Below are 144,179 nucleotides of genomic sequence, written 5' to 3'. Positions count from 1 at the left end.
ATCAGGCTCGGCCGCCCGACCTGCTTTGCCAGTGGAATTCGAGAGACGTGATGGGAGCTCTGGGGCGGAAGGTAAATAATGGGGTGAAACGGGAAGGCCTGGCCAGCCCAGGCGACGAAAGGCCCCACAAGGCCGAGACCTTCAGGCCTCCGACCTGACTGAATGGCAGCGATGCAGGCACCCGTGCAAAGCCTCGTGCCGCGCAGCCCGATGTCCTCAAGGATCGGAGGCAAGGCCCGTGTCCTGAGCGGAACCGTGGAGGCCGGACTGGACTGGGGCCAGAACCACAGCGCCCCGCAGGCCTCCTTAAGGATTTGGGCCTTGCTTTTGAAGCAGTGCCGTGTGATCTCACGTACGTGTGGAATCTGATGAACAAAATGAACTGGTGAACAAAACAGAAACAGAGGCCTGGACACGTGGGGCAGACAGACAGCTGTCGGGAGTGTGGTGGGGGCGGGGAGAGACTGGGTGCAAGAAGGTGAGGGGGCCGGCCGGAGAGCACGCGTACGTGCCTGACCCCTGGACACAGACAGCGGTGCCGCGACGGCCGGAGGGAAGCGGGGGTGCGGGGTGGTTGGAGGCAGGCAAAGGGGGGAAAAATGGGGACATCCGTCATAGTGTCCACAGTAAAAATAAAGTTAAAAAAAGAACCTGGCTGGCGTAGCTCAGTGGATTGAGCGCGGGCTGCGAACCAAAGTGTCGCAGGTTCGATTCCCAGTCAGGGCACATGCCTGGGTTGCAGGCCATGACCCCCAGCAAATGCACATTGATGTTTCTCTCCCTCTCTCTCTCTCTCTCTCTCTCTCTCTCTCTCTCTCTCTCTCCCCCCCCCCTTCCTCCCTTCCCTCTCTAAAAATAAATAAATAAAATCTTAAAAAAAAAAGAAAGGAAAGAAAGTAACATGAAATAAAGCAACAGGGACACGTGGGAGGGTCTGCTTCTGGTCTGTTCCATGAACCGCTGGGCGGCTTGGGTGGGCCCAGTGACCTCTCCAAGCTTCTACAGTGCAGGATGCAGGGACTTTCCCCCTTTTCAAGGTTCCCTTTGCCCGGCTCTGTGTGGACTCTAGACCTGGGCAGAGGACACCCCGTAGCGAGACACAGGTTCCCCGAATCTCGGCTTCGACGGGATTCGCCTGAAGAGTGGGTGGCGTGCACGTTCCCCAGCGTTCCCCTCACACCGCATTTCCAGCCTCAGTCAATAAACAAATGAGAAACCAATTTGGTTAATCTTCTCCGAACAAAAGAGGAACCCAGAAATCGCTTAATAAAAAGAAAATAGGCCTGTTTATAATCAGCCCGAGAACACTGCACGTAATGTGCTTTGTGCCCTCCTAACTAATTTCTTTAAAATTTTTCATTTGAAGCACAGAAAAATAACTATTTTTAAAAATGTGCAATTGCACGACTAATTCCATGTTAATGCAGCTCAACATCTGGGGCTTTTCACATCTGATAGAGTTAAAATATTACCAAATTAAAGCACAGAATTAATTTGTTTTGACTTATTAATACTGGCGAGCCATTAAAGTTTATTTTTCCCCATTTCGTGATTTTTTTTTTTTTTGGTCATTAAATAGCTCTGCACTGTCCCTCAGTGAGTCGGGAATTCCGGTAATCACCTTCAGCACCTTGCCACTCACGCAGCGTACCATCACTCGTAAATACGTGCTCTGCTCCCTGTTCGCTGAACAAAGTCCACAGCCATAAAATATCGCCATCATTTTTCCCTGCGACTCCGGCCCCAGCAGCTCCAGCTCTGCATTTCCCTTTACTTAGAACTCCCGATGTCGGCACGAACCCGGAGCCATCGCCACCACAAACAGACGTCCCTTGCCGTCAGCTGCCTTTGTCCCTTGAATCCCCGGGGTGACATCAGGGTCCTTCCCGAATCCTCCTCCTCGACTGCCCTTGGTTCTGATTATCGTCACCTGCACAACCATTGATTAATTGGTGTTATTACCAATAAACCAGCGTGCGTGCAGCAGGTCTTATGCATAAAGCTCTGTGTTCTAGCCTTGGGAGAGGGGGCGGCGGGGGGAGGGTGTCACAGGGGTCCACATGTCCTGCTGTCCTGCTGGAGTTCACCATCCAGGACAGGACATTGTCGGGACCCTCAAGGTTCTGAGTTGAAGCAGAGCGAAGTACACGGCCCCCCAAACTTTGCTCACCAACACGTCACTCTTCAGAACTGGGGGGCCCCGGAGCGTGAAGGCTGGCTGAGCGCTGGTCGCCCCCCTACCGCTCCTCGTCGCCCTGGTCCTCAGGCTCCCCAGCCGTACGCCTGGACGACAGCAGTCTCTGCCTCGTTTGGGACTGAGGCTAAGCCCTAGGTGGCCGAGTGGCCCAATGAGAGTACGCATCGAAAGTACTAATGCAGTAAACACACTGTCGGTATTTCTGGGATGGGTAAACACTCGTTTTCAAATCACCCCTTGCTGGGACGAGCTTGTAAAGGAAATGTCCGGCTTCCGTATCAAGGAAGCTTACGTGGCGCTGAAATGATTGGTAACTTTATCAAATTATTACTTATTGTAAGTTTCAGGGGGTACCTCCATGGGGCTAAAACAGCCACTCATAGCCCGCATGTCAACCGCGTCTCCTCTCACGAATTCTGCGCTGACGTCACAACAGGAGAGAACACGCACAAACGTTCTCTGTAAACTGTGAAGTCCTGTCCTGGGCTCAGCTGAGCGTGGTTCCAGCATCCGAGCCTACGGATAAGGCTTCTGTTGCTCCTGGGACCTCGTGACTTTCGGTTCAAAAACACGATCCCTCACGAGCACAAAAATTCCCTCCCGATTTCCATAACACGTCACGGCTGAAGATACTATTTTGTCCAAAGTTTCCTTAAAATGTAGTCAGCTTGCGTTGGTTAAAAAAAAAAATCAAATGAGTTGTGTGGAAAATTCAATGTTCAGATCTACGGGAAATTCGTCCCTGGTATTTCCATAACCCAGCTGTCTGGCTACTGAACAGAACCCTAGAATAAATAAATAAATAAATAAACTAACAAACGGCAGAGCAAACACTCGAGTTCTGCGGTATTTACAGAAAGAAAAGACAATACAGACCAGAGATAAACTCTCTCATGAATGAGTTTACCTAAAGAGCCTTGACTAAAAGCCTTCTAGTATTTCAAGAATTTACAAAGTGACTTTTACCAACTCAAAATCATAGCAGATGAGGAAAGACACGAGATTTTTCCAGTACCATTATTTCAGAAAAGTCCTTTTTTTTTTTTCACGGTAATTTAGGAAACAGTCCATGACTCAAAATTTTCCAGGTTTCTTTCTTTCCTTTTTTTCCCTTTTCTGGACATTCTGCAATGGGCTGCCATGGGCTCAGAGTGAAAAGGGCATTTTGTAAGAACAATTAGCAAGAAACAAAAGTGGGGTTCAATTTGCCACTTAATTCTGCATCACTGGAACGAAAAGAAAAGAAGGGTTGTGGAGGTCTGTGGCAGCGACTGCTAATAAATATTCAAAATCTATTTTCCCTTCCCTCCTCACTAACAAAACCCCTATATTTTGGCAGGTAGCAATTTTCCAACTCACACAAAAAAAACCCCCCGCACGTTTCCCATTTTCCCTTGCAATGGTGTGGCTCAGGAAAAAGAGGTGGAAAAGGTTGGATAGGGTTTTCTGGAACATTCTATAAAGGCAGCTTACTCAGCTGGGAGGTATGTCCTTGAAGCCTTGCCCCCAGTGACATGGACTGAAGAGCTGGAGATGCAGCAGCCATCTTGGCACTATGAGGAAAATACCAAACAAAAATTGTAAACATCCTTAAGCTGCTGAGCCCATGCTAGCAGCTGCCTCCCCCTACACTTTCTCACCAAGTGGCAAAAATAAAAAATGGTGTTTGTCTAAACCCCCACGATCTGTTTGTTTGCCTCTATTGTTTGGAAGTTTCAAGAGGTCCTAAGTTTCTAGCTTCCCTTTTCTCTAGGGGAGACCGTCGATTTCCAAATAAGGTTAATCCAGGAAATTACGCAACAAAGATCTGGAAGTATTGAACTGGTTGTTTTATACAGTGTGTGCTTCTTCTACATCTCAGGCTCACTGAATTTCAACCAAACACTTCTTTCTCACCCTCTGCTTGCCTGACTCCTCCCCATCTTGGCGGTCTCGGCCTGCACCCCACCTCCTCGGGGAGGACCTCACTTCCCCCAGCCCGTGGCGGCCGGGCCGGTGACCGGAACCCCCACTAGGGTGCAGCTCCACGTCAGGACGGAGTGAGCGGCCTCCACACAGCATGTGCAGCATGACGACAAGTCCATACATGCTTCTTCTCCATTACTCTGATCCTTATGGGGTTTCCCCTTTTTAGTTGCCCCTTAAAAGTCCTCTTACTTCTGATCCCTATTTTGTATGATTTATGCTATTACCATAGTCCCAGTTTCCCCCTTCTGTAGTCAATCTCCACGCCGTTGTCCATGTCCACGGGTCCTTCTTATGCGTTCCGTCACCTGTTACCTTCACTACTCCAGAGAGTGATAGGGACACACATTGACCAGGAGAGAGAAACTCCGACAGAGTGCTAAAGAGCCTGTCCCCATAGCTTCGTGGGGGAAGGGAACTCAGTACCGTCTAACTAGACTGTAAATTCAAAACTATTTTGACCCCCAAACTCCCCTTCTTAAACAATATCCTGCAGAAATATTAAGATGCATGTTTCTAGGAGCATTTATAAAGATGTACACCTTGGAATTATTTACAATAGAAAAATCTAGGACCCACATCAATGTCCTTTAATATAGAGTAACTAAGTCATAGTCACACCGTGAAATATTATGCAGCAGTTACAAAGAATGAGGTGGATATAATGTCTTGTTGGGGAAAGTCTCCTTGAACATATCAATGAGAACATGTGGGCCGGTTGTATATAATAGGTTACCATCTTCGTAAAGAGCCACGTAAACACGAGCGTGTGGGTTCGTGCAAACAGGCGTGAGAGCGGCGGCGGCGGCAGTGGTTGACTCCGAGCCAGCGTGAGCCGGCAGGGAAGGAGGAGGCGAAGGAGGGGTTTTAATTTCTTTCAATAGGCTTTCCTTCCTGTTTAAATCTTACATGTTCTTGGGTATTACCTGCTATTTGACCCCCTCAATAGGAAGCTTTTAATGAGAAATAAAAGATAATAAAAGATGAAGAAGTAAGGATGCCGTAAAGCCAACGGTCACAGATTCCAAGAGGGAAAAGGGGTGAAAGTGGCCGGGGTTCTTTTCCCTTCTCTCTGCGTCTCTCACTCCTACAGCCATCAGTGGAAACCGTCCTGCGAGGTAAGAAGGACAGGTTTTGTCACCTTCCTTGGAACACCAGGAGAAACGGAAAGAAGCTCACAGAAGAGAAATGGCCCCCTGTGGCCCCCTCGTTGGCTGGCCCTAGGGCCAAGCCTTCATGCAGCAAAGATGCATTGAGCCCTTAACACACTACTTAAACTTTCTGAGACCCCATAAGATGGAAAAACTCACACATACATGCAGTCCAGACATGAATGAAATAAAAACAAGTAGGAAAATCTCTCAGCACAGCATTTTGCACATAGAAGCCCTTGTAACTGCGCACCACCACCAGAACCAACTGTCTCCTTGCTTGTTTCTGTTAATCTTCACCATTCTGGAATTTCACTACGAAACGTCTAAATGCGCATTGTTTGCCCCGCTTGAACTTTTCGCTCTGCTCCCCGTGACGCCACGTCTCTCTGACGCCTGACGCCAGCTCTTTCTGACTCTCCATGGCCACACGCAGGGGCGAGGGGGGGTACTCCTCGCTCCCAGACTCCAGGTCACTAACTCTCTCTCCATCTCTGTCTAATCTCTCGTGTACTCTCTTCAACTGAAAGAAATAACTCTGTCTTTCATTTCCCATATTTTCTATGGGTAGTTGCTTGTATTTAACAAGCTTTACATTGAAGATGATATTTGGACCTTACTCTGCTTGAGAATTCCAAACATGGTCGTTTTTATGTCCTTCCAGACTCACCCACAGCAGGATAAGGAAGACGGCACTGAGGCACGAGCAGTTCAGACTCTGCAGACCAGCGGCAGCTCTGCGGCTCCCCAGTTGGGTCACCTTGGGTTAACTTGACTATGCGTCTGTGTCCTTCTGACTAACAGTGAGGACGATTACAGTGCATGCTCCATGGGGTTTTTAGGGAGTTTGAGTGAGCTGATACATAAGAACCATTTGGAGCAGTGCCTAGCATGCACAACACTCAGCCTTCAGTATACGTTAGTTATCGTCATTATTTTTATTTCCTCGGGTTTGACTTCTTGCAGGGGATGGGTGAATTGGCTGTCTCTTATTGCACTGAATTTCTTTATGTGCTTTTTAACTTCTGTTTAAGAGTTCAAAGTGTACAGATCTTTTTCCAGGAGGCCCTCTCTGTCCATTGATTTTATAGATGTTACAACCCAGACCTGCGATTGTCCGACCCTAAAACAGGTCTTACATTAGGGACCCAAGGTCCTGGAAACTCTAGACACCACTGCTGTAACTCTGCATCACCCCGGTCTCTGGGAATGATGTTTAGACCCACCTCTTCTGATTCACAAGCACCAGCACGCAGCGGGCACGAGCAAAGCTCCCTGAGGGCAGGCCCAGGCCTGTCCCCTCACCCATCGAGGCACAGAGCCTACACACAGTCCAGGTCCAGTTGCTATCACTGGCTAAACATGAAAAGACCACCTTGGTGATTGAATATGGGCTAAAATAGAAGACTGGTGCTAGTGGCCGGCCTAATGCTGCAACCTCCCAAGAAATAGGTACTAAAAACAGCATTCAGGTCTTAATCAGTTTGCCATCACTACAAAGAGAAGTACTGTAAACCTCCAAAACCCAGAGAGGACCGTGCAACAGAGTCCCCATCCATCTTGTCCCACCGGCGCCTGTAGGGACGGGACAGTTTTGTTTGGGGCTCACCAGCCCCCTTCCCCGTGGTGGCGCCCTGGTACCACCCATCCCCCTGCCCTGTCCTGTTGACTTTTACAATGAATGCATTGAAGAGCTTAAGTAGCAGGCAGCAGCCATTGTTTCAGCATCTACTGGGAAGTTAGCTCTGCATGTGGCAGGGGGGATTCAGGGATTGTAGCCAGTCTGTGACCACAAGGGCCCCGGGGCCTGGCTAGAAAGATCAGTCTATAAACCTCAGAAAACAAGAGGCAAAGCCTCACATAGAAGGAGGAGGAAAATGAGGCCAGTGGGGAGAAATTATAAGGAGGCATACGTGAAAGTGATTTCAAACAAGTAGAACTATCTCAAGACAGAGAGGCTTACACAGGGAAGCAGTGAGGCCCCCATCCCTGGAGGCATGCAAGGGAAGTCTGGACATTCTTTCATGGGAGGATTATACAAAGGAATCCGACAGATACTGGAGCAGCTGGTCCTTGTGGCTCCTGCTAATCCAGAGGCCTCCTGAGTCTGCCCCTGGCATAAGGCGTTTGCAGCATCAGACGTGATGGAACTGTACTGCACCCTCCAAGGGGGGTCATCCTCGCTGCCCAAGGATCGGGCTTGCGTCTGAGACGTGCTAGCGTGCTTGGCAGCCGGGGCAGGACTCCTCGGCAGGTGCTGGGCTCGCACTCACGTGACCCACGCTTCCTGTGTCTCGGTGGGGAGCAGAGGTGCTCCTGCCGGCAGAAGGGCCCAGGTCTCCCCCGCTGTGCTCTGGCTGCACGGCCCCATGCGGAGGGGCACTCCGGTCGCAGCTAAACCGTGTGCAAACCCCACGGCTTGCAGGAGTTGTTTTACATCCCGATGACAAGACAGTACAAAGCTCTCCTGTAATTTTTTTTTTTTTGCAGCATTAGAAGATGTTATGTGCGTTACGGCAGAACCATCTGGAAAGGCAGGAAGGCACAGGGCCTGCTGCCTGGATCCGGGTGTGGGAAATGGGGTGCCACAGCCCTCACCACGGCGACCGTCCCTTCCAAAGCCCGCACGTCCGTCGCTCCGACTCGGCCTCGGACACCAACCTGACACACCTCTGCAAGCTTGCTTCGGCCTCCTCCCCAGCCTCCCGTCCGCTCCGCAGGCTCTGTCGGCGAGAGCCGTGCCGCCCGCCGGGGCAGGTTTCCGCAACGTTCTCCACTTGCTTTTGTTCCTGTGCTGTGGTGCTCGATTGTTTTTAAGAAGGAAGAAGCTTGAAGAGCTTTGGTACTTCATCCATGGGCAGGAGAAACTCGAAAGGACAGAATAGACTGTATCCCTTTCTCCCTTCCGACACGTGCTGTCTGCCACCACCCCCGGCCACCCACACATCACTGCCACCCAAAAGGAGCAGACACTTGTCAGGGGTGGGGTGGGGGACCACCGGGTGCCTCCGCTGGCCAAGCAGGCCGAGGGGTGGCCAACCAAAGGCCTGTGTGCCACCTGGGGACATCCTGAGTCCCCTCCATGCATGGAAAGTCACCAGCCTTTGGAAAGGTTGCAAATGGCAGCACTGATGAGGTGTTTTTTTTTTTCTTTTAAGGGGAAAAAAAATACATACGCCTTTTCTGTGAATAGCAGAGAAAAGGAAACAAAATACCTGGGAAATATATTATTTACCAAAAAATAAAAAAAAATAAAAAGCTGATCCTGGTGATTCTTTTTAATTGGGTTGGAAGGGGTTACTTCATTATGCAGCAAATTAGAAAATTCATAATTTATCATTGCACCCAGTCGAAATGCCACCCAACTGAGTCGCACCCCTGTGAAAACCATCACATAGCAGCAAACTGTCAAGCCTGCTGCAGCCGACGGGCAAAATTAATATGCAAATGTATGCAAGAAATTAAAAAGCAGAATTACCCAGGCAAATGAGGTAGCTATACTTGAATTGTTAGAATTATGAATAATTACTGCGAATTTTCTGCTCCTAATATAACTTGTTTTTTGATAAACAAAGACTTAATTATCGAGATGCGCTGGAGAATTTCCGTGGCACTCATTAATCTTGCAAAAAAAACAAGTCCCCGGTGCCCAAGCCGTAATGAAGAGCGCGTGCCCTGAATCTCCAGAAAGATCACAGGCACCAGGGTGCCAGGGCTGGAGAAAAAAAATGACAGTGCCAATGTCCCCTCCTGTACCCTGGAGTGTCATAACGTCTTCCAGTAACTATCAAAGGGACTTATTTATGCCAGCAGCTGAGCTATAAGTCCAATTTACGACGCCTTGAGCAGTGGAGAAATGATCTGTTGATGTGTGGTGGAAATGCCATCTTGCCGTGGCGCGCGGGTCCCAACGATACCAACGCGACGAGGACCCTGCGCTCCGGCGCTAATGGATGCCGCGTGACAGGCCGCCATGCACAAGAGGGACCGTCTTTTAGGACCGGTCTCGATGGCCCGCCATCAATCTTGGTTGTGCAGTGCGCTGGTGTCCATGGGAACGGGGGCATTATCATAATAAACACGGGCTTTAAATTTTCCCGTGGAGAACGGCAACTCCGAGGGACGGGAATGGGCGCCACCGACCCAGCGGGGGCAGCCGTCCGGGTCTGCGAGGACCAAGGGCCCCCCATACGGCAGGCGGCTGCCCCACCCCCAGGGAAGCGGCCCCCTCCTCAGGCTGGGCCCGGGAGGCGGAGGGGGCCGGGAAGGGGCCGTGGGGGCGGTTTCCGAAGCCCGCGGCAGCGGCGGGGCCCTGGGGGAGCCCAGCTCCTCTCCCAGAAGCCGCAGAGGGCCCCCCGCGCCCAGGCCCTCGCCGCGCACAGCCTGCCGCCGCGCGCCCGTGATTACTGCACGCCTGGCGTCGGGGTGCCAGCGACTGAGCTCCCGTCATCCCCAGGCCGATTAGCGCCGTGATAAACCCTCACAGATCATAAGGCAAAATTACAAAACATCACTGCTGGGGCTCCGCGGCGACCGACGGGGCTCCGGGCGGCCTGCGTCGCCGCGCGTCTTCCTCTCTGAATTCCAGTCCCCGCGCACCCTGAAGTCTTGACAGAGCCGTTTCACTGTGTAGGCAGATTGTCACCTTTTACACCAGAGCATCTGTCATGTTTATACCCAGGGCCGCCTCTCCCTCCTTGCTACCTTCTCCCTCCCTCCCTCTCTCTCTCTCTCTCTCTCTCTCTCTCTCTCTCTCTCTCTCTCTCTCTCTCTCTCTGCCGTTCTGCGCCCCAGTTGCACGCAAGCCCCCCAGGGGAGCCCAGCACCCTGGCCGGGAACAAGCTCGTATATCCCTGGCATTGCACTCGCGCAGAGAGAGAGAGCCCTCTGCGAGTCAGATAGAAATGATGTATCTCCCACATCATTCATCCCCAGACTGTATTTTCATGCGGCGCGCCGAGCAGCTTGTCTTGCGTTCTCTCACCTTCCCCGAGATTAATTCTCACCACGGGCCCGCGACAGGGTAGTGAGGGCGAGAAGACGTTGGCGCCCAACATCCCAGAAATGAAACCGAGTCAGCGACGCCGCCGTCTCCAGCCGCCCGCCGCCAACGCCCAAGGGGAGTCCCTGGGGCCGACGGCCTCCCCGGAGGGGTGGGGAGTGAAGAGGTGCACCTCGGTCCTCTCTGCAGGGTAGGGGACCAAGGTGCGAAACTGAGCTGCTCCTAAGTGCCCACCGCCGGATGTGAGGGACCAGAGGGGTGCACCCCAACTTCCTTTCACACTCCGCCACCCGCAGAGCTCTGTGGCCTCGAGCAAATCGCTTCCTGTCTCGGAGCCCGGGGTCCTCCACGGCAACGTGGGGACAGGTCGTAGCCAGAATGTGACAACAGAGTCCACACACCTCAGCGTGGTGCCAAGTGTGATGGGTAATTTGTGTTTTTATTATCGAGCTAGAACAGCAAATGAGGCCTAATCCCAGCCCATGCTCAGGGAAGGTAGAGTCCAACTGGGGTGGGACAGGGGCCAGCACCCCCAAATGTGATGTGTTAAACGGGTAGCAACGGGTGAGGAGCTAAGCTGGGCCACCGTGACCTTGGGGGTCCGTGAGGATGGAGTCACTGCAGGGGCTGACAGACATCAGGCTACTGTCTATCAGTCCAGCCCTATCTTGTGCTCCCCGCTCCTGGACGGAAGGCTGGAACCCTGCTCACCTACCGCTGGTCGGCTCTGCCTGCTGCTCGCTGCCCGGCTCAGGGAGGGAGGTGCCCGGGTTTCCTGTCTGCTTCCGGGTCCTCTGAGTGTCACCCCCAGTCTGCCCCCTCCCTGTCCCCTCCTCAGCAGCCGCTGCTTCCTTAGGCAGCAGGCGAACCCGGACACTCATCGAACCCGTTCCCCTGTGCTTCCTGTGCTTCCTGACACTCGTCAAACCCGTTCCCCTGTGTGCCCCAGGCTGAGGGCACCAAGGTTTAGCACAGGAAGGCCCTCGTCCAGGACCCCTCCTGTTCTGGGCACACCGGGGTGGTGGGCCACCTGCTCACCCCAGAGGTGCCGGCAGCCCACAGCACCTGCTCCTCTGCCTTCTGGGTGCTGGTGCTCCCAGCCCCCCACTCGGCTCCCCAGTCCCGGGGGGCTACTCCCTGAGCCCATGGCACCTCCGTGCGCTCTGTCCAGGGACCCAAAAAACACCCTCCGTGGCTGGCAAACAGCCCTTTATTTGTAATGGTGCTGAAATACACGTAACATACAATTTACCCGCTTAGCCACATGTAAGCGTGCAGCTCGGTGGCATTCGGTCCGGTCACACTGCTGTACAGCCGTCACCACCTTCCATCTCCAGAACCTTTTCATTCTGCAAACCCGAAACTCTGTCCCCAGGAAACACGAGCTCCCTGCCCCGGTGACCCCCACTCTACTTCCAGTCTCCACGAGTTCGGCCCCCATAGGGACCTGACACAGGTGGGATCATGCAGACTTCGTCCCATTGTGGCCACTGGCTTCACGGAGCGTGAAGTCCTCGGGGCTCAGCCCCGTCCTAGTGGGTGCGTGTCCGCATCCCCTTCCTCTTTAAGGCCGAGCGCTATCCCGCTGCGTGAACAGACCACATTTCGTGTGTTCACTCACCCGTCAGCGGGTGCTTGGGTTGCTCCCCCCCCCCCCCCGCCACCCCGTGCCTGTTTGTGAACGGTGCTCTTGGGCACAGGGATGGACATCTCTCCACCCGAGTCCCTGCTTTCTTCAGGGTGTACACCCAGGACTGAAATTGGCCGATCACATGACAACTGTATGTTTGAGTTTCTGAGGAACCTCGGCGGGCTTCCCCACAGCACCGCCCCATTTCACAGTCCCACCGGCCGTGCGCAGGGTCCCGGGTCCCCGCGTCCTCGCCCGTGCGTGTCCTCTGTTTGGCTGATCTCGCCGTGCTAACGGGTGGTGGTGCGGCGGAAACTTCTTCACACCGAGCCTGCCCCCTCGGGACGACTGCTGTGGTTCCGCCTCCTGCTCGAACCCTGGCTGGCCCAGGCTTCCTGGGCGGCTGGGACCTGACCGTGGCATTGGCGGCTGCGCAAGGCCTGCGGAGGGGCGTGGAGCGGGAGGGCCGCTGGGCCGGGGCCACGAGGCAGGGGGAAGCAGGCAGGAGGGGCGTGACGGGACCCTCGCTGGGTGGGGGGGAGGGTGGGCATGGATGGCTGTTCTCTTCTCCCAGCCACCTGTCCGCAGGGCTGCTGCAAGTGTTCTCCGCCTGCAAGTCCAGCCGTCTGACCCCAGACCAACACCCCTCTGCTTGCCAGGAGTCCCCCTGAGAAATCCTGAAAGCAGCAAGCTGCCTACTGAGCACACGGAGGCCTGCGGAGGGGCGGTGACTCGGGCTAAGAACTCAGCGCCCCGCCCCCCCCAGCTCCGCCCATCTCTCCACCCGGCAGAACTGGCCTCAGCCAGACCGGCCCCTGCACGGCGCCCTCTGTGCGGAGGGAAGGCCCTCCCTGTTCTTCCCGGGCCCAGCCCCGGGGACAGTAACAGTGAGGGGCTCTGACTGAGCCCTCCTCGCAGACACCAAGCCGTCCGTGCGCCCCGTGCTGCAGAATTCCTCCACGCTGCCCCGGGTCAGCTCTGACACCATTCCCACCGTGCAGACGGGGAAACCGAGGTTTAGTGAACTCCAAAGCTCGCCCGGGCTCATAGGGCAGCAGGGCCAGGAGCCAGGAGGGACCGGGTGTCCCCCGCTGCCTGTCCAGTGGAGAGCTGAGCGCTGGGTGCTGAGAACTTCCCTGCACAAGCGGCTGGCTGTGAGTCGGCTGGTGCTTCTATGGCAACATGTGGGAGGCAGAGGCCATAACCGGGGGAGACGCAGCGAGCCCAGAGAGGGCAGAGCAGGCCTGTCAGAAGTCCTGAACGAGGCAAGTGCTCTCTGTATTATTTTCTCTGCCGATAGTTATTATTTATTTAGGGATGTGTTCTCCCCCCACCCGAGCTCTCTCTGTGGCTGTGGTAAGGTGGGCCCATGGCATGGAACCGTGGCAACCTGTGCTCACCCTGCACAAGGCCCCATGCCTGCCTCCCCGCCCTCCGCCTGGGGGCAGGGTCCAGCCCCAATGCTGGGCCGTGGCCTCAGTCGGGCCCCATCAGCCAGCTGCCCAGGGTCCTAGCTGGTGACAGTGCTGAGAGGCCCAGCCGTGAGGCTGGCAGGCCCACGGGCCAGGCTCCCCCATAACGCCAAGGCCTCCCAGATTCCCCTCTGGTCCCCTCTCGGCCTCAGGGCCTCTCCGGCTTTCCAGATGGGGGTCTTCCTGCGGATCCAATGAAGCTCCAGATCTGCTGCCCCAAATCGTACTTCCTTACAGGTCTGCGGGGTTGGTGGACCCCCTGAATGCACCGTGGAAATCTCAGGGTCCAGAGACCCCAGGTGAGGCATCTCTGGGCTTGGCTCCGAGCTTATGAGGGACTGTCACATGGCAGGCCCTTCCACGGGCTGGAAGTGGTTTTGTGGACCCCAGCTGGACGAGGAGGCGGAGGCTCAGAGCGGGTGAGCACCTGTCCAGCGGCATGGTCCCCGGAGCCCAGGCCCCACCCTCTCTGCCTGAGAAGGTCGCATGCCCTGAGAACTTAGCTGGTGAGTGTGTCGATGTGCGGTCTCTTGTTCAATTTCTCTAATGACTGTAGCAACAGGTTCTAGCATTGCACCCATTTTATAGCAAAGAAACTGAGGCCCGGAGGGGTTAGGCAACTCACCCAAGGCTCTTAACGGGTGAGTGGCAGGGCTGGGATTCAAACGAGACTGGCTGCTTCCAGGGGCCATGGGGCCACCCACTGGGCTCCCCCGCCTCCCTCAGGGATTTGGCTTAGGTCTCGGAAGGTGGGAACACCCCAGACCTCCTGTCCCGTGGAGAGGGCGAGAGTACACATGACATCCCTTGAGCAGCACGTGGCTCTGGGTGAGCATCGGTACATGGTGGCTGTTAGTGCTAGCTGCTGGGGCCTGGTGGGTCTGACAGCTCCATCAGAAATGCCCCCTCAGCTCGAGTCGGTGCACTTGGCCAGCCCCAGGCTGGGTGCTGGGGATGCAGAGAAAAATCAGACTCAGCCTTCCCACTCAAGTTCACGGTTGCATGGGAACAGAACTGACTTCACTGGGTTTCTACCTAAGAATGACTGAGCTGAGCCCCGGGGAGAGACACAGGGAAGCTCTAGCGCTCCCCTCTAGACTGGGGGGGGTGAAGGGATTGGAGCAGGGCTCTTCAAAGAAGAGGGGCGAAGGGGCAGGGCAGGGGCTCCCCGGCAGAAGGAAGCTCGCAGGCAGAGTCCAGGAGCCCGGATGTCCGCAGAACACCCCCAGCCCATGCAGGGCCTCAGTCTCAGGTGGGCAGACGCCTTGGAGCGTGGCCGTGGGCTGGAGGCCATGCTCCGCTGGCCCCTCGTCTGAGAGCCCCGGCACCGAGAACCGCCTGCCCAGCCCTCTGCGGCCCCGCTCGCTGCGGAAGAAGATGAAGAATCCTTTGATGCTGCTGGAGTTTGAACCCCGGGGGAAGACGGCAGCTGTGAGAAGTCGGGTTGGAAAGAGCAGACGGGCCATCCCGTGGAGCAGGAGAGGCACCTGGGCTCACCTGGGGGCACGGGTGCCACCGGTCCATCCACCAGGCTTGTCTGCCCGAGGCTGTGGAGTGCAGAGAGTCAGAGAGGCTGAGAGCACTGAGATGGACTAGTGATGCCTGCTGTGGGCACAGGAAGGGAGGGATCTTCGGGGCCACCGGGGCAACGTGCTTGTCTCAGAAGCAGTCCCATTTCAGCCGGGGGTGTTGCCAGGAGAATTTTCCTCACGGGAGGTTTCCGTGGTGCAGAGACGGTCCGCCGCTCCAGGAGCCCCATTTCCCCTGGCATTGCCTTGTCTCTCAAACCAGCAATGCACAGCGAAGATGGGGGACCCAGCCCACGGTGGCAGGACCACCGGGCAGCAGCCTCACCAGACTGGCCTGCCTCCGCCCCACACCAATGGGGCCTTGGGCACAGGACCGGCCCCCGAGGGGGCCGTGAGAAGGGAGCAATCCTAAAAATTAACTTTCAATGGGCTTCCCCTCAGACCATGCCCCCCCCAGATTGTTCTGTGACCTCTAAGCTGCGCTGTCCACTCCGGTTGCCCCAGGCCACCGGAGCCTGCTGTGCACTTCAGGTACGGTCACTCTGAATCCAGACGTGAGTGTGAAATGTTCACCAGATTTTGAAGACTCGAGTACAAAAAGAAAGAAAAAAGCTAAACTATACCATCGATCTTTTTATATTAATTACAGATTGAAATGATAATATATTTTTATAAAACCTATCGCTAAAATATAGTTGTCTGCCCTGGCTGGCGTAGCTCAGTGGATTGAGCTCGGGCTGCAAACCAAAGTGTCACAGGTTCGATTCCCAGTCAGGGCACATGCCTGGGTTGCAGGCCATGACCCCCAGCAACCGCACATTGATGTTTCTCTCTCTCTCTCTACCTCCCTCTCTTCTCTCTCTAAAAATAAATAAATAAAATCTTTAAAATATATATATATATATAGTCGTCTTTACTTACTGTGGCTACTACTAGGACACTCGGCGGCGGGTGAGGCTCGAAGGGCATTTCTGCAGGACGACGCTGCACCCAGCTCCCCGCAGGCGGCTCCGGCTGGTGCCGGGCGGGTCCCGGAGTCCGGGGCTCTGGTCACAGACCCACGGAGGGCGCTGTGGGCCCGTCCCCCATGGCCCTGTCCTGCCCCTGCAGCTCAAGAGCCCCCACCCAAAACCCCGGCCAAGGGCTCTCTGCGTCTCATTCCCCAAGATTTGTATGATTCCGAGGGAACCCCTCTTTTTATTTCCTCCTAACAATTACAGGAATAGACTTGATTTTTCTAGAGGATTTTTAAGTTTGCAGAAAAACTGAGTGCAAAGGGCAGAGGGTTCCCGAGGATGCCCGCCGCCCCCCTCACCGTGCACAGGGTCCCCCCACCCCGACATCACCGTTTCCCGTCGGGTTCATGGCAGCACTCGCTGTGACCGAGGAGGCCACGCTGACACACCAGGACTGACTCAAGCCCGCAGCGCACACGGGGGCTCTCGCGTGGGGTGGCGCATTCTGTGGGTCTGGACAACTGTATAGTGACATGTGTCCATCATCAGGGTGTCATGCAGACTGACACCACCGCCCTAAACATCCTCTGCGCTCCATCTGCTCAGCCCTGCTGCTCCCCGCTCCCTGGCAACCACGGGTCTTTTCACTGTCTCCATGATTTTGCCCTTTCCAGAATGTTCCGTAGCTGGAATCCTGCCGTATGCAGCCCTTTCGGACTGGCTTCTTTCACTTAGCGTGTGCGTGTAAAGCTTCCCCGCGTCCCCGTGGCTTGATAGGTCGTTTCCTTTCATTGCTGGACTGCATTCCATGAACCACAGTTAGCTCATCCATTCACCTATTAAAGGATACCTCAGTTGCTTCTGGGGGAGTTTAATGGGTTGTTTTAAGACTGGATTCCTCAGTTCTTACCCTGTTAGTAATTTAGCAGCATAATAAAGCATTGTTTGGGAGACACAGAGAGGACCCGGGCAATCTAACGCATTGATGGCAGGTGTGTAAACGACCGCACCACCACCCTCAGGGGTGGGACCTGGACCCCCACAGGGGGCAGAGAGGTACAGAAGATGCCGTCCCAGGGGGCCGGGGCTCAGGAATGCCACAGGAGCACCTGCCACCTCAAAACCGAACTGGAGACGTGAGACTAGGCAAACAACCAAGCTGACACAGGGCGGGATGAGCAGGGTGGGGGCGCAGTCAGAGAAGGATATTTCATCAGTGGAACACCAGCCAGGTGCCCGGGACCGTCCCCCATTTGGTCCCCATGGCAACCCTGTGAAGTCTGAATCATTAGCCTTGTTTCACAGCTCACCATGTCAGCTGCCCAAGGACACACAGCACGTTGAGCACCGGAGCTGATTTTAGAGGTCAGGCCAGCTGACCCCCAGGCCACGCATGTGCATTCCAAGGTGACCCATGCTCCAGCTGTGGGAGCAAGGGCTTCATGTCCAACCTCTTGGGGATGTCGTATTTATTTCAAAATAAATGAGCGTGTGGTCTCGTCTGTTCTTGTCACTACTGCATTGGCTGTGCCTAGAACAGGGCCTGTCACACAGCAGGTGTCGGATCGGTGTTTGTTGAATGAATGAAGGAAGGAAGGAAGGAAGGGGACATGGTCTATTCCCTCTGAGGACACACGGTTTAGGGGAAAGGAAGACAAGAAACATGCCTGCTTGGTGCAGCGGGAATCCTCAGGTGGGGCCCCAGATCCGACCTGGGGTATGGGGGAGGGCTTCCTGGAAGAGGTGATGCTGTGCTGAGTCTCAAGGAGGAGCAAGAATCAGAAGGAAACCCAGAGCAGGAAGGCAAGCAACAAACAGGACAAGAGGGTGGATGGATGAAAGGCCAGCGGTGGAAGCTCCGGAAAGAACACTGGAACCCATCCTTCACGTCCAGGGCAATGGGTTCCCCAGAGGAATGCATCGTAACGAGGGCCGAGGGGACCCAGGCTCCGGGAGGGGTGTCAGGACAGGAAGGGGCCGGCGAGAGTGTGCAGCAGAGACGCTGCCTCCTGTCCCGCTGGGCAGTGCCAGCCACACCCGGATCTGGGCCGCGCTGTGTGACGTCACCTCCTGCAAGACTCCTTCACCCGCACGGTGGGAGACACGCGAGGGCTTTGGCGGAGGTTAAATGGATGAGTGCGAGCACAGGGCCTGGCACACGGGAAGTGATTGATAAACAGGCATCATCGCTATTGACAAATAGTAGCCATTAGCGTTATTTGTCAAACCAGTGCACGGGGTTTCGCTTCGGAAAAGGTTGAGCAACACTGCCCTCAGGAGCTATTAAAAGGGTTTTAAGGAGGACACGCGTGGGCTCTGATTTGCAATTTAGAAAGATCACCGGGCTGCCGGCGGAAGACGGATGAGAGGAGTGGAGGTGGGGGTCAGGCAGCGAGAAGGCGACCTCCGCGAAGCAGGTGAGAAGTGACGGCGCAGGCGCCGGCCGGCTGCTGCGGGAGAGGCGCGCACGGATACGCCGGGCAGGGACTCGGGGCTCCGCATTCCCGAGGGGCCACAGGGGGAGGGACGGAGGTGGACGCGTGCGCAGTGTGGGTGGAGAAAGCCAGGCCAGCGCTCATTTTCAGGGGAATGATGGGGGCGGGGGGGGGCTGGCCCTCTCCTCTCCAGGAGAGTCTGCGGAAGCTCAGCGGCCCCTGAGAAGACGGCGGTGACCACCCGGGTGCACAGCGGCCCTGCGCGTGCATGTGCTAAGGCGTCTCCTCGGAGAGGCAGCTGCCCACCCCTGGTTGGTAACTCCGGACTGATTGGGCTGCCGGCCGTCATCCGGCCTCCAACGGCATGTTCCAGGGGCACACGAAGCCTTGGGGACCCTTCAGGTGTCCGGTGGGGAGAGCCCATTCAGGGACACCCTTGGGGGCTGTCTCGTCCCAGCGGGATTCGCGGGACACCGTCGCTCCGCCCAGAGAAACCGAGCACAGGACGTCGTTACGCAACCCCCCGTGTCCGTTTCCGGTCATGCAGTCGCGATCCGCGTCACCTCCTGCGGTCGGCGCATTAACTCAGAGTGACACGCCCTCCCCGGCACTGGCATTTCCAGCGTGGCTGTGTTTTTCAACCACACCCGTAACCGCCGCGTCCTTTCCTGTCTCGTTGTTCCGCCCCACTGTCTGCACGGAGCCGCCCTCCACGCCGCCCAGGCCGCTTGACCGTCCCCCCAACCGGACTGACTGCCTCTGAAAATGAACATCTCCCCCTTCGCAATCAGTCTCTCTCTTCCGGCCACTCTCACGGCCTCCCCAGCTCCGCTCAGACGCGCACAGGCACGCTCCCTGAGTCCAAGTCCAGGTTCATCCAGGTGCTGTGCACAGCCGAAACCGTGGGTGACCGCCAAGCCAGGCCCCTCAAGCCCCGCCGCTCGAGGCTCAGTGGCAGACGAGAGCACAGGATATCTTCGGGGGAGAGTATTTATTTGCAAGACCGCTTCAAAGGAATTGCCTGCCGTGAACCGCGAGTTCTTAAAAATCAGTCTTCTCTTATTCGTTCCCATCGAGCTAAACGGCCCCGGAAACGCGGGCTGCGTTGGCTCGGCAAAGGCAAGGGGAAAAGCACAAATGTTCTCGTTCCAGTTTCCAACTCATCCCTCGCGTTACGGGTTTCTCTCTTCTGCTAGCCTTGCTCCAGCCCACTAAATATTCCAGACGTACGAGGCTCTTCGTCGGATTCATCCTAATAACTTTTTCCATCAATATGACTTTTGAGAGTGCCCGGGTATAGCAAATTAAATATTATTTATGACTTTAATTTGCGTCCTGTTTAGATTTTGCACTCACAGGGCCAACTTGGCTATCATCATTATCGTATTGTTTTAGGCTCCTCCTAAAATTAAAATCCACTCTCGTCTCTAAATGTTTTATTGTGCTTGTCGCTCTTGTTTGGTGCCGCGCCGAACGTGATTAATTCTGTTAGCCAAGTGCATATGGTCTGCCTGGCCACCATCCATTATCTTCATCACGGCTGCCTGCGAATGAGCACTTTATTATTATTATTTTTTTCATCTTTTCAATTACCAGATGTGTCTTCCCATTCTCGGGGGTGCTGCACTGTCCAAACGCAAATCTTTGCGGTGACTTGGAGGCGCCTGTGTGATCGGGCCCCACCCTGGGCCTCCCTCCCCCTCGCTGACCATGCAGGCTTCCCCGGCTCTCTGTCAGTCGCTAGAACACTCAGAGCCACCCGCGCCCCCCGCCCCTGCCTCTGGGCAGCCCCCCTTGCCCTTCCCTCTGGCTGCGTTGCTCTTCCCTCACTTTCCTCCCTGGCCCCTTCTCATCCCCCATCCCCTGTTTCCCCATCTGGAGAATGGGCTCCTATGAGCGCCACCAAGAAGCAGCTGTTTCCTCTCGCCCTTTGCACGGAGGACCACGGTTACACACGCAGAGAGAACGGAGGACTCACATCTGTAAACCGCCCGCACGAACCACCGCACTCCACGCCAACCAAACACGAGCGGACCCTGTTTCACAGGCGACTCCACGGAAGGTGGGGTGGTGGCACAGCAACAGCAGCAGCAGCGCGAAGAGCAGGAGCAACAGTCAGTGCTTTCCGGTCCCCAGATCACCTGGCACCTTTGGAGTCCCCGGGCGCCACCCCACACACGTGCTCTCACGAGGAGACGGCAGCGCTTCTTCCTGTCCCCGTGGTGCCCAAGAGAAACAGTCCAGCTGGCCAGTCAGCGGTGCCTTCAGTGGGAGGAAATGTGGCAACGACTATTCATATATATTTTTTTATTTTGTACTTTCCGTGGCCCAGCATGGTGTGGAGTATTTAGTGGGCACAATCGGACTGAATTCTTATAACAATTCCGTGAGCTGCCTTCCAGCACAGACGTTTCACCCGTGAAGAAACGAAAGCCCCAGGTGATGAAGCAGGTCACACCGGCGCGCATCCCGGTGCGTCAGCCGGGTGCTCCTGAGAGGCAGAGCCAATCGGATGACGGGTGGAAACATGGGCCAGCAGGTGGACGGATGGACAGATAGATCCAATGGTTCCATACGCCCCCCAAAAGAGAATATATATATATAGAGAGAGAGACTTATTTATAATAAGAAATGTATTATATATATGTATGTACAGCACATGTTTCTTCATTTTACATAGAGGTACAGCGTGTTTAGAACTGGAGAGCTGACCATCAGCAGGACCCGAAGGAGTGGGGAGCGGCTGTCTCTGGGGTGCGGGGCTTGAGGGTGGGAATCTGGGACAGCTGGTTCCCACCGCGGCCCGGGGAGAACAATTCGACTCTAAAATGCTCACATCTATGGCAAGAATAAAACTCAGAGCAAAAAAAAGAAAAACGTTCCACAAGACGATGGCCTGTGGGACTGTGACCCGTTTACCTTCCTCCAAGTTCTCTCTGCTCTGTTTCCCCCAGTTCCTTGGTGCCTGGCCTCCGTCTCCTCGCCCGCAAAGAGGACGGGTCAGCAAAGCCGCCTGGACTGCCGGGAGGATGGCCGCTCCGCTGAGGACGTGCGAGCCCTCTGGCTCCCTAAAGGCCTGCCCGGAGCCCTGCGGGGCGCCGGTGCCCTCACCAGAACCAAAGGATAACCTCTCCACTGTACCTCCTCACCTGGACACCCGGACACCTGGACACCGGACACACGGACACCGGACGCTGGCCTGCCAAGCTCAGCCCCACCACGGGGTCTCGGCCACACTCTCCCTCGACTCTGGACACCCCCTACCCTCCCCCCACCCCTCAGCAAGCTTGCCTCCTCCTGCCACTCTAACCAGCAGGTTTCGGCCCTCTCCAGCCCCACCACCAAGTTAGCCCCCGCCCACTTTCTCCTGTCACTATCAGAACGTGACAATCGTCAGTGGTTTTCACTACGCACACGGTTCACCCATTTGCTTGTTCATTGCCTATTATGACTCAAAACACTGTCAGCTCCGTGAGCAAAATGAGCTTCTTTTCTGCGCTGGTTTTCCCAGGGGCCTGGACAGGGCCTGGCCACAGCAGGCCCTCCCTCAGTCGGTAAAGGAAGAGTTTTGTCGGACAGATGTCACAGGAGGCCACGGCCCCTGCAGCAAGCCCCTGCACCCCTCACTTAGTTTGGAAGGGTCCCCAGACGTAAAGGGCTCTCGTGCAGGTATTAAATGGAGCAGGCACTGGTTAGCTAGCAGGGTCCACGGTTTACCGCAGTTAACACTGACACAGCGTTCGCCCTGGGCCAGACCCCGATCTCAGCAACTCGGACACACGCACACACTCATCCGCAACACAGCTCTCCTATGTGGGGGCGTGAAAGCAGAGACCGGCACAGAGAGTCCAAGCAAGTTTCCCAACCTGGATTCAGGTTCCAGGGTCCCGACCTCAACCACCACACGACCCAGGGAGGCCTTCAAGGTCAGGGGCGAAGCTCGGGCTGCAGCACGTCTTGTGAAAAGGAACCGCGGCCCCATGCGAGCCTCCAACCTGTGCGGGACACACTAGCAGAACCAGGCCAGAGGCTCAGGAAATGGCAGCCATCCCCGCCATCGGTAATCCATCTCTCTCTCCAACTCCCCAGCTCCGAAGGCTCGGTGCAACGCTCTAATGACCCCCCCGCCCCCCGCAGAAGACCCCCCTCATTCATAAATCAAGGGGGGTGCAAGTCCTCTCCCACTGCAAAGCTTCCGGTTGTGGGATGCGTTCCAGACTGCCATGCGGGCAAGGCCCTCCCCCGCCCACAGGACCCCCCCCCCCACCGCGAGTCCCTTCCAGCCCCGGAGAAGGAAGCGCCAGCAGGCGGGGTCCGCTGTGCACAGCGCGGGGCAGCACCCGCCGGCCTGAACCAACACCACCTCGTGTGCTCAGGTTTGCAGCTCTTCTCAGAACCCTCCCAGGCCGCTGTTCGCCACGCCCAGGCAGGCATCTCAGCCACGCCCAGAAGGCTGAGTGGTGACGGCTAGGACCCAGCTCTGCCACGACGTCCCCTCCGACCGCTGAGTCCCATCCACCCCACTCATTAAGGTGAAACACTTGTTTGAGCACGGGCTGCAAACCAAAGTGTCGCAGGTTCGATTCCCAGTCAGGGCACATGCCTGGGTTGCAGGCCACGGCCCCCCAGCAACCGCACGTTGATGTTTCTCTCTCTCTTTCTCCCTCCCTTCCCTCTCTAAAAATAAATAAATAAAATCTTTATTTAAAAAAAGGTGAAACACTCGTTAGTGGCTCTGCAAGGAGAGGATGGAGGGTAATCCGAAGCAGGTGGGTGGGCACCCGCGGGACCCCCGTCTCGGGCCTGTGAGTGTGGACGTCTCGCTGCCTCCCAAAGCAGCCCTGCGGTCCCCCCCGCCCCCCCCCCACCTGCCTCGAGCCAGGTTCACCTTCAGTCCCCGGGCAGGTGCAGCCACCGCTTCGCATCGGCCTAATTGTTCGACAGGATGATAGGCTGGATTTCAAAGTAACTGGGCCGATGGTAATGAGGGTTTGACGGTGTCTGTGCAATTAGACGAATGGACACACTTTGGTTTTAACCTACGCGGAGGCTAATGACCTCAGGTGGGAGTACGGCGGCGCCGCGTTTTGGAAGGAGGAGGGAGAGCATCCTGGGAACCTCCGAGGAAAGGAATCACAGGGTGGGCTCCTCCCCACAGATCAACCAGTTGATCCCCAGACATTAGTGGTGAGAGACTTCAAACCAAAGGCCGGCTGGCCAGCCGTTGGAGGAGCCGGCTCGCTCCAGGTTTGAGTCTGCCCCGCAGCAGGTCCCGACCACACGTGGAGTGCGTCACTCACCTGCAAGCACTCGGCTCTTCCCCTGTGTGGGGTGGGTGGGAGGGGACAACAGGGTGTCTCCTAGGCAGGGAGGGCTGGCGTGAGTCCCCCGCACACAGCGAAGGTGCCGTGAGGATTCGGGAGGGGGTTCCGGGAGCGGGGAGGCTGGGCGTGGAAGCCTCGAGAGGCGAGAACCTGGCAGGGGCCAGGAGTGAGCAGGGAGTCCTTCCTGGCCAGCAGAGCGAAGCTGGCTTCTTCGAGGGCTCAGACGGCACCGGCTGCCTAGAGCGTGGCTCAGAACAAAGGACGGAAGAGGAGACACCCCTGACAAAGGGGAGCCTGGGAGAGTGGGAGTCACCGCACCACCACACAGAGCACTGCGCCCTGGGAAACCCCACCCACCCCCGCGCCGTGTCCCCCAGGCCCCGCCGTGTGGCCAGGCCTAGCAGCTTCCCCTCCGCACACAGCTCACGGGAGCAGGGACCTGCGAGGCCCCGCGTGCGGCCGGGGTCTGGAAACAGGACGGAGGGAGCAGGGTGTGGCGGCAGCGGAGGGGGCCCCACAGGCTGTTCTGTTCAAGACCGGCGGCAGGGCAGATGGGCAGAAGATGACCCCAGGCCGGGGCCAGTGGACAGTGTTGGGGAGGGGTCTGTCCCCTGGACACACCTCTTCGAGGGCTGTGGTCGGCTCAGGGCCCAGCGCTCACGCTCCGGGCACAGCGATAAACAACATCCAGCCCCTCCAGGCACACTGTCACAATATAAAGGGACAGGGCATTGAGGTGAAATTTGCAGGAGCACAGGGCAGCGTGATCGGCTCAGCCCAGACGCAGGGAGAGCCCCCTGCAGTTTCCGGCTGCTCTTTGAAGGATGAATCAGTGTGCCTGGACCCTGGGGACCCAACATCGGGCTGGGGGTCAAGATCAACACCCCAGTCTGCTCTGTGCAGCCTGTGGGTGGTCCAGGCCACCACAGGTACCTTGATTCCCAGAGGCAGGAAAAGAACTTCCTTGGCAACAGCAATTATGTGAAAGGGCCATGTAGTCTGCCTCACAGTCCTCTGTGGCCAGGCTGCTCCCGCCACCTCCGCCCAGGGCTCGCCTGTCCTCACACTCTCCTCCGCTGCCTCTCCACCGGCCTGGGCGTGCGGGGGTAAAGTCGGGTCAGGAGCCACTAGCACCGAGAGGGAAGTCGTGGAACCCGAGGCGGTGGCTGGTCAGCACCATGGACAGAGACACGGGCTCCTCCGGGTCCCTCCGAGCTACCTGCGAGCAAGCGTCTCTGTCTTCGTCGCCTGCGTGGGCTTCCGTGAACGGTCGTTTTTCTCCATGCACAAAGGGCATTCAGAGCCGCTTTCTTGTCTTACAACATTTGCATCACTATTAGCCAACCAGGTGTCAAATTTTGCTGGAATCTACTCAGACTTGCAGGACCAGACTTGGAGACTTTTTCCAGTTGCCATGTTGATCCAGATGAGCAGAAGCCCCACAGACGCAAGGGTTGTACCCTCCTCGGTGAGTGCGCGTGGGAGGTGGAGCCCACCAGGACTCCGAGCCCAGGGCCAGAGGGTGCAGGAGGGCAGATGTTTCATTGACAGCGAGGGTCCGGGGCTCCCCTGGGCCCCCAGCCCCGGGCTGAGGCTGCCTGTAACCCCCCCTCCCCCCGCTACAGGACAGAAGCCCAAAGGGCCTTGCTCGGGGCAGTCCTGACGCCCGTCTGTCCCCGGGGAGCTGCCTCTCCCACAGGAGGTGGGGTGGCTGCAGAGAAAGTCCTGAGCAAGGGCCATGCCTCAGGTGATTCCACGGAAGGGTTCAAGTTCACTGCTGAAAACTCAAGGTCAGCCCGAGGACGTGAGGGGGTGAGGTTGAGGCCCTGGCTCCCCAAATCAGTCCCGCCCGCGTCAGACACCTGGCCCACAAGCTCCTCTCAGGACGGACAGGCAGAGCCAGGTGGAGCCCGGCACACAGGCCCACATTTCTGCGGGGAACCTGGGCTCCTGCCTGTGAGCAGGGCTTCCTTCGAGAACCCCGAGCCAGAGAGACAGCCAGAAAGGCTGACGCCGTGCTGCAGGAACCCCCGGAAGTCTACCTGGGCCAGCACAGGGACCGGGGAAAGAGGCCAGGTTCCGAGCTGCTCGGCTGAGCCTTTGCACCCCCTCCCAACCCCTGCAGGACTGGGGGTGTGGCCTCACGACGCAGCTGCCGGCAGAGACGTCGGAGACCGTGGTGCTCCCTGTTTACCCTGATGCTCCCTGTTCGTGCTCAGCCACCATCACCCGGCGAGCCACCCCGAGTACAGGTCCAGTGGGCTCACGGCAGCTGCCTGTCCTGCAGGGGGCCAGACCTTTCTGATGCTACGCCCACACCTCCCCACCCCCCGTGCCTCACTAGACAAAGCGGCCCATCATCATCCTCTCAAGACTTTCCTTACTCACCCGCTTGTCTTTAATTTGGACACTTTGTGTGGCTTCCGGGAAGCGGTGTTCTAACAGTATCCCCGGCTACGGACCAGGCTCTGCGCCAGGTGCTGGGGCTGTGCGGCGGGCCTCCCGCACAACCATCCATCCAACGTCTCTATTTCGTCCCCGTCACCCAGCAGGCGGTGGCTTCGCAGTGTCCTCACTCCACGGCAGGGCAGCACAGCCAGTAAATACATGGCAGGTGCCCCTCTTTAGCTAAACGAGTGAGGACAATGACAATGTCTTGAGTGGCCTCCAGTGGACTGTGGGGGTGCGCAGCATTGCTATGAATGGAGGAGACAGCTCTAAAAGCCCCCGCCGTTGGGCCGGAGGTGTGGAAACCAGAAGTGGCAGAAAGGAGAGACCGAGGACCTACTTCGGTTCCAGGTCACAGACTGAAGGACCTCTTGATGACGACGAGACGTCTCATCCGTGAGGCTGCAGAGGGCTGTGGGAGGGGGGAGAAGAAGAAATTCCTTCTGGCCGAGGTGGTCAGAGAGCCCCTCACGGTGGGGAGGGACTTGAGCTTGCACACGGGGTGATGCACTAAGGGGTCATGGCCCGGGGAGGGGGGTGGGAGGGGACAGACGAGGGACAAGGACTGGTGGAGTGGGACCGACTGGCAGGTCTGGGGTCCACACTTCAGATGCCATTTCCCAGGCCCCTCCAGAATCAGGATCGACAAGGGGCGGGTCCAGGAGTCTTTATCCAGCCAATTCCGACACAGGATTCAGATGCGAGTGCAAACTGGACCTCCAGAGGGGTCTATAAGTCCATAAAGGCTTGCAGGGCAGGTGGCGGGGTGGGGGGGGGGGTGGTGACAGATGAGCTAAGGGCAGACCGATATGGAACATTCACCGGAGGGCACGGGGGCCCACGGAAGGCTCTGGAGTGAAGGAATGGCACCACCAGTGTTGTGAGTGAATTTGGGGAAAGGTGAGCTGGGGGAGGGGAGGAGCCGAGACAAGAAGTCCTCCTGGGGAACTGCTGCCAGAGGCCAGGCCTGAAGTGATGGCTGGACAGAGGCAGCAGTGGGTGGGATGAAGAAATATTATGTAAAATTGACAGAACTTGGCAACTGATTGGATAGGGTGGGGGGTGAGTCAAAGATGACTTATTTAAAATGTCTTTGTTGTTTTTAATAGAAATATAATTATAAACACACAAGATCTTATATCCTTTAACACTTATCAGACTTGAGAAAACAGCCCCCACCACCCCATCCCCCCCACCCCACTCAGCTCTTGGAGGCGCATAATGGCTATAGACAATATTAACAGTGATGCATTTTATAGTATCTGAACTTTGCCCTCTGTGGGTGCAGGCATCGAAAAGTCAATGTGAGGGAATTGACAAGCTTGTCAATGGATGGAATTAACTTTCTCTCTCTGCTGCATCACGAAACATAATTTCAGGCCGTCGGGGTAAGAACATTCACTGCCCATTACCGTGGCTGTGAGAGAGACACAGAGCAGGGGAGTGCGTGTGGGCAGAGGTAAAGCTCGGACAGAAACGGCCGTGTCATGGCGTCTCCTGCCCGGGGGCACATGCCCTGAGCAGGAATTGGTTCCGGGGGGCACGTGACCCTCGGTAGCACCTCTCGGAAGCTGTCACCTTTGCAGCCGAGAGACCTCTGCCCCGTGAGCACGAGAACACGGAGTTTAACACATTGCCCAGTTTTAACCTAAACAGTAGCGTTCTCTCACAGAACAGATGGCCGGCCTAGGAGGAGGCGACAGAGGTCGGAAGTCCGGTGTCCTTGTCCAAACAACAGGGAGAAAGAGGCTGGGGAGGCCACCCAGCCAAGCCCAGACTGAAAGCTGAGGCCTCGGGCTCTGGAATCCAGCCACGGTCAGCGGGTGGAGTGTGGTGGGGGCGGGGCCTTAGGGCCCCACAGACACTGACCTGGAGGGCCAGCCTCTGTTTTGTGCAAAGAAAACAGAGATGCTGAGTCAGTTGAGAGTGTGCAGGAAGGTGCCGGTCATTCATCGGCCACTGGACAGCTCATCACTGCACACTGACCGTGGGCAAACGCCACTGTGGGCCTTGGGGACCCAGCGGAGGACCGCACATGCAGAGCCTGTATGTAGCCCAGTGGGAAAAGCCAAAGCCCCACAGTGCACAAGGGGACAGGAAGTGCAGGTCGTGTTCGGGACTCTGCAGGGGACCGCCAGGTGGTGAGGAGAAGCCCCCGGGGTGGGAGCCCCTGAAGGTGGGACCCCGTTCCCGGTCCACTGAGACACTGTGTCCAAACCAAGGACAAGGCAGAAGAACCACTGCTCAGAGAGCGCTCCTGGGGTGCCCCTGCTGACCGTGAGCTTGTGTCGACCTCGCCCAGCCAGACGGGGTAGGTCCTGCTGTGCCCACTGCGCTCAGAGGGGGACTGCGACCGTCCGGGCGTGTCCGGGGCCCACACCCAGTCTGCCCAGAGCTTCTGACCTTCGCCTTGCCTCGCTCAGCCAGTTTTCTGCTGAGTTCACACCTCCATGGGTGGCACTCCCCGCCCCCCCACCCCCAACTGCCCACTTCCCGGAGTGCAGGCTGAAGTGCCCGGTGGCACCGTCTCTCACGATCCTGCTTCGAACATCAGAGTCAACGCGGACTGTAGAACCAGGCAGGGCCACCACGGTGGCCTCATGACACCAGGGTCAAAGGCTGAAGGGCCCGGTGGCCCTGCCTGGACCTCACTTCCTTTACTTCTGAAATGGGAGTAATAATTCAGTCCACCTGCCCCAGGCAGCGTGGCTCAGTTGAATGACATTCCATGGACCGAGAGGTTGCAGGTTCAGTTCCCAGTCAGGGCACATGCTTGGGCTGTGGGTTTGGTCCCAGTTCGGGGTACGAGCAAGAGGCAACTGACTGATGTTTCTCTCTCACATCGATCTTTCTCCCTCTCTCACTCTCCCTTCCTTCCCCTCTCTCTAAAAATCAGTAAGCCTGTCCTCGGGTGAGGATAGAAACATAAATAAGTAAATAACTCACCCCGCCCATTTCACGGGCCCTTGGGGCCATAGAACGGATGAGAAAGGGTCCTAAACATGTCAGCTCACGCACAGCTTCGCGTAGCGTCCTCCTGGAGGTTGGGGGGGGAGGGGCACTTTAAGCATTGCTGTCCCTGTCCTGAAGACGGGCACATGGAGACCCAGGACGGTGAGTTGGCCCGTGTGTGCCATAATCAAAGCTGAAGTCCTTTCCAAGGTCAGGGCCCATGTTCTAGCTCCCTTAGCAGAAATGTCCCCGTGCTCGGCCACACCCAGCATCCTCCTGCCACCTAAGTCGTAGCTGGTGGGAGGAGTCAAGAGCTGACTGCAGACTTGTAAACAGCGCAGCTACTTCCACAACTGGGGTCCCGCCCCCGCCCCCCCCCCCACAGAGACAGGAAGTTGTCCACGCTGGGCCACGCCCATGCTGGCCACGCCCATGCTGGGCCACGCCCACCGACGTTCCCTTCCCTCCAGGAGAGAAGAGGTGTCCACACTTAGTTCTGCCACCTGGTTAAAAGGCAGTTGCCTTCTGGGTGACAATAGGGCGGACCAAGATGGGCTTCCGGAGCAAACGTTGGGGCTGTTTCTGTTTGTGTTCGCGCAGCACGAGGCAGGCAGCGGGGTGGGGGAGCCTCTGGGAGGCGGCTGAGGACGGGCGTTGGGCACCTTGGCCTTCGGGGCGTGCCACTAATTGAAACTGGCTGCCCCGTTAATGAGTTCTCTCTCCAGAGACCCGTCTGACCCTTTCGACTCTGAAGTCCCTGCCTAATGGACTCTTGCGCGCCGGAGAGCCCGCGCAGCTCTGGCTTAGAAGCCCCCTGCGAAACGCGCAGCCGTCCCCCATTAACCCAGGCTTGAAAACCAGAGCAGCAGCGCTCCAGCCAGCTCCAGGAAAGACGCTACGTGGTGATGTCACTGCTCTCCCTCCCGGGGAAAGGCCAGCGTGGCCACCACGTGAGCTGTGGACGCCCGGCTCCCCGGTGGCGGAGAATTGGTCTCCATCCTCAGGACGACACCCGTGCATTCCAAGTCGTTCAGGCCCTGACAGTGACCCTGGAGGGCGAGGCTCACATGGAGCCAGTCGTCCAGCGACTCCCCAGCTGTCTGGAAAGTGGGCCCGTGGCAGAGGGGGGCCAAGCAAAAAGGTCAGTCCCCAGGGACGTCCAAGGGCAGATGCCGATAACTGAGCTCTCCCCAGCTGGGTGGGGGGCAAGGACTCTCCCCCCCCCAGGACCTACGTTTTACCACGGCCTCACACACCCCTGAGTCTAACTAAAATGCAAACCTGCTCACAGCCCTTCCCTGCTCACCAACACCCACTGGCTCCCTCGTAAAACATCCAAGGTCCTCGGAGGACACAAAGCCTCGGTCTCCCTCCAGCCTCACCTCCGCCAACACGCCTCCTGGAGCTCCATCTCAGGGAACAGGGCGCTGGCCCTGGTCCTCGCGCGCACCCAGCATGCCCGCCCTGGGTTCTCCTGCCCACTCCTCCCCGCCAGCCAGGTCTCGCTGCAGATTCACCCGCCGTGGGCTCACCTCTCCTGCGGAGCCTCCTGCTCCCCCGCCCCAGCTGCGGGCGGGCACGGAGTGCCCTCCACCCTGTCCCCACGCCAGGTCCTGTCCACCACCAACACCCACTGGTTGTGGAGACCCAGCAGTGTCTGCAGCAGTGTCTCCTCAAGTCAGTCGAACGGGGTGTCTCGGCCTCGACCCTGTTGGCATTTTGGGCACTTAATGACTTGTTGTGGGGGGGGCTTCCTGTGCGTCGTGACAGCCAGCCTGTGCCCTGTACATTGCCAGGTGTGTCCCGGGGCCCCGGGGCCCTCGGCGCAGCACCTCTGGGCCAGACTGTCAGGGCCTGAGGTGGCACCCAGCGAGGGTAGAGGAGCACAGCGCTGGGGACAGGCGGGTCAGACCCGTGCCACCCTCCTCATCCGCTGGGTCCCCGAGCAAGCTGCTCCCCCCAACTTGAGCCTCAGTTTCCCCTCCCATGAACCGGGACAATGCCATGCTGAGATTAATGCTGTGATGGGCGTTGGCATCCATACCGCTCCACCATGGACAGGACGTCCTGCGTAAATACACAGAAAGTGAGGCGTTCTCTTCAGAGTCCCTGGCACGTGATGGCACCCGGCCGTGTGCCAGGTTCTTTCCCACGGGCGCCGTCCCAGGCCACTCTCACCGTTGTTATTGCCGCCATCCTGTGGGTAAGGAGACCAAGGCCCCGGCATCAGCTGACTCGCCCAGGACCTAGGGGGCCACCTGTTGGAGCTCAGATGGGACCCCCGTCTCCCGGCTGCGTGGTTGGTGGGGTCTCTCTCCTCTCCGGAACCCAGCAGGTGCTCTGCCCTCCCCCGGCCCAGCTCCTTCCCAGCCCGTCTGCTGACCCCAGGCCTCCGCTCCTGGCGGTTCCTCCAGGAGCTGGTGCCCGCAGCTCCTTATTTCTCTTTACCGCGCCGTCACCACCCCCGGTAGGACACAAACCAGGGGGCCGAGTCAGTAACGACGGAGTGTCCCCCACTCTGTCCAGTGCCTGAGACTCAGGCACGCACTGTCTAGTGAACAACTAGTGAGTGAATGAATGAATGACCGACAAAAACAGTGAAGAGCCAATAGGACGGCCTCCGACGAGGAGCATGCAGGCCAGCAGGCCGGGAGGGTGCACTCGGCTCTCAAACAGTCATTCTCCGTGCAGGTGTCTGCAAATTCTTCCTGTCCGTGACCAGTGCGATGCGCCCCACGCACTGGGGACAGTCACGTAGAGGCCATATCGGGGCCTGCGTTTTTCATAAGTGTGGCTCCAGCCCACTAACACAGAGTCAGAGGCCAAGGCCCAGCCAGAGGCTGGCCAGTGGTCAGCTCCATGGGCAAAGCCACCCCATAGCCTACAAGGTCAGCGGGTGTCGGGGAGCTTTGCCTGAATGTGGGGTCCCTCTGACCTCCTCCAATTCCTCGGTGACCCCTGAGTACTCTGAGCACCACACCTGGCCCCCAGCTGTTCCAGCTTCCTCCGAACACCTGTGCATTCCCACCTGCTCTTTGTCTCCACCCAGATGTGCTTCCGGAAAGGCCCTCCTCCCCTCCCGCTCTGACGAGGCCCCCGTCATGCCTTGCGTCTCCAGGGCATCCGTCCCCTTCATCGCACATGCTCTGTGACCATCGCTCCGCTCAGCTCTTCCACGGCTGCACCCCTGCACCCCACACACAGGCGGATGAACGGATGCCCTTCGCAAAGGTGCCCACGTTTGGGCTGCCTTGTCCTGACGTGCCGCAAGACGTCCATTTCTTTAAGTTCCTTCCATGGTCCCTTCTGTGGCAATGCCCTGAGCATGACTCTGCCTGTCTCTCGTGAGGTCTGCCTACAGGAAGGGGACACCCCGGTCCTGACCCGAGAATTCTGACCCACATGGTGGTTGATAATTCTCACTGGAAACTAGCCAATTGGATCCCGGTTTCATACAAGCAGAACCAAGTACCAGGTGACCCCCTTGCACGGGAACGCCTCTGTGCATGTCCACTGCCGTCCTCTCTCCCAGGACACAGGTTGCAATGGGTCTCCCTTTGTCTCTGTCACCCCAAGGAGGGCAGGCGGCGCGGGAAGGAGGGAGCCCAGCACCAGCCGGGCGCCGCGCACGCCTCACTGTGCAAAAGGAAAGCAGTGTTTACTGGAAAACATTGTACAAAAGAATTGCTGCCCACAGGAAAATAAATGTAACCATCTCCTTAAAAAAAAAACACACACACGGTTCCTTAAAAACCCAGCCGTACCCTGCATATGCTCCGTTTCCATGCATTTTATTAAGATTTATACCACTTTGCAGTGGCTTGAAGAATCACTATATAAATAATCCTGTTTTAGTAGTGAGAAGGTTGGAATAGTGCTAATTCAAGCCAGTAAAAACCCTCTCCTCGGTGGTTTATGAAAACTTGAGTACATTGCTGTGGCAGCGTTCAATTAATGTCAGGCCGTGTGGGTTTCAATCTGGCTTGAAATTTATTTAAACAAATGAAGTAGATACAAATGTTGGCTCTTTGGCCAGCCAGAGCTAAAAAAAAAAAATCCATTTTCTATCCCATTTATAATAAGAACTAATTTGAATGTAATTTATCTAAAGCACAATGTTTCCTAATTTTTACATGCAACCATTACTTAGAGTTTAAGTAATAGTTATATCCATGGGTCTTAGTGCCCTTAATTGAAAATGCATGTTATTAAAACGCAAGACTTAATCCTTCAAAAAATAAAAGCATTATCCGAAAGAATGATTGAATACCCAGGCTCAGAGCAAGGGAGAACAGGACGGGGAAGACGAGCTTTTAAAAAAGAAACCCTCCCCTTTCAACACGGCACTCCTCTCCCTGTGCGTGGTATTAGAATTGTGTCAGAGTGAAATTAGCCACTCTCGACCCGCTATTTCAATTCAGATTACGACTGCCTCTCATCCAAGTGTCAGACTTGGCACCGGAGTCAAATCCGTCTGCCGGGGAGTGACATGTCAAGGGTGACAGTGACAAATTGTCACTAAGTGAGGAATAACACATGACAGGGCCTGTGTCCGTAATGAGGCATCTGCATGCCAGGGAGCCTGGGGCCGCGCGTGGCTGAGGGCGGAATGCTGGGGGCGCCCCTGACGCCCCGAGTTCTCATTAGGGCCCCGCGCCTCCTTGGGAGGGAGTTTCCGTCATTACAATAAATAAATAATAAATAAGCTGCTAAATGAACAACACACGGACAAAGCCCTTTTCTGTTTTGTTGGAGTTTTTTTTTTTAATCCAAATGTTTGTAAAAAAAAAATGTTGAGGGTGTAAAATAAAATAAGGTCATTCTTCGTGACCTCTTCCTGCACATCTCTGAGCTGCTCCTTCATTTGCTGCTGCAACTTCACTGAGTTCCAGGGACGCCCCCCCCCCGCCCCGTCCAGACCGGCCGGGATGACCCCACCGCTGTGTGCGTGCAAATACCTCCATGCGCCCTTGGAGAGACGGTCCGATTTACCTGGTGGAGGCCATTGCGTCGACATTTCAGAAAAGCAACAAAAGAGTGGATTTGAGTGCAAATGACCACTTTTTTTTTTTTTTACCCCAAGCAAAATGCAAATGGAGAGAGGGACCGGGGGAAGAGAGAAAGTAAGTGGTTTCATTATGAAAAATTAACATGAGGCCACAAAAACAGAAAGCTTTAGGGAGATGGAATCTTTCTGTTTTGTTGTCTTTAATTTCCCAGATGGGACTCCTGGAGTCGTTGTTTGTCCCAATAAACAGCGATGTTTTTATACCCAGGTCACAAAAATACACAAAAAGATGTGCTGTCAGAGTTTATCGGGTGGGTGGGGAGATAGGCGGACAGTCGGATGGACGGACGGACGTGAAGATGGATGGATGGGGGGACACGGAGCCAAGACAGGTGAGGAGCCCACAGGCATGACTGGGGCAGCTCCATGGGGGCCTCGAATGTCCTGTAGGAGCCTGAACTGCCCAGCAGGGCCAGCACCTGTGGGAGGTAGGAGGGGCGTGGACGGGTCTGCGTGCCGGACCAGTCACTCTGGCTTCAGTGCGTGCTGTCAATGGGCGGAGGAGTGGACACAGGGGGACCTGGGGGGCGCCTGCTGCAGCCTTCCAGGTAGGAAGTAGTGACACCCATGATAAGGTGCTGAAACAGACCAAGAGCCGGGGACAGAGGTCAGGGAGGTCAGAGAGCAAGAATCCACGGGAATCGGAGACCTGGGAGGATCTGTAAAGCAGAGAGAGAAGTCCTGGGTGCGTCCCAGGTTCCCGGCAGAGCTGGGGGGCGGGGTGGGGACCACCAACCAAGACAGCAGCCCCGAGAAAGAGCAGTTCTTACGAGGGAGGCACACATGGACAATTTGGTGCGTGTGAAATCTTAGCCAGAAGTGGGGATTTGGAGCGCTCGGGACCTTGGCGGTCACTGAGCTGCAGGGAGGAGAGAAAGTACTGCAACGGAAGCCTGGATTTCGGCAAAGTGGGCGGGACCCAAGGGACAACACTGGCACGTCCCTGAAATGCACATTTTCTACAAAGAGATCTACATTTTTTAAAGTGGGATCATATACTTCAAACGCAGTTTGCAGTCCGCTTTATTTTTCTCTTAACAAAAATACCATGAACGTTTTCCTTTTCCCTTTTTCTCGGACCTCATTTTTAACGGCCGTTTCAACGTACGTCATAAATGACTGACCGTAACCCCTCCCGTGGAGCGTTTAGATCATTTCTGGGTTTCCACGGGTAGACACGCCCCCCTGTGACTTTTTCACTCGGAGATAATTGATCTTTGTGCGAGCTCCCCGGCGCTCCCCGGGGGCCGGAGGGGGAGCGGAGAGAGAGCAGCATAAGGCCGGGCCACTCTCGGCGTGCGCGCGCTCGCTCGGGCCCAGAAGGTCTGGGGGAGGGGGCCTGGGCACCACGCCATCTGGGACGAGCGCGCAGCCAGAGATGCCAAGGGTGGCTCTCCTAAGAAGCTCTTTCCACCTCCACAGCCAGTCCCGCGGAGGCTCTCCGGGAACTGCTGGATAAGCCGCTCGGGCTGAGCCGCTCGGGTCGAGCCACTCGGGTGGGGTCACTCGGTGACTCCATGTCGCAGAGCCCTGCGCCTTGACTCTCGCTAGGAAGCGGGCAGGCTGCTGGGAGTTAGACGACCTCAGCGCCTCACGGCCGCGCACAGCAGCGTTTGCTCTCGCTCGTGCAGAGTCTCGCAGCGTCCAGGCTGGGTCTGCAGGGGACCCGGGGTCCCAGGCTGACGGAGGCGGTCCCGCCCCGCGGTTCCACCGCCCGGAACACAGAACGTTCCGCCTCTTCAGCACCTAGGCGAGGGGCAGAGGTTAGGGGATCCCGAAGGCTTCCTCCACCGGAAGTCACACGGATCGCTTCCGCTCTGGGTCCCCCGGCTAGACCTCGTCACGTGACTGTCAGGGCCGACACCTGGGTTATCAGGTGAACTCTCCTGTCTCCGCCGTATAAAAGGTCCCTTCCCTCAAATGCGCACTGTGTCGCAGTGAAAGATGGGAAACCACCTAATATCCTTCAGCAGGACTCTGGCTACACTGATTCTACACTCATCGATAGGATTTATTTTAATGAGGAAGAAGAGAAAGCGGCCACGCATCAGTATGACGTCATCTCGAAGCACGGCAGGAGGCGGAGACATTAGAGGACACCGCTATCGGGTACGAGGGGCCACACAGAGCGGGCTGTGCGCGAGCACCGCGTCCCCGCACGGAAGGCTGGGGGCACGACGTCCGTAAGGGGAGGGTGCATGCACGAACACGCGACACGAGAGAGGAGGCAGTAAAGAGTCGTACACCCGGCGACGAACCAAAGTGCCGCAGGTTCGATTCCCAGTCAGGCCACATACCTGGGTTGCAGGCCATGGCCCCCAGCAACCGCACATGGATGTTTCTCTCTCTCTCTCCCCCTCCCTTTCCTCTCTAAAAATAAATAAATAAAATCTTTAAAAAAAAAAGAGTTGTACACCCGAGACCTGTGTAGTTTCATTAACCAGTGTCACCAGAGTACATTCGACACAACGTAAAGGGAAACGAAGAATGGGGTGCACGACTGAGAACCGGCGGGGGGGACGGGCCGGGGAGATCAGCAGGCCAGGGGGCGATCAGAACACACACACACAAACATCTACAGATGAGCAAGGAGAAGAAACGACCCCAGAGGAAAGGCCTCTTACAGAAGGGACTCCCTGCGCCCGCACGGGGGCGGGCTCCCGGGCGCTGCTGCGGGGGACCCTGCTGCAGCCGCTCCGGCTTCCGGAAGCCTCGCTCGCTCCTAGATGGCTGTCGTCACCACCTTGCCTCTGTGGGTGTCCCCGCATCCAAATCTCCCCTCTTTATGAGGACACCAGGCACACTGGATTCGGGGCCGCCCTAATGCCTCGTACTATCTCGGTCACCTCGTTCAAGATCCTGTCTCCAAACATGGTACACGGTCACACTCTCGGGGGCCAGAGCAGACGTCGGTGGGGCGGGCAGACACACTGCAGCCCGTGACATCGGAACAGCGGCAAAATGAGCTCATCCGGCTTCTCGCTTCCAGCCAACTAGCAAGCGTGGGACTTTCCAGAAGTCCCTCAAGCACTCAATGATGGGGAGGTGGGGGGTGGTAAAGAGGAGTCGAGGGTTGTGTTTATTGAGTCGTCCTGGTGCGCAGTCAAGTGCAAGGCCATAGGCCTGGGCTTGAATCCCCAGCTTTGCTCTCCACTAACCATGAACTTGGTCAATTTTCTGAAACCCTACAAGCCTCAGCCCCTTCTTCCCGGCAACAAGACAGAAACCCTAGTGCCCGCCTTGCTGGGTGGCTCCACGGATTAAAGACGACGCGTCCGGAACGCCCGGTCCCGTGCCGGCACACACACGAAGCCCTTGATAAACAGTAGCTGTTACAACCTGTGTCCCCGCTGTCCCGCCCACTGTAGGTGTGTAATTCACGTGTGGGGAGACAGCAGATGAACCACAGAACACATCGACATAAACTGATCGGTCGTCGTCATTGTTTCAGGCTCAGAAATGGCCACCGAGTCTCCTTGCTGACAGGTGACACACATATCGGGAGTGTTGAGGACACTGCCGACGTCCCCGTGTGTTTCCACCGGCGCCTTCTGCGGGGACGGCATCCTTGCGTGTTCTCCCACTGCAGAGACTGGGAGACGCTTTATACGTATTTACGAGGCAGAGCGATTAGGCGTAATTATTCCATAATGCAAACACATTATGAACACTCACAGTACCGTTTTTCCCTGCCTCCTAAGGAACCTGCGGAACTGTGTGCTCAGGGTGCAGCCGAAACCTGGGGACGGCTGAGGCAGGAGCGGAGGGCCTTCCCAGCGGAGGTGGTGAGCTCTCTTGTTAAAGCGGCAAGGCCGGGCCCGGAAGGACTAGGGGAGAGCCGTCCTGGGAGGACCCGCCCGGGGGAGGCAGAGGCACCCAGCGCTCCAGCGGCGAGGTCCCCCAGGGACCCACACCAACTGCCCCACTATCTCCTCTGCCCTCTACAGAGCTCCCCCTTCCGAAAGCATCCTCACAGGTTCACGGGTCCTCGGCACACCTCCCTCACTAGCAGGGACAAGTTTTGGTCTCGGGCACCGTGTGTCCCCGAAACTATGGCACCCCAAAGAGAGCCTGGCACATGGCAGGCACTCCGTAAACACCTGTGGGATAAATAAGCCGGTGCCTAAATGCATAGAGCAGTCCCTGAAGGAAGGAGCAAGGCGGAAAGGAATGAGCATTAAGTGAGCACCTGCTATATGGGCCAGTCTCACAGGAGCGTTGAATTGTCATGGACACCCCTGGGGTCTGTATTTCATCCTCGGTGCACAGAGGAGGAGACCGAGGCATTAAAGGGTGTGCCCGAGATCACACGGGCGCCCAGCGGGGGAGACGAGACCGTGGCTCCGGCCTCAGCGCCCACCACGGCACCGTACAGCCGGCCTCTGCACCCAACATGCGCCGGTAAAGGCGCATTTTGTGCAGGCGACCAGCGCCTTGTAAATCACCCCAATGAACGGGACCGCTGGGACGGAAAAGGAGCCGCCAGACACAAAAGCTGTTTTCAAACGCGAAGGAGGGCATCCAAGGGGCCGGGGAGGCCTTCCATCGGGGCAGCTCGTTTTCCCGGCAGCTGACGGAAACCTGAACCGCAGCCTCCCAGCCTGAACTTCGACTTGGCCTGACTCCGTATCGGATGACAGCAGTTTGCCATCTGTCCTGGGTCTGGCCCGCAGAGGACCTCGAAGGGCAGATCTAATCTCCCCCCCACCGCTTGGCCTTGACATCCAAATCCTCTCCGCTCTTACCTCCAAAACAATGACAGCATTTATGCCCTGGCCCCTCGCAGATGGCTGGGCAGCCGGCTGCTCCCCTGTCGTCGGCCCCTCCATCTGAGGGAGTCGGAGGAAGGGACGGCCGAGTTAAAGGGCGGTGACGCCGATGAAAGCCCTGGCAGACAGAGGGCCTTTCAACAAGGGCCTGACAGCTGAAACCGCCGCACTCTGCCCCGGGGGCCGACTTCAACAACCAGCCACTTGGACGGACTGATAACGCAGACTTGGGTGTGACCCTGGGCCAGTCCCCGTACTTCTCTCGGTTCCGCTGTCTTAGCTCTAAAAATAGCTTACGGGGTTACGGTGGAGATTTAAGGTAATGGGATAATGTTTGTGAACCACCTCGGACCTGTCACAGAACGCGCTTCTTGAACAGCTGTTGTTGGTGGCTGATTCCTGAGGCTCCGAGAAAATGTCTGTGGAGCCCACGAGGTCCCCAGGAGCGCAGCTGTGACCCTTACACTTTGCAGCGCGACCCTCTCCCTGGGGCGCGTCCAGAAAGTCAGCGCCCCACGGGGCCGGGAGAGACCCTCGCTGTCCTTCGATCTGCCCCTCTGGCGATGCGGAGGCCCCGTCCGCCCAGGGACACAGGGGCAGAAGCAGGAGCGGAGCCCCAGATCTGAGCTCTGTCCCTCAAACCCCCACCCGGTGTGCCGCATCCTGCCTCACTCACTGTCGTGCCCGCCACCCCCCCAGACGGAGGGGCTGCAAACGGCACGCACGCTCTTGTCAGCATCCAACCGCTAAGGCCGCCGTAACAGAGAACCCCACAGACGGGGTGGCTTCAACCACGGGGGTGATTGTCCCGCTGTTCTGGGGGGCAGGTGCCCAAGGTCAAAGGGCCAGCTTGTCTGGTTTCTTCTGAGGCCTCTCCCTGCAGCTTGCAGACGGCCGCCTTCTCCCTCTGTTCCCACGTGGCCTTTCCCCTGTGCGCCCACATCCCCGGGGTCTCTTCCCCTTTTTATGGAAACTCCCAACTCCTTGGACGAGGGCCCCACCCTATGACCTCCTGACCCTTAATGACCTCTCTGGAGGCCCCGTCCCCAAACACAGTCACATCCTAAGGCACCGGGGGTAGGACTTGAACGTGGGAAGTTGGAGGAGGGGGACACAACGCAACCACTGTTTCTGCAGGTCAGGGCTGGCGGGGCTCAGCGGGCCAGCTCTGGCTGAGGCCCCCACATGCGGCTGCGGGCAGGTGGTCTGGTGCTGAAGACGGGCTCTCCCTCCCCTGCATGCCAGCGGTCTCTCCAGGCGCACGGTGAGGGCTTGCTGGGGCAGCGGGCTGCTTGCAGGGCAGCACGGGGCTCTGACCACGTGACCCGGCCAGCCAGCCAGTGGGCAGACGGGCAGTCAGGCAGCGGCACCATTCCGCCTGTTCTGTGGGGTTCGAGTCACGAGATGTCAGTGGAGTCCCCCAAATCCTTGCACACCCAGACCCCCAGAACGCCACCTTCTTTGGAAATAGCACATGGAAGCTGTTACAATGAGGTCTTCCTGGAAGAGGGTGGGCCCTTAATCCAATACGACGTGTCCTTACAAGGAGAGGAAGGTTCAGACACAGAGACACAGAGAGACACCCAGGGAGAGGGTGTCCACGTGACCACGGAGGTGGAGACCGGAGTGAGAGCTGCGGCCACAGGCAGGGGACTGCTGGCAGGCGCCCAAGCCCAGGAGGCAGGCGGTAAAGGAGCACCGCCCCCTAGCCCTTCCGGGGGAGGAGCGCCTGCTGACACCACCATCCTGACCTCTGGCCCCCAGAACTGTTCGAGGATGAATTCCTGTTGTCTCACGTCACCCAGTCCCTGGTCATTTGTTACGGCAACCACAGCACACTCAGACTCAGGCACCCAGATTGAGGGGAGGGGGCTAGACCCCCTCCCACCGGGGGAGGGAAGTGGCCGAGTCCTGGCGGTACACGTGGGACGTGGTGGGGACACCTGTGACAAAGACCGCCCGCCACAAACTCTGAGCTGATGGAAGGCTGAGCTGGAGTCACAGCCTGGAGGCTCCCGGGACTGGCCGCCCCCAGCCTGGAGAGCCCCCGCAGAATTAGTTCACAAGGGCGCCTGGACCTGGGGCAGGAACAGGGAAGCCAGGCCTGTGGTCCATGAAGCCTGAATAGGGACGTTTCCCAGGCAACGCGGGGCATCTGCCTGAGCCTTGGGAAAGTCTCTGCTTTCTTCCCAGGGCTGGCTGGGGTCAATGGGGAGGGTCCCTTTCATGCTAGAGACTTCTGCCCACCCGGAGCTGCTCCAGGCCGCCCAGCCCCAGCCCGCCGCCCAGCCCTCTCCCCGCCTGCCCTTCACCAGGACCAGAGAGACTCGCAGTCGGTCTTTCAAACGCCTTGCCTTGGATGTCAGGGTGGGGACAGTCGGAGACTGCTGGCTCCCCAGGGCCGTGTGCTGAGCCCCGCCCCCCACCCACAGGTATTGACACGGGAGCCTGACAATGCGGTCAGCTGGGGCGCTAAGGTGCCGCGAGCTGTCCTGGTCAGACAGGTTTCACTCCCTACGAGTGCGAGGTGAGAAGCAGGGGACTCCAAGCAGGCTGTCTCAGTCAGAGGCCCCCTCCCGGCAAGCAGGGGCACACTCCCAGTGACCGGCGGCTCCAAGTCCCACCGAGGGTGAGGTCTCACGCCCGTGAAGCGGAAGCAGCATTTGGACTGGAACACGTCTCTTCTCCGAGGAGTGATTTGGGGACCCAGGCTCCTTCCAGCCCGTGGCTTCTTCAGTGGGTGGCTCCCAATGTCTCCATGCTCGGCCACGCACAAAGGGGGAGACATAGATGGAGGGCGGGGTTGGGGGTGGGGGTGGTCACTCCCTGTCTCCCCTACAAGAATGCAGACTCCGTGAGGACAGGGTGTGGAGTCTTATGCCACCCTTTCATGGATCCCCGGACCAGGAACAGAGCTTGGAGCATGGCAAGTCTTCCCTAGGTCTTGGTTGTGTGAATGAATGAAAAGGCTGGTAGGGCAATCAGGGCTGACTCATGCCCAGCAGGACAAAGAGACGGAATTTTAATAATCTTCCTGCAGCCATAGAGGCTCTACTTTTGAATCTGACTGGGCCAATTCAGGGGGCATGTCTACCCCAAGACTAGAATCCATCATCCTTAGTAAGCTGGCTCTTGTTCTGAGGCTTATCCCTCATGGTTGCAAGAGGGCTGCCATAGCCCCAAGCAGCGCATCTTCATACTGCAGCAACCAAAGTGAGCAGCGAAAAGGGAGAATCTAGCGAAAAGAACTCCCCACACACACCTCTCCCTTCCTGCCGGAGAAGACAATCTTCCCCAGAAATGTCCCTGTGCGTCTCATAATCCAAAGCTGGAACACATGTGGCATTCGCCACGCCACAGGGGAGCCTGGCAGAGGGAGCGGCAGGGTTTTTGAGCACCTAGCACGCAATGTGGGCAAGGGTGAGAGGGCAGCAGCCCGAAGGGACTGTCACATAACCTTCCTTAACACCAGCTCAAAAAAATGGGCACTTCGGAGACTGTATGGCGAAGGTCTCCAGGCCAAGTTCAGAGAGGTGCTGGGCACAGCCCGGACTGCCGTGAGCGGCCCCATGTCTAGTGAACTAGGACAGAGCTGGGATCTGTGGCCCAGCCTCCTGCTGCCCCGCCCCCAACCCCCGCAGGAAGATCCTGGAACAGCCCGTGAGCAGGAGCAGAGGTGCCCTTCCCATGAGAAAAATTGCAACGTTGGAGATTAAACCCCTGGCTGCAAATAGTAATCGCTCCTTCCATCAAAGCCTGCATTTCTGCGATGATTCCGTGCGTGTATTCTCTCCCCCCCCAGCCGCGCGAGGCGCAGGAACCCTGAAGTCCCCATCCACTCGCCCTCCGCAGCCCCGCGTCCTCCTCTGGAAGCTGTCTTCCCCCGATTTAATTTCCCCCTCTTTCGGCCACTTGATAACATGTAGTACAATATGTTTTTCCCCGAGAAAGGACAGCTGTTTTATCAGTATTACAAAGTGCCTTCGATTTGAACTCAACTTGTAACCACAGCCGGAGACGACTTTGCTTTTAGTCCCTATTATGTGGATGTTATTCATTACTTTTTTTTTATTTCCAGCAATATGTTTTCTATCCATGTGTATCTTTTGTAACTCTTTTTTTTTTTTACAGGAATGAATTTTTCTCTACTGCACTATTACATGAGGAGATAACATGCACGCTGAACTCCGGTGCGGCTTTGACTCCTTCCAACAGCAAAGACACGATGGAATTGAATAGATTCTCTTTCCCAGGCCCGTCCTCAGGACCTGCCCAGTGAGGGTGGGACTCCACGGGCCCCAAAGGGCAAGGTGGGTCTTCCTGGTCACCCCAAGCTCTGGGACTCGGTGGGGCCGTGCATGCTCAGGTCTGGGACGGGGAGGAGTTTAAAGTAGCCGACCTCGGTTAAAGCTTTGTTGCATGAAATCAAGAACGTCCTACATCCCACACCAAGGAGCGCAGGAGTAGCTCCTGTCCTGAGCTGGCGCCGTGGCCCCTGGGGAGGTCTGAGCAGGTGACACGCTCAGATCGTCAGGGTGGCATCATTGGGTGTAACGTCAGGAGTGACGACTCTCGGGCCTGGCTGCCAGGGTGCCACGCCTGCCCCCGCGACGGGCCAGCTTCGTAATCACGCGAGGCACTGGGCCTCAGCTTCCCCTCGTGCAGAGCGGGGATGACAGGAACAGCTCCTCCACGGGGCTTAGCGAGCCTGAGATGAGCTAATACACGTGGTGACCGGAACGGTGCCTGGCACTGAGGAAATGCCGCACAAGCGCCAGCCATGTATCCGTTAGCTTTGCAGCATCGCCCGGCAAAATCAGCGGCTTCAGATGACAATCATTTAGTGAACTCACAATTCTGTCGTTAGGCAATTTGGGTGGACCTCGACTGCAAGGATCCTCTGCTACCATTGGATGGACGGATGGATGCATCAGCTGTCAATCAACGATCTCACTCACACATCCGATCCTTAGCCAGATACCGCTGGGGTTCCTGGGGACCTGGGCCGTGTGTCTCTCACCTTCCGGGACACCGCAGGTTTGCTCACATGGTGGCAGCTGCAGTGACCCAAGAGCAGAAAGAGAAAGCAAGCCCCCGTGTGCAAGCACTTTGCAAGGTTCAGCTTGCACCACTTGGCTAATGTTCTGCTGGCCAAAACACGGCACGCGGCCAACTTCAAGGAAGAAAGAACAGACTCCACCTCTTGGTGGGAGGGAGAGGATTGGTGACTATTTTTGCAATCTCCCACTGCCCTTACTTGTCCAGAAATGCCCAAGGCATCCAATGAGAGTTCAGAATGCCCTCGCCAATGCCCGATTGGATGGCAGACTGGAAGTCCCACCGATGTGAGAAACGGAGACCAGCCAGTCTCACCCCTTATTCCTACTTCCAGCCTGGATAATAGACCGGTTATTTTGAGTGGGAGGTGGGCATTGGCCAGAAGTTGATTTCTGCTCTGTCTAAATGGCCCTTCAACTTTTGAGGTTGGGGGTGGAGCACGGGCCTGGAGCCGGCCCTTTCCAGGGGGCACTGAGCTCTCCATCTGACACGTCCTTCTGAGGTGGGGTTCCCAGCCCTCAGCCTCCACGATCCAGGCTGTAAAAGCCTGCTCTCGCTGACTGCCTTCTCCCACAACAATCCGAAATCAGCAAATTCTGCTCCAAGGTACTCCTCCCCCTTGATCACCGAGCTCTGGACATAGGGAACCCGAATTTCTCGGCCGAGGTTGCCATTATTGTGCAATTAGGGGCATCCGAGGCCATGCCGGGCCCAAGCTCACGCTCCAACGCCCCTCCGAGTTCAGCTGCCGGGAGACCGGAAAACACGGCTCATTGAGACGAAAGGCTGTCCTGTGTAGCTTTCTAATTTTCCACAGTCTGCCCGTTCTTGTTTCTACAGAGGTATCCTTTTGGTAATTGACTTTCAAATACTACTCGTTACATACTGCACTTCAGGGGGGGTGATTCTGGCAGGGCCGAGCCACACACGGTGGGTGCAGACGTAGATTTCATTAGGGGAACCGGCCCTCCAGATCCGGGGTGCTCCCGGCAATGCCCACCATGCGTGGGTGCTCGAGAGACACAGGCCCATGAAACACGTTCCCGCAGTTACCAGATCCCCACAGAAATCGGGGTGCCGTCCGTGTGTGCTTGCAGTGAGCACGCACAGGAGCACAGAATGCCCACGCCCTTCCTCTCGTTCTACCAGATCCCGTGCGTTTACAGCACACGGGATCAGTGAGGAAACGGAGGTTCATTCAAGTTGGCTCCACCGTTCCCAGTGCATTTCACTGTGCAGCTACGATACGCCAAGCAGCAGAGATACCCACGTAACTAAGGCAACTCCTGCCTCCAAGATGTCCGCGGTGTGGGGGGCAGGGGCGGGGGGTGATAAAAAGCCAGCCACTTGGAGTGACGCGGCAGGAAAGTCACAGAACAGAGACAAAAGCAAATGGGGCAGAGAGGAGGGTGACCCTCTGTGGGGACCAAAGAGGTGACAGTGGGGCGGAGTCTGGGAGGGTGCCCGAAGTCTACCCAGGGGCGAGGCGTCGGGCACCCGGGCTGCGGCGGCGAACAACCCCGCGCACGGCAGCGAGGGGCAGAGGCCCCGCGGGCCCCACGTGCCAAAGCTCAGGCAGAGTGCGCACTGGCCTCAAGGCCCCGGCCTCGGCCCCACATCCTCAGCCGTGCGGCTCTGGGCCTCCCAACCGTTCGGCGAACACGCCCACGTCCGGGCGAGTGTGGGACCTTTTGTGCTCGCCCCTGGGGAGGCCACGTGCTCCTGGCAGTCCCTGGGGGGGCTGCCACTGCGCCAGCCTCATTGGGGTTCCTGTTTTCGGACGGCCACTGCGGCCCGTTGGTAAGCCACACGACAGTTTTGGTTTTGGTGTGGGAGCGATGCATCGTTTCCACCCCAAGTGCTACATTCCTCAGGGCGACTGCCCATCGATTTCGCTGCTGTGTTTGTCTCCCCCGCATTTGGAACTGTCTCCAAGCCTCGCCCGTAGCCTCGAAGGTCGATGGTGGTCCCCACAGCGAGCACGTTCAGAGTCATGCCCTCGTTAGAAGGGCGCACCTCCAGTCTGCCACCGCTGCACCCCTGCCCAGGGGGAGGGGCCACTGTCTGGCCAGTCAGCCGCCAGGGCCTTGGCTGGGCCACTCTGGGCATGGGACCTGGTGCCCGGAAGGCCGAGAACCCTGAGGGTTCATGGCTGACACTCGTCCTCCACTCGATGGCATTAAGGGACCCTGTCCCCATCTCCACCTGGGGGATTCAGCCAACGTACCCACTCTCGTCTAAACAGGCTCATTGTCAAGCCAGGGGAGCCTCGGACCCCAAGAATTTGGATTGAAGGTTACAGGATTCTAGGAAGCTCTCCTCACTTCGACAGACAACAGTGTTATTAAGATACAGTCAATAGAAAATGTTTGTGTCATAAAAGCTGATGATTAAATAAAAGCCACACCTCTAGGCAGACCATGCCGGGGGCCGGGGAGTGGGGGGGTGTAGCACAGCTCTGTCCTTTCAAAACGTTGGCAAAACCCTTTTCAGGGCAGCGGGACTGTGGACCCAGACGGATGATGGGAACCGGGAGCCCGTTTCCCAAGCCCCGAGCTCGTGAGCTAACCACAGGATTCTCCTCCTCCTGTCTTCACGTGGGGGGGAGGGGCGCTGCCTCTGCCCCGGCTGGAGTGAGCCCGCAGCCCAGAGCCACCTCCTCACGGTGGGGACGGTGCGGGGCACTGTGGTTCTACCGCGCACCCCCTCGGCTCCCCGAATTACCCGCTGCGAACTCTTGAAAACAAAACCCGGGGACGCACCGGGCACCGGGAGAAGCGCTGGCATTTCTGGACTGGGCCTTACGGGCGGAGGCGGAGGCGCCTCAGTGGGGTCCACGGTTCCCGTGGTTCCTGCTCCCGAGGGCCCAGGCCGCCGGCGGCCCTGCTTTCCCCAGAGCTGGCGCGCGGGGCGACACCGTCCCCACCCAGAACAGTTCACTTCCCAGAACACCCCGCGCCACAGGTAAACGGAAGGGAGGTCAGAATGGCGTGGGTGTGGGGCAGAAACCAGCGCGTCCAGGAAAACTGCCTAATTACTGGGGAGCGATGGGAGAGCATAGATTCCTCGGGGCTGTGTCGGAGGCGAGCGTGCATCGGAGCTGCTGCGCCCACCACGCTCCGCTCCGCTCCGGGAAAACACAGAATTCTTCCTGCTCCCCCCCCCCCGCCCCCACCACATTATTGCAGGGACAGTCGTCTCTGTAAGAATTGCATAAAAACATCATATGTATTTGGGATCTTTTGTGTTCATTTTATGCTTAAATAATGTGACTAATCATTGTTCCTTACTCTTTGTCCTTGAATTTTCATTGCAAAGATTTAAAGGGTATAAATTTCCTCCATTACGTTTGGAGGCATACCCAGGATGCTATTTGAATGAATTAAATTTTGTTGACTTCCACTTCAACCAGGTTTTGAAACAACACGGGTGAGCAGCATGTCTCCCATCCTCTCCTTGTATTTTGCGTGATAGCGATCCCTCTGCCCCAAACTCCCTGCACCCCAAACCCCTGGGCCCCAAACTCCCTGTGCCCCAAACTCCCTGCGCCCCAAACCCCTGGGCCCCAAACTCCCTGTGCCCCAAACTCCCTGCGCCCCAAACTCCCTGGGCCCCAAACTCCCTGTGCCCCAAATTCCCTGGGCCCCAAACTCCCTGCACCCCAAACCCCTGGGCCCCAAACTCCCTGTGCCCCAAACTCCCTGTACCCCAAACCCTGCTTCCCAACCCCCGGGGCCCCAAACTCCCTGTGCCCCAAACTCCCTGCACCCCAAACCCCTGGGCCCCAAACTCCCTGCACCCCAAACCCCTGTGCCCCAAACTCCCTGTGCCCCAAACTCCCTGGGCCCCAAACTCCCTGCACCCCAAACCCCTGGGCCCCAAACTCCCTGTGCCCCAAACTCCCTGGGCCCCAAGCTCCCTGGGCCCCAAACTCCCTATGCCCCAAACCCCTGGGCCCCAAACTCCCTGTGCCCCAAACTCCCTGTGCCCCAAACTCCCTGGGCCCCAAACTCCCTGGGCCCCAAATTCCCTGGGCCCCAAACTCCCTGTGCCCCAAACTGTCTGTAGCCCAAACCCTGCTTCCCAAACCCCCGGGGCCCCAAACTCCCTGTGCCCCAAACTCCCTGTGCCCCAAACTCCCTGGGCCCCAAACTCCCTGCACCCCAAACCCCTGGGCCCCAAACTCCCTGTGCCCCAAACTCCCTGGGCCCCAAACTCCCTGCACCCCAAACTCCCTGCGCCCCAAACCCCTGGGCCCCAAACTCCCTGTGCCCCAAACTCCCTGGGCCCCAAACTCCCTGGGCCCCAAACCCTGCTTCCCAAAACCCCAGGCCCCAAACTCCCTGTGCCCCAAAACCCCAGGCCCCAAACTCCCTGTGCCCCAAACCCCTGGGCCCCAAACCCCCGGACCCCAAACTCCCTGTGCCCCAAACCCTGTGCCCCAAACACCCATGCCCCAAACTCCCTGGGCCCCAAATTCCCTGGGCCCCAAACTCCCTGTGCTCCAAACTGTCTATACCCCAAACCCCCTTGTGCCCCAAACTGTTTGTACCCCAAACCCTGTGCCCCAAAGAACTTATATGTACAACCCATGGTCATGAACTAAGGGTGGGCAGGGGGAGGGATGTGGGTGGGAGGGGGTGTGCAGGGCAGAGGGGGATAAAGGGGAGACAAAAATGGGACACCTGTAATCACATAAGCAATAAAATGTATTTTTAAAAAAAGACAGAACGATCCAGTCCGTTGTGCCGCCCACGGTGAGGCCACCGGCTGGGGCCCTGGCAGCACACTCTGGCTTCACAGAAAGGGTGAGTCTTACCCGCTACCCGCTCCGTCCAGCTACAGCCGGGGGCTAGTTGTCTCCTGGGGCGTGCGGTGCTACTGTGGCTCCTCCCTGGCGGAGGGTGATCGGGAGGGCTTCTCGTGGCCCAGGCGCAGAGCCGTGCCTTTCACGGAGGCCGATGAAAGCCACTTGTCCGTCGCATTCCCTTGTGCCCCTCAGCACGGCCCACGTCACGTGTTCGGGGCCACTCCCTCCCCGAGGCGGGCTCCCTCCCGTGCGCAGTCGGCACTGCGCTTTCCTGGGCGCCCGCGCGTGGCGTTGCAAAGCCAGCGGCAGCTGCAGCCCGGGCGGGCTCAGCGAGGGCAAGCACAGGCCGCCTGTGACATCCGCATTTCAGAGAGTGAGCGACGTCTTTAGGATAAGCGCGTCCCAGGCAGTATTGGGGACATATACCTGTCCTGAGAAAGTACGTGGGGGTTTATCTGAAATTCAGATACTGAGCATCCCGTGTGTCACCTGGCAATTCCAATGTCGGGAATCAAGGAGCACGAGACGACAATGGTGAGGGTCGGCTCCAAGCAGCGTGAGACAGTTTTTCTCGGTCTGTGTCACAGGAGTCGGGCGCCGCTGACAGCCGTGTGCGCAGGCCAGCTCTAACCCCGGTGTGCAGCGGCGAGCGGAGGGCCACCCGGTGACTTGGGACGGAACGTCCTGGTTTGGGAGCAGTGTGAATTTCAGAGGGATTGCCGGAGTAGTGCGGAGGAAGCGGGACCGTGTCCCCTCACGTCCCACACGCACTGGACCCAGCTCTGGCCACTGGGAATGTCCACTAGGTGGCCTTACTCACTGCCCCATGAGAACTTCCTGCCAGCCTCTCCCTCATCAGCATGTTCTTCTGAAAGCGGAGGGGAGGTGGGGGTCAAGGTAAGAACCCGGGACCTTCTTCAGCTTATTTCTGGATTTGGTGTCTGGATTTCCAAACCAGGACAGGGAACGCTGTTGTCCCTGGGAGGTGGCAGGAAAGGGGAGCGGGAGGGGCCTGAAACCCTGTGCCCTGCAGAGAGCTGCTCGATAGGTCCCTCCCTGCATCCCCGGGCCAGACGCCAGAGGAGAGGGACGGGCGCAGGGCCAGACGCCAGAGGAGAGGGACGGGCGCAGCCCCCGGCCGATGTGTTGGTCGCAGGGACAGGGCCCGCACGGTTCCCAGCACTGTCGCCAGAGTCCCAGCCAAGGGAGCTGCCGAATGAGGAAGTTCCCACCACCCCCCGGGAACCCTAAGTCAAGGCCACCTTCCGTGAGTCCCCAGGGAACTCAAGTCTCACTCCTCCTCGACATTCTTGCCACCTGAGGTCATGACCCGACACCAGCAATTTACTGTTATTTTCAACTTCCTGATTTTTGAGAAGTTTTTGAGAAATGTCCCCAACATGGAATGAAAACATATGGGAAAATAGAGAAGTCCCACAAGTAACAGCGAAGAGATCCGGAAGCCTAAAACGGAGAACTTGGAGCGGGGAAAATAATCCAAGGACAAAGAATGTTGCCCGGCGCGGAGCAGCCCAGCCCTCTGGCCGGGACGGGCGCTGACACGTGCATGTCGGAAACAGGCTTCTCGGAGGTCACCTGCTTCTGCCCGCTCCCCTCTCGTCTGTCCTCCCAGAGCAGCCCAAGTGGGCATCGGAGGGGGTCCCGTAGGAGCCGGCCACTCCTGTGCATAGAGCTGGGCAAGAAGAGCTTTTCCCTTCAAAAAGAACAGAATCCAAACGCCTCTCTGTAGCCCATCGCGGAGCAGCTGGTGCGGAACTCGGCTTCGTTCCCCACCACCCCCTCCTTCGCCCGCCCCCCCTCCAGCCACACCACCCTCCTGCCCCTCCAGCCTGCTGAGCTCAGCGCCTGCCCTCCGGGGTTTGCCTCCATCAGGCCCCATCCTCCTCCGGTGGCTTCTGCCTCCTCGCCCCCCTGCCCCGCCCAGGCCGCAGCTCCAGCATCGCCTCCCAAGATCTGCCCTGGTCCCCCCCAGAACTAGCACCGCACCCACGGTCCCACAGACGGTCTGCAAACGCATCTTCTGTTTCATCTTCCTCATTGTGTCTGTCCCTACCTGAAATTGCTGTAGTTACTTTTTTATTTCTTATCCCGCCCCCCCACCAGATGATAAGCTCCATAATTACAGAGTGAAAACCTTGTCTGTCTTAAGTCACTGCAGAACCTTCAGGGGTTTTTTTTTTATTTTATTTAAATTGTTGTTGCAGTACAATTTTCTATCTTTTACTCCCATCCCAGCCCACCCACCCAGCCCTCCCCTCCTCCCTCCCATTTCCACCCGCCCCTAGTTTTTATCCATGTGTCCTTTATACTCATTCCTGTAAACCCTTCCCCTTTTCCCCTGAAAGTCCCCTGAAAATTCCCTCTCCTCTCCCCTCTGAACTCTGTCAATCTGTTCTTTATTTCAGTGTCTTTGGTTATATTTTGCTTGTTTCTTTGTTTTGTTGTTTAAGAATCTTCAGGGTTTAAAACAGTGTCTGGGACAAAGTGCTCGATATTGGACAAATAATTGAGTGCCCAGTACAACAAGTGATAAGAGTCCTCGCCAAGGCATGAAATAGTGTCACACCCAGGAGCACGTGAAGACCCTAAGGGCTCCCTGGAGAAAAAGGGGTCGGAACACAGCAGACCCCCCACCCCGGGAACATTAAATGCTAGGAGGCGGTGATATGACATGAAATTGAAGGACAAGAATGTGCAACTGAGGCTTCTATACCTAGCCAAACTATCTATCAGATGCAAAGGCAGTCAGATGTATTTTCAGACATGCAAGGATTTGGAAAATCAGTAACAACCTCCACACATGTTTTTAAGGACGATGAACTGGTGCGAAACAAGAGAGGGAATCAAGAAGCTACAGAAACCAGGGACAGGAGACACGATACGGCCAGTGGTCAGGAGAGGCCGGTATCGCCCTGCGTGCAGAGCTGTGCAGGGGCTGGGGACTAACTCTTGGTTGATGGGAAAAGAAGAAAAACTCCAGCAGGGAGGCCTCTATTTAAAAATAAAATTGATAAGATTTTCTGGTATGACTGACCATATAAAAGAAAAAATCTGATGGGTATTACAATGGATTTGATGAAAAAACTTGAAAGAATCAGAAATATGTAGAAAGCTTTATAAATAATAAAAAGATAAAGTCCTTTTTAACTCCAGGAAAAATAAAGTTTTACCAAAAAATATCTATACATCATTAGTACATTGAAGTAAACAATACCTATCTAGTCAAAATCATGGAAACACTGATTATCAATTTATCTTTCAAAACCCTAAGATCTTATCTGCTGTTACAAGAACTCAACGCTTAAGTGTTACGATGGACAAACAGGGAGTTTGTCGATGTCAGGAGACTCAAGATCAGCACCCAAAACACAGCTGCATCCTTCACATGAACCACAGACCCGTGGGCACCAAAACTGAAGACGCAGTTCACACCACTTACTGAAGACAACACCATTTCCGGTGGATCCACAGAAAAGTCAGTGCTTAGGTATACGCTTGATAAGATGCGTGCAGGACCTCATGCTGCAACTCACACGACACGGATCACAGAAATCAAAGAAGCTCTAACTAGACGTCTGGTGTTCACAGCTTGGAAGACGCAGCAGAGTGAGGGCCCGTTCTCCCAAAATCGACCTATGGTTTTAATGCCATTCCTCTCAAACTCCCAGCAAACGTGCAAATCCCACACAAACATGAGTTTATTCTAAAACTTAGAGAAAGAAAAAGGTTCTTTAATAACTAAAGCAGTCTTTCTTTTGAAAGGGCAGAGTGAGAGGAAGGGTTGGGACCAGCCCAGCAGATACGCAGCTTCCGGGACAGCCGTGAGCACCAGGACGGCGTGGCGGCGGCAGCGGGAGGAAGACACACGTCAGCCAAACAGGATTGAAAATCCGGAAACACACCCATTGCATGTGCGTCCAGCTGATGTTTGACAAAGGTGCAAAGCCATTCAGAGGAGGGCAGTCTTCCAAAAAATGGTCCTCAGACAACGGGGTATTTATGTGTAAAACACTGAACTTTGACTTAAAACTCGGACCTTATGCGAACACTAGCTCAAAGTGGATGATAGACAAATGTAAAACACACCACTGCCCTGGCTGGCGTAGCTCAGCAGATTGAGTGCGAGCTGTGAACCAAAGCATCGCAGGTTCGATTCCCAGTCAGGGTACATGCCTGGGTTGCAGGCCACGCCCCCCAGCAACTGCACATTGATGTTTCTCTTTCTCTTTCTCCCTTCCTTCCCTCTCTAAAAATAAATAAATAAAATCTTTTAAAAAACACACCACTGTGAAACTCCTAGGGAAAACAGAAAACCTCCAGCATCTAGGGCTAGACCTGACACAACATGTAAGGCACCATCGACACCCTGGGCAGGTGTGGCGGACTGAACACTTGAGTGCCCTCCCTGTCCACGTGCGGGACTGGGAGTAGGGGCCTCCCCACACTAACTGGGGCTGGAGGAAGTCAAGCGTAGAACCCTCACAACTGGGATCATTTACGCCTTAGTGAAAGTCAGGAGCGAGCTTGCTTCCCCTCTCCGTTCTGCGCTGTGAATGTACAAGAAGTTGGCCGTTACAACCCAGAAGAGGACCCTCCCCAGGACCAACCGTGTTGGCACTCCCAGGCTTCCTGTCTCTGGGACAGACAGACATCAACTTCTCTTGTTTAGAAGCCATCCAGCCCCTGGTATTTTTTGCCACAGCAGCCCAGGCTAAGACAATTGGGACCTTGTAACGATGCAACCCCTGGGCAAGAGACAGGAAGAACCTTCTCTAGGGACAGTGGCCCAGAGGAAGGTGGGTGCGTGGAACCTGAGCAGATCAGCCCACGATTCCCAGCCTCTGAACGACAAAGCTTCTGAAAGAAAGAGAACAAAATGACCTCGGGTCTGCTCATCGACCATATGGAGCCCAGAAGACACCAGGGTGATGTCTTCAAACTACAGCAGGGAGGTTATTTCCAATGTCTCATTCCACACGAATCAACCAACCAGTCAAGAGAAAAGGTAGCACAGGTTCTTTTCAGACACACGATTGCAAACACCTTAGCTCCTACTCATCTTCCTTCATGGAGGTGGTCCCCCGGATGAAAGGAATGAACCGAGAAAGAGGGAAGTGTGACCACACACAGGAGAGGGGCGGAGAGGGGAGCCCCGGGGTGCAGAGGGGCCTCCAGGAAGGCTGCTGTGCAGGGCGGGGTGGGGGGTGGGGAGGCTTTGGAAACCCAGGCCTGAGGACTGGGCTGGGCTGGAGAGCCAGTCACGTGTCCCCAGTGTGGCCGGGCGGCAAAGCCAGCCCCTTCCGCCGGAGGACTCACTCGGGGATCCTCAAAGACGCTGTAAAACCGAGGCTAACCGATGAGACAGCACGCGCCCCAACACCGTCAACGGTTCCATAAAATCTGGACGGCTTGGCAAGACCCTTCGCCGCAGCACAGAAAAAACAGAAGCGTTCATCTGCTCTCCCCAAACCTGCAATGGTTTCTATTTCTGGGGAGGAGAGTGGGCGCTGGGGGAAAAGGAAAGGTGTTTTTGTTGTTGTTTTGTTCTTGCCACGGGTTGTTTTTAATGAAACAAAGATAGGGTTCTTTTCGAGCAAGATTCCTCAGAGGTCCATGATCTTCGAATTAAGACTTTTCACTGTTTACCTTTTTCTCACTGGTTTTTGTATTATCTACAATGTGCCTGTGTTAGCTATTCAAAAGCGATTTCCTGAACATTGGTTTGAAGTGATGTACGGGCAGGGGAGGTCAAAGGGGCGCTCGACACTCGCTCACAGCCCGGAACGGTCCCTGGACAGCTGGAGGGTCCCCTGGAAACCGCGGCAGAGCTGTGCCTGCCGTCAGCCCTGACCTCGCAGCGCTGGCGACCGGACTTTCCAAGCCAGTTCTATTTTTATCACAGGGCAATTAGTTGCAGTCATTTAAAGAGCATATGCAGTTTAGCATATAAACTAACACTGGATATAAAGTGGCCTCCGGCCCTCTCCCCTCAGCTTCTGGCAGGGAACCAACACCACGAGGCCCTCCAGGTTTTCTGATTGTTGGCCGAGGCAGGTGACACTCGTCACCTTCGTCAAGAGGGCCACGCTTTCCTCGCTGGCACCTCAGCCGCCTGGCCCAAGGCCAGGGACGCGAACCCACGAGACAGCGTAAGTGCGTGTGGGCTACGAAACACACTGCAGCTGGAGACAGAATTCCGTACACGCGTGGGCTTCCTTCACGAGGCTCCGCCCACCAGGCGGCCTCAGTTGGGAAGACCGCGCCATCCCAGTGGACCTCCCCACCCCCACCCCCGCCAGCCACCCGGAGGCATCAGAGAAAGCTAACTGGAAGGATGGGCAAATGCTGAGCAATGAGAAGTGTCCAACCCCCACCACGGCTTTAAAACTTTCCGATGAAACTACAATTCCTAATACCTTCTAAATGGGGAAATAGAAAAAACAAAAACACCACTTGGAGTTTTTAGAAATCTGTATTTCCTTTTTTTAAGATTTTATTTATTTGTTTGTTTATTTATTTATTTTTAGAGAGGGAACGGAGGGAGAAAGAGAGAAACATCAATGTGCAGTTGCTGAGGGCCGTGGCCTGCAACCCAGGCATGTGCCCTGACGGGGAATCGAACCTGCGATACTTTGGTTCGCAGCTCGCACTCAATCTGCTGAGCTACGCCAGCCAGGACCAAAAATCTGCATTTTCAAAGCAGAGAAACCATTTATTTTAAAACAGGACTTTGGCCCAACTGGCCGGGCGGCGGGGAGTGCTTCCCACGCACTGGGCTGGGTGGAGGCGAGGAGAGGCCTTGCCTGCCGGTTTCCCTCGTCTTCCTTCCCAGGGTTCTGATGGTTCGGAGATAAAATGCAGACTCCACGCGCCCGGAACCCGTCTAATTTCTTTTGACGGCCTGCTTCACAAATTATAAAAATGTTCAAAGTGAAGCAGCTTTGCAAATGGAAAACAGACCCACTGTCCCGTTTTGGGGGGAGGGGGACTGGAGGCAGAGAGCCGTAAAATCGGGGCGAGCTGGCGCTGGAGGGTGGGTGGGCAGCGCTGGTGCGGGAACAGCCTCCGGAATTCCCAACCGGGAACGGTGGGGCCTGCGGGTCGGGCAGCGCGCGCCCTGCACCGGCTCCTCCCGATTCTCTCTCTTTCCGTCTGGCAAAACGTGTCACACACGGAACCCAGGGAGGTAACAGTTCTACCAGAAGGTGCCTCACAGGGTTTAGTTAATCATTTTGATCGGCTCAAATGGAGAAAAACATCATCTCCATTATGCACTGTTCAAACTCGGTCAACTCGAAGGTGGAATACCAAACGCACCTCTCTCCCACCCTCTGCCACCGTCTAAACCCAGAGGAAACCCAACCTCAAAGGAACCTCCCGGGAATAAGAAGGGGTGGGCAGCGACTCCGTTCAGGGAAAGCCACTCCTCCTGGCCACCGAAGTGTTGAGCCCAGCGCCTGCGCCCGCCGCTGGGCTCCAGGAGAGGGAGCTCCTTTAGGGACCCCAGCGGGGGAGGCTGGTGTCGCTGCCGCCGAGAAGACGAAAGGGAGAACCGCCATATATTGGCTTTTGTCTTAATAGCCTTTTAACCAACTCTGTTAATGGACTGAATGCAATTTAGATATGGAACTTGGCTAAAACGTAGCTTCAATTGGCTATTAAAATTTAAGAGCCAACTAAGATAGCTAATTACAAAAAAAAAAAAAAAAAAGCTCCGGCGATAATGCTACGCAGAATTAGTAATAGCAAACGACAGCCTGTCTCGCCTTATTCCCAAAGGGAAAGAAACTTCGCGGAGAAGCCAGCCAGACACCGCAGCCGGCCTAATTGCATCGCTGGTGTGATGGCGCACGAATCTGGCGGCGCGCGGGGCCCAGCCGCGGAGGGGTCCGCCCGCCTCCAGTCCCGGAGCCACTACCCCTCCGCCCCGCGCCGGCCAGGACCGGCCAGGACCGATTCCGGAGGCTTGTATTTTCCCTCTTGGTCGATGGAGATGATCTTCCACTGAGGAGCCGTCCTGTGAAATCCCCGCGGGGACCGGGGAGAGAGGACGGAAGGCAGAGAACCTCCGAAAGGCCCCAGTTCCAAAGGAAACAGATGTCCCTTGCAGAGAATTATTTTCTCCCTTTAGATATTTAGGTCTAAAGAAGAACAGTTAATATCTGCTAAAAAGTTGAGCTTAGAGGGAGGAAAAACGTTGGACGTCTTTGCTTCATTACGGACACCCTCATTATGGCATCCGCCGAGGCGCAGACCGCGCGCGCCTGTGAAGACCCATCACGTGCGGTGGCCACTTTGAATCGGAGGTGCCGGCGTCTTTAACATCCCTCGTCAAGTGTCCCCCTGCTGTGCCTGTAAATGTCAGTCCAGTTTTTTCACGGCTGTGCGCGCAGATTAGACACAGCGGGAGAGCCTGCGAGTGTGACTACAATACCAGTAAGGACTCTTGTCTTCGTGGCGCCGCTCAAGTGATTCTTGGAATGCAGGGCCCTGCTGTTTTCTAATATTTACACACAACTGGAGTCATCAAGAGCAGTAAATGCAGTCTAAAGGCAGCCCGCTTCTTTTGTTAGGGACTTCTCATTCAAATGGGGATACCGACAATAAGACCACACACACACACACAAAAACCCATTTTTGAAAAGTTCCCTATTTCCCCCCAATTTCGCTGCTAAAAGACCAAGCGGGCACTCTGGTGACCGCTGGCTGGGCTCGACTCTCCCTTCCAAACATTTCCGTGCATCACGCACGGCTCACCGAGAACAGCGTTGTTTCAGATGCCCGACCTCAAACTGGGTCCCCGCAGACTGCTTTCCTGACCGCCAGAGGATGGGGCCCTGGGCACCACGTGCGGCCCCTCTGCCGCCTCCGCCTCCTGAGCCTTCCATGGCTTATGCAAGACGTCTTTTGGGGCTGTAGCACCTGGAATACAGGCGTCTTTCCAAAGCCTCGTTGGAAACTTTAAAAAGGGAGCCCTGGCCGGGTAGCTCAGCTCATTGGAGCATTGCTCCACACGTCAAAAGGTTGTGGGTTTGATTCCTGGGCCAGGGCACACATACCTAGGTTGCGGGTTTGATCCCCAGTCCAAGAATGCGGACTTGAGGCAACCAATTGATGTTCCTTCCCCGCCCTCTCGCCCTCTTAAAAAATGTATAAAAAACATATCCTCAGGTGAGGATTAAAAATAATTTTAAAATGAGGGGGAAAGTCACTGTGATTTCATGTGTATCTTTAAAAAGGTCTAAATGATCCTTCTTTGAATTATAAATGGTAAGGTAGAGTACATATGTTTGTCATAGCTTTCAAGTATCTGCACAGGCCTTTTGGACCAGAAAGCTGGGGGGCTTGTTGGGGGGGCAGGGACCAGGTCACAAGCCTCTGCTGCTAGTGCTAACCAGCCTGGGACAGCCCAACCCTTCTGGCGGTGGGGGGCGGGGAGGGAGGGCATTGACTCGACCAACTAAACGAAGATGAAGCTTTTATTTTGGGGGTGAGGGAGACCAAATTGCCCGGAACATAAAGGTCTTCTTAAGGGTCTTGAAGGCACCTTTCTCTATCTGGAAGAGTTCAGGCAATGAGCCCCCATCCCTCTCTTCTTCCCCAGGCCCCCCAACAGAACCAGCGTGTGCTCCCCGGCTGCCGCTCGCCCTGTGACACACGCACCACCCGAGGCACGCTCAGGGGGAGCAGGCCCTGCGGGTGCCTCACTCGGACTCCCACGCACTAGCACACACGAGGCCCTGTGAGGAGAGCCAGAGGATGTGCAGAAGCCGCACTCACACCTGAGAACAGCACCAAGAAGGGCCATCATGAACTTCTGTACTGTTTTGTGTCGAAGTCAGAAAGAACATTGAATACGGTGATGCTCTGTTTTTAAACTGTAGCCCAGGTGTTATAAGGTGTTCATTTACACAACTGTGATCACTTCTACTTGCTTCTGAAAGAGATCAGAAGCAGAAAGACAACCTACGGGAAAATGGGAACGGATCTCAGAACACCGCCCCGTCTCCGCCCGCTCCACACTCTGGATTCACACCTCCAAACCCCCGCCAGTCTCCGCGCCCCAGGTGCGGGTCATCTCCACTCCTGCTTTCGAGATTCAGACTTCTGACAAACGCCGAACTTCAATGTCAGAAAGCAGAGATTTTCAGATCATTTGCAGTTGTTTATATACAAACCTAATTGGCTCATCCCTGGCTGGTGTGGCTCAGTGGATTGAGCGCCGGCCTGCAAACCAAAGGGTCGCCAGTTCGATTCCCAGTCAGGACACAGGCCTGGGTTGCGGGCCAGGTCAAGTCCCCCGGGAAGAGGTGTGTGAAAGGCAACCACAAATTGATTATCTCCCTCTTTCTCCCTCCCTTACCATCTAAAAAATAAGTAACATCTTAAAAAAAAGAACAAAACCCTAATTTGCTCAATACAGAACTTTCACAGGTAATTTCCTGACAAGACAAAATTACAAAAATCTAGGAACACTACTCGTAAGTTACCGAATGCTACTAGACTAATTAGCTGCACATCCTTAGCACAGTGGAAAGGCAAGCATTTCGCCTGCAGAGTGACACCCCGTGAGAGCTGCCTGACCGGAATGGCCAGAGGTGCACTGCGCAGACTCACGGCACCACGGGGGGCGGTGAACACGGGAGGCCGTGTTCACCAAAGACCCTTCCCCAGTGTTGGTGCCTCAGCGTGTCTTGCACTCTTTGTGTAGAGCCTCATAAACGAGGGGTAGAGAATAACCTGTGAACTTGAAGCAGAAACCCAAAACCATAAAACTTTATCTACGCAACTGTTTTAACTATGAAAAATTTAGTAGGCATGGAACAGGACTAAAAAAAAAAGAATCACACAGCCAACGGGAAAGAGTTTGAATTTTAGGGTCTGGTGATGAGATTCTAAGTGGTTTTTAAAAAAGATTTTATTTCTTTATTTTTAGAGATAGGGGAAAGGAAGGAGAAAGAGAGGGAGAGAAACATCAATGTGTGGTTGCCTCTCATGTGGCCCCCACTGGGGACCTGGCCCACAACCCAGGCACGTGTCCTGACTGGGAATTGAACCAGTGACTCCCTGGTTCACAGCCCGAGCTCAATCCACTGCGCCACACCAACCAGGGCTCTAAGTAATTTTTTTCTTTAGTTTTGACTCCTACTAATTTGATTTGGGCAATAAATAGGAATCAACAAGTTAAATGACATTAATTAAATCAGCATGGTGTGTGCATAAGGACAGATCAATGAAATCAGAGAGAGTCCAGAAACAGACCCTGGTGTAAGAACTTAGTAACAAAGCAAATATCACAAAGCAGGGTGGTAGGCGGGTGGCGAAGAGAATTTATTTAGCAAGTGATACTGAAGCTACTGGTTAGCTATTTGGAAAAAACCCATTGTGATTCTTACCTCATGGCACACACACACCAAAATAGTTTCACGTGGATTAAAAATTTACAAGCATTAAAACAAAAAACCTAAAAAAATTATGATTAATATTTCTGATTATAGGATGGAAAATATTTTAAACCAGTGGCAGAATTTACAATAAAAAATATCACTAGATTAAGCCATAAAAATCAAACTTCATGAAAATAAAAAATACATCCATAAAAAATAAACCAGAAACAGTCAGCAACGAACATGACGAAGGGTCACTACCACGACCACACAAACAGTACGCACACTCCAGAGAAAGAGCACGGTGCGCAGTCTGCACATGCAAACGGCTCAGGTTCACCGGCCGTTAAAGGAATTCACATCACCACACCATAAAGATCAGTACGACTCAAACATGAAAACATGTAAGCGGAGCACCCGGACCTCCCGGGCGAGTGTTAAGGGATGGGCTGTTGCAGAGCAGCCGGATAACATGCATCAGTGACCTTCTTCCAGCCTTCTAGTCTTTGTTTGGCTCGGTGGTGCCCTTCTCAAGATCTGAAGAAGTTATTTGTGCACGTGGACAAAGATTTCTGCTCCATTTTATTCATGAATAAGGCTTCTACTCTTGCAATACTGAAAACACACACCCAAGATCAGAGAGATGGTCATGAGAGAGTATCATGAATCCACCAGAAAAAAATATTAGGGAAACATAAAAATTCTATTTGGCCATTATTATCTGTAATAACATGGGAAGGATTTAATGTGAGCTTTCCAAGCAGAATATAAAACTCTGCCTAAAGTGTGATCACTATTTAAGGAGAAAAGTGCCTAAAAAGACCAGAAGAGAATGTCACAACATTAGCAGTGGTGGTGTGGGGTGGCAGCGGCAGGGCTGGTTTGTGTGCTGAGTGTGCTGTGTGTTCCAAACTGTCTATGGTGGCATTTTATCAGTGCATACTGGTGACCCGAATAATAAAGAACACTAAAAATGTAACTGTTTTTAAAGATTTTATTTATTTAGTTTTAGAGAGAGGGAAAGGGAGGGAGAAAGAGGAAGGAAAAGTATTGATGTGTAAAGATACATCAATCAGTTGGTTGCCTCTCGCACGCCCCCAGCTGAGGACCTGACCTGCAACCCAGGCTTGTGCCCTGACCGGGAATCAAACCAGTGACCTCTCAGTCCGCAGGCTGGCGCTCAATCCACTGAGCCACACCAGCCAGGGGTAAACAAAATAGAATTTTAAAGTATAAACAAGCATATACTACTCAACTACACCCCCCCCCACCAATGCATATAATTTATTTATTTTTTTTTTAAGATTTTATTTATTTTTAGAGAGGGAAGGGAGGGAGAGAGAGGGAGAGAGAGGGAGAGAGAGAGAGAGAGAGAGAGAGAGAGAGAGAAACATCAATGTGCAGTTGCTGGAGGTCATGGCCTGCAACCCAGGCATGTGCCCTGACTGGGAATCGAACCTGCAACATTTTGATTCGCAGCCGGCGCTCAATCTACTGAGCTACGCCAGCCAGGGCTGCATATAATTTATTTCTATTCCCACCGCTAATTTACTGCTACGCAACTCGGCTCTGCACAGACAAAGTCAACTCAGTGATCCAGAGACATGACTGGGCTTCGACGGCTGCGGCCCAGTCACGCTTTCTCCGTCTTCAAAGCTGACTTCTGAAGACCACCTCGAGGCTCTTCCACTGCGGGGCGGTGCCCGTCCCAGTCCCAGAGACGTGCTGCGGACTTTCCAGGGAACGCAGAGCACCCGTGGCCCTGCCGTGTGGAGAATGGAGGCCGGCCACGGGGGTAGGGAAGGCAGAGAAAACGGCCGAGGAGGTGCCACAGTGGCGTGAGGAGCACACATCAGGGAGGGAAGCTGAACCGTGAAGGGTGAACCAAGGACGACAAACCTCCGTGCACGCGGGGCCCGGGAGAGGAACATAGAGGAAGAAGAAAGGAGGAGGAAGAGGAGGAGGAGGAGAAGATGGAATGGCAGGAAAATTATTTAACCTTTTTTTTTTTAAACAAAGGGCTCAGAAGTGCCAGCAGACGACGACAGGGAAGGACGCCCACCGAGCAGTGCCACAGCTGCGGCACCGAGCTGGCCGCGGGGCCCCGGTCCTCCGGCCTGCAGCCCTGCCCACGGAGCCGCGCTGGAGGGATCGCCAGCACAGATCGTCGGAAACCGTATGTGAGGAAGCATTTCTTTTTTTAATGTTCAACCAACAGGCTTTGCTACGTCTTTGTGTTTTGAAACATAAAAAAGGCTAAGGCATATGCACAAAAACACACCACACATTTTACCCTAGCCGAGGCTCTGGTGTGTTTGGAACAGAACTCCAGGGTGGACTGGGGGCCGCACGTGAACCCGGGGGCCAAGGCACGGCCCTGGAACCCAGGCTCCGCGGGAAGCCGCGGTCTCTGCCTACTCGGAGCGCCGCGCCGCACTCCGTGAAGGCTGGGAGCGCGGAGCTCCGGGAGCTCCGGGAGCGGTGGAGACGAGCCTGCGCCGGCACGCCCGCGGGTCTGTTCTGCGCTTTCCAGAGCGCGACCACGGCGGGGTGAGTGCCCTGTGGGGCAGCTCACGTCCACGCTGCAGCGCGGAGCTCCACTCCGTGTCGGCCCAGAGCGGCTCCCGCTGCTGGTACAGCCTGGACCATTCCTTATCCGTCTACACCTCACCCGTGCTATTACTTAGTGTGTTCTTCAGACCAACTTGCTTTTCCTAGAAACTGAAACACCTACACTATTCTTGTAAGAGAAATAACCTGTAAGTGATCAGTAAGACATAAAAGGAGAGAGAGAGAGAGACCAATCAGACAGACAGACACAGAGATGCCGGGAAAACCCGTGACCACGCCACCACCTGGCACTGTCACCTGCCTCCTCGCCGCGCAGCCTGCACCCTACCACGGTTCCCACATGATGTCACTCTCCAGTGCGTGCGTCGGGTCTGTCCCATGTGTAAGTGTTACTCCACTTTCTCTCTCATATCCTTTCCCTTCTTAAGCGCTTCTCTGAACAAAATCAACACAAACCAAACTTACGGCCACAACACACTGTGTATTTGTATCAAGCAAAAAGACACCTTTATTTTAAGCTTCGTATTTCCTTAAAAGGAAGGCCTCGGTCAAGCAGGTTACATTCTCGGGGAAATACACAGCGAATGGGAAGTACAGGTCACAGTCATTTCCTATAAGTTTCCAGAACCTTTCACACCAAGGGGGACAGCTTAGAGAGTATGTATAACCTGGAGATTCTGAAATTTTATAAGTTAGCCTTTAATAAATTGTATTAAAGTATTTATTGAAGTATTTAATAAATTGTATTAAGCATTTACTTTAATAAAAAAATGTTTTTCAGAGACACAAGCCTTTCCCTGTCACCCTCCCCCCACAAGACTCACATGAAAACACTTCAAGTAGAAAAAGAAGAAAAAGTCAAACGAAAGAAAAAATGGAAAACGGGTTCACAGCATGTAATTTACTTCTGGACTCTCTTTCTCCCTCTGGAACCTTGAAGAGAAAATAAAGAAATTTAAAACATTAATCATTAATTTATAAAAGCAAAAGAAGAACAGAAGTGCAAGTATTTCCATACAGATATTAATAGTTTACATTTATTGATCATGATGGTTTGTGATGAAATTCTTACACAAAGGTTAATACCTGTTAATACCTTGAAGATTCTAGAAAATTGTGTCAATTTTTTTAATATGTCAAAAAATATGCTAACAAAGTCTACGTTCTAAGTGCCATCAAAACTCTTCCCCTGGTAAGACATGCCTGGTTTACAGTGCCCCTGAAGCACCATATCTCTCAAAAAACCTGTTGTACAATTGAAAACATTAACCCTAATGTAAACTGTAGCAATAAGCATTTACTCCTCAGGGGAACTGATGAGGTTATGCAGCTTATGAAAAGCAAGACTTTTCATTCTACATGCACTGCCTTTTATTTACTGATGTTCCCTGTTGTTCTATCACAGCTGTCCCAGTTTTCCCCTCCGCCCTCCTCCGCCCAGCCCGCGCCCGCTCCCACAGCCAGTCAGCCCCCGCACACCCCACTGCGCGGCCACAGAAACCTGCTGCCTCCGCCGAGCGGGCAGGAGAGCGGGGCTGCCCCCCAGCCGTCCTCACCACCAGGGAGCGGGTAGATCCCACCCGCACAGCCTTCTGGGACAGGCCGGTCTGCGGAACTGGGGGCAGTCCCGGGCAACTGCCCCTGCGTGGGCACAAACCCGCGATTCTTTGCTGGGAGCACGAGACCTCCGTCTCACCAAGGGGCCTTTGTTCCCAGCCGCCACCCCACGCCCCTCCCACCCGAGCCCAGCAGTCAGGGCAGCAAGTTTAAGGCCGATGACGACGCCAAGCTGCTGTGCTCTGCCGGTGTGAGGGACGGCGTGGCGGCCTGTGGTCAATCAGAGAACTCGCCAAACAACAAAGAGATCAATACTTCCTTTCTGAAATGCACAAAACATGCTTTGAATCTAGGACAAAATGTCTACAACAGAAGTCTAATAATAAATAGTGTCTAAAGGTTTTCTGATTACCTATTTATTTAGTCACTTAACTGGAAGATCAGTTTAAAAATCAGTGTTTTTTCTTTTCATCTTTCCAATTTCTAGTTTCTATTCAACTGCCACACATTCAAGCGCTGATTTTCAACCCGCGCGCTGCGAGAACTTCCAACACGCGCACCGCCTGGCCCTGCGGTCGGGCCCCGGCCTCTTCTCCCTTAGGCCGCCCCGTGGAGACCAGGACAGCAGACAACACAACAGCAGCTGTCAGGTGTGAATGAATCAAGATTGCACCTATTTTTGTCAGGCAAAAATATATTTTTTGGTGTGCTGCAGAATTTTAGAAATTGGTGTGTGTCATGCAATGAAAAAGGTTTAAAATCACTGCACTACATTAAAAGTAAACTTCAAACATATGTAACTATCTTTTTTTCTGCCACTCAAAAGTATAGCCTATAACTATGGTTGCTTTAAACTTCTGAGTTTTTCCCTCAATATGCCCTTCTTTTAAAGTATCCCATGGTAGATTTTTAGGTGTTTATATCAAGAATTTCGAAATTAATTGGCACAGAAAACCGAAAATGTTGCGATCTTCTGAGACCGGCTAAGTGGCGTCCCAGACCAGGGTCATAATCAGCACCACAGCACGGCCCCCCTTCAGTGACCTGTGACGCCACAGTCCCACACGGAGAACACGAACGCTGACCACGACCGCAGCCAGGTCCAGGCAGCCCCGTCTCGTTAGCGTCCCAAGGTGACATTTCACTCAAATCAAGTATCGCTGCTGCCGGATTTAAAGCCCGCTGCCATCGCCACCTGGGACTTGTCACACTGCTCACCGCACAGTCACTGCGACGCAACTCGGACGCCCTGCCGCCTGTGCCCCTCAGCACCCCCCCGTCGCTCTGCCTGCCGCGGAAACTTCACTCTCGTCTCTAGAAGATGCGCCCGTTCCCACAGCACAGTACTGCTGGCGAAAGTTCCCATCACAAAACGAGTACGTGTAAGACGTAATATTTGAAAAACAGAATGTGAAGTGTGGGGACACGCTCTGAATTTATAACACAGCAGGAAAAAACAGGTGGGAAAAGTCCATGCAGGAAGCCCTTAAAAACTCTCCCTGCTGAGTGTGTTCTTGTTCTGGGTGTGGTTGTTAGTAATTGTGAGTTTGCTGTCATTTTACTGTACGTGTTTTTTACCTTCCTTTTCTTAGATAAGTCCCTTTAACATTTCATATAATAAGGGCTTGGTGATGATGAACTTCTTTAACTTGACCTTATCTGGGAAGCACTTTACAACTAGAACAGGGACAGAACCACAGAAACGGAGATCACACGGAGGGTTAGCAACAGGGGAGTGGGAGGAGGAGAGGGGGGAAAAGGTACGGAGAATAAGTAGTGTAGACGGTAGGTAGGAAATAGACAGGGGGAGGGTAAGAACAGTCTGGGAAATGTAGAAGCTGAAGAACTTGTATGTCTGACACATGGACATGAACTAAAGGGGGGAATGAGGGTGGGAGGGGGGTGTGCATGTGCAGGGTAAAGGAATGAAGGGGGGAAAATGGGACAACTGAAATAGCATAATCAATAAAATATATTTAAAAAATCTCTCCCTGGACTAGACCACAGATACTCAAGAGGTAAATATAAATCATGCTTTCCTCAAAGAACCCTCGAGAATGGCCCAAGTCCAAGGTACTTCAGAAACAAAAACCAGCCCCAAGCCCCCTGCCGCGGGCTGCCCACTCTGTGGACGGCAGTGGCAGCGCACGAGTGCACCAGCCACGAATACCGTGGCTGCGTTAACTGACTGTTAGCCCAGTTCTGAAACCCTGGCCTGGTTTGGAAATGCCAGAATACACGTGGTTTTTTTAAGGCTTATCGTTCTGTGGGAGAAATTATTTGCAGCAAATAACCAAATTTTCTCAATTGGTAAAAATTATGCCTTGCATAAAAATAAAAGGATTAGCGGCCTCTGTTCTTCTTGCAAACCGCCCCTCGCCCCGGCTCGTGCTGCGAGAAAACCTACCCCGGGCGCATTCTGAAAGCTTTCAGAGTGTGTTCCCACACAATAGGCCCCCGACCGGTCAAAATGAGTTTAGGTGTATCAAGAAAATTATACACGTTTTCACAATGGTCTAAATAGACATTAAAGGGAAGCTGGCCCCATTTTGCTAGGCGCAGCGCTCTGAAAGATCGCGCAGTGAGAAAAATCTCTCACCATATTGTAAACCACAAATTGTGTTTGAAAATAAAATTGTTAATGAAGAAACTGACATTTCTAAAGCTGCTGTTAGAGGTAACCATTCTTCAAACACGAATTCACGGAGTTGGATTACATTAAAAAAAAAAAATTCAAACGTAATAATGTGCTTTCTTCAAGTTACTTTAAACTGATAAATACAAATATATACATTTTCTTGACCCCCTGGATATTATTTTTTACTATAGAAGCAATAATATTTTATCATCTCAGGAGAGATTTCTCTCATTTTTAAATATTTAGATACTAAAATACCTTAACTAGTCTTATACTTTAGGAAAAAAATCAATTACAATGGGGAAATAAGCAGTATTTAAGTAAAGCAATTCAGACTTATGTGAATAAGGGAGAATCTGATTATTCCTCACATTTTTACATCAAAAAATATCTGATTGTTCTTAAATTAGCGATGGGATCTACTTTCTCCTTTTGTCATTAAATGAAACAAAAATATTAATATATTTTCTCACAGTGAAAACTGTCAGTATAAGGACCTTCAATTAAAATTTCAAGTATAAATGACATATTTTATAATTATAATTAAATTTAAAGGCATTTATGTATCAAAACAAACACCTCAGATGCCCGGTTAGCAAAGCCCAGGTAACAGTGACTCCAGGCGGTCAAGAGAGGCCGGGGCCCTCCCCGTGTACTTCCGTCTGCGGGTGCGTGCACTTCCACCTGCGCGTGTGCTCACTCAGTCTGCGTGTGCGTGCACTTCCATCTGCGCATGTGCTCACTCCGTCTGCGTGTGCGTGCACTTCAGTCTGTGCGTGTGCTCACTCCGTCTGCGTGTGCGCTCACTTCCACCTGTGCGTGTGCTCACTCCGTCTGCGTGTGCGTGCACTTCAGTCTGTGTGTGTGCTCACTCCGTCTGCGGGTGCACTCACTCCCATCTGCGCGTGCACCATCCTCACTAGACCTAGCTCTTGGCTTCGAGGGCTTTGAAAAATGACGCTTCAGGGCCATGATTCCTTGCGTGCCCACTTGCGGAGAGGAAAGAGGGGCGGGCACTTTGTGGGCGATGACCAGGCAGCGCAGGCTGGGGGGGGGGGGGGGCTGCGGGCAGCACACGAACGAAGGGCCCGAGCCTCCCCAGTGGCCTCCCCGGTCGGGTGCGAGGTGGGAAGACTGGCGAGAGCCGCCGCGCGGGCCTCTGTGCCCAACCCGTTCCCAGCGGCTCTGTCATCTACACTCGCGGCGTCTTGGACCCCACATCTGCAAGACGAGAGATGCTCCCGGCCCAACTGCACCACCACTGTGCATGGCAAACACCACAGCGTGTGACAAAGGGCACTGTGACACACCCCACAGACGTCCTCCTACAACACCGACCGACTGACTGACTGCAAACTCTCAAGGTGGCGGCCCCCACAGCGAACCCCTCACTTCGTGAAAGGAAGGGGAATTTGTGTTTGCACGGGGACAAAGACAACGGGCAACACGGTCCGACTTACGGGTCTGCACGCCCTCCTCCGTCTGCGTGTCTGTGCACTCCATGTCCTCCACTCCGGCTTCTGTGCTCTTCTCAACGTCCCTCTTCCGCTGCTTGCATGTAACCGTGCAAGGAGAGAGAAAGGGATGTGGCCTCGTGGTCAGATAAGCAAATGCACAAACTTACTGTGTATTAGCATGCGTGCGAAATCTGTACCCGTGCGCCGTGCCAAAACCCACAGAAAACACACAGCAGTCCCCCCTTCTCTGAAGGGGACACGTCCCCAGACCCCCAGCGGGCTCCCGAAAGGGCAGACAGCACCGAGCCCTGCACGTCAAGTGCCCTACATTTCCTCCTGCACACGCCCCTTCGCAGCGCACGGCTTCCTCGGCCACACGGGAACTGCCGGCGTGACAGCTGTTGTGACCTGGGTCCAACTATGAAAACAAGGGCGACCAGAGCACAAGCCCCACGGCACCGCACCAATCGACCCGACAGCCTGGACGTCCACTGAGTGACCGACGGACGGTGGAAACATCGGACAGCAGGACGGTTCCCGCGTCCCGCGGGATGGCGAGGGATTTCGTCACGCTGCTGAGCACAGTGCCCGATCTAAGACCTACGAACTGGTTAGTCCTGAAACTCCCCATTTACTATGTTCAGACCACGCTGACTGTGGGTAACTGCAACGGGGAAGAGAAGTGCGGACGTAGGGTGAGGGTGGGGCCCCGGAGGGAAGAAGGGATGGGGGCGGGAGGCAAGGGGACGGAGAGGACCCTCAGCTGCTCCGTGCGTCCGGGTGGTGGGCATGCTCGTTCTGCCCACACCTAGCTTCTCGCGCCCCGCGCAGCGCACTACTGAAAGCCATGCCTTCACCACCAGGGCTCTCTTCCAACTCCCCAAACACAAAACTCTCTTCCAAAGCCGACTAGTTTATGAACTTGGCATCACCACTCATTGAGCCCAATGATACTTATTCTCCCATTTTACAGTATGTGTCTGTTTTGGGGAAAGGGTGTACATTTTCTTTCTATTTTTATTAAAAGTTCAAGAGGGCCGTAGCCCTTACTATAAAAGAAGGGTCTTAAAAGTACACAACTCTCCTAAACCCTCAAAAACAGGTTGGATTCTCCCCCATTCTCTCAGGTCTTTCTTTTTTCTATGTATTTTTTCCAGTTGAACGTTACTTAAAAGTTAATATTCATCATATTCTATAACCATCCATTCTTCCCAATTATTCATTCAACTTTTTATTCCTTTCCCTCACCACTCCATTTCCTAACTAGTTCATCCCTGTGTAGTTTTTAAATCACTTAACACCCCTATATGTAGTTACAACTATAGAAGGACCTTAGTAATAAATTTAAAACTCTGCATTTTTCATATAACTTTACCCCATGTAGTCTCAAATTTAAATGTGTTAAAATGCAAATTATAACTCGGAGCTTCTCTAGGTTGCCCAAAATAAGTTTGTATGGTTTAGGGAACCATCTGAGACTTGGAGAGGTTCACAGATTCACAATGCAACAGGATGACCTCCTTCCTGGATTCCAGCGATCAACACGCGGTGAGCCCTCGTCTGAGACGGGTCCTTGCTCCGGCCGGCAGAGTGCAACGCCTGCTGGGGGTGCCCTCTCTCCCCGCCGGCAACCGGGGCTCTGCCCGGAGAGAACCGCTCCGGAGCGCCCGATGCCGCTCACACCGCATTCCGTCAGCACCTCCGGATGGTCGCAACTGCCGTTAACTACTATTACAATTAATCCCACTGTTTCCAAATACTCTCAAGAGGGCTGTGAAAGATGAGAGCTCAGAGATACCCACCATGTCCCTGAAGAAAAAGCTTCACAAACACGACACTAACGACCTGACCGCAGCTTAGGAAACTTGAAAGGCACTCACTTAGCGGATCTGTATATGGAGGTATTCCTTCTCAAAAATAGCTGTAAAGTGGCTGCAACTTCATGTAACTGATGAGAGGAGGGGAAGTGCCTTACATCTTTCCTTTCCAAAGGGTTGCTTCATGATTACCATCTAAACCCTGCTGGGCTGAACAGATTGGTTCGATAATTACATACAATAACTGCGGTGGGCAGGTAACCCTCAGCTGGCACGGGCAGCTCCCCTGCGAGAACTTCCATATGCAAACTGCACTGATGGAGTGCATTAGGTCCGTCTTTCCTGCCGGCGCGCGGGCCTGATTAACGCCAGCCGGGACTCCAAGGTTAGTGTGTCAGCAGATTTGTGATGCATTAGGCAGGAATACACACAGACACTTTTGTTCGCTCGGACCAGAATTAAGGAGGAATATTTCAGGGCTAGATTGCTTCCGTACAGGAGAAAATGCATTTTACAGTTTTAGGAAAGCAGATTTCTAAACGCTCATTATAAAGAGAGCCGTCCAATAATTCTACCCAAGAACCCAGTGCATTCATCTTGCATTCAAGCTCATTTAATAAAAAGGCGTTTTCTTAATCTCCATGCAGGTAAATGACGTCGAAATCAAAATCAGACAGTATTCAACCAACAAAAGAAGCACCTGTGTTTCAGGCAGTGTGCCTTACGTTGCGCACAGAATTTCATTAATCCACACTTCACCTGGGTACCTCCCGCCCAACTTCCCTGGCGGTGCGTGCAGTTTGGTTAGAAAGAGCCAGTGGTCGACAGGCTATGATCTATTTGCTTTTTAAAAAACCAAAACCTTCAGGTTTGATAGAATCTAAGTACAACGTGCCGGTTATAAAAACAGCCCCCGGGACACGAAGCACAGCAACTACGCGTGCTGTCCGACGGGGCGGGCACCGGACTTACTGCGGCGAGCACTGCGCACGGTCTACAAAGGTCTAACCCCTACACTGTGTGCCTGAAACGAACACAGTGCTGTGTGTCCGCTGTAACTGAAAAATAACTCTTTTATTAAAAAAACAGAGGAAGGGAACTCTGACCCACACTACAGCATAAATGAACCGAGAGGGAGTTCCACTCAGGGAACCCAGCCAAACGGTGCGCGGTCCCACTCCTGTGCGGGACCCAGGCGGTGGGACTCCGAGACGGGGAGGGGAGGTGGAGGGGCCCGCCAGGGGCCGCAGGGAGGAGAGGTGGGCGGTGTTCAGTGTTTCCCGGGGAGACAGAGTCCCGGTTCTGCGGGAGAAAGAGTGTTCTGGAGGTGGAGGGTGGTGATGGTCGCACGATGACGTGAGTGTACTTAGTATCAGTGACCTGCGCACTCAGAAAATGGCTGTTACCTTTTATGTGTATTTTACCACAATAAATTAAAAAAAAAAAAAAACTATCTAAGAACGTTATTCATTTGATGAGGCAGTGAGTGCAACTCCAAACAATCTGCTGCCAGCTCTGCCTCCAGGCTCTGCCCGAATGCTTCCCTTCGTCACCCGTCAGCCTCTTCGGCTCCGGAGAGGGCGCGCACTCGCCCCTGGGCGTCCGCGGGGGAAGGTGCCACGGCCACCCCCGCGGGTGCTCCGGTCGGAGGACAAAGTGGCGTGGTCCGGAGCACGCAAGCCGTGTGTGCCCACGGGCTGCGCAGGGCCTGCCCGCGCACCTCCTCATTCACGTGGGTTCAGGGTAGTGCTCAGCGCCCAGCAAATCCAAGTTCCGCTTTTTAGAACTTTCTGGGATTTCTTCCTTGGCACTTCCGTTCCAAAGTTGGTTAGACCCGCAGATGCAAGACCCGCAGACACAAAGAGCGGACCGTGATTTGGTTCTCTTCCAGCGGAAACTGGCTTCGTGCAGTGACTGCTGATCTCCGACTCCGCCTCACCCCGCACCGGGTCTCGCGGCGCCTCCACTGCACTCACACAGGAAACCGACACGCGGGGGAGCTCGATCCCACCGCTCCTCCGTCCCAGACCTCGGGACGTGCGCCAGAACCGGGAGCACCGAAAGCGGCGAAGGCTGAAGCGTCTTCTCTTGCGGGGCGGCGGGACGACGTCAGGACTCACGAAGTCCCAGCAAGTGCGGCAAGTCCCAAACGAGCACCCAGCGCTAAAACATTTTTTTCTGGTCAAAAGCGACAGAGTACAGGGTTTTGGATGAGTTATGAAGCCCACGGGCACTGAGGTCTGACTCTACTGTGCAACACACAAGAACAACTTAAAAACTTCCGATGGAGGTTTCTTTTAATTCAGCACGGCCATCTTCAAAAAAGGAGGTTTATTTCAAGGGCATTAGCATGTATAATACACATTGTATTTTTGAAGTATTCAAATATGCTAGGCTAAAATGTAGTTAATTAGCAGCTTCTCACTTCCAATTTAGAAACAGAAAGACAAATCAGCTTGATGCATTTAGGCTGATAATTTACTAATAGTCTAAATACTGACTGGAGACCAGTTACAGACTTAAAGCCATTTCAGTGGAAAAGAGAATAAAAAATCTTCAGAGGCAAAAAACCAACCAAACAAACAACAACTACAATGACAAAAGCCAACTCTTTGCCTCCCAACTCAAACTTCAAAAGATCGCGTCTAGATGTCCCCACGGCCTCTAGGAAGAGCCAGCCAGGGTCGTGGCTGCAGCCAAGGAGGTGTGTACTCAGGGACTACTGTCGGGCTTGTCCCCTTGTTATAAAAGTCATACATGTTTATTATACAAACTTCAGAATATACGGCCTAAAATTGCTAAATATTAGGTACTGCATGTGTCAAAGAATAAAGAATTCTAAACACACATGTGTCTGCATGAGTCAATCTTATTGCATTTATCTGATTAAGACCACGTCAACTCACCATGCAAAGTATATACTTCATAAATTACTATTACGTTCCTTAACAATAACCAAAACTAAGAGATCTGTTACTGTATAGTAACTAAGAAATAAAGGCAGAACGTATCTCCCAGGAAGGTAAGCCCAACGCAGCGGCTGCACACGGCACTTACAAAGCCAGCGGGCCTCAGTTAAAGTGCACTGTGCAGCCAGAAGGAGCACCCTGAGGCTGCGGACCGAAGGAAACTAAGGGAAGTTGCTCAGGGTTTCTCCGCCTGCCTGCGGTGGGGAAAAGGCGGGACCTCAGAGGTCTCTGCTCCCCCCACCCTCTCCCTCGGCAGAGCCACGCGGCCTCCCTAGGCGACCTCGCCCGCCCACGACGCGGCAGCCCCAGCCGTCTGCCGCTCTCGGAAGCAGCCCTTCCTGGAGTCAGAGCCACGTCTGCCGCTTGGCACGGCCCATCCCCACGCTCCACTCCGTTTCTCTCCTACCGGGGACGCTCCCAGGGGGCAAGGACGTGGGTTTCCCCGTTTGCGGACCCTCACGGGGCAGCTCCCTCCGCAGACAAGAGCACTGCCCCCCACCTGAGCGGGGGCGGGGACCCCACCACAGGCTGCCTAAGCACCTACGGTGTGCCTGCCACTGTCCCAGGCTTCGTCCTCAAGCTGAAACACGGCCACTGGAGAAAGTTAAGGAAAAAGTATTCTCAGCTTGTATAAAAACATCACACACAAAGTTAAATTTCTAAAACTATTTATGTAAGAAATCATTTTAGAGTTCCCAAATGACTCTTAAGAAAGCATCCACTGTAATCCTGCACACGGGGAATTTCCTTCTATGAAGTAGCAAGCCATCCGTACATGTAACAGATGCGTGCCTTCACGGTCAACCCTCGACTTTGTTTTGGTGTTTGTTATTGTTACTGTTGTTTAATTTACACTCTGTTGTCAATATTTTTAGGTATCTACTCTGGAGGGGGAAGAGGAAGTAAGCCTCAAGAAACTGTGCTAAGCCTGAGGAAAGGGCTCAGCAAAGAAAAATGCACAAAACACACACAGCTAAGAAAGTTTGGAGTATCTGTGTTCTTCACCAACCCAAGCTATCTCACTGTTCTAGTGCCACGAAGAGTGAAGACCTGACCGTAACTTCCTGCAAATGGCGCACCAAAAGTTCCTGCTAATTCGAGAGTGAGCCAAAAAATACCGGTGCATTTTCAGGCTCTGTCAAAATAAGTAAATAAATGAAGAAATCCAGCTGGCAATCGGAATTGATTGCTTGACCCAGGGGCAATACATTTCCCGGCAAAAGCACTGCTTTCACAGAGTGGGCACGATGCGTCTCCCTGCTCATCCGGAGCGGAGGTGTCTGCGTCCCTTCCGGGCCGGCCCGCTGAGGACGGGAAAGGGCTGCTCCGTCTTCCCAGGAGAGACGCGCACCGACAGGCGCTGAGCGGAGCGACTGAGCGGAGCCACCAGCCGAGCCTGCATCTGCAGGAGCACCACGTGCCCGAGATCTTACTCTCTGCCTATTTTCACATAGTAACGGAAACCACAGCCTGGAAAGATCTCCCAGGAGCACTTCTGAAACCAACACATCCAACTCCCAACTCGCTGGCAACATGGCCCTTCCTGGCTCTGATAACACTGAAACCACAAGGACCACGGAACTCCCAACATGGCCCAACCCGCAGTCACTCACCAACGGAAGAAGTTTGCACGGACTCAGTAAACTGAGGTCCAGAAGACCCTCTGCCCCCGTACTCTGCTCTGAGTGGGAGTTAGCACGACCCCTCTTCACTCACACGTCCCTCCGAGGGCCCCGTGACCTGCCCCACTAATGCTAAAAACGCCCATCAGTTGAGGTGCTTCGGGGCAATTTATGAAGAGAGGCAAATGGGTGTCTAGCTATGCTGTAACTGTCTTAATGTTTTATGCCTCACATTACAAGGAGATTTTTAAGTGCCTGAAGCACCAATGGGGAAAAAAGCTACATAAATGCCTACATTAGTGGTTGCACGGCCCCCAGACAAGTCACGTGACTTCTTTTGATTTTAGTCTCATCGTTTGTAAGCAGACGTATCTCACATCAATGTTGTAAAGTTTACATGGAATAATTTAAAAGTACTTACAGGATACAGAGCAACCACACAAATGTTCAACGATAACCTAAAATTTAAAGGGCTGATATCCTATCACCATCAGAACCCTGAAGACTTCTCAAAAGACAGCATAAGACTTAGAACCTGTAACATCTTACACTAAAAAGGTCAATGTTTATATAAAGATAAATGTTTCAATAAAAACTGAATCCTACCGTATGGACTGGTGAGGAATTAGCTGATCACAAGCCATAAACAAACAAGTTTCTCACAAAATGGATCAGTCTTAAAGTTCTATTAGAAACAGGCAGACTTCCCCCAGTAAGGCTGTGTCCGCAAAAGACCACCTTCCCAAACTCACAGGCAGAAAACAGCTGACACAGAACTCTCTGGCACTCCAAGTCCCCTACGGTATGTCAGCTACCCATAATCCTTTAGTATAGCAATCATCACCTTCAGGAACAAAGTTAACTTCAAACTCATTAGTTTGATTTATATATTTTTTTAATATGAGTAAGCTATGGAGCTGTATTTTGGAGTCTTTATTTCACAGTAATTACTGGGACATCTATGTTGTAAAATCAACTTCGACCAATTCCCAGTCATTTCCTATTCAAAACAACCTTTTTTAACACACACCAAGCGAAATGTAAGCCATTTTCAGTTTGTAATATCTTAGTTCAAAAGGCGTTAACAGATTCAAGTGAAAAAGTTCCACGTGCTATTTTCTTGACATCAAGAGCGCAAAGACTTGAGAAACCTTAGTGCAACCACATTAAAAATAATAATGCATTAACGCGTATAGATCACAGTATGTTTCCAGTGCGCTTCCAGCACTTTGTATACTTCCTTTAACCCACATGACCATTTTAGGAGCAAGACAGGTAACACTATTTGCATAAAAAGAAAGCTTTTTAAAAATTCATTCCTTATTTTAAAAAAGTGTATCAACTTCAACAACCTAAATTTATGCATTTAAAATACAGTTTCTCTCTATTACTCCAACACACTGAAAAAGCGAGAGACGCCTCCCCCACAGTCGGAGGGCACAGCCGGGGCAGGCTGACAGGCTACAGGCCACGTGGTGCGACGAGCCCCGCGCGAGGGGCAATTGCCCCAAAGAGCGGGGGGGGGGGGGCACGTGGCCCGGCGCAGCTGCAGACCACAGGTGTGCAGTGCGAGGCTTCACGCTCGTTCAGCTCTTGGCGCCAGTGCCAGGCCGGTGCCGGCAGCAGGGGTTTGCCGACCAGCGATCGGTGATGTTCCGGAGGACCTCTAGAAAAGCCAACTAGTCTAACGTAACTTAAAAAAACACAGAAACTTTGGGTGCGGAAAGAAAGGTATGTGCACCCCATCCATAAAGAACAACAATACATACTGCCTGAAAATGAACAAATAAAATAAAAACTGCAGGGCCACCCTCTAGATCTACTCAGTGGGATGATACCCAAGCGAGTCTAATGAACGGTCCCCTCTTTGCTGGCTTGGGTACAAGCCAGTTCACCGAAACCCAGCAGGAAAAGAGCTAATGGAGGTATTCATGTCCTTACAACTTGCTGAGTTCCTTCCCGTAAATTAAGCTCTTCCTACCCCAGATGGACAGGAAGGAATTCTCTAAGGATGAAGCGGCATGTTAGTGATCTTCATGGCCCCAGAGGCCCAGCCTGGGCCAGCTGTACAAGTCACACGTCGTACGTCATTGTGGAATGTTGATACGAATCGCACCTTGCACGTAATCGTGGAGCGCTGACTTAGGAGTAGGCATTGAAGCCCGTAACCCAACTGCACTGCCGAGGCCAGTGAGTGTGGGATTCTAGTCAACAACGGGAGTCTTTGGCTGCTCTTTTTAAAGGCAGGTTGGTCATCAGACTCTTCCTTCTTCAGCTTTCCGTCATCCCAAAATTCTGTGCCTTAAAGAAAACTCTTAAGCTATTGAGACTAAAAGCGCTTCCAAGTGAGTAAATTCATATTTCACTCCAGTTTCCAAATATGCTATATCATAATAAAGAATGGCTATAAAAAACAGAAACTTTGCTTCATTCCATTGTTGATAAATTCTTTCTCTCTATTTTTTTTTGCAACAGGAAGCAAACACAGTGATAGTACGTTGCTTCTTTACCATTTACTATTCTTCCCTACCACAGGTAAGCGCAACAAACTGAGGGTTATTCTTCCCCTCTCTTTCACTGTGAGATGCTCAGAGTCAAAATGGTGGACATCACAAACATGTACACGATTGTAGGAAAATGCATGAGAATCACTTAATGCATGGCTGAAAGGTCTTACCATAATGGATACCCGATAGGAACATAAAGAAAAACATATATTGAATTGATTACACCTGCCCCCTTTCAAAAGAGATTTGAGTCTGATAAATACAAAGAACATATACTTTTTTCCTATTTTTTCCCTAAAGTTACTATGGTAATCATTTCATTTCAAAGCATTATGCCATACACCTTAAACAGTGCTAGATGCTAATTATATCTCAATAAAACTGGAAAAACTAAAAAAATAAGGCATTGGCAAAAATTTTCATAAAGGCACATGCTGACAGACAGAACCAGATACTGAGCTGCGCTGGCTACGCGCATACAAAAGACAACTGATCGATGCTCTTCACATCGATGTTTCTCTCCCCCTCTCTCTCAAGAAAGAATCAACAAACATATCCTCGAGTACGGATTTAAAAATACAAACAAATAAATATATAAATAAATAAAGCAGCTACTAAGTCGCTGCAGGAAGCAGTGTGCAGTAAAAACAGTCAGGACGCTTCCGTTGCAAAGCTCGACTCTGCATAAATCATACTAGGATCTCCAAGGTCCTCTGTAATTCTAAACATGAATGTGCAAGGAATGAATAGGTTGAAAAACAAAAACTACCACTTAAATATGGATTATCTGAATAATAAATCTGAAAAAAACTTAAGAAATTGTGACAAAGAGTGAGCAAACACACTAATTATAAGGATTAATACTGTAATTTCTATAATCACAGAGTCATATTTAGCTCTTAGCTTCCTGGTAACCAGAGGAAAAAAGACCCCGAATACATACCCCTTGCTAAAAAAGAAATGAATACTGATTTCTCAAAAGAGCAAGATTTCCCTCATAGGAAGCCCCCAACTTTTCAGTCACTGGAGCTCTGCTTTTATCTGTTTTAGATATGTAGTATTTACCATTTATTTGAAAAAAAAAATGTTCTAGGTCTTTTAAAAAAAGTTAAAAAATACTGGTCTCCATAAGAGACCATCTCAGAACAAAAGATACAGAGTGAAAGTGAAGGGATAGAAAAAATATTTCGTGCAAATAAAAATGAAAAAAAGCTGGAACAGCAATACTTACATCTGACAAAACAGACTTCAAAACAGAGGCCGAAGCAGGAGACAACGAAGGTCACTACATGGTGCGTAGCACCAAAGGGACAGATCCAGCAAGAGGATGTCACCCTTGTAAACGTAACACAGGAGCACCTACACGTGCGAAAGGAAATCTGGATGGACAGCGAGAGAGAGACCAATAGCAACACAGTCACAGGAGGGAATGTCAACACCCGCTGTGAGCAGTGGATAGATCCTCCAGACAAAATATCAAGAAAGCAACAGCGACCTTAAACAACACACTGGATCTGATTGATTTAATGATATTCACAGAGTATTTCATCCCAAAGCAAAAGGAAAGTACATTCTTCTCAAGTGTACATGGAACATTCTCAAAGATACAGCACATGTTAGGACACACAAACAAGTCTCAACAAATTCCAGAAGACTGAAATCATATCAAGCATTTTCTCAGATCACAATGGCATGAAACTAGAAATCAACCTGAATAAAAAACAGAAAAAGTCATGTCCATGGAGGCTAAATAGCATGTTATTAAACAATGAATGAGTCAACAATGAGATCAAGGAAGAAATAAAAAAATTACCTGGAAACAAATGCAAATGAACACACAACAACCCAAAATCTGTGGGACACTGCGAAAGCAGTCCTAAGAGGGAGGGAAATTCATAGCATTACAGGCCTACCTCAAGGAACAAAAACAAAAACAAAGACAAAAACAAAAACACAAAAAACCTTGAATAGATATTCTAACTTTACACTTAAAGGAACGTGAAGTACAACAACAAAGTCCAAAGTAACTAGTAGGAAGAAAATAATATAAATCACAACAGAAATAAACAAAACAGAGTCTAAAGAAACAATACAAAATATCAATGAAACCAAGAGCTGGTTACATGAAAAGATAAACAAAACTGAGAAACCTTTAACCAGACTCATCAAGAAAAAAGAAAAAGAAGACCCAAATAAATAAGATCAGAAGTAAAAGTGGAGAAGTAACAACTGCCTCCACAGAAAACAAAGGACTGTAAGAAAATACTACAACTATATGTCAAATTGGAAAATCAGAAAAAAATGGATAAATTACTAGAAACATGCAATCTTCCAAAACTGAATCAGGAAGAATCAGAGAAGCTGAACAGACAGATTACAACTAGTGAAACTGAAGCAGAAATCGAAACACTCTCAACAAACCATAGTCCTAGACCAAATGACTTTACCAACAAATTATACCACACATTCAAAAAAAGAACACTTATCCTCGATCTATTTCAAAAAATTCAAGAGGAAGGAAGACTCCCAACTTTGTTTTACAAGACCAGCACTATGCTAATTCCAAAACCAGAAATAGACACTGCAAAAAAAAAACTACAGGCCAGTATTCCTGATGAACATAGGTGCTAAAATCCTCAAAAAAACATTAGCGAACCAGATCCAGTAATACGTTAAAAAAATCATACACCATGATCAAGTGGGCTTTATTACAGGGATGCAAGGTTGGTACAATATTCGCAAATCAATAAATGTGGTACATCACATAAACAAAATGAAGGATAAAAATCACATGATCATATCAATAGATACAGAATTTATGATAAAAACTCTCAGCAAAGTGAAAATAGAGGGATCGTACCTCAACATAATAAAGGCCACACATGACAAACGTACAGCCAACATCATGTTCAATGGGCAAAAACTAAAGTGTTTCCCTTAAGATCAGAAACAAGACCAAGATGCCCACTTTCACCACTCGTATTCACCATAGTACTGGAAGTCCTGGCCATAGCAATCAGACAAGAATAAATAAAAAGACATCTAAATTGGAAAAGAGGAAGTAAAATTGTCATTATTCACAGGCGACATGATATTGTGCATAGAAAACCCTAAAGACTCCACCAAAAAACTACTAAATCTAACAAATGAATATGGCAAAATAGTATGATACAAAATTAATATTCAATAAGTGGAAGCATATACCATGTTCACAGACTGGAAGAATTAACATCATTAAAATGTCCATACTACCCAAAGCAATCTACAAAATCAGCACAATTCCTATTGAAATGCCAATGGCATATTTCACATACCTAGAACAAATATTCCAAAAATTTGTATGAAGCCAAAAAGGATCCCAAATAACCGCAGAAATCTTGAGAAAGAAGAACAAAGTTGGAGGGATCACAATACTTGGTATCAAACTATATTACAAGGTCACTGTAAGTAAAACAGCCCAGTACTGGCATTACAACAGGTATACAGATCAATGGAACAGAACAGAGGGGCCCAAAATAAATCTACATTTTATGGTCAATTAATATTTGACGACAGTCAAGAGCACATGATGGACTAAAGACAGTCCCTTCAGTAAACAGTGTTGGGTGAATTAAAGAGCTACGTGCAAAAAAAAAAAGGAAACTAGGCCAGCTTACAAAAACACAAGAATAAACTCAAAATAGATACAAGACTTCAACTAAGTGGAGACGCCACCCACAAAAAACCCAGAATTAACTTCTGGAGGGCGGGCCCCTTTTAGGACAGGCTTCCCCTGCTAGGAGCCCATCTGTGTGCCAGCTGGCACTGTTACAAGAAGCTACACTCAACTTCAGCAAATTTTTTTGAAGACTCTTTCAACGTGTTTGCCCATTTCATGATGGGTTATTTACAAGTGAATCTGCCCACAATGTGCTGAGTGTTCAGCAGTTTTTGACCAAAAATGGCATGACCCCCTGTGCCCCAACCTCCCTATACACCCAATCGGACCCTGAACGACCCTTTTTCGTTTCCCCAGATAAAAAAAATCCTTAGAGGAAAACATTCGCCGATGTGGAAGAAGTGAAACAAAAAACAGCAGAAACACTAAAAAACATCAAAATAGATACATTTAAAAACTGTTTCGAGAGTGGAAAATACGTCTCAATAAGTGTATTGCATCAAATAGACTACTATGAAGGTGAGTGAAGTTTAAACATGTAAGAATACACAATTTTTTATTAAATAAATTCTGAGATATTTTGGGTTTACCTTCATATGTCACAAAACCATAAAAATCCTAGAAGAAAACAAAAGCAGTAAAATCTCAGACATCTCTCATAGCAATATTTTTGTCAATATATCTCCTAAGGAAAAAAATAAACAGTAGTACATCAAACTAAAAGTCTTCTGCAAGCAAAAGAAACTGTCAACAAAATGAAATGGGAACTCACTGTGTGGGAGACCTTATTTGCCAATGATACATCTGATAAGGGGTTAATTTCCAAAATATATAAATAATTTACACAATCCAACACCAGAAAGGCGATCTAAAAAATAGGCAAAGAACCTCAACAGACACTTTTCCAAAGAGGACATACAGATAATAGACATATGAAAAGATTCTTAACATCATTAATCATCAGAGAGATGCAAATTAAAACCACCATGAGATATCACCTCACCCCCACCCCCCCACCCCCCGTCAGAATGGCTGTCATCAATAAATCAACAAACAAGCGCTGTGGAGGGTGTGAATAAAAAAGGGAACCCTTGTGTACTGTTGGTGGCAATGCAGACTGGTGCAGCCACCATGGAAAACAATACGGAGTGCCCTCAAAAATTAGAGATGGGACTGCCTTTTGACCCAGCAATCCCACTTCTGGGAATATATCCTAGGAATCCTGAAACACTAATTCAAAAGAATCTGTGCACCCCTATGTTCACTGCAGTGTTACTTGCAGTAGCCGAGATCTAGAAACAGCCCAGTGGCCATCAGTACGTAATTGGATAAAAATCTGTGGTACAGTTACACAATGAGATACTACACGGCCAGAGAAAGAAAGAGGAAATCTCACCAGGATGGACCTGGAGAGCATTATGCTAAGTGAAATAAGCCAGTCAGAGAAAGACAAACACCATATGATCTCATTTATGTGTGGAATCTAGTGATCACAATAAAATGATAAAACAGAAATAGAAGCACGAATACATGGTACAAACTGACAGCTGTTGGGAGGCAGGGAGGGGGTACCGGATGAAAGAAGGCAAAGAACTAGCCAAAAACATACACGCATAACCCCAGACACGGAAAACAGCACGGTGACGGGCCGAGGGAAAGGGGGCTGGGGCCAGAGAGGTGGGCAAAGAGGAGCGCAATGGGGACAAAGACTCTGCTTGGCCTGACGGGCACACGATACAATGCGTAGATCATGTTTTCTCGAGATGCACACTTGAAACCTGTATGGTTTTGTGAACCAATGTCACCCCAATAAACAGTGAGAGAGAGAGAGAGACAGACAGACAGACAGGGAGAAACTTGCCTGGTCCAACTCTTTCACTTTTACAAACAGAAGGACAAAAGCCAACAAAACCTACAGTTACCTGTCCCACAAGCAGCTTCATTATCTTACCTGATCCTAACTTTCACTAATTTCTTTTTGATATTCAGAATAGCCCTGTGTCATCCATGAAGATAAAAACACAAAACAAAACAAAACAGAACAGTAAATAAAGGAAATCTCCTAATAGTTCAACTTAGTATTCATACATGCCCCCCACATGAAGCTTTACACATGAAGGGAGGATCCAACAGGATCCTTCCCACCTTCTGAGCTGCCCACGGACAGAGAGAACGGCAAGGTCGCAGATGTCAGCTCTGCAGCAGACTGACCTACTCGGGTGTAAAGTCAGCCGACCCCCAGAAACCAAATTTTCTCCAGCACACAGGTCCAAACAGTGGTTTGCAAAGGGTGAGGGAATGGCACTGGACAAGTTCTCACTGCACAGAGATCTTTTCTTCCCAACCAGCAAAATTTTAGAGGAAAACACTCCAGCAGCTAGCTACAAACACAACGTAAAGAAGCCTGCCTGGGGACGAAGGTGCACGCTGCGTGTTTAGCCATGCACGCAAACTGTGAATTCACTGCCTTCCTGAAAAACCCCACTCAGGACTCCACATTATCCCCTCATATCAAAGTTTCAGCCCACTTGCCGACCTCGAAATTGGACAGATGCAATCAACACAAAACTTACAGGAAAAATTTTTTTTCAAAATTCCAATCTCCCTTATAAGTTAGAAAAAATATTAAAAAATCTTTTAATTTGCTGCTTTCTTGAAAAGAGAAAATTTTTTTTCAACCCTCTTCCTCATTAGCTAAGAACATGAGATTTCCAAAGGAATCTACTGGGGCTTACAGAGTTAATGACAGTAAGACTGGTCAACAGTGCAAAAACTGTTTTTCTTAGTTTTCCTATCAAAACAGCTGGCACATTTTTTTAAGTAATTTCAGAGTATAAAGGAAATGTCAATAATTACTAGAAATAATCAACAATAAACCAAAAAGTCCATGTATACCTGTAAAATGTAAATATTAAAGTGACACCAGGGGTTGTTTACATGGCTATGCAATACTCCTACCATGAAGTTCATCATTTCTTAACATTTCTCTCTAAGAAATGAATCCCCTTATATGCATACACGTGACTTTATATAATGACACTTTAGCAAAGAGCAAAATCATGTTCAAATGGTAAACACGCTATTGAACAAGAAAACGTCGAAATGGTGATTTTCAAACACCAATTTTCAAATTATAAACACTTCAACCAAACCAACAAACGAAAAAACCTGAGCGACAAGGTCAGCCACGGGGGCTGCCCGGGGAAAAGAACACGCCCAGACCGGGAACGGAGGCCCCATCCAAGCCCTCTGCCAGAGGTCGCCGTCCGGAGTTAGGGTCTTCGTGAAAAGTTAGTACCTTGCTACTGTACATAATAAATATAAAATGTTCATTTTTCTACAACCCACTATATATTTTTCTGTATCATAAAGAGCTTGGATAATGGTGATAAAGATTTAATTGCCAAACAATGTCATTATTTTCTTTACTGAGATACTGATTTATTTACTCTACTGAAACTAGTACTTGTTGCAATTATAATCACAGGAAGTCCAAAGGGTAATTCAAGAACAAAATTCACCTTTGTTCCCGTTTTCGCTTTCAGGCCCCCGTTCTCCGAAACGCCGAGCTCCAGCCTGCCGTCATCCCTGCTTCCCAGGGACCTCAGTCCTTGCAAAAGGATGTCTTGTAAGTTCTGATAGAGAGGCTTCTCGTCGTAGTCCAGTAACCTCACTGTCTCCATGTATTTAGCAATTTCATCTAAAAGAATAACAATCATTTTGTAATTTTTAAAGCATAAATACAATATATTTATCCCTTCTAAGAAAATATTTAGTAGTTATAGTACAATCAGAATAAAAATGTTTATCTTGTTAAAGGATGTCTTTTCAATCACTTCTTCAATAAAAGTATGCTTCTCAACTCAAGAATTGTCAGATAATAGCCAAAATAAAAAATATGTTTTGAGATACTGTGTAAAAGCAGTTTTGTAATGGTGAGGTAAAAAGATAGAAGACATACTTAAAGTTTAAAACTGCACAAAAACAACTCCTGTAGTTTTAAAGTTATCAAAAAAACAAAAGGGTGTGAAACATAGATCATAAAGGAAAATGTGCTTAATTACAAGGAATAGAGCTAATGGGGTTTGTTTTTTTAGTCTCATTGTGTAAATGAGGAATAAAACATATCAAAAACAGGAAGCAAGGCTTGGTTTTCCCATAAAAGAGAAACACCACCTTCTGAATGATAAAGGTTTACTGTGTACTGTGGCAGAACCACATCCATACGGAAATCTCATGAGCCAGGACCAACACCTCCCAACATTAAACATCCCTCTGTGGGCTACTGGCTCACATGTGTGGCTCCCCAGGCCAGCCCTGTCCCCTGTCCTGCAGACCTGTCCACACACTGCCTCCCGTGGTGGCTCTCAGACGAACAAATGTCATCTCAAACCCCAACAACTCGGGCCGACACTCTGACCCGCCCCAGCACCTGCTACCTGCGCCTCCCCCATCTGGGTCACTGACCCCAGCCTCCAGCTCCTCCAGCCAAGACTCTTCCCTTCCCACACCCCACACTCAGCCAAGCAAGAGACCCCGTCGGGGCCCCGGCCAGGTGGCTCACTGGTGGGAGCGTCGTCCCGCACACCAAGGGGTTGCGGGTTCAGTCGCCAGTCGGGGCGTATACCGGAGGCAACCGATCAGTGTTTCTCTCTCACATCATGTTCCCTCTCTCCCCTCCTCCGTCTCTGAAATCAACAACACCCTCAGGTGAGGATTAAAAGAGAAAAAGAAAGAGAGCCTGTCAGGGATCTCACGTCACCCTCACTCACTCAGTTGTGTGTAACGCGCCCATTATGTACCTGGCAAGGTTAAAGATGCTTGAGACAGGGAGGAAAACAGAGACAAAAGAAACCCTCCCTTCACCTTTGTTATTCTGACACCGGGATCTACAGGAAACCTCGGGCAAACGTCACCCCCTGTCCTCCTGAGAGAGGGCGACGGCAAGGGCAAACATCACCCCCTGTCCTCCTGAGAGAGGGTGACGGCAAGGATGCCCCCCCCCCCCACCGTCCCTGCCTCTTCTCAGCACCTCAGTGGTCGTGGAGCTTCGGCCAGGGCAGTGAGGCAAGACGAGGAGGAAGGGCGCAGAGATGCATGGAGAACTCAAAGCAGTTCATTCCCAAACATGACAGTGCATGCAGAACATCCTAAGGAATCTATTTAAAAAATGACTAGAATAGGTAAACATAACAAGGTCACAGAAGCAAGGTAAGTTTATAAAAATCTGTTCTGTTTCTGTACACTAGCAACAAGCAACTGGGAAGTATTTTTAAATACATATCCCACAATATGGCATCAAAAGCACCAAACACAATGAAAGATGGGCATGATCTTTGCAGCAAACACGGGAAAACAGCTGGGAGGACCTGAGAGCGGGGGGATGGCGGATAAACCGCGTCGGTGGACTGGCAGCCTGCTCCCCCTTTGTGCAGCCAGTGCCACCGCACGCAAAGTGCCAGCACGCTGGGGGGGGGGGGGGGCGTCCAAGTGACAAGGCGATCCTTGAATGTACACAGGTGCGCAAAAGACCAAGAACAGCAAAACAGCAAGGTCAAGTTTAAAGAACAGCGCTGGAGAACTTAAACTACTGGATGACACCAAGACTTAAGATGAAGGCACAATAATTAAGACAGCATGGTCAGAGAATAAACAAAAAGAGCAAGGAGAGAGAAGAGTCTGGAAACAGAGCCACAGATCCACACTGGATTTCAGACGAAGGTGGCACGCGGGGCAAGAAGGGTCTTGTCGAGGAAGGCTGGCGGGATACAAACACGGGGCGAGGAAACCCGGCCCCTCCTGTCGTAGCGCACAGTAATCAGCTGCAGGTACACTCCACACCCCTGTGCGTGTGACCGGCATGTCTACAGCCGTCAGAACTGGGAACAGCCAGCGGTGGACAGATAATAGCAGCACTGGATACAACGGAACACACCCAGAAACGAGAACGAACGAACGGCTGTGGGCCGCACAGCCGTGGGGTTCGGCGCGGTGCCCACTGTCGATGACGCCGCCGTGTGTGCACGGAGGCCGCTCAGAGCAGGCCATGAGCATTCTCACCGTGAAAAAGTAAGTATGCGAGGTAATGGATGTGCTCATTAGCTTGACTTTGGTAATTAATTCTACAACGTACATGTATATCAAATCATCGTGTAGCATGCTTTAAATATACACAATTATAATTATTCCTCAATAAAATTAAAAATAGATAAAAACACCCAAAACACCAGCAACAACGGAATGAGCCCCACCAACCACCACCGAGTGACAGACACGGCTCCAACAGGCCGAGAAGGTCAACCCACGGGGCGGGGACTCCGCGTTCTGTCCGCACCGCCGGCCCCCCCCTACGCAGGTCAAAAGCAGCTCTTCGGTGCGGGAGGTTGGGCTGGTGATTCGTTAGGCCAGAGGGACAGGCTAGGGCCAGGAGGGGATTCCGAGAAGCCTGTAATGTTCTGTTTCTTGATGTGGCCAGTAGGCTGCAACCTGAAATAGCATGAGGTCAGGGTAGACCTCCCTGAAAGAGAGACAACTAGGCAAAGGCTTGAAAAGACCTCTCACTCCACCCGAACCGGCCACTCCTCACTGCCCCCACGGCCGCCTCTCCTCCGACCCACCCCCGCCGGTCCCCTGTGTGCTCCTGCAGCAGTCTGTCCTCAAGACACAAGCCGGGGAGAGGGCCCCTCGAGACGCACAGGCCACGCCCCTCTCCTGCTCCACCCCTTACCCTCCCGCTCCAAGTAAAGGCCAAAGCCCTCGCGACGGCCCGAAGGATGCCTTCCCCGAGCACACCCGGCACGTCCGGTCCCTTCCGCCCGGCGCTCCCAGCCCCGGGCCCCACGGGGTCCGCGCCTTCTCTCCCTCACTGCTCACACGCCCCCACCTCGGTGAGTCACCTGTGCCCCCCACTCCAGCCCAGTCCCGCGCCCCGGCTGGTTCCCTAACTCCGCTCCACGCTCTCTCCCTGTCCCCCTAGTACTAACTGCACAGTGTTCTGTACCGGTCACCCCCTGTGTCCTGCCTCTACTCCGACTAGAGCCTGAGCTTCGTGAGGGCAGCAACCGCTGTGCCTCGTTCACAGGTGTATCCCTAGTGCCCAGGATCCTCCCTGGCACACGATAAACTTAAAAAAACAAAACAAAACACAGCCGAGTGAATGAAGGAAACGGGTCCCCTTCCCGGAAGCGGTGGGTGACCGAGGGAAGCACCGCCCTCCCAGAGCGCACGCCCGAGAAGGACATGCTTTCCCAGCGCGCAGCCCGGCACACGGCTCGTGCCTGAACTCGTACGTCACTCCGCGGGCGTCGCGACTGTTTCCTCTCAGAGAAAAAAGCCCTGTGAGTATACAAGAAGTCTTTTCCTACCTGGCTTGTTTTTCCCAGGAAAACATTTGTCCATCAGACTTGCAATATTGTCTCTGTATCTGTTAAGAATGAAAGGATGAGTCACTGTCTGAAGCTTGATGACACAGGCGTCACTAACATTTAACCCCAGTAAACAGCACGCTAGCGGCACCGCGCTACCTGCTAAGTGTGCTCACAGACACTCTTCTACACTGAACTGAACAAATGACTGAGAAATCTTACGGTTTCACAAGTACTTCCTTACTTCTACGTTAGTATCAGTTAGAGCTACAGTTCCAGCACAGGGTTATGACGAGGACGTCTGCCTCCTTGCGAGTTTGCCCGAAATGACGTGCAAGGCTCCTTTACCTGATTTTGGAATCTCTAACGTAGCCAGGGTCTTTCAGATTGCCCTCCCACGGAAGATGGCCACTGAGCCACTGGATCATACAGTAGCCAAGGGTTTCCAAGTCGCCTCGTCTGGACGGGGCTACGGACACAAAAGAAGCGGGTTAAGCACAGCGAAATGATTTTTAAGGTTAATGTCAACGATATATAAAGCAATAAAGGTAAAACGGTCAACTCTACTGTCTTATTTCTCACCATAAAATTGTGACTGAATTTAATAAAAATACTGAGTATTGGGGAGTACGAAAAGATAATTTACCTCCAACTAATAATTTACTTTAAAACCCAAACTGGCAAACTCTAGAGTTTCAAACTGAGACTATGAATCTAAGAAATAAAACATAAAGCCATATCCCATTTAATACTGCCTTTGGAAAAACTGAAGATATCAAAAATGCCGTGACCCATGAAGAGAGCCAGAGAACTAGGGGGTTTAGCTCCCCCAGTTTTGGGCACAGAAAAAAGAAGTGACTGCTGAAGAAACAGACTAATTGAACAGGTGACAAAACACACGTCTGCCTGTTACAAAATTGTACATGCATGACAAACCTAGACTTTCAGGGGGGAAACGACCGACGTTCTGTTTAAGCTAATACAACCGCAAAGAAAGCCCGCCGCAGTGGCCTGGACCACCTTCGCTGCGAGACCTCGAGTCTCTGAGGCGTGGGGGGACACGGTAGAGAGCACCAGGGGCCTGTGGTACGCCTGGGGGTCTAGCCACGCCTCCTCGCCCACCCCGCTGCCTCTTCATCCTCCTCTCCTCAGTGATTGATGCAGAACTTAGGACCACGTGGGAGTTCGGCCGCAGATGTCAGCGGTGCGTTTCCTATTCAGCTGCCCCGACATACCCACGCCGTTGTGTGCGTCGATGCTGGTGAACTCGAGGGTGCCGTCGTGACATCTTTTCGGGTCTTCCTTGTATTCTTTATGAACTCCTTCCGGGCAGTACCGGTAGGCAAGGCCATAATCTACCAGGTACACCTAGAAATCCCCAAGCACCGGGACAGATTAAAGCCAGAATGATTGCATGCAGACTGCTTCAAAGACCAGAAACAAAATACTGCCACTTAAGGGTAAATTCACTGTAAGACTGTATCACCCCAACAAGTCAGATCCTACATGAGAACAACAGCAAAGACTTCATTCTAAAAGACTTTCTATTTAAAGAGGAAAGAGTTAGGTGACCATGTAGCTATAGTCCAGATAGTATCACCTGACTCTGTATTCTTTTGGATATGTGTTATACTTGTAATTAATCTTGACTCCTCAAGTTGAGCATGGGCTATATAACCCTCCCACTCTCCTTCACAGGCTGAAAGAAGACGCAGCACAAAGCAAACCATCGGCACTCGCCGCGGCACAAGTGCCACACCCCAGTGTGACCCTGCTGACCCCGCTGGCACAGGACACACCAGCCGTCTTCCATGCCTCTGCGTCTGCACTTGTGATGTCATCCAATGTCAACTCACTCCATAAAAGGATTCGGGTTTTAAAAATGATTTCAAGAACTTCTAGATGAGGCTCTCATCTACATTTACATATTATATATTAAAGTCAAGTCTTCAAAACTAAAACTAAATTTTAATATTACATACACACGCATCTGTGGGCATGCCCATGCGGGTCTGACTAGCATGCACATCTAATAAACCTGGCTTTCTTCTACGCCACAGCCTCATATTACATTTCTAGCCCTGGGAGCTGTCTCACAAGTGTGTGCAGTTGGTCACGAGAGGGGGCAGGAGTAAAAATACGGAGATGGATGTAGCCCACACATCCAATGCCAGGAAAACAACCCCATCCGAAGCACATGCCCAAAGAATAACAGAGCTGCAAAATAGTTCCGTGTCAACAAAAGGCAGCGTGTTTTAGTCAACTGCAGCCTGAAATAGGTTGTACTGTTATGTATTATTTTATCTAAGTCCGTTCTACTTCAATTAATGGAAGCCTTACCGTTCAGGTTCTTAGCTCTGTTTTATTTGCTTTTAATCTAAAATACAATGGCTGGAAATTCTGTGACTGCCTTTAAGATTTCTCCATTAGCAAGCTTTAGTGTAGCAACTTCCTTCTGTATGTGTATACAGATCCCTTACGGCAACCATAACGGAGATGGGGGAGGGGACGCAAATACACGAGATGACAGAAAAGAGAAGCCAAAGGAAAGACTAAGCAAAGAGAAGTGAAAGACAGGTTTGAGGATAATAAAAGTGAAGCATGGACCACCGGCAGAAACACATCTAAAACGTTTAAGCCACCGTTTCTCACGCGAGATGCAGCGAGAAGCGAGCGAGCACACAATGGAGGAAGGGCAGCGGCCCGGCATTACCGACACAAAATGCCAACCGCACCTGGCGTGCCGAGATCACAGAGACAGCTACAATCGGAGCGCACACACCCCTCTACTCCAACTAAACCAACTCAGAAAAAAAGATAAAATAACATTAGCTTTTCTCCTTTCCTTAAAAAGTAAAAATTATAGAGGAAATGTAATAAACTAAAAAAAAAAAAAAATGCAAATCTGAATTCCAAACACTCAGGGCACAGAAATTTAGACAGCTAAGATATTTGTGTAAACCAAATGATTTGAATAATCAACATGTTAAAGACCAAATTTTCCAAGTAACAGAACACTTACATTTGATGGATTTCCCGAACAAAGGAAATAAAAAAATGACAAAGCAGACAGGCAAACATAATTCATTGGTGCACTATATAATTTTAAGCTTCCACCCCCAAATAGCTATTTGAAATTCATTTTGTATCACAAGCACTTCTTCTGAATATTATTTAGGGCAAAATAGCCAGCTTGATAAAGTGCCAACAAATTGCATCAAAAATGCAGAATGTTAACTAGAGAAAAGTGTCAAGAAGAAATATTATTATTACCACATCTACTTCAAAAAGTAAAACTTCTGCATGGGTTCGAAAGTTCACAGCAACCATATTTGTTTTCAAACAGGAGGTTTTAAACAGTAGAAATTAAAGTTACAAAACTACCTGGTCAGGATTCTTGCAGCTCAGAAGAAGATTTGAGGCCTTGATGTCTCCGTGTACATACTCGTGCTCGTGAATATATTCCAGAATATCCAGCTACGAAAGCATCACACAGAATAAATTAATGCAGTACCCAACGCCAACCAGCAGAGGACCGAGCTTCAACTCAGGAGCTTTACTGGTTAAAAACAAGAAACACGGAGCTCACATACAATTCTTAAGCTTAGCTGCAAGACAGTTTTCCGAGAAAACCTTTTGGCATTGGCTTCATATATTTTCTGAAGGTCACTCCCAAAGCGATCCATTATCATAAACCTGTAACTGAAGACAAACAAAAAAAAAAGACAATGAACAAAATACGGTTCTGCAAAACTGACTTTGCAAAGAGCACTTTCCTGTCAAAGTAGTTGTCCAGGCAATGTTTAGGAAAAAGAAGAAACGAAAGGCACACCCTCGCAACAGTTTCCTCTAACTAGAAGGCTCAGGAGCCAGCTGCTCTCCTGTCCTCCCCCGGGAGGCCTCCTCCAGGTCTGCTGCAGTCCAAGGAGACGACTCGCCAGGTCCGACAAGGCCCACAGAGAGAACGCTCCAGGGTCATTTAACGATATCCCTGCTTTTGTCCCATAGCTAATGCATGTTTCTGGATATCAGCTTCCTTCCTGGGACTGCTTTCCTCTCCTGTTCCTCCTAAGCCATGAACTTGCTGGGCGTGTCTCCTGAAACGGAGCATTAATCACCTCTAAGGTAGTGACTTACTTTTTAGGTGGAAGCCCTTAAGAAGACTCCTTGTGTTTCTTATAAAAATAAAGATATGCAAAAATCCTTACTTTTCCTTGCAAATGATTTGAATTAATAGGTACTCAGCACTTAGAACAGTGTCAGGATTATAAAAACTGTTATTTGCTATCACTATTAAATTATTTATACTGATTTCTATTTTCCCACTATTTGTATTGTTTTATTCAAATTTCCAGGAACATATATACAGATGGTTTTACTCTAGAGGAGCTACTTAGAAATAACTCTCATGTTATCACTCAGTGGTAGAAATGTCTTCCCAGAAGAGTTTGGTGAAAATTTTTATGCAAAGTACAGAATCATGCCTCAGCGGACGTGGCTAACTTAGAAACAGTGAGGCGATTAGGGGCTGTTTATAGAGCAGTTTCATAGATCAGCAGAGTGATCTGTGACTATAAACGAAGAACTACCTAATGTGAGGTATGAATGGACCCCACGTTGAATTAAGGATTTGTGGTTTGGTCCTTTTTCAGACAGTTAGCGGAGGCTGCATTTCTGTTGCCCATATATTATCGCATACTCATTTTAGACTCAGGCCACTTACTTGTAAGAGCCAACATGTGCATGTGCCCACACAGTCTCGTCCCTCAACCCTTGAAATCAGGCAGTCAAAATTATCATTCCCTCTTTATCTTAGAGGTCAAGGTACTGGAGCCCCTTACATGAATGAATACATTTGCCACTGACTAACTGTATGACTGTGGGCAAATCACTGTACCTCTATAGATAGTAATCATCTATTAAAGATGTCCACGCAAGATGATCTCTGGTTCTCTTCCAGTACAAAAAATGGGGAGAATTCCGAATTTTGCGTTTGGCTGGTTGAGTTTCCATGTTAGCTCTCCCTTCCCCATTGCACATGTCACGCTGTGTTTTTATCTTAGAAGCCGACAGCACACATGGCAGTGGGATTCTTATGCCCTGGTGACGTTGATTCTCCCGTGTTTAGTATAACGGTCAGACGGCTCCACCACTCACTGAAGGACAAATCATCTTCGTCAAGGATCTGCTGCTATAAAGTGGGGCCGACAGGAGGAGCGCCCACCCCTCCGCCGATGGGAAGTGGAGGGGGTGGGCATGAACAGCCCGTGCTCACTCCAAGGCTGCAGGAGACACCCACCGGCTGCGGTTGCCACAATGGCCGCGCCTCTCATCCCTGCTGGAAGGTATCTTGACACATTTTTAGTGCGGTCGTGGCTTTTCATGATTTACTGAGTGATCTAACTAAACAAGTCAGAATCTGGAAAACTTAACAACGACAAACGTGGTCCTCAGAGCAAAGATGAGCCAGACTGCCGCAACCCGGTGCTGCTTCTCGTCTTCACAATAACCCCACAAAGCAAGCGCCACTGCCCTCATCTCGCACGCGAGGGGACACGAGAAACTGACAGCAACCCGCCCAGAACCGCACTTGGCGGAGTCGAGTGTGAGCTCGTCAGTGATGTTTGGGGGTATTTTTGCTGTTGCTGCCGACAATACCTCTCCATCTCTGAACTCCTCAAGAGCCCTAAGAGTCAGAATCACACAATCTAGCACTTAACTGTTCTAAATGTTTCAATCATGTTTCATGCTAGCTTTTTCACACCAGACAGACTGAGGCCTCATAAAAAGGAGACTCTACAGTGAAGAGATTTATATCTAACATGTAACACCACATTGAGAGGGCTCCACTGAACATCAAGGACGTGGAGTTTCTTGTTTGTTTCTTTTGAAAGATGAAAAACGCACGGTGCATCTGGGTCTGACCCTGCTTGTGGCCTGGGCTCCGGGAGGCTGCCAGCGCTCAGTACAGCACTCGGGGCGAGAGGCGCCCCTGCTAGCCCAGCCTCGCGGTCTGGTGCCAGGGGAGCGGAGAGCAGCCGCAGCCCCCCGCTGGCCTGCCGCACACCCGGCGCAGGGCCTGGAGGGCGGCCAAGCAGCAGCGCCGCGGTGGCCAGGGTGTGCGTCTGCACCAAACCAACCGCACAGTGAATGCCCGAGAAAGAGAAAAGCAAAACATGTACATTTTTACCTTTTTCCATTTTTATCATGTAGACCAGATCCCCAATACTTAGGAACACCCAGGTATTTCAGTTTATGGGTACGGATCCATTTCTGAACTAAAAATTAAAACAGATGCTTATGATTTCAATTCTGTTAGACATAAATAATTTTTAAATCATTAAGAACAAAATTTATATGCATAATAAAGTTTCACTTCTATTTATTCATAAAAAAGTAAAGTTACTTTATAACCAATAAATAAAATGTAAGCATTTTGATCAACCCACAATATTTTGTTAGCCTGCCCTAAACACTGTCTTTACAATGAAAATCTGCAACAAAACATTCTTAAATCAAACCATAGTACTCTGAGTGCAAATGACATCCCGAATTATCTAAGTGTTTACTTGCTTCCACAAGATACTTTTTTTTACCCCAATCTAAAAGTGTATACCTCCTTCTACAAGCCCTCAGCCAGGAGATGAAACCCCAGGAGAGATGGAGGGCTGGCCTCCCTGAGACGGCCGAGCCTGCGCCACCCCACAAGGAGACGCCTTGGGCCCAGGCGGTGCGGAGCAGCGAGAGGAGGCCCCGCTCTGCGCCTCGGCGGTCTGTTCCACGTCGTCAGTCACAGCACAGCAACGCCCCCCCACCCCCGCCCAGGCTCCAGAGTCCAAAACATTACCCAAGCAGATTTGGAGATCCTTGGGCTGTACCCGTGGATGAGGGTTCTTTCTCAATTTTTAACATTTCCTAAATTATATGTCACTACTCACTTTATTCTATATATCAATATAGGTACAATCTTCCAACACTCTCATGAAGAGATCAGAATTCTTCCACATAAATCTCATTTTAAACAGAACGTATTTGTAAAGTTAAAAATACAGAATCACAGTACAAGACGCAACGCTCTAGCCTCGGCAAAACAAGCGACGGCCACGTTCAAGTGCAGACACGAGCCCTAGATGTCTTACTTTGCTCTGGCTTGGCGGCTCGCTGGTAGAACTTCAGCTCCGTAAACAGGGGTCCGTTTTCACTGGGCTCCTGGAAACACAGGCGTTGGTGAGCACTAGCAGCACTTAAAATCACAGAGTTATTTTCAGCGGACCTTCGAAAAAGACTAACAAGTCGATTTCTCTTACCAAACAAGGTAGTTTTGATGCTTAAATTTATAACTATATTTAAGAGTAAGTCCAACTCTGTTTCAGATGTTCTGATAGTCCGTAGTCCTACATTTCTCTCCAGTTCCAATTCTATTATGTGATAAATTATACAAAATTAAGCGTATGGCTCAGTCTTTGTAGAAGTTTAGCTACAAGACATTTCTGAGATTTAATAAAATGTCAATACTTGATTTAACCAATTAGTGTCAAAATCCCATTTCTTTTGTGTTTCTCACAACAATTACATACAGTTTATCAGGCCTGGCAGAAGCCAACCTGACCTCAAAAAGAATATTCTGGAATTGAAGAGACCTCGGACTCTGGCCATTTAACTACAGCCTCTCCTTTCTGACACGGATGCCCCCAGGGCCGCACTAGGGGGCCCTGCAATTGGGAATTTACTTCCCACCTGACAATCGAAAATCCAGAGGAAAATGGGGCTCAATAACAATTGTCTCCCGCCAATTTTACTGAACTACATTCATTTCACATTGTAAGGGACTCGAATAGTCAAAATTTTTTGTAAAGGGGCATATACTCACAAAAAGGTATTTGACAAACAAGAAGTATCAGCCTCTTGTAAGTCTTGTCTTATTTTAAAAAAATATTAAAAAGTGGGGTAGATGCTACATTTTGCAGGCTTTGAAAAAAATTATTGAATGTTTTAAAGAGAAAGGAAGCGAGGAGCTGGAGTGGGGTGGGGGAGGGAAGAGAGGGAGAGAGAGACATTGGTCTGTTGTCCCCCCCCACCCATGCATTCATTGGTTGCTTCCTGCATGTGCCCCAAGGAAACTGGGACCCCCTGCCCAGCCAGGGCCACATGGACTTTTTAAACTGTAACTTTTGTCAGATTAAAATTGGTTGGTATTTATTTAGCGTTTGATATTCAGTGTTGGTATTATCCTGTTTATTGAGAAACTGAGAAAAAATTTGAAAAGCAGTGAAAACTTCAAATGAGAAAATTAACATTTCTAAACTAATTTTAGAACTGCTTTTCTTTTAGGAAGTATGAAAAAAGTTATTTTAGACAGCATACCTGTGTAGCTGGAGTTCAAGGGTCAGAAGAGCAGTGGAAGTGGTACATGAGGCCCATGGCCCTGAGAGACCATTTGTGAAAATACACCGTTTCCAAGTATGCATTTTGCAAATACTTAAAATGTGTTCTTTTTTTCATTCAAGATACCCTCACTGTCATAGACATGAATCTTGCTCCTCGAGGTTTAAATACAACCCCTCCACACGCACAGTCCCAGTATCTCAGGTTTCTTGCAGGTTAGAAAAATAGGAACCCAAGTTACAGAGCTCACAGGGCACGACTAAGCCAACCCTCGGAGTCAGGCAGGACTAGTCAAGACGGAGCGCTGGACAGCAAAGCGGCCACACACGTGACACTCGGATCGGAACCTGGAAAGGAGCTTGCCTTGTGCGTGGCAGCTGAGTGTCCTTCCCAGCCCCGCCTTGGAAGAGATCGGCACGCAGGGACCTGGCGTGTCATCATCGCTCTTAAGAAACAGGGTTGAACCGACACACTCGGTGTGAGAGCCGAATCCCTCAGGTGCAGACTCGGCACCTGCAGGCCCCTGGAACCCGTGGCCCCTGTCCCTGCAGCAGTGGTAGCTGGACAGACACAGGCGCGTGTTCGGGGCTCGTGGGGCTGAGGACAGGCTTCAGGAGGAGCAAGGACTCGGGGTAAGAAACAAAGAAATGGAAATTCAAGAGGAGGCATTTTGGTCAAGTTACTCTCCAAAAGCTAACTCTTAGAACAGCTCATTAATATAATTCAGGCTTGAAAGGGGTTTTCCTAAGACAACTCCTGGCTTATTATCCATCAGTAGAAAATTCTGATTTATTCAATTTCAACCTATGTCATATCAAGTTTAATTTGCAGGCTTCCCTCCAGGCAATAATGTGTTAAACTCACAATAACGAGAACCAACCACATAAACCAGGCTGTCGCAGTGAACGCCTCACTACAGCGACGGCTCTCGGAGCTCATCCCACGTTCTTCTGACCCAGGAAGACCCAATCGTAACTAATACAGGAGCTACTTCCTCGGCGCCACGCTCCAGCCACAGCCAGCTATTTCTGCTGAAGAAACTACCTTAACTCACAACTGAAGTTTTATTAACATATTTCAGATCTAAAATACTTTGCCAACTCTATAATAGCCAAGATTTAGAAAAGAAATCGGGACTGACATTTTAACTAGAATATCACTAAACGTTTCTCTAAGACTTTTAAGTGTCAAAATGAAGATGACAACAGAAAAAAATTAAAATGTGATATATTTCAATGGCACCATCTAAAAGCAACTGGCTGCCATTTCAAAATGAAGCTGTATGAAGTCTCTCCTTCCTACCAAAAAACTACGATACATGAATTGAGAATCCAGGTCACTTCTCATAACATCAGTGAGGGAACATATAAACATCAGCCTGCAAACTGCCCTCCCAAGAACGACAAGATACAGGTTGCTACTGGTTCACACTGGCAAGTGCCCCCGGCACAAAGCACGCTAGGGCCCAAGACCCCGAAGCGTGGCCTGCACGCCCGCTCTGTCACCCACCGACACGACTGCAGAGAGGGTGTGTGACTGAGAGTGCTGGCCATCCAAAAGTCTGTTAACAAGAACTACTCACACAAGGGAACTGTTCCTCCTTGCATCATCCAACTGACTACCATCAATTTACCACTTCTCCGGGCACACCCCCTCCCTGCAATAAAACACAGGGAGCACAGCTCTCCGACAGAGGGCAGCGTCTCTCGGCGCCCTGGAGCCGGCGCCGCGACTCCGAGGCCGCCCTGTAAGTCAGAGCGGCGAACGCCCTCAACGAAACCACACCCGCTCCTTCGGGAGCAGAGAGAATATACTTAGCATTTCCCTTAGCACTTATCTTCAACATGTATGCCTTAACTTCGCTTCAAAGCCAACTATAAAAAAACTGGGGGGATAAATACAGTAATATTTGGGGGTCTCTTCTCGCAGAGCAAACATGCACGTCAGCAGCGACCACGACTGTGGACCTGTCTCCCGCAGGGAGGGGGAAGCCAGGCCAGAAGCACGGGGCGCCTGCGAGCCCCCTGACAAGGACCCCCCACAAGGATAAGCAGGAGCACGCGCACGTTTCACCGGACACAGCTAAGGCGCCCGTGCCCGCCCCTGCCAGCGGCTCTCAGCCCCGCCGCACCGAGCAGCGCCCTCGGGGAGCTGTGCTCACCCACAGACTCGGCTGCTGCACGGCACCGGCGGGGCTCAGGGCCGCCGTCTGATACGCACTTACGTCACCGAGTTTCATGTCACATTGGAAAGCAAGCTGCCTCTATTTTCAGCATTTGCTGAGATATTTTTTCTCTGAAGACAAAATAGGTGCTCATTTTACAAAATTGGAAATGTTTTGATACGTTTTCCTCACATATATAGCTATTTTATAAAACTTCCTCTATACTACAGTTTTCTATCTTGCCTTTCTTTTAGTAATTATATTTCCCCAGAGCAGCATTTATTCTTTGAAAACATGGTTTTTAATAGCCCTTAATGTTTTATGTGGCAAATGTTCATAAGCAGTTTAGATTTTAATACTGAAAAGATCTGACACTCGTTTTATATGCTTACATTTGATGAGCCATTCCAACTGCTAACATTACAAAGCTCTGAGAACAGAAGAAGCACAGTGTGGACAGCGTCCCGGCACAGGCGAAGGCACTTTCAAAGTGGGCCTCCTCCACAGGCACAGGCACAGGCACAGGCACAGGCACAGGCACAGGCGGGAGACGGAAGTGGGCGGGACCCAGAAGTCAAAGAACAAATTATTCAAAAGAGGAAGACAGGCATTCAGGACAGCTTCAGGGAAACGAAGTTTACAACAAGGTCCTCACCGTGGCAGAACGGAAATCCTAGCCAGGGAGAGGAACTAAGAACAGTTAGTGGCGCGAGCAGGCATCAGCGGGCGGAACGGTGAGACGACGGAAACAGAACGCGAGCTACGGGAGGGAGTGAAGGAGCTCGCGACAGGCCGTTGTCGGGGGAGAAACGAGCAAATCACAGTCACTCAAGTCCCCGAGAGACGACAGAGAAAGTCGACAGTGCTGTTTGGTGCACGGCATTCTTCGAGGACCATGGACAGACGACACTGGAAACATTACTGAAATAGTAAGTGCGAAAGGGAAATCAACTGAACACTCCCGCTGTCCCGACTACAAAGAGGAGTGACACAGGCTAGAGGGGACGGACCCAAGTCGGGAGAGAGGAGGGCAGAGCACAGACCCGGGTTTGGCAACAAATGGCTTTAAGCTAAGAAATGTAAGGTAATTTGCTACCTTAAGCAGTTAGGAAACACTTGTCACAACATACATTTCATAACTCTAAGAAAAAAAGGCAGTAAAAGTGAAGTTACACTGAAATGCAAATTCTTAGAACTACCCATCACAAAGAGGACCATACCTCTAAAATAAAACACGATTTAAAGAAGCCCAGGTCACAGAGAAGGAGACGGACCAGGTTCTGCGCCGGCCCTGCTTCCCGCCCCGCTTCCCGCCCACGAGCTGGACACGGCCGTGCAGGCCGACCAGACCGACCAGACGCGGAGCCGCCCGAAGGGACTTCACTTGATGAGCCTCCAGATCATGAGAGGTCGCGTGAGTCACCTTCTTTCTTCTTACAATGGAGACTTTTTAAAGGTCCTAAGAAGAAACTAATCTTACTCGTGGACTTTAATATTTTAATTAATCAAATGCAGACAGTATTCTGCAATTCCATGCAAGTGCCCCAATTGAACAGCGGGACGCTGTTCTCCAAATGAGACAGAACACGACCCCGAGTGAAATGGCACAAAGAAAAGTGACATGGTGGGGCAACGCGCCAGCGACACTTTAAAGTTATCAGCTCCCCTTCCACTCACGAACTCGACAAAGTAACTGGGCCCCAATTACCCACCCCCCATAAACAAATACAAACACGGGACAATGTAGGACACCCCTCTTTTCTGCCAGCGGACAGAAGAGGCAGTGCAGGACAGGGACCTGCAACCCTAGAAAACAGGCGTGCCCGCAATGACCCCCGTCGCGTGCTAGAGGCTCAAGGGGTGAACAGGAAGAAAATGAAGTCACAGCAGGGGAAAACACACAAGAGATGAGAAATTTTTTAATTTAGAAATATCAGGGACTTCCAAGATGGAGGTGTAGGGAACCACGCTTCACCTCCTCATGCAACCACAGAAAGAATTACGAATAGATCTCAAAACAAATAAACACCCAGAACCGTCAGAAAATTAAGCTGTATGGACGTCTGACCACCAAGGATTTAAACAAGCGACAATCACCCAGATGGGCAGGAAAGGGCAGAGAGGCAAGGAGACAGACACAGTGGGCGCTGAGAGAAGGCCATCCCACACTCACGTGTGGTGGATAAAAATCGGGAGGGCTACCTCGGGAGGGTGTGATCCTAGGCCCAGGCCAGACCACACAGCTCAGGGTCCAGTGCCAGGAAGATAAACCCCCGTAACTTCTGGCTGTACAAACCAGCGAGGGTTGGGAGGCAGAAGAAACTGCCAGGGTTTCAAGAGATGCTGCTTGAAGGTCCCACAGGAATTTAAAATATACCCAGACACCTCCCCTCTGGGATTCAGCACCAGGGCAACAGCTGGAAGGGCACCAGTCACACAGGGCAAACGCTCAGCAACCCTCCAAAAGCCAGGCGGCGGCACGCAGTGGCACTGTCACTTCTCTAAGACCACCCCCCCCCCACACACACAGAGCCACAAAGCGGTGAAGCAGGTGGCCCTGCCCTTGCACTTACCTAAGACCCCACCCCACACAGTTTACAGCTGCCTTTCCCACAATGGGCCACGCTACTAACACAGGGACGCAAAGCAGCTCTACCTGATACACAGAAACAAACATGGGGAGGCTGCCAAAGTGAGGAGACAAAGAAACATGGCCCAAATGAAAGAACAGAACAAAACCCCAGGAGAAGAACTAGACGAAACAGAGATAACCAACCTATCAGATGCAAAGTCCAAAACACTGGTGATCAGGATGCTCAAAGAACTCCTGGAGTACAGCAACAAAATAAAAACATCCAGGAAGAAATGAAAGTTACACTAAGTGAAATAAAGAAAAATCTACAGGGAACCCACAGCAGAGGGGATGAAGCTGGGATTCAAATCAATGATCTATAACACAAAGAAGAAATAAGCATCCAACCAGAACAGCAAGAAGAAAAAAGAGAATTCAAAAAATGAAGATAGTATAAGGTGCCTCTGGGACATCTCCAAACACACCAACATCCAACTCATAGGGATGGCAGAAGAAGAGGAAGAACAAGAAATTGAAAACTTATTTGAAAAAATAATGAAAGAAAATTGTCCTTAATTTGGCAAAGGAAATAGACATATAAGTCCAGGAAGCACAGGGAGTCCCAAACAAGTTGGACCCAAAGAGGACCATACCAAGATATATCATAATTAAAATGTCAAAAGTTAAAGATCAAGAGAAAATTTTAAAAGCAGCAAGAGAAAAGCAGAGAGTTACCTACAAAAAAGTACCCATAAGACTATCAGCTGACTTCTCAAAAGAAACTTTGCAGGCAAGAAGGGACTGGCAAGAAGTATTCCAAGTGATGAAAAGCAAGGACCTACAACCTAGATGACTCTATCCAGCAAAGCTATCATTTAGAATGGAAGGGCAGATAAAGAGCTTCCCAGACAAGGTAAAGCTAAAGGAATTCATCATCATTAAGCCATTATTACATGAAATGTTAAAGGGACTTACTTTAAAATAAAGATCAAAACTATGAACATTAAAATGGCAACAAATGCACAATTATCAACATTTGAACCTAAAAAAAAAAAAAAAATGAAGCAAACAACCAGAACAGGAACAGAATAAGAGATACAGAGATCATTTGGAGCGTTATCAGCTGGGAGGGAGAAGGAGAGAATGGAGGAAAAGATGCAGGGATTAAGATGTATAATTGGTAGGTACAAAATAGACAGGGGGATGTTAAGAACAGTATAAAAAATGGAGAAGCCAAAGAACTTACATGCACAACCCATGGATATGAACTAAGGGGGTGGGGAGAGTACTGGAGGGAATGGGGGTATAGGGCAAGGCAGAGAAAACGGGGGAAAATTGGGACAGCTGTAATAGCATAATCAATAAAACATATTTTAAAAAATAAATGAAAACTTAAACTGTTAAAAAAGAATGCCAAAAAAATTAAAAGCCATTCTCCCTCACGAACAAAGACATAAACATCCTTAACAAACTATTGGCAGGTCAATTCCAGCATTATGTAAAAAGCACAATACACCATAACTAAGTGGAGTATATGTTAAGAATACAAAGTTAGTTCAACACTAAATATCAATCAATATAATTGCCACATTAACAGAATAAAGGAGAAAAATCCTATGATCCATCTCAATAGATGCTGAAAAAGCATTAAAAACCAAATAGCCAAACTGCAGACTGAGAGAAAATATTTATAACACATATCTGAAAAAGGACTTATATCCAGAATACCTCTTTTACTACTCAATTATGAAAAGCAAGAAAACCTGCCTATTAAAAAAAGAAAAATGAAAAAAAAAGAGTGGGATGGAGGGCCTGCCCAGGTGGCTCAGCTGACTGAAGCATCGTCCTGTGCACCAAAAGGCCGTGGGACCAATCCAGTCAGGGCACACACAGGAGGCAACTAATTGATGTCTCTCAGTCTCTCTCTCTCCCCCTCCTTCCTTCCCCCTCCCCTTCCTCTCTCTCTAAAATCAATAAATATATCCTCTGGTGAGGATTTTAAAGTTGGGGGGACTATACTAAACGGACAACAACAATAAAAAAATTTTCTTACCACTTTTACAACATAGGGTGCATCGCTGCCCACTGATTTTGAAGAATTCTTATCAGCTGTTTGAAAAAAATACATATAATATCAGAACAAGAAGTAGCATCATTATAAATAGACTGTTACTAAAACTTTATTGATATTTAGGTCCATAGATCTATAACCCCTTGACAGAATAAATTTCAGTCCCCAAATATGTATTTTGGGATATCATTACAACATATGTTACCAATTCTAAGACTTTCTTTTCATGTTTTAACATGTCTGAAACCGGAATGCATCTTATAATGGCTGGTATCTTCAGTATGATCATCAATTAAGAATGAAAAAAAGTTAAACCTTTAATTCGGAAGAATGCATGGCCTTTGACGCACTAACATACACTGAGAATTGCCGAGAGAATAACTGATGCAATTGCTTCCACTTAATAAACGAGGGAATCATTTTAAGTAAGGAGTAAGCAAAGAGGGAGCTGACGTGCCAGAATCGCTAGTTTGGAGGGAAGCAGCACACCTAGACTCAGGATGCTGACACGGACACTCCGAACTGCCAGCCAGAACACTGCCACCGTGGCTGTCATTTCACTTCACGCGAATAAAGGAGCACGGTCGCCCTGCAACACTGAGTCAGGAACACAAGGTTGCCAGCACTCACTAAACAGTATGTTCACCAAGTACCTGCTACACGCAGATTTCTAAGAACCTGATTTAGCAGTGAACAAGAAAAAATAACCCCCACCCTTATGAAGCTAACACTCCCGCGGCGGGATACAGACAACGACGAGAGCAAACACTCTGTGTGCCGGCGGCGAGAGCTGTAGGGAGACCGAGCAGGAAAGGCCGGCGGGCAGTGTCGCAAGAGTGCGAGAGAAGCCTCACCACCAGGGTGTTGTTACTGGAGCTGCCGGCGGAACGCAGGGTGGGAACGACCTGTTCAACGTCTAGGTGAAGGTCACCCCGGCCACTAGGCCCTGGGCCCTGATGTGGGAGCCTCTGACGTGTCTGAGGAAGGCCAAGGGCCAAGGCAGCTGGAGGAGAGGGAGTGAGTGCGGAGCAACAGGGAACAGACCAGAGACGCAGCAGGGAACGCGCACCATGAGCTCGACAGGGGGCGTAGAGCCGTCACTGTGAATGAGATGCAGAGGCACCAGAAGGCTTTGAAAAGAAGACTGGAGGGCTGACTCTGCCTTTAAAAGAACCGTTCGGCTGCCTTGGGGCGAACGGAGTGTGCGGGCAGGAAGCCAGCGCTCCGGGTGAGACGCGAGGGAGGCCTAAACCCGAGTGGCAGCTGACAAGGTGGTGCTAAATTGTCAGGTTGTGGGCGTATTTTCAAAAAGAGCCAATGGGGTGTGTTGATGAACTGGACGTAAGGGGAAGTGGGGGAAGGAGGTAAGGATGACTCCAGGTCTTTGGTCTCAGCAACTGCAAAGAGGAAGTTGCTACTTCCAAAGATGGAGAAAACCGCAGGAGTTGCTGGTACTCTGGGGGTGTCTAAAATTTGAGATTGATATTAAATATCCAAGTTCAGATGTTAAATACGCAGCAGATATACAGGGTGGGGCAAAGGTAGGTTTACAGTTGTTCGTACGGAAATACAATAACTAGTAAATACTAATACAAGCATGAACTCTCACACACACTCACACCTGTAAACCTACTTCTCTCCACCCTGTGTAAGTCTTCAGTTCAGAAGAGTGGTGGCCAGTTGGAAAATGAATGAGAGTCACCAACCCATGAAACGGGAGGAGACCGCCTAGGAGGTGCCTGCAGACAGAAAAGAAGACGCCCTAGGGCTGAGTCCTAGGGCGTGCTCACACTAGAGCTGAAGGGTGAGGAGGGGCAGACAGGGGAAACCAGGAAACCACCAACCAGCTGGGAAGCAACGAGAATACTTCCGTCTAAAGAAGAATCACCAGGTCATAAAGCTGGCTTATGGGCAGAAGGAAGAGCCAAGGAACACCAATTAGATACTGAATTAGTAACAAAGCAGGTTTTAAAAAAAAAATAAACATTGAGTGTACAAAATATTAAACTGAGGATAGTACACTAATAATACTATACAATTCAAAGGAGGAAAGAGGGGGAAAGAAGTTCAATAATTCATTCAAACAATATGTACTGCAAAATATGCCAGGCACTAGGAACACCACAAGAAGAGCCGTCCCATCATCAAGAAGCACACGTTTATTCTGAAAAGAAGAACAGTAATTTCAACACAGCGTAGAAAGAACTGTAAGAGGATTAACACAGAGGGACCATAAATAGATGGTGCCCACCCTAAACCCAGCTTTGGAAAATCCAAGCAAAAGAAGCAACGCATCCAAAGATCAAGAGGCAGAAGGCTGCACTACGATCAAAGCACAGATTCTGAGGAGCTAGGAGGGGTGAAGGTAAGGTTACAGAGAAACCAGCCTGTATGAAGTGTCTTGCATGCCATTCCCAAAACTTTGGCACTTAATCCGAGGGGAACCAGGGAGACATTAAAGACATTCAAACGGAAGCCCAGAGGATCTGATTAGCAGGCTAGGCCGCTCTAGCCACAACACACGCACGGGATGCCAGTGGACAAGGCTGAGCAGAGGAGATCCGCTGCTCCCACGAGCATCCAGACGGGACATGGAAACGACCTGCACTGAGAAGGTAGTGGCCGCAAAGAAGGGGAGAAATGGATGGTGTGAGGAGCCCCTCAGTTAAAGCGACAGAGCCAGGTGAGATGCCGGGGGAGGTGGTGAAGGGACCCTGGAGAGTGCCCTCCCAGTGTCCGGGTCTGGGGAGTCACTCGTTCAGATGACCCTCCCCCGGCCACAAGCGGCTCAGGAGAGAGAAGAGGATGACACGAGTTTGAGACGCGCCGGTGGACATGGTGCAGAGGTCCCTTGCAGGCCACTCAGTAGGGGCCCGCACTGAGGAGATCAGGTCCCTGGCAAGGCCGGACCCTGATTTGGGAATCCACAACGAAGAGAAGCCATGAGACGGGGTGAGGTCGCTCAGAGGGGCCTGCAGAATAAAGAGTGAGCCGAAGGGGGAAGCTGGGGAACACGGAACACCTACGGGGACAACGGAGCACCCCCAGAGAGGCAGGTGGGAGACCCGCAGTGAAGGTGTGTTGTCAGGAAGACAGCGGAAGCGGTTTTTATGAGTGTGAAAGTGAAACCATGCCAAATGCTGCAAAAACATCCAAAGAAAACTCAAAAGCAATCTGGTTACTTCGTGGGCAGGAACTGCTGGTGGTCTTGACCACGGCAGTCGTGGTGGAACTGGAGGCGGCACTGAAGCAGCCCCTTCCCCAGACTCGCCAATCCAGTTGCACAGAAGCGAGGCTTTAGCTCAAATAAAACTGCTAGCGCTCATGCAAAGCAAGTTCCAAACTTGCCAAAGGGTTCACGAGCGAAGTAACCAATGAAAAATTAAGAACCTGCTCGTTTAAAGACAAGCTCCCATTCCCGCTACAGGGTGTCCTGATGGACACATTCGGCAGAGAGACAGCTTACAGAATCTGCCGTATCTCAATTACAAGGTCAAACACATGCGCCTGGCTAATAAAGCTACTGACCTTCCACGGTTTATGAGGACTTCACCTTCAGTCACACACAGCCTAGTTCACCGGAATGGGTTTGGCTCCGAACAAAACTGAAGAACCAACACCTATCTCCTACTGCCCTAGAGGAATCACCCTTATAAAATACAGTAAAGCAGCGGTTTTTCAGCTGTTTCGTGAACGCACCCCACAGACCGGCTAACCGACTGCATGCGGCCCATCAGACCGGGAGGGGGCTGAGCGAGCGCAGCTGCACCTTTCGCCACAGCAGCGGCCTCAGGCTTTAGCACGTGCGGGCGGCACGGTTTCTGACTGCCAGGTCTGGGGTGGGTCCTGAGAGCTGGCAGTTCAGACAGGTCTCCACTCGATGCTGATCTACACTATAGTATTGGCATTCTGAGAGGGATACTGCTTCATAGAGAAAGGGGACTACACTACTAAAAATAAAATTTTATAAACCTCCAGGCAGAAATTAAATAATGAATTAAGTGATGGACTAACCAAATCAAGATTAAAGGTGAAAACACAGAAAATTTAGAGGGAAATATCAAAAGAAAACATGAAATGCATTATATCATTATAATGTTCTTGATGAAGCAGACAGCTTTAGAAGTAATCAGGTAAAATATTTTTTACATCAACAATTTAGTTAACCTACAGAATCTCAGAGTTCCATAACAGGTCCATCAAAATTTCAAGGTAAATATGCTAACTAACAGTATATTAAGTCAGGCCTAAAGCAGTTCTTAGATCATTCTCCTAATTCCATGATAATGACTATTAGGGTTGTATACACAGAAAACAAATCTACATCTGTTAAAGATCTGAAAATTGTCAAATTAAACCAAAACAGAGAAGTAAATCCTAATTGGAAGGAGGTAGGAAAAAAATCTACATCAATTTCTTTGGGTCACAAAAAAATTTAAGATTATACGTAATGCCTTAAAAATCTAAAGCCACAGTGCTCACTAATGACACTATTACAGATATTTGACCCTCTTTTTCTAGCGTGACTAAAGCAACCATCTTCTCTTCCATTCCTGTGTCAGAGAGGCATTCTTGCCTCATCACATAATATTAAAGTGACTGTAGATCAGGAACATCCTATAAAAGCCCGTAACTCAGAAACTACTTTGATAAGAAGGTATGCAAACTTCGGCCTGACAGATCATTCGAGGTAGTCCTTCTCTTACCAAGATATATGCAACCAAAGCCGCCCTGGCCGATGGGCAGTCCGAGCTTCCACTCCTTCTTGGACATGTCGGTGATGACCTCCCCGGCAGCGAAGTCTTCCGCGAGACGCCTCTTCGCAGGGCCCTGTCTTCCAGCCTGAGCCGCCTTAACACGAGGCATTTTCACTGAAATAGAAGACGCAGCAATGCTCCAAATTATAATCCTACAAGTGTCCAAAAACCTTTTTCACCAAGGAAAGCTTCCATGCAATACAGATGCTACTTAAATTCCTACTGATTCTACACCTCAAAGGACATCCGTTCTAATTTATAGTCCTGTTTGATTATCTCTTAATTTTGGAGAGAAAACAATAAATAAAATGATCTATACAATTACTTTCAAGAAAATATTTAGTTTTAAGTGCTACCTAATAACAAAAGAGTCGCTCGGTGAAGTTGAGGGAGAAGGTGCATCAGTCAGAATGCACACACTGCATTGTGATGCAGTGAGTTTGTGAAGGTCAATACCAATGTGCTAAGAGCACAGTATACAGACTGAAAACACAAGACAACACAAAGGGAAAAGGAACAATTTTCTGAACTTAAAAATAATGTGAAGATCAAAATGAAAGGCCAAATCACATACATAAGAAAAATCAACCCAGGATAACCATCACTAAAATACAGCTTAATACAATTACTAAACTTAATAGTAAAAGAAAATATTCGTTGAGCAACCAAGCCAAGAAAAAAAAAAGATATTTTATATGGAAAATAAAATCAGATTGTCATCACTTTGACAGCAACGCTTTATGCCAGAAAAAAAAAATGTAATGTTATTTAAGACTTGAGGATAAGAAACATAAGCTGAAGATTTTATGCTCAGTTAAATTTCAAGTATAAAGACTTCAGAGTGTTATCAACATGAAAAAGGGAGAATCTACCAAGAATGAGCCTCAGACACCCAAAATGACTTACACGGGAACTGACAGTGAGCAGCACGCAGATGCTCGCTGGTAGAACCGAGACTCAAAAGGCAGCGAAGGAAAGGATGGAATACACAGTGGGTGTAGGTTCTGACAGTGCAGATGCAGTACAACTGTGGAAACCAGAGAACATGTGCAAAAAAGTCATTATCCAGTAATTAAATTGTGGTGCTACTGGGTTTTGTTAACTAAGGCTACTGTATACACAAATGTGGAATGATGCAAATGAGTAATTCTGTGATGTTTCAATTCTATCATATCCCTGCATCCTTAAAAATCAGGATTCAAACATGGAAGGAAGAGAATTCAGATGAAAGACAGAAGTAAGGTTAAAAATGCCATATATTGGGAAATATTTTCAACTCAGATGGCATCTTATCTTTTACAAAAAACATACACACACACTTTATTTCCTAACCCCATTCCCCAAAAAAGCTTGAAAACAATAACCAACCCAGCAGCAATGAGCGTCCCTAGTATACAAACAGTATTCTTGAAATACCATCACTTGTTCAAAGAAACGAGGTGAAGAACCGGCTGGTTCCAGGCCAAGAGCTGCAAATGCGCAAGACAGACCTGGAACACCTGTCGCCCGTGGACGCCGAGGAAGCTGTCAAAACACTGCAGTTACGTCGGCTGTGTCCAGAGGCCAGCGTGAAAGAGGTTCCCACTGACCGAAGACGGGCCGGTCTGTGTCAGTAAGGATCACCACCACAGCGGATTAAGGCATAAACTGGGTAACTCCAAGAGTTTACAGCAGTAAGAGACTCCAAATGGTCACCTCTAGAGAGTAATAGAAGCATTTCCCCTTTCTTGCTAATACAAATTGTACCACTGGGTAACCAACAGTAGATGAAGAAAAATTTCTCCTTTTAGAAAAATGTCAGCTAATAAATGACTAAGAACGGTTGGGTTAATACCATTTCTCCCTCCTAATGAATTAATAAATCCAGACATTGAGACTTAACAGCTACTAACACCAAAATACAAGAGATACCCAGGCACTATATGCCTCCTGATAAAAGAATACAGCACTACCCATGGAGCGGTCTTGCCAAAAAGGGAAGAAAACGTCCTCAGACCCTGCATCTGACCAAGCCTACCCGTTCGCAGGCTCTGAAGGGAACAGGGTAAAACAGGAGGCAGGGAAGCGGTCAGCACAGCCCTGACTGTGGGAACCCCACGGCACGTGGAATCCACTTCCTCAGCAGAGGAAAGAGAGAAGACATGGGGAGAGGAAACAAGAATTAAAAAGACTTCAAGGCCCTGGCTGGCATAGCTCAGTGGATTGAGCACGGGCTGCAAACCAAAGTGTCGCAGGTTCGATTCCCAGTCAGGGTACATGCCTGGGTTGCAGGCCATGACCCCCAGCAACTGCACATTGATGTTTCTCTCTCTCTCTCTATCTCCCTCCCTTCCCTCTCTAAAAATAAATAAATAAAATTTAAAAATAAAAAAAAAAAAACTTCAAGACGGCATTCGTGAGCCAAAACGAAACCATGCAAATGTAAGCTAGTGTTCAGGGACGCATGCCTGAGCATGCAACTGCGAAGACAGGGACGTGGGCCATCATAGAAGACCAAAGGCGCCGGGAAGCTCACAGCACAGTAGCTGGTGAGGGTCTGTTTATGAAAGCACCGTGTCATCCATTGTCTACGTGTGCTTGATAAGGGTTTCTGTGTTGTTAGTTTAGGGTTTTAAACATTAAAAACTTCCTGTTCCTCTAATGAGCAATCCTGAAAGAATCAACACTAGGAATCTTTTCATATTCCACGAGCTTGTGAAACCACACACACACACACACACACGGGAAAGGAGAAGACTCTCGTAGCAAAATCTGTACTTCATTTCCTCTGAACTACTGATACCCTTGTTTTTTTGAGGCACTTACACATTATATTAAGGAATTTAGCTTTCTGTGTTGCAAACAGCCTTCCCAATTAATCCGCCTTTCCATATGCTGACTTGAGCCTTTGGATTTCACATCACCCCTGGACCTCCTCACGGGTCAGGCTACTCTGTTCCATTACCTCCCATGTTTTCTCTTACGGTTTCATATTTTGCTGGCCAAATTTTGATCTGTCTACATTTATCATGGAATAAAATCCAAAGTGGGAATCCAGCTTTCCCCAAATGTTTATCCATTTTTTTCTTTTCCTCAAGAGATCTAGTGTTCAAGGAGCTTCTATCGTACCAACTTAACTAAGCACAAAGTTCATATAAAGTTGTTCAATGTAGGTCCTAGATTACCAGCGTCGTTACAAACTGAAAGAAGAAAAAAGGGAGAGACACAGATGCATTCAACCAGTACACGACACTAACTTGCTGCTTGGGGGAGAACCTCTCTCCCTCTTTGGTCCGTTCCACACGAATGCGAGGGAGTCGTTGAAACACTCTCTGTTGCTCCACAGAAAGGCCAATGTAACAAAACTACTTCTTTTAAATGGCCCTAAATGGCCCTGGCTGGTGTGGCTCACTTGGTTGGGGCACCGTCCCTTGAAGTGAAAAGCTGTGGGTTCAATCCCCACATGCCTGGGTTGCGGGTCCCCACTCTGGGCACTTAGAGGAGCAACCAATCCATGTTTCTCTCTCACGTCGATGTTTCTGTCTCTCTCCACCTCCCTTCCCGTCTCTAAAAATCAATAAGCATGTCCCCGGGTGAGAATACATCTAGATGATAGATAGATATCTAGATAGACAGGTATACCCTAAATGAAACTCCCTTCACCCTGGGGCTTCCCGTGGAAGAAGATGCCGAGGCCTCCCGGCCCTACAGTCCGAGGCGCCAGGGCGGGCTGCTGCTGGGGGCGGCGGGGAATAACAGTGAGTGAATAAACCTCTGGCCAAAGAACACATCTGTTAAAGTGCTGAGAAACATAAAAGACGTAGGCATACATAGCCAGTTTGCCACTGACTTGCACAGGGCAATTCAAATAATAGCCCTTCCTATAAAAAAAAAAACCATACATAAGAATGGTTATCATTGTTGGAGCATGCTGCTGGATTCTACTTGCTATTATTTTATTTAGGAATAAAATGAATATTCATAAGTGAAATTTTTCTGCAGTTTTCCCTACTATATTTATCTATTTTGACCTCAATATTATGCTCACTTCATAAAAAGACTTTAGAAGCTCTTCCTCTTTCACCACAACAGAGAGGATTTAAACAGCATTTACACGATCAGAGCCTCTAAGGCCTTGAGACCTCAGCTGTGAACGCCGGACACCGTGAGTGTGGGTACGGGAGGGGGCCTCGTTCCCGGGCGCCGACCGGTGCACCCGCGTGAAACCTGACCCGAGGCAGCTGCTACCAACTGCTCTCCTGCATGCCGACCTCAGAGAGATGAACACAGGCCGACCACGACACAACCACAACCACGACACGGGCACCGACGGTGACAGCAGCTTTGTTCGAAACAGCCGAACCCTGGACGCTCGCAGGTCCGCCCACACACAGAGACACACAGTAAGACGGTGAGCCTCCCAGACAGTGTGCACAAAGGGAAGCCACACACCAGACCACAGGCTGCGTGACCCCACTTCCGTGAGGTGCGACGACAGACGGAACTCAGCCATGACGACGGAAGTCACACAGGGACACCACTCGGGGAGGATGCCACTTGGGGAGGACACGACTCAGAGCCGGCACAGGAAAGTTCCTGGGGACAGAGTGATGCTCTACATCCCAACCTGGTATCTTCAAACAGTGTGTTAATAAGAATTAATCAAGCCGTATGTTTATGTTTTCCATTGTTTTTATTATGTAAAATTAGCAATAATTTACATAAATCATTAGTGTTATGACAGTCAGGGTACAGTCGGGAAATAAAAAATACACAAGTAACGTCAACAGGAAAACCTAATGTAAAAATTACTACCGGTACAAGGTATTGCACCACCAAATGGGGTGAAAGGGAGCGCTAGCCGTGCAGGAGGCGGTTACCCCCCACCAGGCTCCCGGGAACACACAGAAAGGAACCCTTCGTGGACAGGCTGCGGCTCCGCCCGCTGGGTGGCAGAGTTCTCCGGGGTGCCAGTGGGCTGGAGCTGGCCCAAAGGACTCTGCCTGCTGGGGTGCTCTGGGAGCAAGAAGCTGCCTACTGGGGTGCTGAAGAACACCACGAAGAGGAAGCCTGGCTGGCAGCATGCCTAAGACGGAGAAGGAAAAGAACAAGCACACTGCACCACGAGAGAAGCCCCTCCCGCCCTGCCGTGCCCCTCCCTCACCCGCTAGTGACAGAGCCCAACGCTGTGCTGAAGAGGGAAGAGTGCTCGCAGGCACTACGTCGAGTGCTCCCACGAGCATGGCAGAGCAAGGTGAATGAGAAGACAGGAGGCCATGCGCTGACTGCGGGCACGAGACCGAGTGATCTGCCGTGCGCACACACCCCTGGCGACAAGCACCCGGACCAGGGCACGCGGAGCACCTGCATCGCACCAGCGGGTCGCCTGGAGCCCTCCTCCTGCCAGCACCCACCCGCTCCTCCTCCCAGCTCACTGCTGGCCCCTCGGGGCGCGCCGCTCCCCTCAGAGAACACAGTCCGCCAGCGTCTGAGCTCTGTCTCGGACCCGAGTGCCTCTTTCCAGCATCCTCCCCCCACACCCCCAGCTGACCTTCACTGCGTCTGGCAGCCCCTCTTGTTCAAGTGACGGGGTCACTTCTGTAAAACCCCTAGTTTCAGAGAACATGAAATCTGTGTTTTTCAATCTCCTTGTTCCTTTTCAGGTGATTTCTGAAAATAATTATTTAAAACCAGAAGTCCCTGCTAAAAAACTGTGACAACATAACCATACCATTTGCTTCAGTAAGTTAGTTAATCTTCTAAAGAACTTAGGCTTTGGCTGGTGTGGCTCGGTGGACTGAGCGCCAGCCTGCAAACCAAAGGGTGGCAGGTTTGATTCCCAGTCAGGGCACACACCTGGGCTGTGAACCAGGTCAGGTCCCCAGTAGGGGGCGCACAAGAGGCAACCACACATTGATGTTCCTCTCTTCCTTCCCGTGTCTAAAATAAATAAATGAAATAGTTTTTTAAAAAAAGAATTTAAAATACTAATTTGAATTAAACAATTACACCAGTACATTACAGGTTTCTTCTAAAAACGACCCAACACCCACTTCAAGATTTCTAGGGCAGAGCACACTGGAGGGTGCACACCTGGGCCAAGCGATGTCTCCGGAGAAAGTGCGCCAGCACACCCAACCTGCTACATGACCCGACTGCCCTTCCCATCCATGTTAGATGAAACGCAGGCGCGAGGGAAAAGCACATCAACATGCAGAGCAGCACTGCCCTGCGCTGAAATCACTCACTGGTACACTCCACATTAGCATATCCACCAAAATTTAATTGTAAACAGAGTGATTATGGTACTAAAGTTATTAAATACACAAAGCAAGCTTGGAACTATACATATTCAAATAGAATTTCAGTGGTAGATCAACTTTTATATCAGAAACAATACCCTAATTAATAGTCAGCTCTGATAATAAAATGGTCGTTTTTCAGATAACATTCCAAAAAAGTTCTGCTATGAATATTAAAGTGTTGTGAAGAGAGTTTTTAAATTCCAGTAGCTATATTTATCACAATATGGTACTGTATTTAGACAACTGGCACTTTTCAAGTCCTGGATTCAAATTTGGAGCAATTTCTTTTTTTAATCTTCTGCTGAAGAGACGAAAAAGTCTGAACAATTCCAACAATTCCACTTACACTGAGTGAGCGCTACGAACCCATCACACCCCGCTGGAAAATGACAGCGCTGTGCAAAGCTTGTTACACACCGGACACCGAGTCACACATTTTCCCCGAGACAGGTGTGCGGGCGAGTTCCTCTGAGAGGGCCCTGTGACTCACGGAGCTTCCTTTAAAATCCTGAGCGGCTCTGAGGCTTCAACCTGCAGGCGCGCTGACTCAAGGACACCTCTGCACACGGGACTGGTCCCCGCTCCTCGAACACGGACCGACAAGGCCCCGTCTCCCCCTGCACAGTATGAAGCCGTCTCTTGCCCTCCCGGTCCGCGTTCACCGAAGCTTCTCCACACCCAAACACCTCTCCTCCGCGGTCGGACGTGACTCTGGTTTCCGCACTGCTCCTACCTCTTAGGGCGTCTGATACAGGTTCGCTGCACGCTGATAAGCTCCCTGAAAAGAAACTGCCCGCAGTGCACTGCACTTGGTAGGAATTCAAAAAGTGTGTTTTTCTGACACACTCTCTGTGAGTGTGAGTGTTTTGTTCCCTTTGAGTCCCTGCCATCTAACTTCACCCTTGATGAACACCGCCCGGCTGCAGTGGGTGCTGTCACCCTCCACAGGTCCGGCAACTAACCCCTCCCACGCTCCACAAGGACTGTGTCGAACCCTGTTTATTCTCCTCAAAACTAGAATCCACCTTCCTGACTCACAGTTCTCAAAAGATGACTCGCCTCCTAGTTTACAGGAAAAAAACAAAAACGAAAACAGAGAAGCTTCAGGTGGGAATTCCCTACGTTACCAAGCCCCAAAGCTACAAACCACCTGCCACCCACCCACCCGCGCACGCGGTGACATTAAAGACATTAAAAGGTGATCCTCCCCATCACCTTTTAAATACGCTCACGCCTCACCCAGTTTTAATGTCTTTTTAACCCCCCTACCATCATCCTGTCTCCTCCCTTTGTCTTAATAACTGTCTGTACTGAGCTGCATGTCCCTCCCCCTCCCCCCGCAGCCCCTCCCTCCACGCTCCACCTCAGGGTCCACTCTGACCCCCGCGCTGAGGGCGCGGAGCTCACTGACACCTGCGGTCATCTCACCACGCCCGGTCGCAGCACCCAGCAACTGCTCACTCCTCCCCTCCTGAAACCCTCTCCCCTCGCTGTAGCAGTACCAGACCCTGGTTTCCGTCCTCCTGGGTGGGCCACACACAGTCTAGGTGTAGGGGGACGGGGAGGGGCACGGGGACACACACACGCAGCCCCGAGTGAGAGCTTGCCCCTCCGAGGCGCTTGCTCCACTCCCTGCAGGACCAGCTCTCGCCCCAAGAAACGAGGTCAACTACGCGTCTCTGACAAGCGGGGGTGTGCTCCCTCACTCGTCCCCTGACACGCGTTTCCCGATGATCCGCCACGCACCCAGCACGGCTCCGGGCGCTCGGGGCACGACACACAGGCCCTGCCCTTTGACACTTCTGCTCCACCAGAAAGGGGCAGATAACAGAAACGGACATAATGGATAAATGATCTCATGTTTCGAAGACTGTAGCGCCCCGCTGAAAAGTGACAAAGTAAAGCGGGCCGGGAGACAGAGGACAGAGCGCGAGGCGGCAGGGGTCAGCTCGCAGCATTCACCGCGGGGCCGTGGCCGGCCCGTGGACAAGGTCAGATCTGGGCGAGGGCTGGAAGGAGGCGAGGACGTGGGCCCTGCGAGTGCGCGCCCGGGGCCCAGGGCGGCGGCCAGGCAGCGGGTGAGGAGCACACGCCCTAAGGCGGCGGGGCACACGCCAGGCAGCCGAGGAAGGGCCAGGAGGCCAGAGCAGCTGGTGTGGGGGCACGGGGCCAGGAGGAGGGGAGGTGGCAGAGAGCTCACAGAGGGACAACGGAGCAAGTGTGTGTGCCCGGAGGCCGCTGCAAGGGCTCTGACTCCTGCAAAAACGTGAACATACCTCTTTGGGAACAGGTACGGTACCTGTATTTCAATTCCCAACACCTCGATCAAAATAAAAATCATACTCTGAACACTTCAGCAAGAAGAATTCTCCCTCAGACCAATGTCTGTCTCACTGAAGTCCTTACATTTTTATACTTCTTGCTAACATGTATTATTCCGTCTCAAAATCCACTCCATCTATAGACTAAACTATATAAACTTCATACAAATCCAAAATTTTGAGTGCCTTTTATCCCTAACGTCACCTCAGGGCAGGGATGGGTTTGTAAGGGATCAAATTCCATTCCTACAAGCAGAGGAGAGGATTAACCCCACGGGCTGCATGGGGCCCAGGATGGCTATGAATGCGGCCCAACACAAAATCGTAAATTTACTTAAAACAATACTAAGTTTTATTACTTAGACAGGTACATTTTCTATACCAGTGATCACAAATTTGGGACCTGCTTGATGACTTTAAAAGATTATTGAAAGTGCCGCTGCAAAATTAGGGTTATTATGAGGACTTTTTTGCTTATCTGTGGTGACACATATCACAAAAAGTATACACGGACTATTCTTTTGTTCATCAGTTTTCGTTAGTGTCTGTGTATTTAACGTGTGGTCCAAGACAACTCTTCTTCTTCCAGCGTGGCCCAGACGCCAAAAGGTTGGGCACCCTGGATTAAACCCTATTCTCCTTTCACTTAAACTGTACACTATTCGGTAGCACTATACTAGAGTAAATGGTTTGCAACTTTTTAACAGAAAACATAAAAACTTTTATAATGCTATGCCCCTTTTTAATTTAATATAAAAATAATACTGACCCCATAGAACTCTACATTATTACAATGTGTAATGCCTGCTTCATTACCATTTCCTCATCAAATATTTATTGAGCACATATTTCTGTGCCAGAGCGGTTCTAGAAGATGGGATAAAGCAGCGAACAAATCATACAAAAATCCCTGCCCTTGCCGAGCCATAATTTTTAAAAAATTAAAATGTGCTATGTCCAACACTAAAAATAAAGTAGGGACTGAGAGTTGGGGGTTGGTTTAAAATTTAAGAGATGACCTGGTAAAGCCTCCCGAGAAGGTGACACTTAAATGAAGACCTGGGAATACAGTGAGGGAACCTAGCCATGCAGTCACCTGTCGGAAGAGCATCCCACACTGGGGGAGGGGCACGTGCAAAGGCGCTGAGGCCCTGCCGGGTCTGTTCCAGAAACAGCGAGGCGGCCGGCGCAGCTGCAGGGAGGGAGTTGGCCAGGGCAGCGCACCAGCGGCCTGCCGTCAGAGATGCGGCGGAGCGTCCGGCACGCGGGCTGCTGTTAGGACACTGACTCTGCCTCTCGGCAGAGGGACGCCGTGGGGAGGCTGGAGCAGAGCAGCGGCATGCTGACCTGCGTCCCTAAAGCTCCCCTGGTTGGCGCACTGAACAGACTGGGAGGGGCCAGGCAGAAACTACTACCAGTTATCACTGTGGAGTCCTATTGGAATAACCAATGGATTAGTCTTTCCTGAATAGTAAGAATGTCAAGTTTCTGAAATACTGCGCTGACTTTTAGCCACTAAACGGAGAGTTACAGAATAACCTAAGAGGTTTTCTTATATTCTTTTAACTTTACACAAACTACTCCGTACCCCGAAAAATACAAGCCTTCAGTGCCAAGCAGAAACAATTAACACCAGTGTCGTATGGCCAAGGAAACATGCTAATCACCTTCCTCTCGAGTTCCTCAGCTCTATCTTTAGATTTGGCGATTTAGTTCGCCAGGAAACTGAACACGTGAACTCACTTATTCCAAAGGCATTTATGAAACACCTCCGAAACACGTGCCGGGAACTGTGCGAGGGGCTGGAAATACACACCGACGGAAATGCAGTCCCTGGACTCAGGAGGCCGTGCTGGCCGGCCGCGCGCAGACACACCGCCTCCCAGCTGCAGCGAGACCACGTCATCAGCTGCACTGGAGAATCTATACACAGCCCTCCAGGCAAAGACTGCTTCTGGATCCCCGACAGGGAGTAGCTGCAGACGTCTATAAAATCGAACTCTTAGTTTCATGGTAGGACAAATTGCCTCTTCCAGTGATGGAAGGTTTCAAGGTATTTAGAGCTCTGACTCCTATTTCTTCTTTTTCCATCGGAGCCAGAAAGCGCAGCGCCAAAGTATAAACCGAACCGCGTCTGAGGCGGCACTCCACCATCGCAGCCGTCCATCAGACTGCCCGGGGACCCTGCACAACGAAGGCCCCGCCCAGCACAGCCCCAGCCTCCGCGCTCCGCAGAGGCTGTGATGCGCGGGCCAGCCCGCTGACCTGGGTGCTCTGCCCGGTGCGCGTGCTTTCCTTCACTGCGCCATTCACTTCAGTGTAACGGCTCTAGGACTTACAACTCTCCTGGAAAGGATCATTTTAATAAGAGTCCCCTCCAGTCATCTTAGAAGTTGGGTAAAATATACAAATTAGTGTATAAATGCCAGAGGAAGAACCAAAAACAAAAAGTCGCCCATTTCCCATCCCATTGTATCCCGAGCCAAAATCATTCATTTGTACTCCTAACTTATTTGGGATTAAGAATTACATGTATTGGTGTAGGCGGCTTCCTGCCAAAGTACAGTAAGTTCAAGAATAAAATCAAACAAGAGGTCATCCATCGGTCAACAAAGAACTTCATCACCTCTTTTGCTAAATTTTGCCAGGAGCAATTTGAAAGCAATACATCTAAAGACAATTCTACAAATGAGCCAGCTAATCAGAAATTGATTAATGCATTTGAGTAGAGCAAAGAAATCATGTGAAAAATACCACTTTTATATAGCCAATTCCCAGTAATACAGACAGTCTTCATATATTTACAACATTTTGTCCAGGCAAACCCTACCGCCAAGACAGAACAGCCACAAGAATAAAAATATACTCATTACCTGTTGGTAATGAGCATTTAACACAAAAAGCTGAGCCACAGAAGGTGAGCTGTGAGTGCCTGCCAGGCGCACCCAATCAGTCCCCTAGTTTCACTCAGAGAACCACGCAAATGAATAAAAATATGAGAAACATTCACAGTACATGGTAACTTTCATAACATTAATGAAATAAGAGTCAAATATAGCACAACAAACCACAAGATTACAGGAGTGAACCTCGAGAAATATGGTTCTATAAATTCATGGGTTTATTCCTGGAAAAGTTGAAGTGAAACTCAAACTATGATACAATCTTTGAAGCAACTGTCACACTCCTCATGTTTTCACACCTAAGCTGGAAAGAACTAGGTGAAGACTGTCGCTTCTAACTCTGAAAAAGGAAATGAGTACCTCCCGAAAAGAAAACTTTCTTCCTAGCCATAATTATTTTTACTTGTATTAGGAAAGTGATCAATGTTACAATAGATTTTTGGTATAGTAAATAAAAATTTTTAAATACAGTATCAAACATACTCTCCAACTTTCATTTCCTTTAAATGACAGACCTGAGGCCACACAGCACACCAGCCCAATTGCAAACACAAGCCCGGTATCCTCACTGCCCCCACCCCCTCAACGTGGCAGGCTTCCGTGGAACCTCCGCTCCTCACTTCCTCGTGAGGGTTGATGCAGAGGGTATAAGATGCACCCCTGAGTCCTACCAGGAGTCCAGGAACCAGCGGTGAGGCAGACACTGCAGGAAGTGCGCTCCTCTATCTGTTCCCCCGCCCCGTATTAGGAACTAGAAGCCTCCTGCTCTGCCTATGCAAAGGCACCATTCCTAAGAGGGGAGCAAGTGTGGAGGTGAGGACTCTGGAAGCAAACCGAGGCAGCTGCTAAGCCTCCGTGCAGCTTCCCCCCCGCCCCCCGACCTGAGGCAGCCGGCCTGCATCTAAAGGCACCGCCTGATCTGATGAGGTCATCATCTTCACAATGTTCTCGGACCTGGGTCCGTGGAAACACTCAAACATACACGTCTCTTACAAACCCCGGGGAACCAGCCTATGCGGACATTTAAAAAACTATCACAATGCTCGCCTTTCTCATCAGATGCCCTGGCTGTTGATGGTTGGGAGGAGGTTAGGCACTGAGAACAGGAAATAAAGCAGAGAGGGCGGGCGGGCAGGAGGGAGACGGACGTGGACGCAGAGGGCAGTGACACGGCCCTCTCAGAGGCCCTCAGCGGAGAGCTGGAAGCAATGTTTCTTTATGTAAAGCAAACATTTCCCCAAATTAGAAATGCTGCACTGTGTTGTTAATATTCTCACATAACATTCAGCATATTTTCAGTTTTATGAATGGCAGATTTCTCATCAGTTCTGCCGGGTGGGACGGGGCATAGACACTACCCAACTGTTTGTTCAGTTACCTCTCTGGGTGCTCGCTATCAACTTCATGTGGAATAGCTACTGAGCAGCATTCCTCCTTACACACTCTTGCAGCACAGCTCAAAAGGAGAATATTCCTAAATACTCTAAAAGGAAATTAGGATTACCAAATAACCGAAGTATTAGCAGAAGTGTACCATAGTCATTAAAAAAATTCTTGATGAAAACACAAAAACAACTTTTCAGAATTTGAGACAAGGTTTTCTAAGCAACACACAAAATAAAACACAATATAAAGAAAATTGCTAAATTTGATCAAATAAAAATTCTCCAGATAAAAAATAAAAACTCAAAAGTAAAAAATGTCTACGAAACATACAACAAAACCCTTTAATTTTCTTAGTACTTAAAAAACCCTTTATTACGAGGAAAAAGATAAAAACGTGACATGGAGAGGCAAATGCACGGACAAACACAGAGCGCTTTTAGGAAACCCAGGTCAGCGGAGGCTGCAGGTACTACGTGCGAAGCAGGGGAGTGATGCAGGGCACCCTGCTCCCCCCAACACAGCTCCTCGCCCCAGCAGCGGCCCCCACACGGCCACCTGTCTCCTCCACGCCCCAGCCCTCTGGTGCCTCCGAGATTTTAGACCAAAGCTGACATCACATCATTTCATACGTGAATCCTTCTAACATGTCATTTTTTCCTTATCCCCACCTGAGGACTGCTTTTTTAGAGCGTGGGGAAAGGAAAGGAAAGGAAAGGAAAAGGAGGGAGGGAGGGAGGAGAGCGAGAGAAGCACCTACGGACCGGGTGCCTTCCCACGGGCGCGCTCCCACGGGGCCTAAATGGAAACCCAGGTCCATGCCCAGCCTGACCAGGAATGAAACCCATGACCTTTCTGTCTACAGGACAACACTCCGACCAGCCTAGCCACACCAGCCAGGGCCTGACCGGTACTTTTTTAAAACACAGCCACCATGTATCACTGCCACACCCAACAAAATTAATACTAATCCCTCAACATCTAATAAGATACAGAGGCCACTTGGTACTTGTCATTCATTTGCTCCAGAAGTCGTGACAAGCGCCGAAACCCATGAGCACCAAACACTGAGGCGTCTTCTCGTGCAGAGCTGTGTCGTGACACACACGAGTTCTGGCAAGCGCGACTAGCCTCGGGCAAGCTCTGGCTGCGGAAACACTTTTTTTTTTAATCCAAATGCAGCCAAGTACAGGGTCGACGAGTCCTAAAACCAAGGAGCACTGATGTACGACCGTATGTTCAAATCTGAATGGTCCCCAAAAATGTCTTCTTGTAGTTGATTTTTTAGTCACTGCATCTGGCCAATGCGTCTTCGAGTCTTTTTAATAAACAAATGCCATCTTCCTCTTTTACTTCTTTCCTTCCCCTGGTCATTGGTTCTGTAAAGTTTCCTACCTTTGGAATTTTGCTGACTGTGTCCCTACATTGTCGCTTAACCAGTCCCCCCATCACCTGCTGCTGCTGCTGCTGCTGCCGCTCGCATTGGCTCCAGCATCAGAGCCCTGCAGCCAAAGCCCACCAAGAACACGCTCGTAGTTAAACAAGCTGGGGGGACACACACCACGGGGACCAGAGGGACACCCCAGTAAGAAGAGGTCCTAAAGAATCTACTGCAGCATTTGGGCTTTGGGGGAGTAACTTGGGGGAGGACCTAGCGAAGCAGGGTTTTCTCTAAACTGGGTGCTGTCAGAAAGTGGGGTCGTTTCTAAGTTTGGGCGTCTCACGAAATCTTTTCCCAGGAAGGGGAGACCGGAAGGAAGGCGGAGCTATAATGGGGAAGGGGGCAGCAGGCACTCGTTCTGACCACGTGCTCCGAGGGTGGCACGGCAACTCGGTCGTACTCGTGCTCTGTCTCAGTCACAGGTGCTCAGGGACCCCCGGTCTGAAGTGTGCCGTGGGGGGCTGCGCAGCCAACGGGAGAACCACATGGTCTCCGTGCAGGCGCCCAACCCCCAGCACCGCTCTTTTCTCTCCCTCTGCACCAGGCAACAGAGCCCTTCCAGGCGGCCACTGTGTCCTTCCGCCATGGCCCCAATGCTCTCACTGTTGTTTAAAAATATAAAATAAAACATTTATCTTACTTTACAGTACAAGATATTCCAGTTTCCTCCTGTACATAGGGAATGGTCTCCGAGATACAGTTAGGTAAAATATGCAAGGGAAGAGCTGTGTATACTAGTAAAGCAGTTCTGTCTATATAAGATAAAGAGTCCTATCGTACACGTTACATATGTATAAAAATAAACCCAACATTTCAGTAGGTAAAAAGAGATAATCCAATTTGTAAAAAAATGGGCAGAAGACTTGAACAGGCACTTCACAACACAGGATACTCAATGGCTAACAATGTATAAGAAGGAGCCCAAGCCACTAGTTATCAGGGGAATGCCAATTAAAGCCACAAGGAGCTCTTCCACACAACCACAGACGGTCTAAAGACAAAGTTGTTCATGTTTAACTGACAGTAGCAAGCAGAGACAAGGTGCAGCGCACCTGGGCCTCTCACGCTCCGCTGGTAGGAATAAGAACTGGTACGACCACTCTGGAAAACTGTTTGGCGGTATCTACCTATTAAAGCTGAAGACACACTTCCACTACGCCAGTCATTCTCCTCTTAGCCAGATGCCAGGCTAAAATGAATACAGGTAAACCAGAAGATAGGAACAAGAATGATTACAGCAGCTACAAATAGAAACTACTCAAATATCCATCTACAACAGAATGGATACACACACTGTGGCATAGAATTCGTAGTAGTTTTAAAAACCAGCCAGCTATATTTTGACACACCCCCCTTGAAGATATGAAGTTGACGTTCCCCACCCTTGGATAATCCAGGCAGGCTGGTGTCTGTTTCAACCAACAGGGTCCAGCGCATGTGACGTTATGTCACTTACGAGAATAAACGACTCTCCGGAAGCTTCCCCTGGGAATCCAGCCAATATGCTGTGAAAACCCAAGGCCTCGTGGAAAATCTGCAACCAGGGCAGAGCCTCCTTTAAAGCGACAGCAGCGCCAGGAACGAGATGTTAGGCGTATTCCCAAAACAGGACAGGAGGCGCGCGCACTGAAGGATGTGCGATGTGCAGTGTCCGGTTTGAGCTCGCGGCCTCAGCCCAAGGGCCCCGAACTCGACTGCAGGACTCCCCTCCCAGTGGCTGCGCTTTTATCCAGTGCCAGGGAGACCGTGCTCGCCTGCTGCTCCTGAACCCCCTCTCCTCCTCAGCGGGACCTCTGCCTCTGGCTCCACTCATTAACCTTCCTCCGGTCGTGTAGGACCATGAGCCCCAGCGCAGCCCTTCAGCAGCCAGACCTGACCGTGACCTAAACCGTTCACCAGGGACTCCAAAGTTGCACAGACGCAAAGCAAGTTTCAAGTGGGAGTTTGTGTCTCCATTTAAATTGTGGTTTAGATACACCACTGGAAAAATAAAATAGCCACTTAAAAAATAAATAAACGTAGGTGTTCAACATCCAGATGAGCCTGGTCTTCAAGACACCCCAGCTACATGTGTGAGTGAAGGGGCAGCTAAGGAGTCCACACCCTAACTAGCCCCAACGCTGACCCAGAGCCCGTGAGCGGACTCAGATGGCTGTTGTGCGGTCCACCCAGTTTGGAGCGCTGTGTCATTCATGCAGTGATCAACAACCACAACTAACTAACGTGTTATGCAGTAATAAATAACCAGGCCTAGAGAGCTATTTAAAAAAATACAGCAAACACATGCAACAAACGGATGAATTTTAGACACAATGTTGAATAAAAGAATCCTGGTAAAAAGGAGTAAATAGGGTATAATTCCATTTACATATGAGGGCAAAACCAGATAAAACTGAGTTGTAAGTATCAGAAGTCAGAAGAGTGGCTGCACAGGGTGGGAGGAGCTACGGGATGCTAGGAGTCAGTGAGTGTCTGGATCTGGGTAGTCCTTGTTGAGAGAGAGAGAGAGAGAGAGATCACTGAGCTAGACACTTCAGAATTGTGCACTTTTTCCAGGATGAATGCTGTTACTCCAAAAAGATTAATCAGAACTTGGTGACCTGGTAGACGCAAGGGTACAAAGGAGACACGAAGGACGACCCCAACTTGTCAGGTATAACTGACCAGCAGTGCCGCTGACTGAAGGCTAAACCTGGGGCAACCAGACACGGAGCAGGCAGCAGAAAGCAGGTCCCGTTCATGCTGTAGTCAAGTATCCACCTGCGTCCTGCACACACAGCCACCCACCTCCCCAGACACGCCTCCCGTGTCCACCCGGCCTTTTCGCCCACCCTCCCCTTGGTCTGCTTTTGCTGCTCATAATATTGGGATTCCAGTGTGGGGGTTCCCCCCGGGCTTCCCTCCTCCACCTGCTTTACACACACACACACACACACACACCCTTTCTCCTGTATTTTCAATCACAGTTGAGTGCATCATCAATACCTATTTGTACTTTTGAACTAGAAATTTCAGAGTTGACCAAGATTTAAGATTGCATTTAGTTAAATCCAATAAAAAGAAAATTAACAGGATAAACATCAGCTCTCATGGTGTGGCCCCAAGACTAATGCATAAAAACAGACTGAAGAAGATACGGTTTAAATAAACCAAGGGGCTTTGGTCACCTCTAGGTTGAATGATATGGTCATCGGAAGGGCACAGCTGATATTAAGAACACAGTACGCAGAAGAAAGTAATATTCTTTCCTATATTCACAGGAAAAAAGTGCTGTATCCAGAACCAGAGCCATGCCCAAGCACTGCATTCAATTCTAGGCACGACCGTTTAAAAATGGAGCTGGATCAAAGAAAGCCCCCAATGTGGTAAACTGACAAGAAATCGCGCCTTCTAAGGAAGAGCTTACTAACTGGATGGAGACGTTTCAGTCCAAGAACGGTGAGAAGACCCGATGACCACCTTCGCACACTTGAAATGGCGTGTAGGAGAGGGACTCGGCTTTTTCTGCGTGTCTCCAGGAGGGAGAACGGGGTGGGAAAATAAAAAAGCAGACTTCCACTCAATACAAGAACTTAACTAACAGTCAAAACTTCATTAAAAACAGGACAGGCTTTCTCTAGAGCAGTGGTTCTCAACTGAAGACGATTCTGTCCTCTGGCCAGGGGTGATGCTGAACATCCTAAAGTTCGGAGAACCCTCCAGAACAAAAAATAACCTAAAATGTCCCTAGTCTCCTGGATGAAAATGCTCGAGGCAGAGGTCCCTGTCATTGCAAGCATTCTGGTACATGACTTTCAAGAAAGATGGGAAATGAGTTAAAAAAAAATTATCTGTTTCAAATAACTCTCCAGAGAAAAACAGGGATGTTAAAGCGATGATGACAGTGATGATAACAGACGTTTACTGAATACAGACTGCGGGCCAGACGCTGGATCAAGTGACTAATGCACACACTTCACACTAATTCTCACAGCTACCCTATGAAACAGGCATTGTTCTGTCTTGATCTGAAGGTGAACTCAGGCTGCCCTAATGTCATACAGCAGTCAATGTCTGAACTCAGATCTACGTAACCCCAAGTGTATACATCACCGTCCAAACCATACATATTAAATGGCTTCCAAAGCTTCTGCTCTCCAGAAAACAGCTAAAGCCGCACATAAGCTGAAAGTAGAAGGACAAAGTCCGAACAGGTCTGTACTCACTGCTAACTTCGTTGGCTAGGAGAAGGGGGAAGGGTTATCTGAAGCCGTCCTATGACGAAGGAGAGAACAAATTATCCTGACTGTCCCCAACTGCCCCACTTCTGGAAGAGCCAAGAAGCTCTTACACACCCACGGACTCTCAGTCAGAAGCGGAGATTAATGATGACATCCCTTTATCCACAGGCGTGAAAGCTCGGGATGGACAGACGTTTGAACATCCCCGACTGGGAATCCTGCCCTTAACAAATACACTGGATGCAGATACATTGTTTCTTGGCTGCCGACACTCACGCCCATCTGCCGGGATGGCACGGTGCCTGCTCACATGTTGGTCAAACTGTCACTAGGGCATAGGTGCCAAGCAATGATAGTTTTAAATGGGCAGCTTGCACAGCACTATACGAGCTTGCTCTTCTGCAGAAAAGCAAATTTTCTGTGGTAATACCAAAGGCTTGCAATCAAGTGAAGTATTCTTGGTCAATTCAACATTCCAGTGGGAAAAAGATCTAGAATGGTAGAAAAAAATCAGACTAAGAAAATTAAATTAAACAGAAACAGTACTTTGAAGACAAGTAAGTGGTTGTCTAAAACTTTTCACACTGCCAATCTTTCATTAATACACAGCATGGTAATCTCTTACGCATGTAGAATCCTCTACTCAACAAGTCTTCATTGATTTTTTTATTTGGATAATACACTTTTCCATGCTCTAAATTAGAAAGTAGAAATGCACAGACATTTAGTAGTCTATCTGACATTAAGTAAGTTCTATTTGTTGAGTGGTTATTTTTTAAATGACAAATCTAATCTATATCCAAGATAATCATTTAAATGCACAAAAGAAAGCAGAAACCAAGCAAGATTCCCGGAGATAAGTAGGAAAAAAGGATAATCTGTTCGGGGGAAAGAAACCTGTTCAGGGAAGTAGGCGCTCAGAAAAAAGAAACGGAGCGCCGCAGTCACAGTGGCCGAGGGGTGGAGCGAGGGCTGCCGCCCCCACCCCGACTACAACGTTCTTCTCCCCGCCTAGGCTCCCCTTCCACCGTAGGGGTCCTGCGGGTCGCTGGCGTGCGGTCTCTTCACGCCCCTGCCACCGGAGCGTGCCTCCCTGAGACCGAAACCTCGGGCTGCTGCGGAGCCATTTGTCCTCATCCAGTCCTCCGTGGCGCTGAGGAACAGCTGGCCATCATCATTCTCCGCTAGTTCTTCATACCAAGAATCAGGGCACGCTGATTAAATAGCCCCCGAGTCTCCTCTCTGCCATAATAAATAAAAGTGATTCCATTAACTTTTCCTCTTTGGACCAATTTATCAACCCTGTTTTTATCATTTCAGTTGCTCACCTCTTGGACCCTTGTTAGGCCTGATAAGAAATGTCATCCACATGAACAATGAGCCAAAAAAAACCCTCTTAATTACTCTTCTCCCCACATGTACAACTTACTAAAAGTAGCACTAATATGAAGAAGTCTAAAAGCCCAGTAGAGTTCTCAGTATCTATCACTGAACACAGTGGCAAAGTCTAAAATCTACCATTATTCTTTTATAAAATACGAGGAACTTAATATTCAAAAGAGATGCCAGCTTTTCAGCTTTCTGAAAAACCTGCGCTACACAAAGTTGTAAGTCAAATTAAGGGTCATGGTTACATCCTGTTCGTCCAGCCAACCTAGTACCGCCACACGTGGCCACAACTCACCTTGCGTGTCATTTCTACCGTACCGTCTCCTGCTCAAGGACCCGCCGCACCTTCCTAGTAGCCACCGAAACCGATGATAAACTCTGCTGTCTGCCCAGCACTTTTCCAGACTGAGGACCCAACCCCCCTCCCTTTACTTCCCTCCCCTTCACTCAGTAACGCCCCCAAACAGCCAGAATGCAAGTTCTTACTTGTTTTCTCTAGGACCTGTCTTTGCTCAGCTGTTCTCTGAATGTTTTCCCACTTCTCAAAACTACTGTACTGTGTCGTGTACAACACGCACCTTTTTGCCCAAATTTTTTAGGGAAAAATAAGGATGCACATCATACATGGTATAATGATTATATGCCAAGAGTATAACAATCCCATGCATAATGCGTGCAAAAATGTGGGCACACGTTACACGGCAAATATGGTGTGCTGACTTCTACCCAGACTCGAGCCGTGCCGTACCTTCATACATCTGTACTAATTTTCATACTTAATGGCTTACTCATTTCCTGTCCTCACTCTGTGCGCAGTTTACAGCGTATGGCCAACTAACTTTTTTTAAAATAAATGTTAAGATAATTTTGCAAAGAAAGGACCATCTTTTCGACAAATGATTCTGGAATAGCTAGACACCCACAGGCAACACGAAAAGAAAGAACCACGACCTAAACCCCACATTCTATGCAAAACTGACCCCAAATGATCCTAGATCTAAATGTGAGACATAAAGTGGAAAAGCACCTAGAAGAAGCGACAGGGGACCTCTTCCCAGTGCCGGTCAGGTGAAGGGTTCTGAAACGTGGGCACCGAAAACACGCCCACACACCAAACGAGTCAGACTTCCTCGCACGTAAAAACTCCTGTGCTGCACGAGACACCGCGCGAGGACAAGACACAGACGCAGACCGAGATTTCGTTCACAGAGCACGGGTCTGGCACAGGCCTTGTACTTAGAACACATAAGGACACTCAACCCAACGATAGGAAAACAGTCCAGCTACAAAGTGGGTAAACGATCTCAACAGACAAGTCACCGAATAAGGTATTAATGGCAAATGAGCACATGAAAATGTTCGACATCATTAGCTGTTAGGGAAATAAAAATTAAAGCCATCATGAGATACCATTACATGCCTATTACCATGGCTAACAAAAAACGCCGCCCACACCAAATGCCGCCGCGAGAGATTCGGGGAAACTGAGCGCCTCACACAGCGACCACAGGACTGGAAAACGGCACAGCTGCTCTAGGCAAGCACGGTAGTCTCTCCCGAAGTCAGACAGACGTCTACCCTACGACCCGACAGCTGCACTGCTGGGCGTTTGCCCTTGAAAAACGAAGACTTACACTCACACGAAAACCTGCACATGAGTCTTCCCGGCAGCTTTACCGGACGGAACAGCCAGAAACTGGAAACGACCCACGCGTCGTCAGCGGGGGAACGGCTCAATGAAACTCGGTGCAGACATCCTGGGACCAGCACAGCGCAACTGCCAAAACCACGACACTGTGCTGACACAGCATTAGTAATTAAACCACTTACTGAATTCCAGTGCGTACATTCTTTCTGTTTGTGTTGTGTAAAACCTCGTGTGACCATCACAACAACTGGGACACAGACCTGTTCTGTGACCCGGAAGAAGCTCCCTCGTGCTGCCCTTTCACAGGGACACCCCACCCCCAGCCCTACCCTGGGGGCTAAACAAACCTGTTCTCCATCTCCATAACTTTGTCACTTCAAGAATGTTATAGACATGGAATCCTACAATCTCACAACCTTTTGAAATTTTTTTTTTCCCTCACTACCGTGCCCTTCAGCTCCATCCAGACTGATGCATGTGTCACTAGTCGGCTCCTTTTTTACGAGCGGTGTTTCATTTCATGGCTATTCCACGTTTTATTTAACCGCTGACCCACTGGAGGACATGTATGCTTTTTCCTGGTTTCTGGCTATTACAGACAAAACCCCCACAAACATCACGTACAGGTTTAGTGTTAATAAAAGCCTTTACTCTTCTAGAATGAATATCCAGGGGCACACTGCTGGGTTGTAGGTGAAGCAGATGTTTAGCTTTTTAAGAAACTGCCAATCTAACTTCCAAAGCGGCTGTACCATATTACATTCTCACCAGTAACATGAGAGGTAATATATATTTGAAAGTCACAATTTCTTAAATGTTTCCTAAAAGCCTGAAAAAAAAACAACAAAACTGAGCCTTAAGTGTTATAACCTGATCTCAGTTTTCAAAAAATATGTATAAAACCTTTTTCCTGATTCACAAATAAGAGACTTATTATCCTCAAACAATTTATGAGATATAATGTGTATGCTGACGGCTGTTGCCATATTATACAGTAAACTGCAATAAAATGTGGAAGGAAGCAACACTGCCATTGGAAAGAGTAAAAGTTTGTCTTCCAGACAATCTATGAAAACCAAAAGTTTAACAGTCATTTGCAGCACTTAGAATTGTGAAATATGATCACAATGTGTTTAGACACAGTACCATCAAACAATACTTGATCAGCTGTTACTTGGAAAGCCAGTGTGAGAAAAGTAATTAACCCGAAATAAAGCTGTAGTTATCTCAGACACTTAGACAGATAGTCTCTTCTGCGTTCCTGAAACTAGGAGCAGGGTCCGGAGAAACCTCTCCGCCCCACAGGAAAACAGCAGCAAGAATGCTGGTCTGCAAGGAAACCTAAATAAACGCACAGGAAGAAATTCTAAAGCCCCCAACACAGTGGGATGGTGCGTTCCTTGCTCCTAATGACTGCCCGGCTCTCATTTAGCCCCTGGAGGGGCCCACTGTGCCGTTCCGGACACTAGGCTCCACAAGACACACGTGCCTTCCCAACACAGCCGGCATTCGCTTCAGCAGTGTGCGACAACCGGTGAGCACAGCATATTCAAGACCCCACGATAACAGTAAAGTGATGTAAAACATGTCCATGGTTTCTACTGGCGACCATGTCGCAGGTATTGCTAATTCTACTTGGTTTGTTGTCTGCATCTGTGATTTAAAGAAATCCTAAATTTCGGTGGGAATAAAAAAATATATATAACAGAACACTCCCAAATCTCAAAGTAATAACCCTGCAGTTTAATTATATGACTTCCATCTAGCATATCTTCCCACTTACGTGGCTTACAGATAAACATTTCGGTGTGTGTTTAATATTCATCCTAAACACCAGGCAGTGTGAGCAGTGTCTATCATTTCAAATCCCAGAGTCCTGGTTCCCTTCCTATGCGCCACGGACCTGTGGACAGGCAGGAGTTACTGCCGAGAATCATGAAAATCCCTGTGCCTTCGTGAAGACTAAATAAATAGTATGATTCACGACGTATTTTTCCCAGCTGACAAAGTTGATGCTGTGGCTAATAAAATTCTTAATAAGTTTACTGAAGAATATTATTAAAGTAGTTTCTTGTCATTAGTATTTATTGGTGAATATTAAAAATCTAATTCCTACCAGGGAGGAGGGCACACCTCATCTCTCTCTAGAGAGCTTTTTTTTTTTAAAGTGTTGCCCATACATCATCTAGAACAAGAATAATGAACATGCTTGCATTTGAGTGCAAAGATTTACAACACCGGGAGAGAGGGAGCAGGAATAATGGGAAAGTGCATGAAATTACTACAGAACAGCAACCTCAGCCCTGGCCAGTGTGGCTCGGTTGGTGGGGCATCGTCCCCCACAGTGAAAGGTCCGTGGTTCGTTCCGGGTCAGGGAACTTGCCTGGGTTGCAGGTTAGATGTTCCTCTCCCTCTCTGTCTCCCTCCCTTCCCCTCTCTCTAAAATAAACAAAACCTTTTAAAAAAAATAAGTAAATAAACACAAAACAGCAAGCTCAGAATGCTAGGTACTTGAATACATTCAGGAGCCGGGGGGGGGGGTGCGAGAGTGGGGGGGTAAGCATAAAGGACACCACCTTCTATGCATCTTTACAATGGCCACTAAGTGAAGTTTTGGTCAAAAGAGCCCAATATATCCTGGAGTAAAAACACATCTTGGCTACACCACCGAGCTGACCGCTTTGTCAGGATTCTGTCATCTTTCTAAATTAATCTTACACCCTTATCCAAAATTCCTCATTTGCTCTATTTTATCAGTAATAATACAGTTTTGCAAATGTGTCCTACACACTTACTGGCTTCTTGTGTGCTGGATGCTAGACAACTACAGTCAAAAAGAGTGCCCTCTGTTCATTTCAAACAAAGAAAACTTGCTTCAACTAAACACTAGGACAGCAAGAAGAGACCGCACCTAGCACTTCTGGACACACAGTAGGCACAAGACACCCGGGGACCAGATGAGTCCCTTTCTGCTCACTCTGAAAACAACCTCAGCAAACAAGTCAAAGTTCCAACCAGTCTGAAAAATATTCTCTGGTTCTACTCAGCTACCAGCACATTCTCAAAACCCACCAAGAGCAACTTTCCTGAAAGCCTCACCCACACACACATACACAAAGAGGAAGAATTTAGTTCCCAGTAAGTTCACTGCCTGGAATATGAAGGTATCAGCATTTGCACATTTGTATGAATTCAGGAGTCATCCTTCAATTGATACAAGGCAAACTGTAAGGTTTTGCTTCATTGTAAGTTTTACTCTTCAAATCAAAATTCTATTCATGGTAAATTACATCTTAGTAGGAATGGCTTTAAGGAAAAAAATACAGTTGTCAAAATAAAAATCTTGTTTTTTCTCTTTTAGACATCTGAGACATTCACTTATGTTATTTATCATTATTTCACATTAGTTCTTTTTTTTAAAAAAAAAAATAGCTGGCCTATTCAAAAGATTTCATTTTGGGAGCTGTCAACATTTTGGATGCATTGCCGTTATTTTTAAACTCTACACTTGCATCCTGGAATAAAACTTAGGGTAAGCTTTTCATACCACCATTTCCTAGGCACTTACTACCTGACCACATGCCAGGTTCTCTACTTGACACATTACTCCATTATCTCATTTGTTTAACAAATGTCCTCTCGTAATTTCTGCAGCACTGAACGTCGAAAGCCATCACGCTATGAACTGGATACCATTTGCACTACATACTGGTGCTAATTTGACAGTAATGCTGAACACAAGTTTATTGTTATCAAACTCAAGTTGTTCTACTGTACTAGCCCAGAATGTGATCAGCAATGCTGAGACGCCCAGGAAGACCATGTGATAGCTTCAGCAGACAGAGCTACTTAGGTTGCATTCCCTTCTCGAGGTGGCAGATGAACATAACCTTATCTACCCAGAAATTTAACTCCAATTACTACCTGCCATTTTGAACAAGCACAATCATAACCTGAATACAATGATTATATAAAGAACAGTTGCTTCCCTCTAAAACCGTAGATTAAATTCTCCCCCAAAAGTATCACGCTCAGCATGCCATAAAAAGTAAAGTATCTTCACTCTGAACTCTTAAAAATAAAATGCCGCTCTCCAATTTTTTTTTTACTCTTACAAATTTCAGACTCAACAGATGGGCAATTCCAGTTTTAAAAAAGAAAAAGGAAACTAATGAAAGACTCTCTGCAAGAGTTCCCTAAAAGCACCACCCTCTCAATAGCAAAACCGCTACTTCCAAGTTCTTCCGGAAAAGGGAGATGGGGAGGAAACAGAATAAGAAAGAAAGCCGCTAATAAGAAAGAAAGGCAAAAATGGTTGACTTGATACAGAAGTTAGAAAAATGGGTTGTCCTCAATAGGAACCTAGTCTGTTTCTGTCACTGTCTCTCTCTCTCCCCACAGACTCGGGTGGTGTATGTTGAGGTTAACCAAGTCACCTAGAAGTATGAGACACCAGGGCCCAAAAGCTCTCCCGACGGTAGGAAAAACTGCTCATTGCCCTTTAAGACAGGAGCATCAACACAGGGTGCCGCCCTGCCGGCTACGGAGATAGAAGACCAGAGGAGGAACTGCCAGAGGGGCCCGCAAATCCCTCGTAAAACCCTTCGGGTCCCTGCCGCCTGGCGCCCATCCCTCAAGGGCGAGCTCTCACCCGGGCGGATGTAGGTGGGGACAGACAGGCACAGGTGAGGTCCCAAAAGCTATCGTCACGGGGGACAGACTCCTTCTCCCCTCTCAGGTCTGCAGTCAAACGTCACCTGCTCCGAGATGCCCCACCTCGCCCCCACCACCCGGGCCCAAAATCGCCTGTCCTCCTTTTACAGGAGTTTTCGGCACCTGCGAAGGATCGTATTTGCATCTATTCTGTTTACTCTCCAGCGCGTCAGCCCCGTGACAGCAGAGGAAACTCGCCAGTCCAAGGCTGGCACAGACCCCATCTCTCAGACTGGCCCCGAGCGCCCAGGACAGGCCGCGCCGCCAAGCCTGGGGGCCAGCCAGGGGGCCGCCGCCCGGACTCACGGAGACCAAGGTGGAGAAGACGCGCGCGCCGCGCCGCCCACAGCCCCCGCGGCCGCCCGAGGTCGCGGCCGCCCGAGGTCACCGCCGCCCGGCTGCCCGGCGCCGGGCCAGCACCCGGGAGCCCGCTGCGTGGCCCCCGCTCGGCGCCCGCGCTCTCGGGCTGCGCCGCCCGCAGCTTCCCTACCTCGAGCCGCAGAACCGTCTCCTTCTTCCCAGTACGAACTTCCCGCCGCTTTCGCCGACTCGCAACTCCGCTGCGGCGCCGGCCGCGTCGCACTCCCCAATATGGGGCTTTCCCATTGGCTCGGCGGTGAGCGGGAGAGGCGGGGCGAGCGAGAACGCGGAGCGGGGCGGAGCCTGCTCAGGCTCAGTCACCTCCCTCAAAATGCCGGAAGGTCTGGGCCCGCGCTCCCACTGCATGCTGGGAAATGGAGTCTTTCGCAGACCGAAGAGGATCACAGTCCCTCTGGCCTAGGAAATGTGGTTTACATGCTCTGACTCGGTCCTGCTCAGCGGCTGTACGCCTCAAGGCCATACCACCGAAATAATTATTGCTAGTGTTCGCAGCGGCTTGACTTATTAACTAAGTATTGACGACGGGTAGGATGTAAAAGTGGTCCTATGTTTCCATTGGCTGAGTGTCTCCTCTGCCTCCTTAACTTGAACTTGCATTTTCCCACGGCTGGTGCACCGCCCTGGAATCCTTGTGCCGCAGTGTACAAGAACCTGCCTCTGGAAGGAAACAGCCCAGCCACGAGTTCAAACCCTAGCTCTTTCACATTGTGGCTCTGTGACCTAAGTTTTAACCCCAGGAGTCTCGGTTTCCTATTTCCATCAGGATTCAATAAAATATTCTATAGACAGTGCTTTGTGCATAGTAGGTGACCAAGAGTAGATAGTATTATGCGTATTACTCTGCCCACCCATTACCATGGGTCTAAACCCTACCTGTCTTTCAAAGCCTCTTTCAATGTCCACCTAACCTTCTCTAGTATTTTATCTGTAATTCTCTTATGCCACAGTTTGCCTTGTACTTACAATCAGTTGCCTAAACCTCCACCCCGCACGAGACTGGAAGCTCATTGGGGACCAGAACACTGTTCTGCCAAAATCCCCAAAGCCACAGGCAGAGGGAGATCTACAGTGAAGTCTCACTCGTCCAGGTCCCTTCCAGAGCCCCGGGGAAAGGCCCTAGCAATGAAGTCACATCGTTGCTCGGGTTGGTTCGGGGTTTGGTTGGTTGGTTGCTTTTGGTTTTCGTATTAGCCAGGTAGGATATTTTTGTATCATTTTCTTAAAGAAGGCCTCCAACACGGTGTGAGCTTTAGTCCCCACAAAACCTGAGTCTCTCTGTCCATGGGACAGTGCAGCATCGTCTGTGATGACTTACATTTGCCCCTCCAGATAGCCTCGCCAGCCTGCCCCCGACCTCCACCAGCAGGAGTCCCACGAGATTGCACAGAAAGACAAAGATTGCTTAGTGTGGGTGTTCCCTCTGATGCTCGTTGGCAAGGTCACCTCCAACTGGCCAGGTCGCTCAACTGAAGGCTCCTGTTCCCTGGCTCTCACTCCAGCTTGCGGTGACAGCCCCTCCCCCCCTTTGTGCCTCAGATCTTCCCATGAAAAACCGAGGGGGTGCTGCTGAAACTCAAGTTCCTGTTCCATTCCTGTGGCTTCCACTCCCACACTTTCAATAATAGTCTCATTGCACATAAACCTTCCTCAAATTATCCTCTTTCAAATGTGTCGTCTGCTTCCTGTGGAGACCCTGATGGAAACACTCCCACAAGGTAAGCACATGATGAACATTTGTCTGCAAAGGGGTCTCAGGACTCACACGTCTAATGGGTGTGGAATTCCCCAGCAAGACTCTGTGGTCAGAATCCAATGAGAGAAAGACATTCTACACACATGTGTACAGACACACGCACATGCCCACACGCATGCTAAGAAGCCTTGGAACAGAACTTATCCGTCACATTGTGCCCATTAACCTCACCATACACACACAGAACACTGTTCCAGTTTCCACACTGGGTTGACGATTGGCTGACCTTAAAGCACCATTAAATCAGAGGCAGTGCACGAAGTATTCCAAGGTAAGAATGAAATGCACTAATGCTGGAGTTTAGGGCTCCCTCGCCCTCAGCCAGATGGCTTACTATTAAACGCTGCTTCAATGCACCTGTGTTCCAAGGGAGGCGACAACGCCTCCGGTACCACCCACACATGCTGGGATGTCTTACGCATGTGGAGTGTGGCAGGACACCAGTGCAAGCTGCCATCGTGGGAACAGCATGTCTGAAGCGCTGTAGGCGAGGACACAGCTCTGGGACCTAGGAGGTCCCAGACCTCCAAGTTAGATGAGTTAGATGAGTTAGGCGAGGACACAGCTCTGGGACCTAGGAGGTCCCAGACCTCCAAGTTAGATGAGTTGACAGCTTGGTGTGAAGATCTGTGTTGTGCAGAAGGTCAGTCAGGGAGGACTGGCTGTGTGGCTGGGCTTTAGAAGTTAAGAATTGAACTAGGAAGGGCAGATTCATGAATATAGTCCCACCCCATCTTCAAAAATATCACTACAGCCTGAACAAAAGTTTACTGAGCACCTACTGTGGGCCAGGGATTGCACTAACCTCTGTGGACTCTGGTTACCCTAATGTTTAAGGAGACCCTACTATGTGTTAGGTACTGTGCTTTTTCACAGATAGTATCTCAATTCTTAAAAGGAAAAAAATCTCAAAGAGTTTAAGTGATGCCAGGTCCCCTGAATCTGCTCCTAAATACTGTTTTTACTTCCTCTTTATGAGCCACTTCAGTTCATGAGGAGACTTCTCAGAAAGAAATAATTTCGGTGCTGCGATAGAGATGTATAAATACTGTCACAGTCAGGTGATGGGCTTCCTGGCTGATGGATCATCGTAGACAAAACAAGGTGGCCCGTGAGTGGGTTCAGCCCAAGGAATAAAAGTTTCCAGCCACCTAGCAAGAGCAGACCGGCTAAAAATCCATACATGGCATCTGTGTTGACTTGCCCTTTTTTATTTCCAGAAACCCCTCCAACCCAGGTGACCATACGCAAAGGCACAAAGGATGAGGAGGCTGGTTTAGTCTGGACCACGGTAGAAACTCAGTCTGTGATGTTCAAACAAACATGATGGTCACTAGCAAACAGCACTGCCCTGGCAGGCTACCCAGGATGCTGGCTCCACGCATGAGTCAGTTTACGAGTCCTTGGCCTTGCTGCTTTCATCTGCAGAATGGGAACAATCGTCCCAGCCCAACCAGTCCTCTGCCTCCCCCCAGGCTGATGGGAGGCAGTCAAGCTAACATAGGAGAACTTTGGTCTCCCAGGAACAAAGCTAGGGTGTCATTATGCAGTGCCGGCAACCCAACAACAACAGCCCAAGGGGGCGTTGCCTCCTGGGAAGAGGGAAAAGGGAGAGAGAGGAGGAGCAGATTGTATTCAAGGGTCTTCTGAGGACCCTGCCTCTCGTGTCCACTCCTCCATCCCCTTTTGATGCCTTACCTCCTCCCAGGTGCCCAGAGCCCTTTGAAAGTCAGAAAGGCATCTACCATGTGCCTGTCACGGGGTGCTTCACAGATTTATAATCCAGGGGGAGAGGCAGGCATGTCTGTTGATGCTATCACTGTGGTTTTTGTGAGCACTTCTGTGTTGGAAAATCCATTTCACGTGACTCTGAGAAGCTCAGTGTCCACACAAGAGACAAAGCCCCAGAGAGCTGGACTGCTTTGCTCAAGGCCACGCTGCAGTGACCGGTAGAGCTGTCTGACCCCATGACACCCCAACATCAATCCCAGGTGCTGCTGGTGTTAAAGGTCACGAGAGAAGAGCTAGCTGAAGGCACAGACTGCGCAGTGAGGGTGCAGAAAGAGAGCAAGTCGCTCCACCAGGCGTCACAGACAAAGGAACACCGACCCACATACTCTGCTGACCTAACCTACTGGCTCCCACATTCTCAGCAACAGGTTCTTTTAGATCTAATGACATTATAGTGGACAATTATAGGTTATCCTGAAGTCAGAAGTGAGTGATCGGGGTTTTCAAGTTTTAAGAAAAAGTTTCCTCCTTCTAGGAGGAAGTGTCATCCTGGAAATGATGACAGCGATGATGATGATAATGGCAACTTCTATTTTTTCAGTTTCGTTAAGCATTTCCCAGGAACTGTGCTAAGAGTTCACAAATGACATTTCAAGAAATCTTCACAGTAACACTTCAGGGTTGATGTTGGGCCCTCCCCACGGCAGAGCCAAGGAAACTAAAGCTCAGAGAAGGTTAGTATCTGGCTCAAGGTCACACAGCCGGTACACGACAGATGCGGTTTGGGCTTAAGCCCAGGTCTTGACTAACATGGAAGACGGAACACGGAGCCACTCTCCATGCAGTGCACAACATTTCACATCCCCAAGCTCATTCTCGAGATGCCGTCATTACTTGTCCTCCCCGAGTGCTGAGAAATTGATGGTACCGGAAGATGTAATGTGTGCCCCTCCAAGAAGGACTGCATTGTTTCACAGCCTGCTGGTGAAGCTTTCTGAGCTGAGGGCGGATGGGCAGATCCAGTCTACAGACACTCGGCACTCATTTCTACCCCCCGTTACTCCCCCTTCCTACTGCAGAGGCCGCAGAGCTGAAACCTGCATTTCCCAGACACCCTAATGCTTACGGCCCTGGATGCAAATGAAGTTCCATCCGTTAGATTCCTCAAGGAAGATGTGAAGGGCAGCTGGGGTGTCGGTACCCTTGTAGAGCTGGGGGGTTTTTCCGCAGCCAGGCCCAGCGCGCTGTGTCTAACTTCGTGAGCATCAGAAGGCAGTTGTATTGGTGGCTGCAGCAGCTTCCTGATCTCTGGGGGCAGGTCCAGTGGGGAGTTTGTGCGGGAAAGAATTTAACCTTGCTGCAGAAGAGCTCTGGCCTTGGTCCTCAGCTCCTGGAAGGTGGTCTCTAAGACCTAGGAATGTCACGCCTAATAGGAGTATCTTTGCTTGCCGGGGAGCCTTGAGTCACCGACGTGATTTAGGGCGGGGGCTGGTCGTGCCAGAAGCACCAACGATGCAATCTGTGGTCGGTGCTTTGAGTCACGCAGTATCAGTCAACCTGTGAAGGACTAGAGATTGAGATCAGCCCACTGGCAATCAATCATACCCTTGTGATGCAGCCCCAGTAAAAACTCAGGACGCCGAGGCTCAGGTGCCAGGTTGGCAACACTCCACGCGTGTTGTCACACACGGATACTTGGAGAGTAATGCTGTCATTAACTCCACGGGCCGAGGACAACTGAAGCTCCGCATTGGGGACCTGTCAGTCCTCTGCTTCTTCTCTCCACCAGTTTGAACCGCCTTCTTTCCCCACAATAAACCACACCCACCAGCATAGCAGCCTTCAGTGAATTCTGTGCGTCCCTCTCGTGAATTATAAAAACTGAGTGTGGTTTGGGGAACCCCCCCAATATGCAGTTGGTGTCAAAGTGAGGGTGGTGGGCCATTCCCTCTATCGGTGCAGGTACCTGGAGCCCCCACCGTGCTCCTAAACCCTCTAGTCCTGATGGCAGCCTCCTCCTCCTCCTCCTCCTTCCCCCCTTTCCACTGTGGCCGGGTGGCAGCTTCCCCTGCAGGGCGCGTCTGCAGTACGGCTGTGGGTTCCCTGCCAGCCCGGCCCTGCAGCGGGTTTGTACGTCCTCGAGTCTCCGTAGTACATCATTCTGTGCTTCAAATACCTAGAACGCTCATTGTGTCCCGTGTTCAACTAGCCCAGAAGAGGAGCTGTCCGCGATAAAGGACATCTCTCCTCCGTTCCAACACGCAAGCTTTTCACATCTTCACGTCTCTAAAATTCGGATACATCTTACCATCAACGCCAACTGTATTTAGTGGTGATTTTATTTCTTCTTTACGAGTAACATAAAACAGAGGGGCTCTAACAGTGGGGTACAATCCGTGGACTCTCAGATTCGATGACGCTCTGGGACACCTCATGCTGGTGTCATGAGAACACCCCTCCAGGTCACCTCTCCTCCGCACGCCACCTGCCGCCCTGCAGACCGGGTCCAACTCCCAAACTCCCAAAGGCACGGGCCTTTCCTCCTTCCTCCCGCTCCACCCGCCTTGAAAGTGAAGACAAATGTCCCTAGGGAAAGAGAGAAGCAGCGTGGTAATGGGATAGGTGCTTGGGTTTCAGGAGTGAGCCAGGCCTGGAACCCCTTCCACCTCCTCGCTGCTGTGCAACTTTGCAGAAATGACGAACCTTGCTGAGCCTTCCTCCTCATCTGCACGTATTTGTAGATTTGGGGGTTAAACGAGATCACATGCGAAAAGTTCTCAGACACTCAGAGAAGTCGTCTCCTGCTCCTGCTGCTCATCCTCCCGTTTTTCCTTCTAAGCAGCACGAGGCCCGCCTCTCACCCCGTCTCCAGGAGCCCAGCCACGGCGGCCGGCCTCACGTTGTGTCCGTGGTCGGCCACAGACTCGGGTCAAATCTACGTCCGCAATCACACGCAGCTGCCAAGTTGCAAATGAGGAAAGGAAGGGAAGCTCTTCCAAAAACAAAAGCAAATGGTTGCTTTTATTTCTGCCACCACCCAGCTCTCACGTTCTGATTTCAGAGCTGCTCCAAGACTGTGGGACAAAAGGCACTATATATACGCATCATTACGGGACTCAGAGGGGCTCGGAGCAAAACAGAATCCTCTCATCGCAAGAGAATGGGAGGGACTTGTTGCCAAATATAGTCCCTGCATGGAAAATGCTCTTTTCCCTGTTTTTCACACATCGCCACCATCGCCACCACCTGCTTTCAACCAACCCCCTAACCTATCAATCTACAGGAAAATATTTGAAAATAATAATCGACATATTTCAGCAGTTACCAGGTGCCAGGCATGGCCCCGAGCATTTTATATCTAATATCTCCCTTGGTTTTCCCAGCTGCTCCGTGAGGTGCTGTTCTGTGAGGTACGTCCCTAGGTTAGCCCGTGTTGCAGGTGAGGACATTGGGTCTTGGAATGCTTCGGCGACTTGCCCGGCCATAAGCTAACACATGGTTGAGCCAGGATTTGAACCCGGCTGCACTATGCCAATGATTACGCTCCGCCTTGAAGTCAAAGGGAACACGGGATTAAACAGCGGAAATAGCACAGGGCCCAGATCTTCACAAATCTGGGCTCTGAGACCAGTGCTGAGCTCAGGGGCAGTGAGGCAGAGTTTGAGCAGACAGCGTGCAGGGCGGGGGGGGCTACCTCTTGTTCATAAAGCTCTTTATACCCCTGTCCCTCCTCCCACCCATTTCTCGGCTGCCTGTGGTTCCTCCCCAGTTCCGGTCACGAGGAGGACGGGGTTCCAGCCCAGTGCCCCAGAGGAGGAACGCTGTGGGGATGGGAACCGGTGAACAAAGAGGGCGATTCTCAGCTCTGACCGTTTCAAATACAGTTTTGAAACTCGCGGCAGAAGCAATGTAATTCAGAAGGTTTGTGAGTCAAAAGCCGGGGCTTCTGAGTCTCAGCGGTCAAGGTCCTGCAGGAAAGGCCGGGGCACAGCAGAAGCTCCAGCAGACTGCTGTCTGGGTGTCGGGGTGGCGGGAGGGGAGCACAAAGAGGGGGGCCGCCTGGGGAAGGTCCCAGCTGTCTCCGAGAAGGGCCCTGTGTGTTCCTTGCCCCTTCTCCACCCCACCAAGACCAATCCCAGACAGCAGTGACGATGGAACCCGTAGGGGACAGATCTGATGTAGCTCAGAGTAGGGGGCTCACCTTGTCTCCCAGGCTCTGGGTTGCTTACTCTACTCCCAGGTGTTACGGGTGGAGTTGTGCACCCCCAAAAGTTCACATGTCGGAGTGCTGACCTCCAGTATCTCAGAATGGGACCGCACTGCAGACAGGGTGGTTGCAGAGGGGACTAATTAAAACCAGGCCCGCAGGAAGGGGACGTGGACACAGACACACACAGAAAGAGAAGACCGCGGGAACATGCAGGGAGAGGGCCCCAGAAGAAAACAGTCAACACCTTGATCTTGGACTTTCAGAAAAATGAATTTCTGCTGTTTAGGCGCCTCGGCCTGTGGTGTTTCGTTACGGCAGCCCCGGCAAGCAGGCGCACGTGGTGACCAGACCTAGAGCCACAGAGCAGTGTGGCTCTCACGTGAGCCACTCCCCACCCCCCACCCCGCCCCGCCCCACCCCCCTTCCAGAGAGGCTTAGCGCTGCTCCCCATCCTCTCTCCTGCGCACCCACATTGTCCCGCCGCCTGGCTGTGCCCCGCGCCAGGAGCCCTCTCTTCCGTCCCTCAGTTCACAGGGCACCCCCTACGAGGCCAAAAGTGTGAACGGAGGGAGAGATGCGGGTGCCGCTGCACCTTAAAATGTCCACCAAATGGACAGCATTCCTGGGAAACAGCAAAGGGACAGGAAGGCGGACGGGCAGTGCTCATGCGGTGATGTGCGGCCCCGGGAGGGGCTGACTTCTTTTTTTTTTAAGATTTTATTTATTTATTTTTAGAGAGGGAAGAGAGGGAGAAAGAGAGAGAGAGAGAGAAACATCAATGTGCGGTTGCTGGGGGTCATGGCCTGCAACCCAGGCATGTGCCCTGAGTGGGAATCGAACCTGCGACACTTTGGTTCACAGCCCGCGCTCAATCCACTGAGCTACGCCAGCCAGGACTTGGGGGCTGACTTCTTTAAGCCTTGTTCTCAACCCCCGAAAGGCAGGCCTGGCTGCCGCCACCGAACAGGGACAGAACGGGGCTTCGTCCCCGGGACTGTCTGACTCCGCCGCCCGACGGCTCCACGCTGCCTAAGAAAACTAGATACGTGGACATTTTTCCCCCTCTTTTCCTGCATGGATGTGTCTGTCTACCACTCTGAGAGAGAATGAATAATCAGCAAGTTGGTAAATGATATGCAAGTCAAGCGAAGAAGCCAAGCGTTCGGCCTCTAGCAGGTGTGGCTTGATGGCAGACATTAGTGACCATTAATAAAAGAAACACAGGCTGTAACTCACCCGTATGTTTGAGTTTGTCCAGATTTGCATTTCACACCAGGGAGCTGAGCTCAGCCAATATTTTTATAAGCTAACACCTGCGGTAGTGGCGTAAAGCATGATTTAACTGGTGTAACATTTATCTTTGGGAATTAAAATGTGAACCAAAGGCTAATTTGTGAACCTGATCATTCTTTCTTCTGTTGTTGGTCTGAGAGATAAGGCCTCAGGTGTTTTAACATCTGTCAAGCAGCTTTAGGAGGATTTAAGACGCACCACACAGCCCTTTGATGCATCCACTACT

General features: G+C 50.9%; 1 protein-coding gene across 5 annotated transcripts; it reads right to left on the bottom strand.

The window, feature by feature from the left end:
• Nucleotides 1–63,206: 63,206 nt before the first annotated feature.
• On the bottom strand, nt 63,207–135,170 carry VRK1 (VRK serine/threonine kinase 1). Of its 5 annotated transcripts, none has more exons than XM_045823003.1 (14): nt 135,076–135,170; nt 109,190–109,310; nt 108,233–108,397; nt 103,509–103,564; nt 95,474–95,543; nt 94,525–94,612; nt 91,928–92,036; nt 91,719–91,811; nt 89,570–89,702; nt 88,683–88,803; nt 88,335–88,393; nt 84,492–84,670; nt 68,401–68,491; nt 63,207–63,678 (listed from the first exon to the last, which is right to left on the bottom strand). In XM_045823003.1, exons 3-14 carry the CDS (start codon nt 108,390–108,392, stop codon nt 63,647–63,649), a joined length of 1,191 nt encoding a protein of 396 aa, XP_045678959.1. In that variant the 5' UTR covers nt 108,393–108,397; nt 109,190–109,310; nt 135,076–135,170; the 3' UTR covers nt 63,207–63,646. The 5 variants fall into 5 exon arrangements, with proteins under 5 accessions (XP_045678959.1, XP_045678955.1, XP_045678957.1 ...); XM_045822999.1 differs by lacking the exon at nt 135,076–135,170 and adding an exon at nt 134,524–134,644; XM_045823001.1 differs by lacking the exon at nt 135,076–135,170 and adding an exon at nt 134,524–134,544 and having other exon boundaries at nt 68,401–68,488.
• Nucleotides 135,171–144,179: the final 9,009 nt, after the last annotated feature.

The sequence above is a fragment of the Phyllostomus hastatus genome, unplaced genomic scaffold (genome assembly GCF_019186645.2).
Source record: "Phyllostomus hastatus isolate PE091 unplaced genomic scaffold, TTU_PhHast_1.1 phas_scaffold_501, whole genome shotgun sequence".
Classification (NCBI taxonomy): domain Eukaryota; kingdom Metazoa; phylum Chordata; class Mammalia; order Chiroptera; family Phyllostomidae; genus Phyllostomus; species Phyllostomus hastatus.
This window is presented reverse-complemented; position numbering and strand designations above follow the sequence as displayed.

What these genes read in the sequence shown, in the direction of transcription:
- VRK1 (XM_045823003.1), bottom strand. Translation starts at nt 108,392, where the DNA reads ATGCCTCGTGTTAAGGCGGCTCAGGCTGGAAGACAGGGCCCTGCGAAG. An exon ending in GCTGCAAGAATCCTGACCAG is followed by an intron (nt 89,703 to 91,718) that starts GTAGTTTTGTAA and finishes GGGGATTTCTAG; the next exon opens with GTGTACCTGGTAGATTATGG. An exon ending in CGACGCACACAACGGCGTGG is followed by an intron (nt 88,804 to 89,569) that starts GTATGTCGGGGC and finishes TTGTGTCCGTAG; the next exon opens with CCCCGTCCAGACGAGGCGAC.